General features: G+C 44.8%; 1 protein-coding gene across 2 annotated transcripts; it reads left to right on the plus strand.

The window, feature by feature from the left end:
• The first annotated feature begins 1,222 nt into the window (after nucleotides 1-1,222).
• LOC137333593 (11-beta-hydroxysteroid dehydrogenase type 2-like) lies at nucleotides 1,223-82,071 on the plus strand. Of its 2 annotated transcripts, XM_067997815.1 has the most exons (5): nucleotides 1,224-1,716; nucleotides 19,773-19,985; nucleotides 32,123-32,308; nucleotides 78,812-78,949; nucleotides 80,637-82,071. In XM_067997815.1, the coding sequence occupies exons 1-5, from the start codon at nucleotides 1,416-1,418 to the stop codon at nucleotides 80,987-80,989; spliced, it is 1,191 nt and encodes a 396-aa protein (XP_067853916.1). In that variant the 5' UTR covers nucleotides 1,224-1,415; the 3' UTR covers nucleotides 80,990-82,071. The 2 variants fall into 2 exon arrangements, with proteins under 2 accessions (XP_067853917.1, XP_067853916.1); XM_067997816.1 differs by lacking the exon at nucleotides 32,123-32,308 and having other exon boundaries at nucleotides 1,223-1,716.
• The last annotated feature ends 62,108 nt before the right edge of the window (nucleotides 82,072-144,179 follow it).

The following is a 144,179-nucleotide window of genomic DNA, read 5'->3' on the forward strand; positions in this document are numbered from 1 at the left end:
TCCCCCATGATCGGCTGACACTCTTCCCTGTCCGACCCCCCCGCGACGTCTCTGACCCCCACAAGCTATCCATGCCCCCCCCCCCCCCCCGCTCCATGATGTCTCCAGCCCCTGATGTCTCCGCCCCCACCCCGATCTATCCATGGCCCCACCCCCCAATGATGTCTCCAACCCCCCCCCCGCCCCGATCCATTCAAAACTCCCCCTTTGCGATGTCTCCGACTGCCCAATGTCTCCAGCCACCCCGATGTCTTCGAACCCCCATATGATGACTGCCAAACCCGCCTGAAGTCCGACTTACCTGGCATGCTTTTCCATCTGACAGGCAGCCAGACTGTCAATCTAGCTGGGTGTCACGCGGGAAACCAGCTGAAAAAATTAAAAGACATCCCGACGTCAAGACGTCCGGGAAACCTATACTTGCGGGTTTCCCTTTCAGAAACCCACCGACCCCGCTCTTTCCATGGCTCACAGTAAAAATCCAGGCCATTATGTCTCAAATTACTGTACCCCAAAATGTTATTTTCTGAAAGAAAGATATCTAATTTGCAATTGAATGAATCAGCACTAACTGATTCCAACGTCTCCCTAGGAAGCCTGTTCCATTGATTCACTCGCTCACAGAAATATTGTTTCCACAGATTAGTTTTGAATTTACCTCCTTCATGCACAGGCATGTCCTCTGGTTCTACTGTTCTGGACTTCAGTCCCTTTACAATCGGGCACCTTCATCAAATCCGGTTTTTGTCATATGTGATCACAGGATTTTATGGATGATTTGGGGATTGTAGTCCAGACTTTCATTTTTCCATGAAATTTTATGAAATAAAGTATATTTTGAAATGAAATAAAACGGTACTATAACCAGCTCAGTCGTACTTACCAGCGATCAGAACAGCCTTTCATAAGAACATAAGAGACAGAAGCAGGCTATTTGGCCCTTCGAGCCTGCTCCACCATTCAATGAGATCATTCCTTCTGGAGAAAGTATTGCATCGACTGATAAACCAGGAAACAACAAAGATCCAAAAGTACGATGCCCAGATACTGCGGCAAATAAATGTAAAATAAGGGTAAATGTAAAAACATTTAGTCGTGACCTTTGGCCCAAATCAATAGTAGTCCATGAACACACCAGTAGGTGCAGCTATACAAAAACATGCTTATGATATTTCAGGTTTGATGGACCAGCTGGTTGTTTCCCTGCCCATCAATTTCGTCTGTTCGTACAATAACAAGGGGATATTTTCCTGTGGTTGATTTTTGCTTTTTATACTGAGCTCAGATCGAGTAATATTGTTGCAAAGTGGGTGCAGGAGGAGCGCAACGCCTCTTGGCTGTCACATGGTTAGATCGAGAGGCTTTTGCTTTGGACTTCGACTCAATTCGATCTGAATACACACGGGGCCACAGGAATGCAACTTTTGGGTGAAATGGAGAGCACCTGCACCTCAGCACTGGGCTTGTATGGTTTCATTACCGCAGCGTTCGGGGCAGCAGTGGCGATCCACTTTCAGAAATCTGAGGCGCGTTTCAATTTAAATGCTTCGACGAGTGTGTCTTTGCTGCTGTTATTTTTCGGGGAGTCCTTGTTTTACTTTTATTTACCGCATTATCTGGGCATCGTACTTTTCGGTCTTTGCTGTTTCCCAGTTTATCGATCGATCCGATCCAATGCAATACTTTGTCCGGAAGGAAAGGCTGTTCTAATTACTGGTAAGCGTAAGTCAGCTGGTCATAGCACTTACTTAAAATTTCAAAATGTACTTTATTTCATATCGTTAAAAGATACATACAGTTCAATGTGAAAAACACAATTCCAGGCAATACAGTTCAAACCAATACAATGCAGATCGTACACACTACAATCCCATTATTACAATACAAAACATGATGTGGAGATGCTGGTGATGGACTGGGGTTGACAATTGTAAACAATTTTACAACACCAAGTTATAGTCCAGCAATTTTATTTTAAATTCACAAGCTTTCGGAGGCTACCTCCTTCCTCAGGTGAACGATGTGGAAACGATGGTATATGTCTTCTAATACGTTCTGTACTGAGGAGTAAACAAGAACTTAACTAATGTAAATAATCACTGTCAAATATACGTTTCATTGGAGAACTTTAATTGAAGATGTTGAAGTACATAACAAAAATGGCATAGCTGCAGAAACACACTTCCTGCTCAGAAAGTCCAGCTAATCGATCACAAAGAAAAATGTGGGATTTCCGCACCTCACAGCAAGAGCTAGTACCAATGTGGATTGGCCCCATATCCTCACGTAACCAACCTGGTTTGTGTGAAGGTACATACCATACACAAAAAAAAATCAAAATGAGCCAGTACACGTAGCTCCCTCCTAGATAAGTGATCGTAGAGCGAAGGTTGACGATGAAAGATTATTTAGTGTAGCTCAAAAATGCTATCAAACAGTTAAATATTGCCAGGTGCATAAAAAAAGTCACAAAAGTATACCAAGGTAATGCTTTAACCTTTGTCCAATATCTGTAGAAACCTCTTGGGCCAATGTACATGCCTGCCTGAAAGTGTCTTCTTCACTTCTGGTGCAGATGTCAGTGGTGAAAAGGTTGATGGAGAAATGGATGGAATCGAAGATTGCTGGCTAGGAGTTGTAGAGGTTGATGTAAGCTGCCTCTGCGCTGCAGTAGCATGAACAGATTGTGATGCCTCTGTGTCACTGTCCGTATAGGCAACCTTCAGTCTATCTAAGCCGACAGTGTCAGGCTTCCTGTTGATGTCTAGAACAAAATACTTGTCCTTCCTGCTAACCACTCGAAAAGGACCATGGTAAGAAGTTTGAAGTGGAGTTTTCACAGCGTCATCCTGTATGAAAATATGAGTGCATGACGAGAGGTCCTTGTGAAATTGTGTAGAACGAGGCTGAACTCTGGTAGGAGTCGGGTGTAGCTCACTCATCTTCCTCCTTAGCCTGTCTACGTAACTGCAGGGGTCTAAACTGGTGTGGTTCCCTGCTGGTATGACAAACTGCCCTGGCAGATGAAATGTCATTCCAAACATTAGCTTGGCTGCGCTGCAACCCAGATCAACTTTAAAAGTAGAAAGGATACCCAGAAGGATGAGTAGTAGTGCTTCCATCCAGCGCTGTGGATCTGCTTGTGCCGTCAATTTCCCCAACAGCTCGCTAACCAAAGGTGCTGTACCTCGTCTCTGCTGGTTGCAGCCTCTTAGAGAAAAAGGAAATGGGCTCCCACTTTCTGTCCACACATTGTTGGAGTACCCCATCCATGGCTACATCAGATGCGTCTACCATGATGCAGAGTGAAGCATCTGGTTTGGGGTGTACCAACATGGTAGCTCCTGCAAGGGCGGACTTCACCGTGATGAAAACCATAGCACACTCGTCTGTTCAGGGTAAGAACTTGTTCAGCTTCCTTCCTTGTGTGAGGAGATCAGTAAGTGGACATAGGATGCCTGCGCAGCTCAGTATGAACTGCCGGTAGAAGTTCACCATACCAAGGAACTCACGCAGCTGACGTACTGACGTAGGTGCTGGATAGTTTTGGATCACCTTGACTTTGTCGGTAAGTGGACGGACACCGTGCTCGTCAACCTGGTGACCCAGAAACTGTAAGGAGGGCACTCCAAACTGACTTTTGGTAGGGTTGATGACGACACCATACTCTGAAAGGCGAGCAAATAAGAGCTGCAAGTGTCGTTTGTGTTCTTCTAGTGACTCACTGGCTACAAGGAGGTCGTCGATGTACCCGTACACGAAAAGTCCAAAAGGAGTGGTAATAGCAGTCTTATGTACTTCAGTGGGTTCTACAGGGATCTGATGGTAGGCCCTGACCAAATCCAACTTGGAGAAACTCGCTTCCCGTGTAAACCAGAAGCAAAGTCCTGATGATGCGGTGTGGGATAACGATCCGATACTGTAGTCCGGTTCAATGCGCGTTAGTCGCCACACGGCCGCCAGCCTCCAGGCGTCTTCTTCAGAACCGTGTGCAGAGGTGAGGACCATATACTGCTTGAAGGTCGTACTATACCAGATTCACACATGTGGTCGAACTCTGCTTTCGCAACATCGTAATGACCTGGTGCAAGACGCCGTGGTCGAGCTGCAACGAGTGCTCCGCGAGTGTTGATGTGGTGTGCAGTGGAGTGCTTGATTGACATTTCACTGTATATAGGTCGAGTAATCTCTGGATATCGTTGAAGGAGGGTGTCAAAATTTGCAGCATTATCTGGCTTAACAAAGATTGGGCTGACAGATGGAACACATGAAGCAATACCCTGGACTGTCGGACTGGTCATGGAATCAATGAGCTTCCGATGTTTGATATCCACTAACAGACTGAAATGCCTCACAAAATCAGCTCCGATGATGGGTGTCTGGATGTCTGCAACAATAAAATCCCAACGGCAAACTCGGCATCAACCAATATTCAGAATTACTGATCTCTCTCCAAACGTGGCGATGGATGACTTGTTAGCCACCTGCAGTGAAAAAACGGTCAAAGTAGGGTGACGGCGTTCTTCTGGAGTTGGAGGAAGAACACTAACCTCCGCACCTGTGTCTATCAAAAAATGATTGCCAGAGTACTTGTCTGACATAAAATAGGCAGCTTTTGTTGTCATGCTAGCTATACTCGTCGCCTTCAGTTGCTGGCCTGGTCGTTTCCCTGACTCTGTCTCGGCTGGTCTACATACGTGCAAGGGTACACTTGTGAGCATCTGGCCCAAAATGCCAGCGATGCCAGCATGCTCCGCCGGCATGCTGTCGAGCGCTCGGGCTACGTGAAGACCATCTTTTACGTTCTCTCAAACTGGCTCAGTCGCGACCACCGCTCCGAATGTCTTCTTGCAGTAGCAGGTCAAAGCTTGCACTTGAGCTGTGAGTCTGTCGACTTGTGAGCTGAGTTGGTACACCTCACTTCCAGCCGAAGTTGCTCCCACTAGTGATGCTGGAGTGGTCACTGTAGCGATGGAGGGTGGCAGTACAGGGACTTCCAAGATTTTATCAACGATGCTGGCAAGTTGTTTGATCTTGCCACTATCGTTGGTTGACACCAGGATCAGCTGAACGTGGTTGGGTAACCTCTGTAAGGAGAGCTGCTTTCAAATATTGTCCCCCAAGGTATTCTGGCCTAAAAGCTGCTTCATGCACTGTAGGAGCTGTGACGGTGTTCGATCCACAAGCTCCTCCAAGATCAGTAATTGGTGAAAACGTTTCTGCTCTGAAACCGAAGTACGTTTCTCCAGTTATTCCTTTAGTACTTCGTAAGGGCGCTCCACCTGGGCGATCTCAGGTTGTAGCGAGGCGGTGACATAGGTGTACTTGGTTGCCTCGGCAGTTATACCTCGGGTCATGAACTGCGCCTCCACCTGGGCGAACCAAATTGTTGAGTCTTTAGACCAAAAGGGCGGCAGTTTAAGGCCGACTGCTGCCACTGGAACCTGTTCAGATGTCTCTGCATCTGTCGACATGATGAAAAAAAATCAACATGACTCAAGCTAGACTAAAAAGGTAATCTAAGTAAAAGAAGTCGAAAATCGCAAAAGCAAATAAGAAAAATGATCTCCAAGCTTAGTAAAACTCTGGTAAGGTTTAGATCTAAAATCTTATCGGATCACGTTGTGGTCACCAATGAGGAGTAAACAAGAATTTAACTAATGTAAATAATCACTCACTCAAATATCAGTTTCATTGGAGAGCTTTAAATGAAGATGGCTTCGTAAACAATAAATTGTTGAAGTACACAACAAAAACATGTATACAAAAATGGCGAGTAGCTGCAAAAACGTGCCTTCTGCTCAGAAAGTTCAGCTACCTGAGACCACCAAGAAAAATCTGGTGTTTCCCCTACCTCGCAACAAGAGCTGGTACCAACGCGGATTGTCCCAGCATCATCACGTGACCAACTACGGTGTGTGTGAAGGTACACTCCATACACAAAAAAAAAGAGTCAAATGGGCCCTACAGTACAATACAAGTGTGGTGGCCTTTCAGTGCGTCCTGCAGCACGTACTCCTGGACCTTGGAGTGTGCCAGTCGGCAGCACTCAGTCATGGCCAGCTCCTTCAGCTGGAAGACCGGCGAGTTTTGGGTGAACCAAAAGGCCTCCTTCACCGAGTCGATAGTCTTCCAGCAGCAGTTGATCTCTATCTCTGTGTGCGTCCTGGGGAAGAGCCCCTAGAGCACAGTGTCCTGTGTTACCGAACTGTTTGGGATGAACTGGGACAGATACCAACGCACTGTTCTCCCCACCTTCTACGCGAAGGGGCAGTCCACCAGGAGGTGGATGACAGTCGCATCCCCACCGCAGCCTCGAGGGCAGCTCGCGGTGGTGCTGAGATCCTGTGCGTGTTGGAAAGACCGCACTGGGAGGGCCCTTCTCACCACCATCCAAGCTACATCCTGGTTCCTATTGGTCAGTTCTGACGATGAGACATTCTGCCAAATGGCATCAACCGTCGGGTCGGGGAACTGCCCAATCGGATCCACCCTCTGCTTTCCCTGCAGGGCGCCCGGAACATTTTGTGTCGATTGCTGTCTGACGGCCTTGTGGTCGAAGGGGTTCCTCCTCAGGAACTTCTCCATCTGGGACAGGGGGTGGGGTACGGTCCAGTTGGATGGGATGTCCTACATCTGTTCATCCAGCGTGGCCAGATCCAGTCTTCTCAGTGTGGCAGACAGGTAGAAACTCAGCATTGGTTTTTGCGTACTCTGGCTCTACACACATCCTGAGGCAGCCACACACAAAGGTGGCCATCAGGATCAGCGCGGCGTTGGGGACACCCTTCCCCCTTTGGGGCTTGTACAGGGTGACCCTGCAGACGCTTTCTACCTTGGACCTCCAGACAAAGTGGAAGATAGCTTGGGTGCCTGTCATGGCGGAGTGGCGGGGAATGGACCAGACCTACATAAGAACATAAGAAATAGGAGCAGGAGTAGGCTATACGGCCCCTCGAGTCCACTTCGCCATTCAGTCAGATCATGGTTGATCTTCAACCTCAACTCCACTTTCCTGCCCGATCCCCTTATCCCTTGATTCCCCTAGAGTCCAAAAATCTATGTATCTCAGCCTTGAATGTACTCAACGACAGCATCTACGGCCCTTTGTGGTAGAGAATTCGAAAGATTCACAACGCTCTAAGTGAAGAAATTCCTCCTCATCTCAGTCTTAAATGGCCAACTCTTTATCCTGCGATTAGGTTGCCCTCTAGTTCTAGACTCTCCAGCCAGGGGAAACAACCTCTCAGCCTCTACCCTGTCAAGCCCCCTCAGAATCTTATATGTTTCAATGCCATCACCTCTCATTCTTCTAAACTCCATAGAGTATAGGGCCATTCTACTCAACCTCTCCTCATAGGGCAACCTCTCACCCCAGGAATTAATCTAGTGAATCTTCATTGCACCGCCTTTAAGGCAAGTATATCCTTCCTCAGATAAGGAGACCAAAACTGTATGCAGTACTTCGGGTGAGGTCTCACCAAAGCCCTGTACAATTGTAGTAAGACTTTCTTACTCTTGTACTCCAACCCCCTTGCAATAAAGGCAAACATGCCATTTGCTTTCCTAATTGCCTGCTATACATGTATGCTAACTTTTTGAGTTTCTCGTACTAGGACACTCTCTGTCCCTTCTTGCCACACTCTGCTTATCTTTACCCAAATCACTACACTGGGTCCTCCCCCTCATTCTCCAAGTTCTTTTCCAGTCGTGAGGAGATGTCCTTAACCCTGGCCTTCGGGTCTCTCTGTCTTTCTGCGATCTTCTTCGTATTTTGTATCGAGTCGTTTGCCATGTCCATCAGGAAGAATGCAAGTTTCAGAGGGGTGAAGATCCCAGGCAGCAGAGGCGCTCAGGTTAAGGCCTCACTGTACATGGACGTGTCATCGTCTTTTGTTCTGACCAGCGATCGGACCACAGACAAATGGGCAGCTGCGACCACTTCGAGCTGGTCTTGGGGGCCAGAGTGAACCAAAGTAAGAGCGAGGCCATGTTTTTTGGTAGGTGGGAGACCCGATCCCTTCACCATCAGGTCCGACTACCTAAAGGTGCTAGTGATCTGGTTCAGGGGGCCCCAGTTTCACAGAGCCGAGTACTCAACTGGTAAGCCATCGCTTCCGGGAATTCTACTCTTCTCGAAGGACCGGACGCCTTTGTCAGCTCATCCAAAGTCAGCGGCCGATCCATGCCCTCCTGCTTGCTGTCCTCTAAGACCTCCGTGATAGAAGACAGGAAGGACTTGGAGGCTGTGCTGTCTGTGGGCTTCGCGTCATATAGCCCAACATAAAAGGACTTGCTGATCCTCAGTATGTCGGCCTGTGAAGATGTCAGCGAGCCTTCTTCCTCCTTCAGGCTGCTGATCACAGAGGTCTCTCTGTGCAGCTTCTGGAAGAAGAAGTGCGAGCACTTCTTGCCCTGCTCTACAGAGTGGACTCTGGACCGGAAGATGATCTTTGAAGCCTTGGAGACGAAGAGCGAGGCTTGCTGGCCCTTCACCTCTCTGAATTCCTCCCCGACATCGACCCCCATCGACTGCAGCTGGAGCAGATCCTGTATGCTTTTCTGGAACTGGGACAATTCCCTCTGTCTCTCTCTTGCCTTTTGAACATCTTTGAGGATGAAGAACCTCTTGATGTTGGCCTTGATCGCTTCCCACCAATGCATCGTGGGGTCAAAGAGGGGTTTTACGGTCCTGCAACCCGTGTAATCCCTCCTTAGTTTCTTAATGTTCTTCTGGGTCAACAGTCTCACGTTCAGCTTCCATATCCAGCAGGGTTGCTGAAGACATCGCAAAGCTTTGTGTCTTTCACCGCTTCCATTTGGAGTTTGGACATGGGGAGTCAAGGTGTGGTCTGAGCAGCAGACTGTTCACAACTTCCTCTGACATAAAGGCCTGGACTTTCCATATGAAAACCACCCACTTCTGGGTGGTGGTCTAGCAAGTGGAGTGGGTCAGGGCACCTCAGCCCAAACTCCGCACCAGAACTGGCCACCTCGATTTCTGCCATAATTTCCCCGCGCCCCCATGACCCCTCTGTGGCCCTGATCATTCAGCTGGCAGCGCACCCACCGGAATCAAATGAACGGGGGTGGGTGGGTGGGGGAGATGCCTAAATTCAAGAACACAGGAGTGAGATTCTGGAACACGGATTTGACCGGGAGTCACGTCTACTATGTTGAAACTGTAATTTCTGAGCAGTCAAGGCTACTTTGTAAGACTGCCATCTATGCAAGCAGTAACTGTTGCCAGTACAGAAGTACAACAGCTCTTATACCCTCCTCCTAATGTCTGGCTGGGGGCTACATTGATCTCCTGGACTGCCTCCCTCATTGCATTGCAGATACAGGTTCTGTACCCTCCAATTGTCCCGTCATCAGCTCCACGAGAGAAGAGACTGTCTCCATTGCCTGCGTGTGAGACCAATGCTCCTGAATCATTGATCTTTATCAGCCTAGACTCCTGAGATATCGGTCTTGGAATCCTCAGCTGAGGGCTCTTGCTTATGTCACCTCTGGAAAAACACAGATGTCTCCTCAGATTTGCCTACCAGCTCCTCCTGCTCACAGCTGCTGTGGGATCCACCCAATAATATCTGCTCTGTGTCAGTGATACCGCCTCCCTGAGTGGGTGGATCTGAGCTGTTGCTTGAGTAAACAAGATGCCATGACAGAATGGGTGGATCAGGTGGAGGAATGGTCCTCTGGAGGCACCAGGCTGCTCAGATGCTTCTTTCTCTAAACATTCAGTACCTTTGAGGGATGCAAAGAACAACCAACTGATTTGTGCATCATTGCAATGTTTCCCTGCACCTCGTCGAGAGTTGACTGCTGCCAATGTAAAGCCTTTACTGTGATTCTCACAGAATTTTGGCCCTTGCCCACCTGGAGGTGGGTGGTAATCGTTGAAGTGTCATGCACCAAGATACCAAGAGAACTCAGTGAGGAGGCACAAAAATAGTTTGGTGGTCAGGCAGAGGAGCAGCACAGTAGCTACTTTCTTGGTTTAGAACTGTCGCGTTTATATGTTAAATTAAATTCTTTAAAGTTAGAAAATAACTACAGTGTCTCGCTTGATTTCTTAGCCTTTTGTGTTCTGAACAAGAGAGAAAAGTAATCATACACCAAATGTTCGTGCACTCCAACCTCCGTGCACCCAGACTTTCGTGCACCCAGACTTTCGTGCACCCAGACCTTCGTACACCCAGACTTTCTTGCACCCAGACTTTTGTGCACCCAACTGTTCGTGCACCCAGACTTTCATGCACCCAAGTGTTCGTGCACCCACAAATTTGTGCACCCGGACTTTCGTGCACCCGGACTTTCGTGCACCCGGACTTTCGTGCACCCGGACATTCGTGCACCCAGACTGTCATGCACCCACACATTCGTGCACCTAGACATTCGTGCACCCAACACTCAAGCTCAACGCCATCCGCTTGATGGTCCGCTTGATCAGCACTTCATCCACTAGCTTAAACATCCACTCCCTCCACCAACAGCGAACCGTTGCCTCAGTCTGTACTAGCTATAGTCTGCATTGCAAGCTTCTTCACCAGCACCTCCCGACCCAGTGATGTACACCACCTAGAAGGACAAGGGCAGCAGGTGCATGGGAATACCATCATCTCCAAGTTCCCTTCCAAGTCAAACACAATCCTGACTTGAACATATATCGCCGTTCATTTATCGTCGCTGTGTCAAAATCTACCTAACAGCACTGTGGGAGCCCCTTCACCACACAGACTTCAGCGGTTCAAGAAGGCAGCTCGCCACCACTTTCTCAAGGCCAAAAAAGGATGGGCAATAAACGTCAGCCTTGTCAGCGATACCCACATCCCAAGAATGCATAATTTTTTTTATTGGATCGGGTTCAATGCAAAGCATAGATGTTTAGATTGAGCTGCATATAAATATGTTGACTGTGACATGAGTGGTTTATTTCCTATAGAAGCAGTGGGTGGGGGGACTAAATGTGTCAAAGGGATGCTCCACTGTGTCCCTGCCCACTTTTGCGCATTCATGATTCTCTGCTGGAAGTGATGTTGACCCAAAAACATACAAATCGAGCAGTAACAATGGAGTTAAGTTATGTTTTCCATTGCAATGCTCCTATTGGTCACTGATGGGCATTCCTGAACCATAGAATGTTGTTTCAGCTGCAGCCTTTACATTATTCCAACAAAATTCTTGCTCATTCATTTGTGTTTTTGATACTTTCTGGACAGTTTTGAAAGATTCTAACTGAAAGCATTGCTTGGGATCAGTTTTGGGCCTTCTCATTTCAAGTTCTTAACATTTCTCCTTTCTCAGAATCCCATTGCTCCTGGCTGCAATGGAGGATGTGGAGGAGAAGCAGCATTTAGAACCAGGTTTGAGTGGCTGCTCCAAAGGCACAGTCACTCCATCTGCAGGTATCCATGAAGCAGGACCTACAGAGCACAAATCTTCACCTATTGCAGGCGTTGTGTGTTCAGAGATTGAGGTTCCACAGGGATGCCATACAGCAACTATGTGAACTGTTTCAAAAAAAACAACTTGCATTTATACAGCATCTTTAAATAGCAAAACGTCCCAAGGTGCTTCACAGAGGTGTCAGGGAAAAAATAACTCTGAATCAAAGAAGGAGATATTAGAAGGAGTGACCAAATGTTTGGTCAAAGAGGTGGATTTTAAGGAGGGTTTAAAGGAAGAGAGGGTGGAGGGGGTGCAGAGGGGTACAGGGGTGGTCAACGGTTTCAGTGGCAGTTGGGCTGAGGTAGGGGTGGAGGCAAGCCATATTATGGTGAAAGTAGATGGTTTTTGTGATCGAGAGAAGATGGGGGTTGGAAGCAGAGCTCAAGGTTGTTCACACCCTCAGTATCCTATTCAATCTAGTGGCTGGGGATGGAGTTGGTAGTGAGGATATGGAGTCTGTGCTGGAGGCTGAAGACAATAGCTTCTGTCCTCTCAATGTTTAGCTTGAGGAAATTGTGGCTCATCCAAGACTGTTGGTGAGCAAGAGAAGGGGACCAAGTGTGGATGCTTGAGAGAATTTGGAGATGATGTTGGGAAGAGAAGCCATTGGTGAAGATGCTCTGGCTATGATCAGATAGGCAAGAAGTGGAACCAAGCGAGGACAGACCAACTAAGCTGGACAATGGAGGAGAGGTTTTAGAGGACGATGATGTGGTTGATAATGTTGAAAGCTGCAGAGAAGTCAGGGAGACAACAACAACAACTTGCATTTATATAGTGCCCTTAACGTAGTAAATCATCCAAAGGCACTTTACAGACAAAATTTGACACTGAGCCACATAAGGAGATATTAGAACAAGTGGCCAAAAGCTTGATCAAAGAGGTAGGTTTTAAGGAACATCTTAAATGACGAGAGAGAGGCGGAGAGGGCCTAGACAGCTGGATGCACCGCCGCCAGTGGTGGGGCAAAGGAAATCGGGGATGCACAAGAGGCCAGAATTGGATGAATGCAGAGTTATCGGAGGGTGGTAGGGCTGGAGCAGGTTACAGAGATACAGAGGGGCGAGGCCATAGAGGGATTTGAACACAATGAGAATTTTAAATTTGAGGCATTGCCGGACCATGAGCCAATTTAAGTCAGCGAGCGCTGGAGTGATGGGTGAATGGGACTTGTTGTGAGTTAGGATATAGGCAGCAGAGTTTTGGATCTACTCAATTTTATGGAGGGTGGAAGATGGGAGGCCAGCCAGGAGAGCGGTCTGGGGGTAACAATATCATTGATGAGGGTTTCATCAGCAGATGGGCTGAGGCAGGGGTGGAGACGTGCGATTTTACGGAGGTCTTCTTGCCATACCATCCTGAAAGAGAGGAGGATCAGGAGAGCTCATCCTGCCAGTTTGCTGTCTCTTGGCATTGGCTCTGCCAAGCCATTTGTCTTGCACGAAGGCAGACCAAATGGAAACTGACAGAATTCTTGAGTCATGCTTTGCAACCATCTCCATGCAGTCAGTTTAAGTGAGAACTGAGGAAGCCGCCTTCTCCAATCTGCCGCCCAATTGAATTGTAGCACTTGGGATCGTCAGTGTGGAAGACACTCCTACTGTGATCACTTCAGTGATCTGTACATACCATAGCTGGCCTGTTTGAAGGCATTACAAGCTCCAGGTGGCCTGCAAAGCATTTAAGGGGTACTGCACAGGCTGGCTGTGGACTTTTCCAGTTGGCCAAACAGCTTTGCCATATTATGTGAGCCTGCCTGCTGTTCACTCACATAGATTTGGTGAGCTGTGACCATTCATATTTTAAAAGCAGGACCTGAGAGAACAGGGTCTCCAGGCTATCCACCTTAGAGCTGCTATCTTCTGACCCACTGCTCAGGGACGTCAGACTCCCCATGCTGTGCCCCACTCTCCTCCTGTGCTCAATTCATTGCCCTCTGTGCTGCCCTCCTCAATTTCTAGGACTGCCTGGACTCTGGGCTGATGCTTGTCAGGAAGAGGGTGTATGTTGTTATTGGGAGTCAGCACTTGCAGAAGCAGAGACTGCTGGCTGTTGCTCATGTTTCACCTCAGCCTCATGTTCTTCACAAGGAAAAGACAGAAATAATTAGAAATTTTGATTATACACCAAAGTTTCCAACCATGCAGCATGAATCAGGAGCAGCAATGTACCTATTCAAAGGTGAAAGATATAAATCTATATATAAAATAGATTTGCATGGTCATTTCATTTAATAAGGTTTTGCTTGTTAAAATATCTCCAGACAGCGAAGTACTGAACATTACTAATAAAAGTAATTTTTAATTTTTAACCTGTAGATGGCACAGCACCACAATTTAGCATAACATTAGGCAAGGCTTGTATTTATTTTAGTCCACTTTGAAGCAACCCAGTTCCAAGTAGCTAGCTATTCACATGGGATGGGCTGCAGTTGTAAAGCTTGCACTGGCCACTACACAATAAAGCTGATTGATAGCAGTGCAGAGATAGAGTGCATTGTATCTACCTGCTGACACTGACTGAACAAGTTGCACGTTAGGTGTTGGGACACAGTCAACTTAGAGACACAATATAGTATTTACATGATTATTTTTTATCACCATGTGCTTTTATCAACCCCCAATTTTCTGCAGACGATTCAGTGTGCAAGCAAAGTTTAAAAGGTTAGATTTGTTCTGATGTGATAATATTATTTTCTGTACCTTGCTTCCTAGCCTGAATGAGTAATTTTCCTGATTTCAGATGTGTGCAAAATGTACACTTTAATTTTTTTTAAAGCACTAGCTCATCTCCCCTGCCATTGCTCATGGGTGGTCTGGGGCCTGGAGCACAGTTGTGATGGTTGACTATTAAGGTGGAGCTTTTCCCCTTGGGCTATGAAGGTCAGAGGCCATTCAGCCCCTCGAGCCCGCTCCGCCATTTTATAAGATCACGGCTGATCTGTGATCTCACTCCAGATACCTGCCTTTGGCCCATATTTTTTTTTATTCGTTCACCGGATGTGGGCGTCGCTGGCAAGGCCAGCATTTATTGCCCATCCCTAATTGCCCTCGAGAAGGTGGTGGTGAGCCGCCTTCTTGAACCGCTGCAGTCCGTGTGGTGACGGTTCTCCCACAGTGCTGTTAGGAAGGGAGTTCCAGGATTTTGACCCAGCGACGATGAAGGAACGTCGATATATTTCCAAGTTGGGATGGTGTGTGACTTGGAGGGGAACGTACAGGTGGTGTTGTTCCCATGTGCCTGCTGCTCTTGTCCTTCTAGATGGTAGAGGTCGCGGGTTTGGGAGGTGCTGTCGAAGAAGCCTTGGTGAGTTGCTGCAGTGCATCCTGTGGATGGTACACACTGCAGCCACAGTGCGCCGGTGGTGAAGGGAGTGAATGTTTAGGGTGGTGGATGGGGTGCCAATCAAGCGGGCTGCTTTATCTTGGATGGTGTCGAGCTTCTTGAGTGTTGTTGGAGCTGCACTCATCCAAGCAAGTGGAGAGTATTCCATCACACTCCTGACTTGTGCCTTGTAGATGGTGGAAAGGCTTTGGGGAGTCAGGAGGTGAGTCACTCGCCGCAGAATACCCAGCCTTTGACCTGCTCTCGTAGCCACAGTATTTATATGGCTGGTCCAGTTAAGTTTCTGGTCAATGGTGACCCCCAGGATGTTGATGGTGGGGGATTCAGCGATGGTAATGCCGTTGAATGTCAAGGGGAGGTGGTTAGACTCTCTCTTGTTGGAGATGGTCATTGCCTGGCACTTATCTGGTGCGAATGTTACTTGCCACTTATCAGCCCAAGCCTGGATGTTGTCCAGGTCTTGCTGCATGCGGGCTCGGAATGCTTCATTATTTGAGGGGTTGCGAATGCAACTGAACACTGTGCAGTCATCAGCGAACATCCCCATTTCTGACCTTATGATGGAGGGAAGGAAGGTCATTGATGATGCAGCTGAAGATGGTTGGGCCTAGGACACTGCCCTGAGGAACTCCTGCAGCAATGTCCTGGGGCTGAGATGATTGGCCTCCAACAACCACTACCATCTTCCTTTGTGCGAGGTATGACTGCAGCCACTGGAGGGTTTTCCCCCTGATTCCCATTGACTTCAATTTTACTAGGGCTCCTTGGTGCCACACTCGGTCAAATGCTGCCTTGATGCCAAGGGCAGTCACTATCACCTCACCTCTGGAATTCAGCTCTTTTGTCCATGTTTGGACCAAGGCTGTAATGAGGCCTGGAGCCGAGTGGTCCTGGTGGAAACCAAACTGAGCATCGGTGAGCAGGTTATTGGTGAGTAAGTGCCGCTTGATAGCACTGTCGACGACATCTTCTATCACTTTGCTGAAAATTGAGAGTAGACTGATGGGACGGTAATTGGCCGGATTGGATTTGTCCTGCTTTTTGTGGACAGGACATACCTGGGCAATTTTCCACATTGTCGGGTAGATGCCAGTGTTGTAGCTGTACTGGAACAGTTTGGCTAGAGGCGCAGCTAGTTCTGGAGCACAAGTCTTCAGCACTACAGCTGGGATGTTGTCTGGGCCCATAGCCTTTGCTGTTTCCAGTGCACTCAGCCGTTTCTTGATATCACGTGGAGTGAATCGAATTGGCCGAAGACTGGCTTCCGTGATGGTGGGGATATCGGGAGGAGGCCGAGATGGATCATCCACTCGGCACTTCTGGCTGAAGATGGTTGCAAATGCTTCAGCCTTGTCTTTTGCACCCACGTGCTGGACTCCGCTGTCATTGAGGATGGGGATGTTTGCAGAGCCTCCTCCTCCCGTTAGTTGTTTAATTGTCCACCACCATTCACGACTGCAGAGCTTTGATCTGATCCGTTGGTTGTGGAATCGCTTAGCTCTGTCTATAAGCACGTTGCTTCCGCTGTTTAGCATGCATGTAGTCCTGAGTTGTAGCTTCACCAGTTTGGTACCTCATTTTTAGGTACGCATGGTGCTGCTCCTGGCATGCTCTTCTACACTTCGCGTTGAACCAGGGTTGATCCCCTGGCTTGTTGGTAATGGTAGAGTGAGGAATATGCTGGGCCATGAGGTTACAGATTGTGCTGGAATACAATTCTGCTGCTGGCCCACAGTGCCTCATGGATGCCCAGTTTTGAGCTGCTAGATCTGTTCTGAATCTATCCCATTTAGCACGGTGGTAGTGCCACACAACACGTTGGATGGTGTCCTCAGTGCAAAGACGGGACTTCGTCTCCACGAGGACTGTGCGGTGGTCACTCCTACCAATACTGTCATGGACAGATGCATTTGCGACAGGTAGATTGGTGAGGACGAGGTCAAGTAAGTTTTTCCCTCACCACCTTGCTGCAGGCCCAGTCTGGCAGCTATGTCCTTCAGGACTCGGCCAGCTCGGTCAGTAGTGGTGCTACTGAGCCACTCTTGGTGATGGACATTGAAGTCCCCCACCCAGAGTACATTCTGTGCCCTTGCTGCCCTCAGTGCTTCCTCCAAGTGGTGCTCAACATGGAGGAGGACTGATTCATCAGCTGAGGGAGGGCGGTAGGTGGTAATCAGCAGGAGGTTTCCTTGCCCATGTTTGACCTGATGCCATGAGATTTCATGGGGTCCAGAGTCAATGTTGAGGACTCCCAGGGCCACTCCCTCCTGACTGTATATCACTGTACCGCCACCTCTGGTGGGTCTGTCCTGCTGATGGGACAGGACATATCCAGGGATGGTGATGGAAGAGTCTGGGACGTTGGCTGAAAGGTATGATTCTGTGAGTATGGCTATGTCAGGCTGTTGCTTGACTAGTCTGTGGGACAGCTCTCCCAATTTTGGCACAAGTCACCAGATGTTAGTAAGGAGGACCTTGCAGGGTCGACTGGGCTTGGTTTGCCGTTGTCGTGTCCGGTGCCTAGTGGTCCGTCCAGTTTTATTATTCTTATGACTTTTCGTAGCCGAGATTTTACAACTGAGTGGCTTGCTAGGCCATTTCAGAGGGCAATTAAGAATCAACCACATTGCTGTGGGTCTGGAGTCACATATCGGCCAGACTGGGTAAGGACGGCAGGTTTCCTTCCCTGAAGGGCATTAGTGAACCAGATGGGTTTTTACGACAATCCGGTAGTTTTATGGCCATCATTACTGATACTAGTATTTTAATTCTAGATTTTATTTAATTAATTGAATTTAATGGCAGGATTTGAACTTATAACTCTGGATTTTAGTCCAGGCCTCTGGATTACTAGTCCAGTAACGTAACCACTATGCTACCGTACCCGTACCCATAGCCCTTAATACCTTTGGTTGGCAAAAGATAGAGATGACCGGCTTTCTTTTTTGAGACTTTCCAGTTCAGTTGTGGCTTGTTGCTTTATGAATATATGATATGTGAACCAAACAGGTACAACTGTGATGCATATTTCGCATATGTGGCAAAGTGTGAGAAATGCACACTAGATGCAAGACTTTTATATGTAGACCTCCCATGCCATTGCACATACCAATTCAGAGAGTATTGTATCTCTCCTGCCTGTCTCTGCTAATGCTTACACCTGTAAAATAGCGATTCTAATTGGTAACACCTATAGAAAGAAAGAACTTGCATTTATATAGCGCCTTTCATGACCTCAGGATGTCCCAAAGCACTTTACAGCTAATGGAGTACTTTTGATGTGTAGTCACTGTTGTAATGTAGGGAAATGCGGCAGCCAATTTGTGCACAGCAAGGTCCCACAAACAGCGATGAGATAATGACCGGATCATCTGGTTTTTTTTGGTGTTGATTGAGGAATAAATATTGGCCAGGACACCAGGGAGAACTCCTTAGCTCTTCTTCAAATAGTGCAATAGGATCTTTTAAATCCAGTTGAGAGGGCAGACGAAGGCTCATTTTACGTCTCATCCAAAGGACGGCATCTCCGACAGTGCGGCACTGCCTCAGTACTGCACTAGTAAGCCCAGCATTATGTCCTCAAGTTCACTGGAGTGAGACTTAAACCACAACCTTCTCACTCAGAGGCGAGAGAGCTACCACTGAGCCAAGGCAGAAACTACAACCTATAACCTAATCACTACTTATTTTGCTTTGTCTTCTCCCCTACTCTTTTCAACCTTGTTGATGCCCTGTGCCATTACCCTTGGCCTTTCATTTAGGTTTCTCAATTTAAAATAAAATGTTGGAATGCCTGACGGGCAGTGTTCATATGGGATGGGTCAGATATTGCTTACCGGCATAAGTGGGAGGAAGAAGTCCACTAGAGTAGTTTATATTGAGTCCCTTCTATGTTCTACTACTCTGACATAGCTCTGTGCATCAGGCCACATGTTTGGCCTATTTTTCAAGGGGTACTCTCTTCTTGAAGAAGAATTTGGAAACTATTTTTGTTTGGGGAGGGAGAAATGCATCATTTTTCTCACAATGTGTTTCAATGTGATTTATGTTATCAGGCCATGTGTTTTGTAAAAGAATAGAAATGATTTGTTTAATGTCTTCCCAAATATGATACTTTTAAATACTTCAATTGAAATAAAACATCTTAAAGAAAAAAAATTGTGTTTACATCGTGTCTTATCGAGTCCTCAGGACGTCCAAAAGCACTTTACAACCAACAGATTACTTTTGAAGTGCACTCTGTTGTTATGTAGACAAACATGGCAGTTGATTGAATGAATAGCCAGTTAATCTTTTTTTTGGTGGTGTTAGCTGAGGGAGGACTGTGGTCAGGACATTGGGAGAACTGCTTGGTCTTCTTTGAATTGTGCCACGGGATGTTTGGTTTAACTACTTATCCAAAAGGTGGTACCTTTGGCAATGCAGTACTCCCTCAGTAATGCACTTCAGTATCAGCCTTGGTTATGTGCTCAGGCCTTTAGTGCAGCTGGACCCCACAGCCTTCTGACTCAGACTTACTGAGCCATATTGATGTGTTTTTTGTACTTAATGTTCTCCCTTGCTCCCACATTTCCACTCCCTGATTCCGTGAAGAAGATTAGGAATTCATTCTTTGTGGTGGATTGAGGTCAACAGCCTGAAATGTCTCAACATTTGACTCATTATAACCATCTGAGTTGCACTTAGTACGTATTGGGAATGGAGAGGAGTTTGGTATCAAATAATTAGTTGTGTGAGTTGTGTTTTTTGTGTATGAGCATATAAGTTTCTGGCACAAGGGAAAAGTATCCTCTTGCCATGTGATAGACAGTAGAAAACTGTTAGAACAGGAAAGAACAAAAGGCACTGAGAAACATTTTGTCACTTGAAATAAATAGCAAGTATTGGATCATGAGATAAACAAACAGTTCTCAAGATTTGACATGCCTTTCTTTAGTTATAGCTTTTTAAAAACTTCTTTTTCTTTTATTTAGGTTGTGACACGGGCTTCGGGCTAGTTATGGCCAAGCGTCTGCATTCTCTTGGTTTTCATGTGTTTGCAATGGTGCTTTATGAAAAAGGAGATGGCGCACAAGAACTCAAGTTGGTTTGTTCTGATCGACTCACTGTTATTCAAATGGATATTACAAACTATGCAATGATCCAAGAAGTCCAGAAAAAGGTTGCAAAGCAGCTGGGTAACAAGGGTCAGTATGTGAGCTTTCCTGTACCATTTTCAGTTCACAATGACCAAGACGTTTACAAAATTCATAATGCCGTACTGATAGCATAAACCCAAATCTGCAGTTATTGCTAATGGCAGCCTATAAGAAATTTTCTGAATTCACAGCAATTGGTGTTAAAATGCATAAAGAAACCATGCAGCATCATCAATTGCCAAGTACAGAAATTGTAAAATAGATAACATTCCAGACACCTTTCATAAATGATCATTATTTAGGTTTCCCTGTAACTGTAGAATATTGCAGGGATTTTTGTTGGTGATATTATTTATTTTTTGAGCATCATTTCACTGCTAGAAAGAACGAAAATAGAAAAAGACAACTTCAGAGTCCTGTAGTTGATGAGAGAACCTTCAGTTAGTCCTGCTGAGTTTTCAGTACATCTTAACAATGCAGCGTCCAGGGACTTGCACAATGTTGTGCAGCTTATGAGCAAAAATAAGTTAGAACTATGCATGTGACCCGGAATTAAGCACCGGATCTCTGAGGAGAATTAGTAACTGATGTTTTTAAAGTAAACAAGACATGTGCTTTTCCCCCTCCCCTTCATTGTGCACCTATTTGTTTTTAAGTTCTGGATAAAACAGCACTGCAATATGTTCAGGGTTCACAAGGGTTAAACCTAGCCAGCCAACAGGTTCTTGTTCCAATCTACCTTCTTGACTCTAAATTGGGCTTGTGAATCCAAGGGACAACATGTTAAAAATAAAGTTCCACTTTTGTGCCCCAATGAATAAAAGATGCTCAAGCCTCCATGGGAACCTTGAGAATTGCTTCAAATTTTTTTGTTAATTTGCATCTTTTTCACCTATGTTGTAGGAATATAATTTTCCTATGTTTTTTAGTCTTGTGCAAAACATGCCTTTTTCCAGTTGAATTGTGCTATATGTGTTTATTTTAAAAAAAAACTCTACCACTTACAGTTTTACGGTACAGTTGCACCTAATGAGAATCAAGTGGGACTGGGAGCTCATTAGTTTACTGCTTTTTTATAATAATGCTATGTATTCAAATCTATGTGTCTGCCTTAGGCTAAGAGCCATTAACATTTAGCACTATTCTGAAAATGTTCTGGAAGCCTGGTTTGTGAGAATCATGCTTCAAAACCACTATAATGATGTTCCCTAAATGCTTGTTGGAAAATCTGCAGATTTACAAGGGAGCTGAAACATATAGTTGAAGCCAAATAACATGGCAGCGAGAGTTTCTGTGAGGATTTGAAGGCATGAGGTACATCTGCTTTGCTAAAATTACTGTTGCTGAGTTCAGCGGAGAGTGAACTTTCAAGAATCGCAGTTAATTTGCAGTTGATATTACAGTTTGTTAATAAAGTTTGTATTGGGTAATTTCGATAAGACTGGGCCTCATTGGCATGTTACCAACATCATGACTAGACCTGGGAGTGTAGTTGTACGATGCACAAATGATTAATATTCAAACATTTCTGACAGGCAACCTCCAGCTGTTTGGCAGCACCATTCTCGAGTTGCTGTAAGATTTGAAAGTAGGTCCAACAAAAAGTGACTGTCGACACCTAAGCAATTGAGTCAATAATAATAAACCCAAATACATCATCCCTCCAGCTGAATGTGATTTGGGTTTTGGTTTGTACAGACATGGTCTTAAAATGGCATTGCACTTTCTCAGCAACTATAAAAATAAAACCACGATAGGATCCTTCACCCTAAACTGTGATGCCATTTCCATAACATCTTTAATAATGACAGACTCCATACATAATACAAACCACACCTGGCTGGAGGCTTTACATTCCCACAAATGGTTCCTTCTAGTTTTACTTACAATAAAGGACAGGGTCCCAAACGAATAGAATTGTTAACATTACTTCTATTTTATTTCCCTGGTGCACCTCTGCGTAAAGACCCCCAAGAAAAATTATAGAAACAAAAGAACTGTTTCTGTGCTCCTCATGCATTCTTGTATGTGACCATGAATTTTATTTGAAATGAGGTCAAAATATTCATAACTGATTACTTTTGTTTCACTTAAGAACATAAGAAATAGGAGCAGGAGTAGGCCATATGGCCATTCGAGCCTGCTCCACCATTTAATAAGATCGTGGCTGATCTTTGACCTCAACTCCACTTTCCCGGCAGATCCCCATATCCCTTGATTCCCTTAGAGTCCAAAAATCTATCAATATCAGTCTTTAATATACTCAACGACTGAGCATCCACAGCCCTCTGAGGTAGAGAATTCCAAACATTCACTACCCTCTGAGTGAAGAAATTCCTCCTCATCTCAGTCCTAAATCGCCCACCCCTTATCCTGAGACTATGGCCCCTAGTTATAAACTCTCCAGCCAGGGGAAACAGCCTCTCCGCATCTACCCTGTCAAGCCCTCTAAGAATTTTATATGTTTCAATGAGATCACCGCTCATTCTAAACTCCAGAGAGTATAGGCCCATTCTTCTTAATCTCTCCTTATAGGACAACCCTCTCATCCCAGGAATCAATCTGGTGAACCTTCGTTGCACCCCCTCTAAGGCTTCTCCTTGCTGCTATTTTGTTGTTTTGTTTGCCCCTTTGGCTCCTATTTGTTTTCTTTGATCTTTCCATTCTCTCACTTGCCTTTCTATTTTTAAAAAAATTTCTTACTTCCATCTGTGATCAACTGCAGTAGGGAAACTCCCTCCTTTTAAAGTTTAAAGACCTCTGGTGCCATTGCATCACTGGACGTCAGGCTTCCCTTGAGCCCAGCATTGCTAAGGGTGCAAACACAGGAATAGCACGTGACGTAATTCCCACATTTTCACACAGCCGCCCATTTGACAGCCGGAAATTTTGACAGGCAGGAAAAGAGATGGGGCCCAGTATCATCAATACCTGCCCTAATTTCTGCTCCATCCACCCCAAATATGGTGTTGTTATGCCAAAAAGGCTGAAGAAATCCAGTACCAAAAACTTACAATTTATCTTTTTAAATCACTAGAGCAAATTATAATTACTAACCAGAAAGTATTAGTTTATTGATAAACATTTTGTCTTTTCAAAAATTATATTCACCAAGTGGACTCATAAAATTGGCTCAATATTGATGTACACATTTAACTCTTGCATCTGTCATATCAAAAGAGTTTTAATGATTTTGTTCTCAATTACCTAACATTGGCAAGTAACTGGGGCTTTTCCGTTCTAATGGTGTGTGGAAATGCTGCATCAAATCTGAATAAATGAGACACAAGTCAAAATAAATTTGATTATGATTAAATGTAATATCACAATAAACAGGAGAGAGGGGGGTCATAATTTATTGGAAAATGGATTGTAATAAAATATATGCCATTTGCGGTCCAGTTATCTTGCAACTTCTGCATTTCTATATGCATTTATCTAATATTGGATCCTCATAACCTGGCCTCAGCAACAATTGAATAATGGAGAACTGGAGTACTTCAGATAGCCACCTCTGCTTTTATGACAAATGAGACATCTATCTACTTTATACAATATAATGTTTTCTGCTGGCAAGGTTAATAGCAAAACTACCACTGCTACTCTGAAGCACAGTTCTGTGCCTCATTATAATGAATACATGGGATAGATTTGAAATGATCAATTTGGGAACTGCTGGGCATATAATGTGCTGCAAGCTTGGAAGAACCTTCCTTCTTTATAAAAAGGAAATTGGGAGCTAAATACAACAGGCGCTATGCGGACTCCTAAGGACTCAAAATGGCGTACGAGATGTCTTCCGGTGTGACGTGTGCAGGACGCCATATTAGTATGAGAATCCCTACGTGGTCAGTTTTCAGTAAAAATATTAAGATGCCTATGTGGCAAAGAAGCAGAATGCAAAATGGTTAGAAAAGGTTAATTAGTTAGTAACTGAGATTGGTACAGGTGGCCTGGCCTTCAGCTGGGCCATATGTTTGCGTAGTCAGCAGGTTTGCATTGTCTTATCAATGTAGAGTCTTTGATGTGATTCAAGGACTGGTCTGAATGTCTCCATGTTTATGGAAGATCAATATAGGTATCGAGCTTAGCCAAAGTTGAAAGACATTCCAGGTTGGGAGAGAAGGAACAGAAGGAACAGGAAAGAACATTCCAGGTTGGAAGGTGAGGAAGTATCCCCTTTGATGTCTAACAGCAGCATGATCAGCACATGGACGATCTATGATTGGCCGGCAATAATGTAACCTCGCATGGCAACCTATGCCCGGCTTATGATTGGTGTTGACCCTCGTTAAGTATGTTCCAACCCCTATTGATCTGTATAAAAACGTGTGGATTTCTGTATGTTTCTTGTTCTTGCTCTGCCAGCATAGAAGGACTCTATCAGGAGTCCAAATCAATGCTGCAGACTAAGAACCCTGCTATTAAAGTTGTGATGAACTTTAAAATGTATTCGACTCAGTTTTTACTTAACCAGACTAAGGGGAAAGAATCCGGATCGTCATTTGGTGGCCCGTACGGGGATCTTAACGGTCGTTCACCGAGAGTTCGCGGAGTAAGAGGCGGATTGTCTCAGACATGGAGGAAGGAAATGGCGCCCCGATGTAAGTAATCTTAATTTACTACGTCGGTTTTCCTCCAATCCGTCAGTCTGACGACGAATCGTCCAATCGCTAACACTCGTGTGGCGTCCTTACAAGATTCAGGTCAGTCTGGCGAATACACAGAAATAGCAGGAAGAGGTCAGTGGTCGAATATCACTGAGGGTCAGCGTACGTACTGAGGGAATAACTTGTAAGCGGTAGGTCAGTGGTTAATATCACTGAGGGTAGTCAGGGTTCGAATTCCTGGTGATTGGGTATAAACAGGAACTTCGAGTCCCTGGGGATTGGGTATGAACGGGAACTGATTGCTTGTGCTGATCGACTACAGAAGGAAGTGCCTGTCTCAACGCGCAGCCTTAGACCGGTTGTTAAGAGGGGAAATCCCCCACGCGAAGGTCAGGACCCTGAAGTGGGCGTAGGGACCAAGGGCACTTAGGATTGTGAGGCACAAGCATCAGTACCGTCCTCAAATTCTGTAATAAGCAACTGAGTGGCAATAATACGGTTGTGTTGACTAGTTGAATAGAATAAAAGACTGGGGAATGTTAATGGCCATTGGGAGGAACTAAAAACATAGATGCCGCAAAATGGCTCAGGAATTAATTTGGAAAAATAACAGAGGTACCACAGCCAAAGAACTAATTGCTTTATGGAGACAGTACTGTCAAAAAAAAATATGGATAGAATTAAGTGACTAGACAAATGTTTAAAAGACAGAGACCCGAAAAAGAAAGGTTTTGCTGTTTAAGTGTACTGTCCCTTTAAAAAGCCTGTCTTTGATCAGTGTTTTTATTGTCGGTGTTGTGGGCCACGCCCCCTTCTTACTGGGTCTTGCGTGTTTTCTTCCTTTGTGTAATGTATCTGTCTTGTGTGTTTAATTCTGATACTGCTGAATTAAAATTGGAGTTATTGAGGTTAAGTGACCTATTAAATTCTGGTTCTTATAAAGTGTGGGCATGTTAAATTCCAGACATGGGATCTTCAAAAAATTGGCATTTTGAATGTTTATTTTGTGATTGGCTGTGGTTTAAAAAGAGGTTAAAAATTAACGGGCTAGATTAAAAAAAACTATCACAGTATCTGTGATAGGAAAAGTCGGAAAGCTGGAACAGCTTGGAGCGTTGATTATAATCACATCCACTAAAAGTATGTGAAAAAATAGCGTGCAAAAATATAGTATAAAGCAATCCACAAATGTGAGAAGTAAAAAAAATCAGTCAAACCTGTGTGAAGAGAAATTTTGAAGGTGGAAACTTAATCTCAAAGGGAGAAGGATCAAATTACTCCGACCACAAGAGCAAGTTAATATTAACCCCTTCCATCCCAAGAAGCTAGACTGTCATGCCAAGAGCAGTTCAAACAGATAGAAATGACCCAGTCGGTTGAGAACTGTCTGAGGCTTGCCCAGAACACAGGTGAACATGAGGTAATAATTGGTATAGGTTATATTAGTAAAATTGTCCCAATCACTCGGAAATGCCAAAGGCTACAATTGACTGAGATATAAGTTTTCACGCTACAGTGAAAAATTGATAAGAAAGGAATGTAAAACAAATCATATGAAAAGGAAGCATAGGTTAGACAATTGGAAGTCCATTACTTGAGCTATGTACTGACACAGGGTACTAAACGCCTATCAGTTTTACCCTGCCACAGTATGATAAGGAAGTTTTGACAAGTTCTGGGGCTATTCAATTTTATTTGAAATTAATAGTAGAATACAAGATCTGACCAAAGAGGGGAGACCTTCCCTGACAAATTATATAACTTGCATTGAGAATGCTAAGAAAACTCAACAATTAGATCAACACCTCCTAACTCAAGTGTTAAAACAAAGAGCGACATGGAATGGAGGTGGACATCGTAAAAAGAGATAGGCAAATATGGAGACGTAAAGATCTGTGATAAGTGATATAGCAACTGCCTTTGCCTCAGTTGTTAACACCATTGATTTGACAACATTAGATCAAAAGGTCAGAGATTTAGGGTCTCGCATTAAAGATATATTAAAAGATAAATGAAAATACAGATAAGGAATTGTCTGAGGATCAAATGCTGACCATATATTTGCAAAGGATAGCTACAGTGCTAGAAACACATGCCAAAACCATTAATAAATTAATAAAAGATGAATATAACGTATCTTAGCAGGTGGCTGCTAATGATATCTGCTTAATGTGGTTACATCTTGAAAACACAGAGATTAGGACTTGGAGTTAGAAATTCCAGTCTGCAGCCCTGCGTACATCTGTATGTGGGAGAGACAGTGTTTATTTCAGACAGGCTGCGTGCTTCAGAGAGAGAGCGAGAGGGGGACTAGGCAATTTCTCTCCTGTTTTGTTTTCTGAATTTGTTTCGGGTAAAGGGATTATTCCTTTGGATAAATAAATAATAAATGAAGATTTGACAAATTAATCACTTGGGCTCTCAAGAAGAGCCGCAATGGATTTTCTGCGTTGCTTATAAAACAGGTGACCCTGGGTTTTTTTTTGGGACCACGTGAGTGTTGATGGTGCAGGATTACCAAGAGTAGTTACAAAGTTACGGTGCAACCTTTGCTGGAGAAATTTGGTGCAGGAAACGATCCAGTGGTGTTAAAAATTTAAGACTTTAGCTGCAGACATCAGCGGATACCAAATGTCACAACGTGGTGATATCAACCTGATTCTCTTCTTTTGAAAACATTTTGATTTGTTTTGTTTTAACCTATTTGTTGTCTTCCGAGACAGAGTGCTCGAGGTGGGGAGATATGGGAATTTCTCTAAAGTCATTGAATTGGGCATGATAAAAAAATCAATCTGGCATAAATATACAATCTAGTGGAAGTCAGGAAAGTGTAGTTGAGAATAGTAAATTGACAGCTTTCTCGTGGAGATATTTGTGTCCTTGCCTATAATGAATAATGAGAAAACTACACTCAATAGCCTGGCCACTACCCTGACATCGGGACCATGCAGGGGGAGATAAGCACTCTAGATACCCCTGATCTTTTTGATAAGATAACCTGAAAACCTAAGAGTGGCTACAGTGGACATAAAAGATACAAATGTATGTTGCCATCATCTGAAACGGAGATCAGGATGAAGAACATGATTACAAAGGCCTATGGCCTGGTGAGCTATTGCAACCACTCTTTAAACAAACCAGTTGCTTTTACAGGACTGAATCCTACAGGACATATGATGTGTGCCATGGAAAATGTTCGGAAATAGCATGAGGAAGAAGAGACTGGCCAGCGGAAAGTTAATATCCAAGAACACTAAGCTCATTCCTATGAGATGCTGCTAGTATGTGGAGATACATGAAGAAGATACAGTGAAGAATGAGTCTCATACAGGCTCAGTTACTTGACAACAGCACAACAGGAAAATGGTTAATGTGGTCCAGGCGAGTGAGAAATCCTTTTAAACAAGGCACTGACACATGGTCCAAAGAGAAACCAACTAATTAATGAGACAGTCAGGAAACACTGGTATCAATCAAAAGGACTGAAATTAAAGTAAAGAGGGACACAGTAATTTGGATTTCCAAAATTCAGGGTTAGGTTCCATCAGTTAACAATAAAATTGGGAGAAACAATATTTAGAAGATATCCGCACGATGGATACAAAATTAGAAGATTATGAGGGGCCCAGATAAAGTAGACAGGAAGTACCTGTTTCCCCTAGCAGAGGGTTCAAGAACTAGAGGACGTAGATTTAAGCTGATTGGCTGGAACAACATTAAAGGGATGTGTTACTAGACATGCTGTCACTGTGTGTCCACATAGTGTTGGACACAGCCTAGAAGCACAGTGTGGGTTTAATAATACCGGTACCAATCCGGATATTAACTGTACCATGGAGGCCCTATAGGCGGATCTAAAACCCACTTAAGTGGCATATGCCGGAGAGGGCAAATATTGTGTTACAACTAATTTGAAAACGTTTAAATATGCCAATCTAACTTGTGATATTTTAAGTCCAGAATTCTACTCCATTTCTGAAGTCCTGGTTCGGATTGGACCCGAGGAACTGGTAGAGATACACCGGCATAACCTCACCACCTTACAAGTTTCTGAGAATGTCAGAAAGGACTTAAAAGCATATCAGGACATATTTGGGTATCTGACACCCCTGTTGCCTAAATACTTGAAAGCATTGCGAATGGAGATACGCCTCTCCCAGAAGGTTTATTATAACCTACAACAGGACAATAACAACATTAAGCATGACATTGACCAAATTAAAGTCACCACCTGGTGAAATGACCTCTGGAATTTGGGATTGAATATACAGATCCATCCTTGGATTAGATTAATTTCATATTAGTCGTAGTGCAGTTTGTTGTAATGTGTTTCTTGATTTTCATTGCATGTAATAAATGTAAGCAGAGGATGAAGGGTTTGGCAAAGATAGTAAAAGAGAGCCTGGGTGAGAATGTCCCCATTGTCTCTGTGGTTTCAACTAAGAACACATTTTAATGGTACCGGGAGTAGCACCTGCTGGGGTAATGTGCATGTAAAAGGGAAGACAATTATAGTTTGATAGGATTATCAGATGCTCTGCCTCTCTTCCACCCGGACTGGTGGCCAACACGAAGGGAATCTGGTTAAGATGAGGTACAGCATCTAACGGGATATTGTAGGGAGAATTTGGATTAAGGGATATAATGGGGAGGGCACCAATTCACAGGTGTAAAATGGTCTGAAAGGTACCATTCAGTTTAGTTAGGCTGGAAACAAAATATAAAGCACCATAGGATATTTGACTATGTTAGCCTTTTCAAACTAACATGAATAGGTTTAGCTGACCAAGAACATTCGCAGCTTACTTGAGAGATGTTTAGAAGGAGTCTGTTCCTGAGAACAGATAAGAGTACAAAGGCGTATTGATGAAACATGTCTGTGTTCTATTGGGACTTCTCTAGTTCAAGGGCTAGTCATATTCATTGTTATAATTCTTATAGTTTATTGCTTACTTAAATGTTGCTGCGCTGCAGAACCTGCAGAACCAGTGAGCACCGTAATAATTGGGGGGAATGAGAATCCCTACGTGGTCAGTTTTCAGTAAAATATTAAGATGCCTATGTGGCAAAGAAGCAGAATGCAAAATGGTTAGAAAGGGTTAATTAGTTAGTAACTGAGATTGGTACAGGTGGCCTGGCCTCCTGCTGGGCCATATGTTTGCGTAGTCAGCAGGTTTGCATGGTCTTAGCAATGTAGAGTCTTTGATGTGATTCAAGGACTGGTCTGAATGTCTCCATGTTTATGGAAGATCAATATAGGTAACGAGCTTAGCCAAAGTTGAAAGACATTCCAAGTTGGGAGATAAGGAACAGGAAAGAACATTCCAGGTTGGAAGGTGAGGAAGTATCCCCTTTGATGTCTAACAGCAGCATGATCAGCACATGGACGATCTATGATTGGCCGGCAATAATGTAACCTCGCATGGCAACCTATGCCCGGCTTATGATTGGTGTTGACCCTCGTTAAGTATGTTCCAACCCCTATTCATCTGTATAAAAACGTGTGGATTTCCGTATGTTGTTCTTGCTCTGCCAGCATAGAGGGACTCTATCAGGAGTCCAAATCAATGCTGCAGACTAAGAACCCTGCTATTAAAGTTGTGATGAACTTTAAAATGTATTCGATTCAGTTTTTACTGAACCAGACTGAGGGGAAAGAATCCGGATCGTCAAGTAAAGGTGTTTGTGCACACGCACTTAACGAAGGCCGACAACATGTAAAGTAGGGAGATTATGTGGTAGATCAGTGGGCAACGCTGATTTAACGTCTTAATCTCGCACAGCTGAACAGATCTTAAACGGCATGGAGGACCCCCCACCAGCGCTATTTAAAGGGATCATGCAGGAGTTACTGGTTAGTTGTTGGAGTATTACTTTTGATTGCTGATGCATTTGTACCTGTTTTTGGAGGTCACCTACACTTGAATACTAGGACGAGGGGATATAGCCTAAAAATTAAAGCCAGGGACCGTCAGGAGTGAAGTTAGGAAACGCTTTTACACACAAAGGGCAATTGATGTTAGCTCAATTGTTAATTTTAAATCTGAGATTGATAGATTTTTGTTAACCAAAGATATTAAGGGATATGGGGCTAAGGCGGGAATATGAGGCATGATTTTATCGGGGAGCTGGGAAGGGGGTGGTGGGGAAGGTGGAATTCCTGATGGGAAAGCCGGAAGTACAGGTCTCCATTTTGACCTAAGGACGTCTTTTATTTTTTTTGACGGTTTCCCGCCCGACAGCCTGGGGAAGGGTCAGTCATCGGAGGGCATCGACGGGGGGGTATCACCTGGGGGTGGGGTCAGTTATCGGGGGGCTCAGTCATCGAGGGGCTGAATCATCGGGGAGGGTTCAATCATTGGGGGGGGTCAGTCATTGGGAGGCAACAGCAAGGGCAATGGTGGAGTGGCAGGCATGGGCCAGGAACGCTGTCATCCTGAGAGGGGAAAGCAGGTTCATGTTCCATGGAGCCACTGCCATTTGCTGCCTGTTATGCACCACCTTCTCCTGCAAGAAAGTGGGAAGTGTGTTGGTGAGTGTCCTGCAAGATGTTTGGGTGATGTAAAGCGTGGAATAATGGATGAGGTTAGTGGTGCAGTTGGCAGAAAATGCCACTTGACAGTTGACCTCACTCAACTTGACCACTCATGTCAAATCATTGCACTTCTCCCTGCAATGCATCCATGTTCATGTTGCTATGCCGTTGGCATTGATCTCGTCCCCTATTGCCTCCCACTGCCTCAGGAGCAGCCTGGAGGGCCTCTTGCCTCCCTGTGGATATAGGATGCCTCTTCTGTCCACCTCTTGCACCAAGGCCTCTAGTGCATCATCAGAGAACCTTGGTGCAGGCTCTCTCGCAGACACGGTACAAACTCAGATCGGCAGATTGGTGGGGTCTGGCGTGCAGATTGGAGGATGTGGGATGTAATTGTGAGCAACCTTTATTCAATGTTTTGAAAGAACTCAACAGTTTGTAAACATAAAGATGGTGCCTGCGTCTGTGTTTTACGTGTGCGAGTTCTGATCTCCGTTCAGACCCGCATCTTATATTTTGAAAATATAAGAGTCCTGCAAACTTTGAGCAGCCAAGTTATTGCTCCTTAAAAATTCCAGAGTTCCCACCATCACCATGCTGCACTACATTGCAGCATAGATTCACTTCACCATTGACTTCCACCACTTCCTACAGCCATTGTGCACCTCCCCTTTAAGAGGTGCAGGCTGCCTTTAAGTGGTGCTCCCACCCGCAATATTTGGGCCCTCTGCTGTTAAGCAGCCACTCAAAAGTGCAGGTAGGGCTGGCTGCACGCAGCAATCATGTAAAACAGCAGGCAGCACAATGTTACTTGCTGTCTGCAACTCAACGACCGGCTGCAGGTTAATCGCGCACCCCAACCAACATGCCCGTTTTTGGGGGTTAACCAATTTAACCCCCAGAATCCAGTAACTTCAAAGAGATCATTTTAAATGCTACGATTGGGTGTTACTTTATAAATCCATTTTCTATTCTAAGAAGGAACAATGATATCGGTGAAAAATCCGTTCAAGAGTTAATTTTTTTTTCTCTTTCTGTAGGACTCTTTGCTTTAGTTAATAATGCTGGCATCATAGAGTACTTTGGTGATGCAGAAATCATCCCGATAGATGCTTACAAACGATGTATAGAAGTCAATTTCCTTGGAACAGTTGAAGTTACTAAAAGATTTTTACCTTTGATTCGTCGAGCGAAAGGCAGGATTGTTAATATTTCTAGTCCCTCAGGTACGTACTCTTTGGAACTGGCAAATAGCTGTGCATGTATCGCTGTATGTGGAGATGCCGGTGATGGACTGGGGCTGACAATTGTAAACAATTTTACAACACCAAGTTATAGTCCAGCAATTTTATTTTAAATTCACAAGCTTTCGGAGGCTTCCTCCTTTGTCAGGTGAACGATGTGAAAATGAAATCCTCGAAATGAAATCGCATTTATAATTCACAGAACAATGCTTGGTGAGTACAGACAGTTTTTTCAACTGCCCGTTGCCAAGGCAATCAGTGTGCAGACAGACAGGTGTTACCTGCCAGGTCTCACAGAATATACAAATCACCAAAAAAAAAACAACAAACAAAAAAAAAACAGAGATAGAGAGGTAGAAACATAGAAAAGACAGCAACTGACCCGTTATATCGATCGACAGTTCCGACGGGCCACAGCAAAAAATCGCATAGACCTCCTCAGGAGACTAACACGGGACGCAACCAACAGAGTACCCTTTGTCGTCCAGTACTTCCCCGGAGCGGAGAAACTACGCCATGTTCTCCGCAGCCTTCAACATGTCATCAATGAGGACAAACACCTCGCTATGGCCATCCCCACACCTCCACTACTCGCCTTTAAACAGCCACCCAACCTTAAACAGACCATCGTTCGCAGCAAATTACCTAGCTTTCAAGAGAACAGCGTCCACGACACCACACAACCCTGCCACGGTAACCTCTGCAAGACATGCCAGATCATCGACACAGATACCACCATCACACGAGAGGACACCACCCACCAGGTGCATGGTTCATACTCCTGTGACTCGGCCAATGTTGTCTACCTCATACGTTGCAGGAAAGGATGCCCCAGAGCATGGTACATTGGCGAGACCATGCAGACGCTGCGACAACGGATGAACGGACACCGCGCAACAATCGCCAAACAGGAGGGTTCCCTCCCAGTCGGGGAACACTTCAGCAGTCATGGACATTCATCCACCGACCTTCGGGTAAGCGTACTCCAAGGCGGCCTTCGAGACACACGACAACGCAAAATCGTCGAGCAGAAATTGATAGCCAAGTTCCGCACCCATGAGGACGGCCTCAACCGGGATCTTGGGTTCATGTCACGCTACACGTTACCCCACCAGCGAACAAATGTTATCTGTTTTTAATATAACGGGTCAGTTGCTGTCTTTTCTATGTTTCTACCTCTCTATCTCTGTTTTTTTTTTGTTTGTTGTTTTTTTTTGGTGATTTGTATATTCTGTGAGACCTGGCAGGTAACACCTGTCTGTCTGCACACTGATTGCCTTGGCAACGGGCAGTTGAAAAAACTGTCTGTACTCACCAAGCATTGTTCTGTGAATTATAAATGCGATTTCATTTCGAGGATTTCATTTTCACATCGTTCACTTGACGAAGGAGGAAGCCTCCGAAAGCTTGTGAATTTAAAATAAAATTGCTGGACTATAACTTGGTGTTGTAAAATTGTTTACAATTGTATCTCTGTAGATATTGTAGAATGTTACAGGTTCCAGTACATTACCAGAAACACAGCGTGAAAGCTCTTGTTTAGATAAATAGCATATAACTTTTATCTGGATTAATCTCCCAGCTGAGGACTTTAAGTAAAGCAGGCACTCCTGGAGCTAGCTGGCAGTTCCAAACAAATTGTGTTGCAATGTAAACTGAAAAAAAAATCAACAATGGTGGCTCATTGAGTATGAATCGCTTTAAGGTAAGTGTGTACCTGCTTGAGTTCTGGATCTGCAGTTGGAGATACGATTTCAAATTCCAGTGTTGCTTGACATTTGTGATAAGTTTCACATGACAACCAGGTCACCTGCGGGCTATATTAAAATGCAGTGCTTAAAAGGTGTTTCAGAATGATGTAAGAGAACTGAACCTTTGGTGTTCCTGCATCAATGCTTGGAGATTCAATAGTGTTGGATTCTAAAAAAACAAAGCTTCAATCCATTGCACATCATCGTTGAGTGCCAAAGCATCGGGCTGTGAAGATAACAAAAGTGTTAACGAGCCAAATGCACAGGTTAGATGTTGGGGAGCTGAAAACAGTAATGTATAAGACAGGCAAGTGGGTCCTTTGAGATGTTAATAAAAAACGTATAGAAATTGTATTTCAGATTGCAGATTTCTAGAAATGTACTTCCTGTAACTGCTCCCTGGAGTATCTCTGTAAGTAATAAATGTTGAATTGCCTCGGCTTACAAAGAAAGGAATGGATCCTATGTGCCGAACAGTAAAGGTTTATAATTGACTGAGAGCTGTATCTGTGAAGCAAGATTAGCAATTCCACGTGTAACTAATTTACAGCCAGTATTTTCTTTTCTAATGTGAAAGCTAGAATTACTTAGGATCTGTAATATTTAATCGTTCCAGATGTGGAAGTGAGTGAAATATTAAAATTTTAAACAGTAGTATTCAAAATAAGTACGAATTTGATTTTTACTAACTTTTTTCCTTTTAAAATAGCATAGGATCATATGAATGAGAATGAAATTAGTATTTAGGATAACAATAATAAGAGGAATGTAACAGAATGATATAATATGAAAAAACATTATGTATCAAAATGTGACAAAAAGGAAGGATTTTGTCTGTGCTGGATTATTTATTGAATTCCTTCTTGCTGGTCATAAAACTCACAGGGTTAAGCTTGGTTATTGCTAGCTGTTTCTGCAAACTGCAGAGAATATACATGATAGCCTGGTATGCCAACAGCATTAATTTATTAAGTAGCTTGTTTCTGTGGGCGAAGGGGTTGTCTAATATGCTAATATCATTATGTGCAGAGCCAGTAAAGTCATTCTGTCCAGCAGTATCCATGATAGCTGGCTGAAAAAGTGTTAATTTCCTGCAATGACAGGTTAATTAACGTTTAGAACAGATAGAGTAAAGCCATTCTCCTCCGTTACCATAATCTGGATGGGATGCAGCCGAGATTGCTGAGGGAAGTAAGTGTGGAAATTGCAGAGGCTGTAGCCACAATCTTTCAATCTTTCTTCTATATGGAAGTGATGCACCCGGAAATCTTCCCCCCGCTCTCTTCCCGGCTCTCACTTAAAATTCACCCCAATAATCCAGGACAAAGTTAATTGTCACTTGGACAAACATGGGTTAATAAATGATAGCCTGCACGGATTTGTTAAAGGCAAATCGTGTCTGGTAAACTTGATTGATTTTTTTTTATGAAGTAACGGATGAGGGGAGTGCGGTTGATGTGTATATGGACTTTCAAAAGGCGTTTGATAAAGTACCACTTAGTAGACTGGTTAGCAAAATTAAAGCCCATGGGATTAAAAGAGCAGTGGCAGTGTGGATATGAAATTGGCTAAGGGATTGAAAGTAGAGAGCACAGTGATACCCAGAGCCATGATAGCTGCAGTCTGTGCTACCATAACAGTAGTCTGAGCTACCATTGCAGCAGTCTGAGCTTCAACCGAAGCTGGCAGACCTTTGATCACATCGGTTGACTTTGCGCAAAGCCCTGTGCCAAGTTTAAAGTGGATTCCTCCATGTCCCTTGACATTGTGCACAGGCTTTCTGGCATGCTTTCCAGTGCACCAAGCATTTGCTTGTCTATGCCCATCAGCCGTCTTCTGTAGCCTGGTCCATTGATGTCATCATCTGACACCTCGGCAGCAGAACCACTGTGCGACCTAGCCCTCCGGCGAGCTGGCACCTGTGGTATTCGTTCCCCCCGCCCCGGCTCCTGTGCACTTGTGCTCGGTGTCTCACCATGTGCAGATCCCTCCTCTAACCTAGCCCCTAAAGGACACACAGTGTCAGCATCTGAGCAGGTGGATGCGAGTGTCAGATCAAGTGATGGTGTGGCTTCAGTGTCCTCTTCCCTCTCCTCCTCCTCCTCCTCGGATGGTGCCGGCTCCAGTACTTGGGTATCTGCAATGACAAAGGGAAACAGGTTGAGTTGTGCAGCAGGGAGAGGAGTGATTAAGACCTGCATGCTGACACCATCTGCAGCACGTGAGTCAGGAAAGATTGTGGGATGAGGGAGATGTGGGAAACGAGAAGGGGCATTAGGTATGCAGAGACCCCCTTCGTCGGGACCTCCAGCGCCACCAGTGGCCACGGCCGTAGTGACGGCCCGCCCAATGATCTGCAGCACCGTCTCCTCCGGGGGGAGTTGAGGACGTGTAAGTGTGCCCGCCCTCCCTTAGGCCTCTCCTGCTTCCGGCTGTTATGCGCCACCTTCTCCTGCAAGACAGAGGGAAGTGTTTCACTGAGTATCCTGCAAGGTGTCTGGGTGATGTGCCTGCCATGGTCAAATAGCTGCCAGTGTGTGTGACCTGTGAGTGGTGGTTATGTGGCCTGCAAGTGTGGTACTAAGTGAGGGTGAGATGTTGCATACGGATGGGCAGCATTTGTTGGTGGGTGGCCCCCACCAACAAACAGTGGGTGTTGTGCATGGAGCAGTGGTGCAGTTGGTAGGTTGTTCTACTTGACTCTTGTATTCACTCACCTTTACCACTCGTGTCAAATCATTGAACTTTTTTCGGCACTGAGCCCATGTGCGCAGTGCAGTGCTCCTGGCATTAACCTCCTCAGCCATAGCCTCCCACTGCCTGCACAGCTAGTGTCTGGAGGGTCTCCTACCACCCTACGGGTACAGGATGGCCCTCCTTTTGTCCACTAACTCCACCAGGGCCTCCAGTGCATCGACAGAGAGCCTTGGGGCCCGCTCTCTTGCCAGTCCAGCTATCCGTCCCGCCATCCTGCACTGCTCTCAATTGACTATGCACCTCCTCTTTAAGAAGTGCAGGCTGTCTTTGACACGTGCTGGCCACGCCCCATTTCGGGCGTCCTGCTTGTGCGTGCAGCCTCTCAACAGTGTGGGTAGCGCTGGCTGCAGTAGAAATCATGTTAATGATCAGGCAGCCACAAAGCTCACGTGCTGCCTGCATCGGAAGCACCAGGCATGGGTTGAAACGTGGATTGCAATGCCTGTTTCTGGGGTTAGCGAATTTAACCCCCATAGAGTACAAAAGCAAGGAAGTTACGCTAAAACTTTATTAATCACTGGTTAGGTCTCAGTTGGAGTATTGTGTCCATTTCTGGGCACGACTCTCTAGGAAGGATGCCATGGCCTTGGAGAGGGTCCAGAGGAGATTTACTAGAATGGTGCCAGAAATGAGGGACTTCAGTTATGCGGAGAGACTGGAGAAGCTGGGATTGTTCTCCTTAGAGCAGAGAAGTTTAAGGGGAGATTTAATAAAGGTGTTCAAAATTATGAGGGGTCTGATAGAGTAAATAGGGACAAACTGAAATGCACTGTCTGAAAGGATGGTGGAAGCAGATTCATAGAACCATAGAACCATAGAAAAGATACAGCACAGAAGGTGGCCATTCGGCCCATCGTGTCCGCACCGGCTCGAAGAACAACCAGGTGCCCATTCTAATCCGACCTTCCAGCACCCGGTCCGTAGCCCTGCAGCTTACAGCACTTTAGGTGCAGGTCCAGGTACTTTTTAAAAGAGTTGAGGGTCCCTGCCTCTACCACCAATTTGGGCAGCGAATTCCATACACCCACCATCCTCTGGGTAAAAAAGTTTTTCCTCATGTCCTCTCTAATCCTTCCGCCAATCAGCTTAAATCTATGTCCTCTAGTTCTTGAACTCTCCGCTAGGGGAAACAGGTACTTCCTGTCTACTCTATCTGGGCCCCTCATAATTTTGTACACCTCAATCAAGTCACCCCTCAGCCTCCTCTGCTCCAAGGAAAACAACCCCAGCCTATCCAATCTCTCCTCATAGCTGCAATTTTCAAGCCCTGGCAACATTCTTGTAAATCTTCTTGGCAATCTCTCCAGAGCAATTACATCCTTCCTCTAATGTGGTGACCAGAACTGCGCACAATACTCCAGCTGTGGTCTTACCAGTGTTTTATACAGTTTCATCATTACATCCCTGCTTTTGTATTCTATACCTCGGCTAATAATGGAGAGCATTCCGTATGCCTTCTTCACAATCTTATCTACCTGTACTGTCACCTTCAGGGACCTGTGCACATGCATTCCAAGGTCTCTCACTTCCTCTATCCCTCTCAATATATTCCCATTTACTGCGTATTCCCTTTTACTGTTTGCCCTCCCTAAGTGCATTACCTCACACTTCTCTGGGTTGAACTCCATTTGCCACTCCACCAACCCATTGATATCTTCTTAGAGTCTACAACTATCCTCTTCACTATCAACTACACGGCCAATTTTTGTGTTGTCTGCAAATTTGCCAATCATGCCCCCTACATTCAAGTCCAAATCATTAATATATACCACAAACAGCAAGAGATCCAACACTGAGCCCTGTGGCACACCACTGGAAACAGATTTCCATTCGCAAAGACATCCATCGACTTTCACCCTTTTTTCCTGTTACTGAGCCAATTTTGGATCCAATTGGTCACATTTCCCTTTATCCCATGGGCTTTTACCTTTCTGACTAGTCTGCCATGTGGGACCTTGTCAAATGCCTTACTAAAATCCATGTAGACAACATCCACTGCACTACCCTCATCAATCCTCCTTGTCGCTTCCTCAAAGAATTTAATCAGATTTGTAAGGCATGACCTTCCCTGAACAATAGTAACTTTCAAAAGGGAATTGGATAAATACTTGAAGGGGAAAATATTGCAGGGCTATGGGGAAAGAGCAGGGGGTGGGACTAATTGGATAGGTCTTTCAAAGAGCTGACACAGGCACAATGGGCAGAATGGCCTTCTTTTGTGCTATATGCTTTCGAAGAGTCCAGTGCATGACTGACTGGCTAAATACAGTTTATCTTCAAACGAATTTGGGGCTATATCATGGCTGAATTGCAGCCAGAGAGCAGTCTGTCTGAAACAAGCAGAGCTATAGAGCTGGTCAGAATATTCTGTAGTCGTGATTAACCATGTAGAAGTAATATATTGAGTAGAATGGGCCTAAACTCTCTGGAGTTTAGAAGAATGAGAGGTGATCTAATTGAAACATATAAGATTCAGAGGGGGCTTGACAGGATAGATGCTGAGAGGTTGTATCCCCTGGCTGGAGACTCTAGAACTAGGGGCATAGTCTCAGGATAAGGGGTTGACCATTTAAGAATGAGAAGAGGAGGAATTTCTTCATTCAGAGGGTTGTGAATCTTTGGAATTCTCTACCCCAGAGGGCTGTGGATGCTGAGTCGTTGAGTATATTTAAGTCTAAGATAGCTAGATTTTTGGACTCTAGGGGAATGAAGGGATATGGGATTGGGCAGGAAAGTGGAGTTGAGGTCGAAGATCAGCCATGATCTTATTGAATGGCGGAGCAGGCTCGAGGGTCTTTATGGCCTACTCCTGCTCCTATTTCTTATGTTCTATGTTCTTAAATAAACTATGTTCCAAGGGTCAAGATAGCACAGGGGGAAATACCTTTGTTGCTTTGATCTTGGAGAATGGTGAAATCTCTGTGTACTGTAAATCTACTGTTTGTATTCAGTATTGTTCATCGCCCGTTTTAATGTTTAATTAATTTGTCTGGTGGCTCAGACCCTGTGCCTTGGTCTAATAGAGAGTTATTCTTATCCCTATCAAAGATGGCAGTAACGAATGGCTCATATGTTCCAGTAAGACTGAATGCTGTGACAAGAGATCTCTTGAGCCCTGAGTCTTGCTACGTTTACCTCAATATTGGGCAGTTAAAAGCACACTCTGGGTCCCTGGCAACATGGGAATGGCCAGTGATGCTGAACTCAAGGAAATATCTACCGTAAAAACCCAAAAATATAAATCACAAAAAATGACACATCAAGAATATTTGCTTTGGATGAATGAAGTCCCTGGCTGGAGACTGACTGATCATATACAGCACCAAAGAAAGCAAAAGGATCGCTAAATTAGACTCCGGGTCAGTGTACTCATCACTGTACAAATCACTGGCATCTCCTGATGTAGCCATTGCGGAATCCACCATGAGAGAATAAAAAGGGAGTCACCAACCCTTTGCGGGGAGGAGGGGGGCGGGCAAGATGTAGCTTCCCAGTCTCAAAACATTTTTAGCATGTGTTAGGGATGAGAAGGGCTGGAGAAGGTTACAGAGTTGGGAGGGGCGAGGCCATGATGGGATTTGAACACACGGATGGTAATTTTAAATTGGAGGCGTTTGGGGACTGGAAGCCAATGTAAGTCAGCAAGGACAGGATTGATGGGTTAGCAGGACTTAGGGCGGGATAAGATACGGTTTTGGATGAACTGAAGTTTATGGAGGCTGGAAGGCCGGCCAAGAGAGTATTGGAATAATTGTGTCTGGAGGTGACAATGGCATGGATGCGGATTTCAGCAGCAGACGGGCTGTGGCATTGGTAGAGGTGGGCAGTGTTATGGAGGTGGAGGTAGGCGGACTTTGTGATGAAGTGGATATGGGGTCGAAAATTCAGCTCTAGGTTAAATCACAGACCTCATTCCAAATCCTCAAAGTAGCCAAGGTGTACAAGTGGCCTCGCATTAATCTTAAATAGTTTTAACATTTGGTTCACTCCTCTGCTACTGCTTTTAATGACTGGTTGGTTGCTTTTAGACCGGTGAGAGATTGCTTATTTTTGGATGATGGCATTTGGTCATAAGATTTTTCATGGATTTTTTGGGGGGATTGGCTAGTTGTTTATTGTGGTAAAACCAGTATCTTAGCATTGAATAAACTATAGGGCACTAGGACCAGATTGGATATGCCACAGAATCCTTAAGGAAGTATGCTGAAGCATGAGAGGTTCTGGTTAAGATGGCTAATGTAATTCCAGTATTCAGAAAAGGAGTGACACATACACCTGGAATTCTATAGACGAGTTAATCGAATATGAGTAGTGGTAAAAATTGTTGAGTGCTTTTTATGGAATCCTAATGGTGCTTATTTAAAGTGTGTGGAGATCATAAGCATGATTGTGGAAGCAATTGGAATCCTTTGAGCAAGGAACTCAGGGAGGAAAATCCATTGCATTGCTAATTTTAATTTTTAAAGTGTTCCATCACATTTTACGGCCATCTGCTTTTTTTAACTAAAATTAGCTGAGACAAGAATTTCATTTTAAAGGTAAGGGCTAGCCAGTGAATGTGATTTACTTAATTTTCAGAAGACATCTGGAGCTTTTTGAGACGGTTAAAGTTCATAGAATCGGTGGCAAACTGGCTGGTTGGATTGAAATAGGAAACAGAAAGTGAGGAATGATTAAAGCATGCGTCCGAAATTCTTCTGTAATTTTACCTGAGGTGTTGCCCTTGCTAAAGTAGCAAACAGAGGAATTTCAGACACGCTAGTAACCACGGTGTAGTATCAGAGCTGAGGAGTCACAGGCACGATGGGCCGAACGGCCTCCTTCTGTGTTGTATCATTTTATGATTCTATGATTCTACGGGCTCAATTTTGAAATGGTGGCAGGTTGGCAGCGGAGGTTGAAAGGTGCGCATGGCAAACCCGAATAAAAAAAATGTACCTTTTCCGATACAATCGCAGTGTAATTGATGGTGTTTAAAGTTCCTTCCGGGTTTCGCCCCTGGCAGCCAGCCTGATTGACAGGTTGGCTGCCGACAGGAGCTGCAATGCTGAGGTGGGGGGAGAGAAAGAGAGACAGACAGACATCATCCGGTGCTGGAACGGAAGATTGGGGGAAGGCAGAGTGGAAGATCGGGGGGGGGAGAGGGGAAGATTGGGGGGGGACATCGGGGGGGAGAGTGGGAGATCGGAGACGGAGACATCGGGGTCTGAGAGGGACATCAGAGAGGGACATCAGACATCAGAGCAGGGTGGCAAGGTAGGTTGATTTTGTGTTTTAACTTTGTGCAATGATTTTTTATTTAATTTATTTTGTTTATTTTTGCCTGATCTGGCCCTTCGGGGAAAGCTGTCCAAGTAAGTTAAAAATCATTCTAACTACCTAATATGTCACAAGTAAAGTACCTTAAGTACCTCAATGAGGTACGTTTTGTTCTTTAACTATCATCCTGCGAGCTTTAATTGCGGGCGGACTTCCGGATTTGGGACGCCCGCGCGCACACAGGTGCGTCCACGGGGAACACAGAAGTCGGCGGGTTGGTGCCAGCTTCTGAACCCGCTCTGCATTTTTGCAATTTTCGCAGCCCTCCCAACCCCAATGCACCCACAATTGAAGTTTAAAATTGAGTTCCGTGAGTCAAGCCTGCTGTTGTTTAACCCTTGGCCGTTGATGACTCCGGATCTGTTGGTTCCAAAATGCTTGCCTGACTCAAACCTGTCATCCTTTCCCTTCCAACACAGTCACAGACAGTAAACATTGCCAATAACTGTTAACTCTACTTTTACAGTACAGCACACAGAAGATAGAGTTCAAGGTAGTGACATGGGGACAGAGAACTACTGTTCAGGTGGTTGCTGCTGTTTTTAATCATTAATGGCTGTATAATTGTAAATAATAGAATTTCCCATATTCCTGAATGAGCTAATAGTTTATCCATTGTGAATGTATGGAAACTTGCATATTTAGTGATTCCTAGCAGACATAACTGTTGAGAAATAGTTCAATTAAAATCTGCAATTGTAACTGTCAGAAAGGAAGTATCCAATTTTTCCAAGACTCAGCAGTCTTTCTGCAGCTTAGTCTTAAACCTCAGCCCTGACAGATGGCTCTAGTACCATATGGTGCCAAACCATCTGCCTGAAAGTCCAATATAACAATGGCACAGGTGCTATTCTGTATTTCTTCCAAAGCAGAAACCTCTAAATATTTCCAAACAGCTCATTAAATCACAAGTTGATATTTCTGCTCCAGGATGCATCATTTGAATAATTCTAAATATTTATTTCCAAGGAGTCTTTTAGTTGAAGCCTCATTACATGTTGAAGCTCCCAATGCTAGAAATAGCTCTGGGAAATCTTTTGATGAGAAGAAAGATGGCATCTATCCCTCGTAAACCCCTTCATAATGAAACAATTGGTAGGAAGCGTTGACTTGAGCCCTGCTGCAGCTTCCATTGTCACCCATCTTTGCTGCCAATGCTTTGGTTTGGTTAGTTTTGGTGATGTATGGAGAAAGAGAGGAATAGGAGGATGATGTACTGCACTTTGGCCTTCACACTAAGACACCAAGATCAGTTGCTGATTTTAGTATCCAAATAAAGTCATACTTTGGTGAACAGTGGAATTTTCAGACAGCCTTCCTACTGCTAGGGTAGAGTTTCTAGAGAAAAATTCTGAGCTTCTTAAAAAATAACCAATAAATAGGTAATTTGCTATTACTGAAGATTGAGTTCCTCTCCCAATCATCGATCTTTTGGAATTGTGCATCATCGGGGGCTTCCCTGGATTTCCTCTTCTACCTCCTCCTAGGATCTAGTAGAGATAGGGTTTGGAAAAGTCTGACTCAAGTTTCCTCAGTGCCAGCGAAACTTTACAGAGTTCCAATAGTCACTGATGAAGCCCTAGTTTACTTTCTTGTACCTTTTAGAATCCAGGAAACTGGAAGCTTGAGGGAAAATGGTATACTCCCAGTCCACCTTGCAAATAAGGGTGGATGTACATCAGAATCACGAGGAAATTAGAATCATAGAAAGTTACGGCACTAAAAGAGGCCATTCGGCCCATCGTGTCTACGCTGGCCGAAAAGAGCTATCCAGCTTAATCCCACTTTCCAGCAGTTGGTCCATAGCCCCTGTAGATTATGGCTCTTCAAGTGCACATCCAAGTACTTTTTAAATGAGTTGAGAGTTTCTACCTCTACCACCCTTTAAGGCAGTGAGTTCCAGACCCACACCTCCCTCTGGGTGAAAAAAATTCTCCTCAACTCCCCTCTAATCCTTCTGCCAATCACTTTAAATCCATGCCCCCTGGTCACTGACCCCTCTGCTAAGGGAAATAGGTCCTTCCTATCCACTCTATCTAGTCTCGTCATAATTTTATATATCTCAATTAAATCTCCCCTCACCCTCCTTCGTTCCAAAGAAAACAACCCCAGCCTATCCAATCTTTTCTCATAGCTAAAATTCTCTGGTCCTGGCAACACCCTGATAAATCTCCTCTGTACCCTCTCTAGTGCAATCACTAATGTGGTGACCAGAACTGTACACAGTACTCAAGCTGTGACCTAACCAATGTTTATACAGTTCAAGGATAACCTCCCTGCTCTTATATTCTATGCCTCGGCTAATAAAGGAAAGTATCCCATATGCCTTTTTAACCACCTTATCTATCTGTCTTGCTACCTTCAGGAATCTGTGGGCATGCAGTCCAAGGTCCCTCACTTCCTCTACGCCTCTCAGTATCCTCCCATTTATTGTGTACTCCCATGCCTTGTTTGCCCTCCACAAATGCATTACCTCACACTTCTCTGGATTGAATTCCATTTGCCACTTTTCTGCCCACTTGACCAATCCATTGATATATTCCTATAGTCTACAGCTTTCCTCCTCACTATCAACCACATGGCAAATTTTTGTATCATCTGCAAACTTCTTGATGAAGCCCCCCCAAATTTAAGTCTAAATCATTAATATATACCACAAAAACCGAGGGACCTAATACTGAGCCTTGCAGGACCCCACTGGAAACAGCCTTCCAGTTGCAAAAACACCCATCAACCATTACCCTATGCTTCCTGTCACTGAGCCAATTTTTGGATCCAACTAGCCACTTTCCCTTGGATCCCATGGACTTTTACTTTTTTGACCAGTCTGCCATGTGGGACCTTATCAAAAGCGTTGCTAAAATCCATGTACACTACATCAAACGCGTCACCCTCATCGACCCTCCTTGTTACCTACTCAAAAATTCGATCAAGTTAGTCAGACACGACCTTCCCTTAACAAATCCACGCTGACTGTCCTTGATTAATCCTTGCCTTTCTAAATGACGATTTATACTGTCCCTCAGAATCGATTCTAATAATTTGCCCACCACCGAGGTTAGACTGGCCTGTAATTACTCGGTCTATCTCTTTCTCCCTTTTTAAACAATGGTACAATGTTAGCAGTCCTCCAATCCTCCAGCACCACGCCTGTAGCCAGGGAGGATTGGAAAGTGATGGTCAGAGCCTCCACTATTTCCTCCCTTGCTTCTCTTAGCAGCCTGGGATACATTTCATCCAGGCCTGGTGATTTATCTACTTTCAAAGATGCTAAACCCCTTAATACTTCCTCTCTCACTGTTTTTCCCATCCAATATTTCACACTTCTCCTCCTTAACTACAATCTCTGCATCGTCTCCCTCTTTTGTGAAGGCAGACGCAAAGTATTCATTAAGAACCATACCCACATCTTCCGCCTCCACACATGGGTTACTTTTTGGTCTCTAAAGGCCCTACTCCTTAGTTATCCTCTTGCTCTTTATGTATTTATAAAACATTTTTGGGTTTTCATTAATTTTAGTTGCCAGTATTTTTTCATGCCCTCTCTTTGCTTTCCTAATTTCTTTTTTAATTTCACCCCTGCACTTTCTAAACTCCTCTAGGCTTTCTGCAGCATTGTTATTTAAATATTAAATTACTAAATTGTTATTTACCAGCAAGTGTCTGTGATGGTAGAGTATGGTGCCAGCCCTTAGGAGCGATAATGCACTTCTATTGGAAATTGTAATATGCAGAATTCAAAGCTAGCCAAAATTGCACGGTTGATGCTCTCAAGGCATGCTCTGCTACACGACATCCTGTTCCATAGGCACACTTGGCTGTTGATCACTAGTTTTGTGGATCATGGAAAAAGCCTTTAGGACATGGAGTAAAGGAAATTCTGGACTATGCCAGCAAAACCTGACCCCATCTGTAGAATGCTCCCTCCCCTGCCGTGAGAAGCCAACTTCCCAGCTGACAGATAACCAAACCTCTAAGCCAAAAATAAATTTCCTTTATTGGTCAATGGGGCTCTTATATACCTGTGTCTAAGCAACTCATAACAGGTAAACAGCAAGGCAAGACAAATCGGTGACCTAACTCCATATACCCACCTTAGCCCCATTTCCCTTAATCCCTTTGTTTCACAGAAATCTATCAATCTCAGATTTAGAATTCACATGTGAGCGAGCATCAACTGCCGTATGCAGAAGAGCGTTCCAAACGTCTCCCACCCTTTGCATGTAGAAGCGTTACCCAAATTCACTCCTGCACGTCCTGGCTCTAAATGTTAGGCTATGTCCCCGTGTCTTAGTAGTCAAGCATAGGAGTCCTCCAGAAACAGTGACAAATGCCTTGGCAGCCAGAAGCAATAATCCAACCACTAAACTGTAAACCCTGCATGGTCCCTTTAAATAGCACTGGTGGGGGCCCTGCAGGCACTATAAGACATGTTCAGATGATCATGGTTAAGATTGTGCGTTGAGTTGAGCGTTAAGTGCCAAATTGGTGTCTTCACTTCAAATCAGCATTGCACACTGATTGTATCCATTTTCTCCTTATTTTACATGCAGCTGTCACGCTGGAAGCCTGCATGCGCAGCCAAGACGCCATCTTGGCACCTCGAGAGGCCGCGTAGCGCCGAAACAACAGGCGTTACACCCCCAATTTAGTGCCCACAGTGTTTCTGGAAATGAGTGATGGGTTCAGACCTACCTCTCCTAGTTGGGAAATCCAGCGCTCTGGTAAATAACTAGCGGACTGCTGATTCCGATTTAAGAGATGTTTAATCTCTGTACGACTGTGTGTCGGCTGGATTTAGAATATCTATTGCATCTGTCTCATCATGTGTGCTGCCTGTGCGATCGAGTCCGTTTGCTGAGAGCCCATAAATGTAGAGTGTCCACAGCTGGGTCAAATCAAAAATGGGGATCCCGATTGTGACCTTGAGAGTTCCTTTGTCTTTCTTGTTATTTTAAAAGTGAGGCAGATGATATATGGGTATATGTTTGTGTTTTTTTAAAGCTGTAGAGTTTAATTTTACAGGCTGTTGGCAGTAAAATTGCTCGATTAGATAACAAATCTTCCCTCCCCCCAAAGGGAATTCTGTTCCTCTCTGATTAATTTTGACAGTGTAATTACTTTGACTCTGTTGCAATCAAGGCACACAGACTCCAAGTTTTGTGCTTGTCTGACTGGGATGTCTGGAGAATTGAAATTAGTCACAGTTTCAGCTGCAGCTGTGAGACTTCTTTGTGCGGGGAAAAATCACTCACTGGCACTTATAAAACTGGCTGATACTGAACAAATCTTGTTCTTAAAGCCGACATCAAAAACTTATTAACTAACTGCCCCCAATGGCTCAAGTTAATAAATGCATTACCCAGTGTTGTTGCTGAAGCATATCGACTACAACAACAACTTGCATTTATATAGCGCCTTTGCCATAGTAGAAAATAAACTTTGAGCAGTCAAGTTGTTGCTCATTAAAAATTCCAGTGTTCCCATCACCACCATGCTTCACTACGTTGCAGCACAGATTCACTTCACATTGACTTCCACCACTTCCTGCAGCCACAGTGCACCTCCACATTAAGTGGTGCTAGCCACTCATGATATCAACAGCGCAGGTAGGGCTGGCTGCACGCAGCAATCATGTAAAACAGCAGGCAGCACGAATGTTACTTGCTGCCTGCATCTCAACGACCGGGCACGTGATCCCCGCACCTGTTTTCGTGGCTTAACCTATTTAACCCCCATGGTTCTTAGCACAGAAATCTTTAAACTGCTTGTGGAAAAAAAGCAATTTGCTGATCCCCGGAGAATGAACATCAAACTTGGCACGTGAATCACCCATTGAGCCTTGTTTTTCTTTAAAGGCCCATGATGCATTTTTCTAGCACCAATGTATTTCATTTTGGCATTTTTCAATTTCACAGTTGATACACAGCATCTGCCAGTTCTAGGATTGATAATTATGGAAATACTAGGGTCTGATGAAATTAAATTGCATTACACAGCACATTTCTGAATTTCCAATTTGCACTCTCGGGGCGAGACTTCCCATCGAAAACACACAAAGTCAGGAAATTACCCCTTAAAACGTAATTCATTGCACATACAATTGTTAGAAAAACAATGAGTTGGTCCACTGTTGGTTGCTGCTGCACACCACCGTCCTCCTCCTATTTCAGGCCTGGCAGCCGCTCCTCATCCAAACTCATGGTGAGCTTTCTGCCCACAATGATACTGTGCAGCAAGCAGCATGCTATTACTATCCCGCCGACTTTTTATGTGACGTGTTGAGACCACCCGACCCCCTGATCTATTGCTTGAGCACCCCAAATCTCTGCTTTATAGTGCAGTGATCATGGTTGACTGCCCCTGCAGGTCTTCGTGGACCAGTTGGCACAACTTGCTTAGCGTTCACCATGCACTGCTCTTCCATCATCAGGTGGCTGACCCTGTTGCTAATCCTATTGCAATGGATCCATGGTCTGGTATAGTTCTGCCAGCGGTGTTATCTTCTATGCCATCTGCATTCCTAAGCTGCCTTCTGCTCACGCTGCACTAAGAGATACCCAACAATGGCTGCTGCATCCCTGGCTCTAGATATTGTTTGATTTTACCATGTATCACTCAGTCAACCAACCAGTAGCAAAATTTAATGGGGGTAATTTTTCAAGTCTGCACTGTCAGCAGGGACTTGTACTCCCAATGTGTGAGCTCACGCAGAATGCTAATTCTTGGGCAGTTTCAATAAACGCTTTGCTTTTACCAGAGGAAGGTTTCAGTAAGGCCTTTTAAATCGCTGATTGACTGCCAATGCACTAGTTTTATTACATGGTAAAGCTGGATAGTAGGACAAGGAGGACATAGGTTCAAACGGCAAATTAAGACTGATGTTAGGAAGATCTTTCTGCAGAGAGTGAGCAACACTTGGAATTGACTTTCTGGGTAGGATAATGGAACCAAAAAAAATTGGAATGATTTAAAAACAATTGGATGCCTTGACTGGTGGTGGTGGAGGGAGTTGGGGGGTGAGGGCGAGTGGAATTTTCATGGTAAAACCCCCATGGAAATTGACCCCTTAGGTTTTTTTGGAAGGATGAGCTAAGTTGGACTGGTTGGCCATTCTTGCCTGTTTTTATCTTGTATTCTTGTGCAACGACCAGTTAAATGTTTTCATAGAATTCTCATTTTGGCCGTAAATAGTTGTGGGCCAGAAATGACTGTTACACAATGCAGAGCTGTTTAAAGGATTAGAAAAACAGAACCAAGGGCAATAGTACACCGACCCCATCTCACTTCACCTTGGTTCCAGTTCTGTCTCCACAGTATAATGGTTTCCAAAAACCTGTTGCTTCTTGGAAATTGGTTCTGAGTCCTTGTGGAATGCATTATAATGCAAGTACATTGAAGTTAAGAAAAGTATTTTGGAGTTGAGATGTAAGAACGGCATTATAAAGGTTTCAAAACACTTCTGACCCCAGATACTCTTGAGTTGGTTTAATGCAGCCAGTTTATCACAATAAATTGAAAGTTTAAACCTAACTACTTGTTTTGATCAGAAAAAGGAGCAAGAGGTTTTTCATTACTGAAGCAGTTCATAGTATTGACCCGTTAGCCCAAAGTGACCATAAACATCCAGAACACCTGCTGGAAAACATCTGATTTGGCATTCAACCATCTCGCAATTGTGCCTCTTTTTGTGGCTTTCGCCAAAGTGCACCATGGTGCATATAATTAACTGACCATGGAACTGCGATTGTAGAAGCATCAATAAAACAAACTCACATCATCTCCATCTGGGTATTGTACAGAAAATAATCGATAATTAGTTGATCTCCCATGACATTGCGCAAGGGTGTCAAGATATAGTGGCCTTGGAGGGGGTGCAGCGCAGATCGACCAGAATGATACTGGGGCTTAAAGGGTTTAATTATGAGGACAAGTTGCATAAACTTGGCTTGTATTCCTTGAGTTTAGAAGGTTGAGGAGTGATAAAGAGAAACTAGGGTCCTAAATCTAAACAAAGGAAACTACAAAGGTATGAGGACTGAGTTGGCTATGATAGATTGGGAAGCTTCATTAAAAGGCATGACGGTGGATAGGCAATGGCTAACGTTTAAGGAACAAATGCATGAATTGCAACAATTACACATTCCTTTCTGGCACAAAAACACTAAAGGAAAAGCGGCCCAACCATGGCTAACAAAAGAAATTAAGGATGGTATTAGATCCAAAGAGGAGTCAAATAAAGTTGCCAGAAAAAGTAGCAAGCCTGAGGATTGGGAGCAGTTTAGAATTCAGCAAAAAAGGACCAAGAACTTATTAAGAGGGGAAAATAGAGTACGAGAGTAAACTTGCAAGGAACATAAAAGTGGACTGCAAAAGCTTCTACAAGTATGTAAAAAGAAAAAGATTAGTGAAGACAAATGTAGGTCCCTTACAGTCAGAAATGGGAGAATTTATAATTGGGAACAAGGAAATGGCAGAGCAACTAAACAAATACTTTGGTTCTGTCTTCACGGAAGAGGACACAAGTAACTTCCCAGAAATGCTAGGGAACGAAGGGACTAGTGAGAAGGAGGAATTAAAGGAAAGTAGTATTAGTAAAAAAAATAGTGCTGGAGAAATTAATGGGACTGAAAGCCGATAAATCCCCAGGGCCTGATAATCCGCATCCCAGAGTACTAAAAGAGGTAGCCATGGAAATATGTTAGTTGTTAGGATGCATTAGTTGTCATCTTCCAAAATTCTATAGATTATGGAACAGTTCCTGCAGATTGGACGATGGCAAATTTAACCCCACTATTTAAAAAAGGAGGGAGAGAGAAAACGGGGAACTCCAGACCGGTTAGCCTAACATCAGAAATAGGGAAAATGCTAGGGTCTATTATAAAGGATGTGATAACAAGGCACTTAGGAAATATCAACGGGATTAGACAAAGTAAACATGGATTTATGAAAGGGAAATCATGTTTGACAAACCTACTGGAGTTTTTTGAGGATGTAACTGGTAGAATAGATAAGGGAGAACCAATGGATGTGGTTTATTTGGATTTTCAGAAGGCCTTTGAAAAAGTCCCACATAAGAGATTATTGTGCAAAATTGAAGCATATGGGATTGGTGGTAATATACTGGCATGGATTGAAAATTGGTTAACAGACAGGAAACAGAGAGTAGGAATAAATGGGTCTTTTTCGGGGTGGCAGGCAGTGACTAGTGGGGTACCGCAGGGATCGGTGCTTGGGCCCCAGCTATTCACAATATATATCAATGATTTGGATGAGGGAACCAAATGTAATATTTCCAAGTTTGCTGACGACACAAAACTAGGTGGGATCGTGAGTTGTGAGGAGGATGAAAAAAGGCTTCAAGGCGATTTAGACAAGTTGAGTGAGTGGGCAAATACATGGCAGATGCAGTATAAGGTGGATAAATGTGAAGTTATCCACTTTGGAAGGAAAAACAGAAAGGCAGAGTATTATTTAAATGGTGATAGATTGGGAAATGTTGATGTACAAAGGGACCTGCGTGTCCTTGTACACCAGTCACTGAAAGCAAACATGCAGGTGCAGCAAGCAGTTAGGAAGGCAAATGGTATGTTGGCCTTCATTGCAAGAGGATTTGAGTACATGAGCAAGGATGTCTTACTGCAGTTATACAGGGCCTTGGTGGGACCACACCTGGAGTATTGTGTGCAATTTTGGTCTCCTTACCTAAGAAAGGATATACTTGCCATAGAGGGAGTGCAGCGAAGGTTCACCAGATTGATTCCTGGGATGGCAGGACTGTTGTATGAGGAGAGATTGGGTTGACTCGTTTAGAAGAATGAGAAGAATGGGAGGGGATCTCATTGAAACATATAAAATTCTGACAGGGCTAGACAGACTGGATGCAGGGAAGATGTTTCCCTTGGCTGGGGGGTCCAGAACGAGGGGTCACAGTCTCAGGATATGGGGTAGGACATTTAGGACTGAGATGAGGAGAAATTTCTTCACTCAGAGGGTGGTGAACCTGTGAAATTCTCTACCACAGGAGGCTGTGGAGACCAAGTCACTGAATATATTTAAGAAGGAGATAGATAGAAGGTATGGAGTAATAGGTATGGAGTAATAGGTAAAGTGTTAAAAAAGGAAAAAGCAGGAACTAAGCGTCACAAAACAGATTTGAAAGTTCTTTATCTGAATGCACGTAGCATTCGTAATAAAATGGACGAGTTAACGGCACAAACAACTACGTATGGGTATGATCTTGTGGCCATTACAGAAACATGGCTGCAGGGTGACAACGACTGGGAATTAAATATGCCAGGGTATTTAACAATCAGGAAGGACAGGCAGGAAGGAAGGGGAGGTGGGGTGGCTATGTTCATAAAGGAAGGAATCACTGTAATACAGAGAAATGATATTGGGACAAAGCATCAAGATAATGAAACAGTTTGGGTGGAGATAAGGAATAATAAGGGAAAAAAAACATTAGTGGGCGTAGTATATAGGCCTCCTAATAGTTGCAACTCTGCTGGAAGAAGTATTAATCAGGAGATAGTCGGGGCATGTAATAAGGGAACAGCCATAATTATGGGGGATTTTAATTATCATATTAACTGGACAAATCAAATTGGGCAGAGCAGCCTTGAGGACGAGTTCATTGAGTGCATCAGGGATGGATTTCTTGAGCAGTATGTAACTGATCCTACAAGGGGGCAGGCAACCTTGGACCTGGTCCTGTGTAATGAGTCAGGATTAATTAATAATGTCCTAGTTAAGGATCCCCTTGGAACGAGCGACCACAACATGGTTGAATTCCATATCCAATTAGAGGGTGAGAAGGTTGATTCTCAAACAAGCGTACTGAGCTTGAATAAAGGAGACTATGATGGTATGAGAGCGGAATTGATTAAAGTGGACTGGGAAAATAGATTAAAGGGTAAGACGGTACATGAGCAGTGGTGTTCATTTAGGGAGTTATTTTACAACTTTCAAAATAAATATATTCCACTGAGGAAAAAAGGGTGTAAAAGAAATGACAGCCACCCGTGGCTAAGTAAAGAAATCAAGGATAGTATCCGACTAAAAACAAGGACATATAAGGTAGCCAAACTTAGTGGGAGGATAGAAGATTGGGAATTCTTCCAAAGACAGCAAAAAGTAACTAAAGGATTGATTAAGAAAGGGAAGTTAGATTATGAAAAGAAATTAGCAAAAAATATAAAAACAGATAGCAAGAGTTTCTATAGTTATATAAAAAGAAAAAGGGTGGCTAAGGCAAACATAGGTCCCTTAGAGGATGAGACCGGGAAATTAATGGTGGGAAACATGGAGATGGCAAAAATGCTGAACAAATATTTTGTTTCAGTCTTTACAGTAGAGGACACTAAGAATATCCCAACACTGGACAAACAGGGGACTCTCGGGGGGGAGGAGCTAAATACGATTAAAATCACTCAAGAGATGGTACTCAGTAAAATAATGGGACTCAAGGCGGATAAATCCCCTGGACCTGATGGCTTCCATCCTAGGGTCTTGAGGGAAGTGGCAGTGGGGATTGTGGATGCTTTGGTGATAGTTTTCCAAAATTCCCTGGACTCGGGAGAGGTCCCGGCAGATTGGAAAACTGCTAATGTAACACCGTTATTTAAAAAGGGTAGTAGGCAGAAGGCTGGAAATTATAGGCCAGTTAGCTTAACATCTGTGGTGGGTAAAATTTTGGAGTCTATTATTAAGGAGACAGTAACGGAACATTTAGATAAGCATAATTTAATAGGACAAAGTCAGCATGGCTTTATGAAGGGGAAGTCATGTCTGACAAATTTGCTTGAGTTCTTCGAGGATATAACGTATAGGGTGGATAAAGGGGAACCAGTGGACGTAGTGTATTTAGACTTCCAGAAGGCATTCGACAAGGTGCCACATAAAAGATTATTACTTAAGATAAAAAATCACGGGATTGGGGGTAATATTCTGGCATGGGTGGAGGATTGGTTATCAAACAGGAAGCAGAGAGTTGGGATAAATGGTTCATTTTCGGACTGGCAACCAGTAACCAGTGGTGTTCCACAGGGGTCGGTGCTGGGTCCCCAACTCTTTACAATCTATATTAACGATTTGGAGGAGGGGACCGAGTGCAACATATCAAAATTTGCAGATGATACAAAGATGGGAGGGAAAGTAGAGAGTGAGGAGGACATAAAAAACCTGCAAGGGGATATAGACAGGCTGGGTGAGTGGGCGGAGATTTGGCAGATGCAATATAATATTGGAAAATGTGAGGTTATGCACTTTGGCAGGAAAAATCAGAGAGCAAGTTATTTTCTTAATGGCGAGAGACTGGAAAGTACTGCAGTACAAAGGGATCTGGGGGTCCTAGTGCAAGAAAATCAAAAAGTTGGTATGCAGGTGCAGCAGGTGATCAAGAAAGCCAACGGAATGTTGGCTTTTATTGCTAGGGGGATAGAATATAAAAACAAGGAGGTATTGCTGCAGTTATATAAGGTATTGGTGAGACCGCACCTGGAATACTGCATACAGTTTTGGTCTCCATACTTAAGAAAAGACATACTTGCTCTCGAGGCAGTACAAAGAAGGTTCACTCGGTTAATCCCGGGGATGAGGGGGCGGACATATGAGGAGAGGTTGAGTAGATTGGGACTCTACTCATTGGAGTTCAGAAGAATGAGAGGCGATCTTATTGAAACATATAAGATTGTGAAGGGTCTTGATCGGGTGGATGCAGTAAGGATGTTCCCAAAGATGGGTGAAACTAGAACTAGGGGGCATAATCTTAGAATAAGGGGCTGCTCTTTCAAAACTGAGATGAGGAGAAACTTCTTCACTCAGAGGGTGGTCGGCCTGTGGAATTTGCTGCCCCAGGAAGCTGTGGAAGCTACATCATTAGATAAATTTAAAACAGAAATAGACAGTTTTCTAGAAGTAAAGGGAATTAGGGATTATGGGGAGCGGGCAGGAAATTGGACATGAAGCTGAGTTCGGATCGGTCAATGCCCTGTGGGTGGCGGAGAGGGCCCAGGGGCTATGTGGCCGGGTCCTGCTCCGACTTCTTGTGTTCTTTAGATTTGTGGTTGGGATCAGATCAGCCATGATCTTATTGAATGGCGGAGCAGGCTCGAGGGGCCGATTGGCCTACTCCTGCTCCAATTTCTTATGTTCTTATGTTCTTATGTTCTTATTTCTAGACACAAAAGGCATCAAGGGGTATGGGGAGAGAGCGGGAATATGGTATTGAGATAGAGGATGAGCCATGATCATATTGAATGGCGGAGCAGGCTCGAAGGGCCAAATGGCTACTCCTGCTCCTATTTTCTATGTTTCTATGTTTCTATTCCCTCTAGTGGTCGAATCCAGAACAAGGGGTATAATCTTAAAATTAGAGCTAGGCCATTCAGGAGTGAAATCCGGAAGCACTTCTTCACACAAAGGGTAGTAGAAATTTGGAACTATCTCCCCCAAAAGGCTGTGGATGCGGGGGGCTAATTTAAACTTTCAAAACTGAGATAGATAGATTTTTGTGAAGTAAGGTTATCAAGGGATTATGGAGCAAAGGCAGGTAAATGGGGTTGAGGTACAGATCAGCCATGATCTAATTGAATGGTGGAACAGACTCGAGGGGTTGATTGGCCCATCCCTGTTCCTGTGTTCCTATGTCTTAGTGCCCACCCACGGAAGACTAACTGTGACCTTGGGCACTCCCCAGTATGGGGCCCAAAAGCAATCTTATCTAGGCTGTTTTGCAGGAGGAGGGTACTAGAGTCATTACAGTATGAGACATCCAGAAGGCATGGGGCAGATGAGCAAAAAGGTCAGTAGTCTCAGCAAGTTTGCCAAGAAATGGCTAGCCAACATTGCACTCTACTACATAAATTCCAATTTCAGATATTTTTATCAAAACACAGATGGTCACAATTTTAATGTTGATCCCCTGTTAGATTAGAACATACTGTGCATTCTTGACAGGAAATTGTGAATCTGCCAATATGCACATCATTAAAAATAGATTTACATATTAAAATTAAACTCTTCTCTGCTTTTGGCAAGAGCTCCTTATGCCTGCCTTAAGGCTAAGTAGAAGTTTGGATTTGACACAGAAATATCGAAAAAAAGGTGAGATCAATGTCTGCCTAATTTTCCAAATCCCCCCCTCCCGCCCCATGCAGATCCTGATCCACTGCCACCAGCAACAGCCAACCAGAAAAATTACCCTACATAATTACTAAAAGCAAGTAAGCAAAATTCACCTCAACAATAGGGGTTAGTCTTTTCCCCACTCCTGGGTGTAGCTCTTACTTATATAACGCATGCGGCTTTTAAAATGCACTATATTCATTTTGGCTTTTCTAGTTGAAAGTACAACATTCTAGCATTGTAGTTGGCCAGTTTTAAAAAGATCCTTGACTTTCCATGGTAAAATAGTCCTACACGGATTCTGGATGGAATGGGCTTGATGGATTGAATGGCCTTTTCCTGCTCTGACCTTTCTTATGCTTTCATAAAGATAATAGTGATTGTTGCTTGTGTGTGACTAATCTAGCAGCAAAGCATGTTGGATCATGGTAATTTGGGACTAGATTTGACAGTGTTGATAATGAAACTAAGGTAATATCTAGTCATAGGAATATCTATGTTTGAAGTTCAGTTGCAATATATTTTTTATAGTAACTAAAGGTTAAGAGTAGCGGAATGGATATTCCTGTTGCTGGAACGTTGGGCGCGGCAAATACAGGAAAATTAGGCGGTAGGAGCATGCATGCTTAAATGGATCGAATCGGGCGGGAAGATTTTCCTGTATTATCTGCCTCAGGTAATTTTTTAAAAATGTGTTCTTGGAATGTGGACGACATTGGCCACATTTAATGCCCATCCCTAGTTGCCCTGAGAAGGTAGTGAAGGGCCTTTTCCTTGAACGGCTGCAGTCCTCGAGGTGATGGTGCTGCCACAATGATGTTAAGTAGGGAATTCCAGGATATTGACATAGCAACAATGAAGGAATGGCCATATATGACCTAGTCAGGTTTGTGTGCGACTTGGAGGGGAACTTGGAGATGTTGGTTTTCCTACAGCATTGCTACTCTTGTTCTTCTTGGTGGTAGAGGTCACGGGTGAAGAGAGGCTGTGGGAGATCCAAGCGCAGAAACAGGAAAATCTGTCGAACTGTGGAAACAGTTTCATGTTAATAATATCAAAATGTTGTTTTAATGCTCATTTAATTCTGTTTTGTAATTGAGAAAAGGTGAAAGGTCAAGAACATTAGTGACAGGATGCCATTAAGATTGGGAAAAAGTAGGAGGGAAGATGAGGTAAATCAAGATGGGTGATGGCAGCTTTGGCTTGTAAAAACCTGTAAGTTGTACAAAAAAGGGAAGACTGGGCAAGAAGCAACAAAATAATTTTTATTTAAAAAAACAAAGTTCACGGCCAGCGTTAATCCCGTTTCTTATAAACCTCTTGGTAATTACATGATGTGACTCTCTTTAATACAGCAACTCCTGAAAATCTGGTGCCAGGTTGCTACCTATCTGTGAAGTGATCATAAGAAATTTAAGAAGAGAATACACCGTAACATGAATAGCAATTTATCCTACAATTTAACCATCCTTGTGTGCATCAAGTTTCCCACATTTTAAAGTCAGTTTTCATAGGAACATAGGAACAGGAGTAGGCCATTCAGCCCCTCATGCCTGCTCCGCCATTTGATAAGATCATGGCTGATCTGCGATCTAACTCCATATACCCGCCTTTGGCCCATATCCCTTAATACCTTTGATTGCCAAAAAGCTATCTATCTCAGATTTAAATTTAGCAATTGAGCTAGTATCAATTGCCATTTGCGGAAGAGAGTTTCAAAGTTCTACCCTCCTTTGTGTGTAGAAATGTTTTCTAATCTCGCTCCTGAAATGTCTGGCTCTAATTTTTAGACTATGCCCCCTACTCCTAAAATCCCCAACCAGCGGAAATAGTTTCTCTCTATCCACCCTATCTGTTCCCCTTAATATCTTATAAACTTCGATCAGATCACCCCTTAACCTTCGAAACTCTAGAGAATACAACCCCAATTTGTGTAATCTCTCCTCGTAACTTAACCTACAAAGTCCGGGTATCATTCTAGTAAACCTACGCTGCACTCCCTCCAAGGCCAATATGTCCTTCCAAAGGTGCGGTGCCCAGAACTGCTCACAGTACTCCAGGTGCGGTCTAACCAGGGTTTTGTATAGCTGCAGCATAACTTCTGCCCCCTTGTACTCTAGTCCTCTCGATATAAAGGCCAGCATTCCATTAGACTTCTTGATTATTTTCTTCACCTGTTCATGACACTTCAATGATCTATGTACCTGAACCCCTAAGTCCCATTGGACATCCACTGTTTTTTAACTTTTTACCATTTAGAAAGTACCCTGTTCTATCCTTTTTTGATCCAAAGTGAATGACCTCACATTTGTCTACATTGAATTCCATTTGCCAATATTCCTCCCAATACAATCTGATTTTGTGCCGGTATTCTGGTGGGTAGGGTGGAAAATGGGACGGGAATCTGTTACATCAGATACCCACCATTTTTTGCATCTGTTGCATTTTCTGCCATCACTTCCTACGGAGGGTGGAAGTGCCCAACCATATAAGGGCGGGCATACTTAAAGAAAAAGAAAGACTTGCATTTATCTAGCGCCTTTCTTGACCTCAGGATGTCCCAAAGCGCTTTACAGCCAATTAAGTATTTTTGAAGTGTAGTTATTGATGTAACGTAGGAAACACGGCAGCCAAATTGTACACAGCAATGTCCCACAAACAGCAATGAGATAAATGACCAGATCATCTGTTTTGGAACATAAGAACATAAAAAATAGGAGCAGGAGTAGGGCCATACAGCCCCTCGAGCCTGCTCCGCCATTCAATCAGATCATGGCTGATCTTCGACCTCAAATCCACTTTCCCGCCCGATCCCTAAATCCCTTGATTCCCTTAGTGCCCAAAAGTCTATCGATCTCAGTCTTGAATATACTCAATGACTGAGCATCCACAGCTCTTGGGTAGAGAATTCCAAAGATTCACAAACCTCTGAGTGAAGAAATTTCTCCCCATCTCAGTCCTAAATGGCCAACTCCTTATCCTGAGACTATGCCCCCTAGTTCTAGACTCTCCAGCCAGGGGAAACAACCTCTCAGCATCTACCCTGTCAAGCCCCCTCAGAATCTTATATATTTCAATTAAATCACCTCTCATTCTTCTAAATTCCAGAGAGTATAGGCCCATTCTACTCAATTTCTCCCCATTTGACAACCCTCTCATCCCAGGAATCAATTTAGTGAACCTTCCTTGCACCACATCTAAGGCAAATATATCCTTCCTTTGGTACATGGTACTCGAGGTGTGGTCTCATCAAAGCCCTGTACAATTGCAGCAAGACTTCCTTACTCTTGTACTCCAACTCCCTTGCAATAAAGGCCAACATACCATTTACCTTCCTAATTGCTTGCTATACCTGCATGTTAACTTTCTGTGCTTCGTGTAGAAGGACACCAAAATCCCCCTGAACACCAACATTTAATAGTTTCTCACCATTTAAAAAATATTCTGTTTTTCTATTCTTCCTATCAAAGTAAATAACCTTACATTTCCCCACATTATACTCCATCTGCCATCTTCTTGCCCACTCACTTAACCTGTCTATATCCCTTTGCAGACTCTTTGTGTCCTCCTCACAGCTTACTTTCCCACCTAGCTTTGTATCGTCAGCAAACTTGGAGACATTACACTTGGTCCCTTCATCTAAGTCATTAATATAGATTGTAAATAGCTGAGGCCCAAGCACTGATCCTTGCGGCACCCCACCAGTTACAGCCTGCCAAGCTGAAAATGACCTGTTTATTCCTACTCTCTGTTTTCTGTCCGTTAACCAATCCTCTATCAATGCTAATATATTATCCCCAACCCCATGTGCACTAGGTGTTAGTTGTGGGATAAATACTGGCCAGGACACCGGGGAGGACTCTCCTGCTCTTCTTCAAATAATAGCATGGGATCTTTTATGTCCACCTGAGAGGGCAGACGGGGCCTTGATTTAATGTCTCATCCGAAAGACGGCACCTCCGACAGTGCAGCACTCCTTTAGTACTGCACTGAAGTTTCAGCCTGGATTTTGTGCTCAAGTCCCTGGAGTGGGACTTGAACCTCGACCTTCTGAGTTAATGGGCATCATTTTAGCACCCGCTATCGGGTGCGTTCCTGGCGGGGGGGCTCCGAAAATCGGGGAATCCCGGAGCGGGTCCGGAGCCCGGCTCCAACCCGCCCACTTCCGGGTTCCCCACTGACACGCTGGCGTGCGCACGCAGCCCCTGCAGGTGGGAATCCCGCAGGCAATTAAAGCCAGCGGGATGCCACTTGAAAGTATTTATGTTGCTTGTTCAGGTCGTTTACAGACCTGATTGAGCTGTTTTATTAGGAGGGGTGGGATTTTACACTGAACTGAGACTGTTTCCCATACTGGGGGAAACACTCCCAGTTCAAACGGAGGTGTTGCAGCCAGCAGCCTGTGGCAGCAGCAAAGGTCCATTCGACAGGTGGCCCCTCCGTCACAATGGACAAAGGTTGGCCTCCACCACCCTCCTCCTAACAAGAAAATTCATCGACCTGGAACCGCAACCCCGGTGTGAGGACACACTTACCTACCTTGCGGACCCCCTCAGATGTACATCTTCCGGATGGGGGCCGCTGTAGCTGCAGTCATGACCTCCTCGGAGGGCGAACAGCATCACCAGCCTCGCCGGCCATGCCGTCCACCTCTGACATGTGGAGCTCCACAACAGAGTGCTGTGACACATCCACCTGAACAGCAGGAGGGAGGGCAACCGCAGAGAGAGATGCGTCGCAGAGGGCACTACCCTCGCCACAGGGTCTACAGACCGAGGCTCAGCTTCCTGGACCTCTCTGAGCAGCAGTGCACACAGAGGCTCAGAGTCACTCGACATGTAGTCGTGGACATCTGCAGCCTCCTTCATGCCAAACTGCTCCCAGCTGGCCCGAGCACCATCTTCTTACCTGTCGCTGTCAAAGTCACCACTGCCCTCAACAACTTCTCCTCCGCATCCTTCCAGGGTGCCACCGGGGACATCGCCGACGTCTCTCAGTCGTCTGCACAAAAGAGCCCCTGCAAATACACCTACACCCACTCTGCAGTGACACAATGGGTGGCATCAGTTGTGGGTCTTCATAGTGATCCTCAGGAAAGGTCATTATTGCACAAACCAGACAAGATTTGCAAAGACATGGCAGTAGTGGTGCCAATATAATATGTAATGTGAGTTGGTCAGAAATTCAATATAAGTAAAAACCATGACAAACCCTCAAACACCCTTGTGCATCCCCTTCATGCTCACGACACGTTTGTCTTACGCTGCCTACTGCACATATGTGATGCATGCCCTGTGGCTGCAGCACAGGTAGTGGCAGGTTGGATGAGGCTGACTGTGAAAGAGATGCATGAGAGGGTGAGTATGGGATAGAGCCATGAGATTGTATGAGGATTGGGTTGAGTGGTAGTGGCAGGATGAGTACTGGCGAGGTGAGTAGGTGCAGGTAAGATGAGGATGAGGTTTGAGTGGGTATGAGGGGTGATGTGACAGAGTAGTGTTGGCAGTGCAGAAGGAGATGTGGGGTGGGGGCGGTGATGTGGCAGACGGAGTGTAGGGGAAAGAGTAAGTGTACTCACTTTGGCTGACCTACTGAGGTCATTGGAGCGCCTCCTGCACTGTATGCAGATGGGCGATATGTTGGTGGTGCTGGTGACCTCCTCTGCCACCTTGAGCCAGGCCTTCCTGGTGGCAGAGGCAGGCCGCTTCCTCCCACCCGCCGGGGGGAAGATCTCTGTCCTCCCCCTCCTCCCCACCCCATCTAATGATACCTGGAGTGAGGCATCATTAAACTGGGAGCAGCCTTCCCCCTGGGCTGCTCCATGCTGTAATTTTTTCTATTTGTTGCAGCATCTGTCAGTGGAGGACTGCCCCTTTAAATAGAGCTCCTCCAGCTGACAGACCTTACTGCGCATGTGCAGCCCGCCCGACGCGCAGATCAGCAGTGGGGAACCCAGAAGACAAGGTAAGTGGATCCAATTGGGCTGTGATCGCGCGGGGGGGGAGACTAATTTCACCGGGCGTGTTACCCACGCGCCCAATAGCCCCCCCGCCGCGAACCCACAGCCCTGGTAACATCGAGCCCAATGATGTAGTGACATCATGGGGGGAATTTTAACCCCCAGGAATGTGTGGGTTGGAGTCAGGTGGGAGGTGAAAATACTAGTTTTTGCGATTGCGACCACAAGCTTGCTCCAACACGCCCACTGCCGAGTTTAACGTGGGTGCATTTGGATGTGTGCATGGAGCTGAATTGCGGAGGCCACTTCCCTAATTATTTCCGGGGGGGGGTCGGATCATTAGTGGTGCAATTGACATCGTTTTTTATTATTGGTTCTGAAATAGGTTCCAATTCCAGCACGGGTTCCCGGGGCTTCTGAATCTCGCCAGTGAGCCGGGGGCGTGATTCAGCCGCAGTTAATTTGGATTTTTAAACGTGTGATTACTCCATCTGAATAAAAGGTCAGTTATTGCAGTTGGTCTCTCAGTTATCTTAGGCAAATGTTTGGCTGAGAGTTCTGTGTTGAGACAACTTCAGCAAAACTTTGGAGCCCATCAAACTGACAAAATCAGAATGGGTGATGCAATGGATGTATTCAGGAGGGCATCTGAGGAAGAGGAGGAAAATGACCATCCACTGCAGCCGTGTTGTTCGGTGTTGGGATCTGCAGGTGCACAAGAGCGAGGTGCACAACAAAGATCTGGTGAACAGCAGAGAGAAGAGCGGAGTGGGGAACAGCAGAGAAAGGAGCAACAGAGGGGCCGAGGTCACAGGAGGCACTACCCACGTGAGAGGGTATATAGGCAGAGGCTGAGCTTCCTGAGGAGCAGTGCCTATGCAGATTCAGATTGAGTCGGCAGGTGGTCGCAGACATCTGCAGCCTCCTTGAGGAGGAGCTGCTCCCCGCTGGACCTGGTGGCCATGCATTGCCTGTCGCAGTAAAAGTAACCTCTGCCCTCAATTTCTTTGCCTCTGGATCCTTCCAGGGCGCCACCGGAGATATCTCCAGGGTGTGTCGGTCCTCTGCACATAAATGTATAAAGCAGGTGACGGTTGAGTTGTTTGCCAGGGCACGCACTTAAGTAAACTTTCCCCACGATGACAATAGCCAGATTGAGCGGGCAACGGGTGTCGCCTCTCTGGCTGGCTTCCCACGGGTGCAGGGTGCAATCGATTGCACACATGTGGCAATCTGAGGACCACCACGAGTCAGGAGTCTTCATAAACCAAAAGGGCTATCACTCCCATCAATGCACAGCTGGTGTGTAACCACAAGAAGAAATTTATGCAGGTGTGCACCAGGTTCCCTGGCAGCTGTCATGATGCATTCATACTGCACCTATCCTACATTCCAGACCTCTTCCAAACAGGAGATAGACCCGAGGGCTGCCTCGTTGGAGTTAAGGGATATGTCCTGTAAACTTGGCTCATGACACTTGTGAGGAACCCCACCAATGAAGCACAAGAGAGATACAACCAGAGCCACATGACCACCAGGTGTGTCATTGAGCAAGCTGTCGGCTTGTTGAAGATGCGCTTCAGGTGCTTAGATAGGTCTGGAAGCGCCCTTCAGTACAGGCCAGCGAGGGTCTCCAGAATAATCGTGCACAACATAGCGCAGCAGAGGGTTATAGATGGAGGAGGACGAAGACATTCGTCAATCATCCTCTGATGGCGGCAACATTGAAGAAAAGGAGGAGGAGGAATATGAAGATGGGGCCAACACATTGCTACCCGGGATGCCCTCATCGCTCACAGGTTCTCTTAACAACAGTGGCAAAAGAGAGACATTGAAATACACAGGCCAGCTGCCACAACCACCACCACCTCCCCCCCACCCCCACACTTTACACAAAACAGTCTTTCAACCATGCATACACCCACTCAATGGGTCTTGTCACATCCACTCAATGGGTCCTGTCACATCCACTCAATGGGTCCTGTCATGTATTGGCATTCATCATGAAGCAAATAAAAGGGCGACTTAACGCACGGAACACAATAATGGCCAAGTCGTGGAAGTGGCGCCAATCAATACATTTTATGTGCCAATATTTAAAAAAAGGAAACTGCACAACATAGCATTTCTTCAAACACTCTTCTGCATACCCTTGATGAACTACACTTGCTTGAACTTATGCTTCCTACCGCTTCTATGTGGTGCATCCCCTGTGGCTTCAGCAGAGGTAGAGGCAGGCAGCTCAGATCCCTGCCCTGACTGCTGAGATGCTTTTGGCCTATGATCTCTTGGTTTTGGAGCCCATGAGTGCCCAGCTAAAGACTGCTCCCCCTGCACCTGTGCAGGGGCAGACAAGGCCATCGGGAGAGGAAGCAGCATTTCGGGTGCTGGTTGAGAGGTGGGGAGGACAACAGGTGAGATGTGAGAGCACTTTGAGTGGAGTTCCCACTTCTATGTCCTCTTTCGCCATCATCCTTTTCCCGGGCCAATGACACATCACTCCCACCACTGCTGGACAGCAGCTTGGTGCACATCTGTGACACGTTGTAAGGCCACGGATAAGTTATCTGTCATCCTGTTTAAGGCAGCTGACTTGCTGGCTTCCAAAGTATGCACGGCCGTCCGTGGTCATGGCTTATTTGAGAACCATGCTTGAAACTCCATGGAGGTGGCCACTCTCTCCACTGCAGACATTCTCGCAATTACCTGCAACATCAATCTTCTATCGCTATTGTGCGGTGTGTGGCACCTTTTCTAGTACCTCGCAAAGGTGCAGCTGTACCTCTTCCCCCAGCCAGAAGGTACCACTATAGGATTACAACTGCAAATCTCACTATATCTGTGTTCTTTAGAGGAAGAGGAAGAGGACCTGGGGGGGGTGTGTGCTGATCAAGGGTCACAGGAGCTTTATATGGCACCCACTCACTGGTCCCCCCACCTCAGAATACATAGACCAAGGAGCTCCAAGCTCCAGCTGGCTCGGGAGTAAGGCTGCAGGGGCTGTGTTTTGCAGGAGGAAGCATCAGTGAGCACACTGAAACCTGGCCCGTTGCCAACTCCACACAGGCACTGCATTGCCAGTGATTGTGAAGGTTGCCCATCACTGAATTTATATCCTGCTGGATCATTTCAGAGCACCTGAGAGGAATTGCTAACATTAAACAATCAGCTGTGCTCAGAAACATTGTTTGCTAGAGCAAGCCAGTTCATCATCGCCCCTATGGACCACTGGCACCAGTGTGACATGGTGCTGCAATTTTAGCCTGACTAGGTATGGTCATTTTACTTCTTGTGGCATTGAGAAGCAGCATGGGGGTGTGCCATGGAGGTGGCCACTTATTGCCATCACTACTTCGTTCCTCTTGCAACACTAGGTACGATTTGTACCAGGCCAAAAGCACAGAAATTCCTCCAAGTTTAGAATCTTGATTGGCCGGGACACCAGGGAGAAGTCCCCTGCTCTTCTTCGAGTAGTGCCATGGGATCTTTTACGTCCACCTAAGAGGGCAGATGGGGCCTTGGTTTAATGTTGTATCCGAAAGATGGCATCTCTGACAGTGCAGCACTCCCTCAGTACTGCACTGAAGTGTCAGCCTGAATTATGTGCCTAAGACTCTGACCCTGAGGTGAGAGTGCTACCACTGAGCCACAGCTGACACTCCATTATCAAAATCCCACCCAGAATATAAAAAAAAGAATCAGCTAACCCTGGATAATTCTCCAGGGTTGGCACTGGTTCCGTCGGGCAGATGGAAGCCCCGGCCCTCCACACATTCGGTGGGGTTCCCGCCATGGGGACAGCCTGGGGTTTTTTATGCCTAGTTACTGCATTGAACATAAAAGTTATGTTATTTTATTGGCTGCAGTGTTGCGCAGTTCTGGCTTTACCCCAGCAATCCACACCCAGTCACGGAGCAGCTGCAGGGCATTCTGGAGGGGGAGGGTGAACAGCCAGTAGTCGTGGTCCATATTAGGACCAACGACATAGGTAAAAAAAGGGATGAGGTCCTGCAAGGTGAATTTAAGAAGTTAGGAGATAAATTAAAAAGCAGGACCTCAAAGGTAGTAATCTCAGGATTACTACCAGTGCCACGTGCTAGTAAGTATACTGCAGGGATGGTATAGGAGGGAGGGATTTAGATTTTTGGGACATTGGGACACCTTCTGGGGAAGGTGGGACCTGTACAAGCAGGACGGGTTACACCCGAGCAGGGCTGGGACCGATGTCCTCGCGGGGGTGTTTGCTAGTGCTGTTGGGGAAGGTTTAAACTAGAATGGCAGGGGGATGGAAACCTGAGCAGGGAGACAGAGGAGGGGGAAACAAGGATAGAAACAAAAGACAGAAAGGGAAGAAGCAATAGTGGAAGGCAGAGAAAACAAGGGCAAAAAACAAATAGGGCCATAGTGCAAAATAAAACTAAGATGACTAGCAATCTTAAAAAGGCAAGACTAAAGGCATTGTGTCTTAATGCATGGAGCATTCGCAATAAGCTAGATGAATTAACAGAGCAGATCGATATTAACGGGTATGATATGGTTGCGATTACGGAGACATGGCTGCAGGGTGACCAAGGATGGGAACTCAACATCCAGGGGTATTCAATATTTAGGAAGGACAGGCAAAAAGGGAAAGGAGGTGGGGTAGCGTTGTTAGTAAAGTAGGAAATCAATGCAATAGTGAGGAAGGATATTGGCTCGGAAAATCACGATGTGGAATCTGTATGGTTGGAGCTAAGAAACACCAAGGGGCAGAAAACGTTGGTGGGTGTTGTCTATAGGCCCCCAAACAGTAGTGGAGATGTAGGGGAGGGCATTAAACAGGAAATTAGAGACGCATGCAAGAAGGGTACAACTATAATCATGGGTGACTTTAATCTACATATAGATTGGTCAAACCAAATTAGCAATAATACTGTGGGGAAGGAATTCCTGGAGTGTGTACGTGATGGTTTTCTAGACCAATATGTTGAGGAACCAACTAGAGAACAGGCGATCCTAGACTGGGTATTGTGCAATGAGAAAAGATTAATGAACAATCTTGTTGTGCGAGGTCCCTTAGGGAAGAGTATGTGTTTAATTGTTCTGCCATAACATGATAGAATTCCTCATTAAGATGGAGAGTGAATGCACTGAGTTGATGCACTGCAGCAGCTCGCCGAGGCTTCTTCGGCAGCACCTCCCAAACCCGCGACCTCTACCACCTAGAAGGACAAGAGCAGCAGGCACATGGGAACAACACCACCTGCACGTTCCCCTCCAAGTCACACACCATCCCGACTTGGAAATATATCGCCGTTCCTTCATCGTCGCTGGGTCAAAATCCTGGAACTCCCTTCCTAACAACACAGTGGGAGAACCATCACCACACGGACTGCAGCGGTTCAAGAAGGCGGCTCACCACCACCTTCTCAAGGGCAATTAGGGATGGGCAATAAATGCCGGCCTCGCCAGCAACGCCCACATCCCATGAACGAATAAAAAAAAGTAGTTGAATCCGAAACTAGGGTCCTAAATCTAAATAAAGGAAATTACGAAAATATGAGGTGTGAGTTGGCTATGATAGATTGGGGAACTTTACTAAAAGGGATGATGGTGGATAGGCAATGGCTAACATTTAAAAAACGTGTGCAGGAATTACAATTATTCATTTCTGTCTGGCGCAAAAATAAAACAGGAAAGGTGGCTCAACCGTGGCTTATGAAAGAAATTAGGGATAGTATTAGATCCAAAGAGGAGACATATAAAATTGCCAGAAAAAGCGGCAAGCCTGAGGATTGGAACAGTTCAGAATTCAGCAAAGGAGGACAAAGAGATTGATTAAGAGGGGAAAAATAGAGAATGAGAGTAAACTAGCAGAGAACATAAAAACTGACTGTAAAAGCTTCTATAAATATGTCAAGAGAAAAAGAATAGTGAAAACAAATGTAGGTCCCTTACAGTCAGAAATGGGGGAAATTATAGTGGGGAACAAAGAAATGGCAGAACAATTAAACACATACTTTGGTTCTGTCTTCACAAAGGAGGACACAAATAACCTCCCAGAAATGTTAGGGAACCAAGGGTCTAGTGAGAGGGAGGAACTGAAGGAAATCAGTAATAGTAAAAAAATAGCGCCAGGGAAATTAATGGGGCTAAAGGCTGACAAATCCCCAGGGCCTGATAATCTACATCCCAGAGTACTAAAGGAAGTGGCCCTGGAAATAATGGATGCATTGGTGAACATCTTCCAAAATTCTAAAGACTCTGGAACAGTTCCTACAGATTGGAGGGTGGCAAATGTACCCCCACTATTTAAAAAAGGAGGGAAAGAAAAAACAGGGAATTACAGACCAGTTAGCCTAACATCAGTAGTGGGGAAAATGCTAGAGTCTATTATAAAAGATATGATAACAGAACACTTGGAGGGCATTAACGGGATTGGACAAAGTCAGCATGGGTTTATGAAAGGGAAATCATGCTTAACAAATCTACTGGAGTTTTTTGAGGAGGTAACTAGTAGAATAGATAGGGGAGAACCAGTGGATGTGGTGTATTTGGATTTTCAGAAGGCTTTTGATAAGGTCCCACACAAGCGGTTAGTGTGCAAAATTAAAGCATATGGGATTGGGGGGAATATGCTGGCATGGATTGAGAATTGGTTGACAGACTGGAAACAGAGAGTAGGAATAAACGGGTCTTTTTCCAGGTGGCAGGCAGTGACTAGTGGGGTACTGCAGGGATCAGTGCTTGGGCCCCAGCTATTCACAATATATATCAATGATTTGGATGAGGGAACTAAATGTAACATTTCCAAATTTGCAGACGACACAAAGCTGGGGTGGAATGTGAGCTGTGAAGAGGATGCAAAGAGGCTCCAATATGATTTAGGCAAGTTGGGTGAGTGGGCAAGAACATGGCAGATGCAGTATAATGTGGGTAAATGTGAGATTATCCACTTTGTTTGTAAAAACAGAAAGGCAGATTATTATCTGAATGGTGATAGATTAGGAAAAGGGGAGGTGCAATGAAACCTGGGTGTCCTTGTACACCAGTTGCAGAAAGCGAGCATTCAGGTGCAGCAAGCAGTTAGGAAGGCGAATGGTATGTCGGCCTTCATTGCAAGAGGATTTGAGTACAGGAACAGGGATGTCTTACTGCAGTTATACAGGGCCTTGGTGAGACCACATCTGGAGTATTGTGTGCAGTTTTGGTCTCCTTATCTGAGGAAGGATGTCCTTGCCATGGAGGGAGTGCAACAAAGGTTTACCAGACTGATTCCTGGGATGGCAGGACTGATGTATAAGGAGAGATTGGGTCGACTAGGCCTATATTCACTAGAGTTTAGAAGAATGAGAGGTGATCTCATCGAAACATAAAATTCTAACAGGACTAGACAGACTAGATGCAGGGAGGATGTTCCCGGTGGCTGGGGAGTCCAGAACCAGGGGTCACAGACTCAGGATACGGGATATGCCATTTAGAACTGTGATGAGGAGAAATTTCTTCACTCAGAGGGTGGTGAACCTGTGGAATTCTCTATCACAGAAGGCAGTGAAGGCCAAGTCATTCGATGTATTCAAGGAGATAAATATATTTCTTAATGCTAAAGGGATATGGGGAAAAAGCAGGAACAGGGTACTGAGTTAGACGATCAGCCATGATCATTTTGAATGGCGGAGCAGGCTCGAAGGGCCGAATGGCCTACTCTTGCTCCTATTTTCTATGTTTCCGTGTAACTTTGTTCTATTCCTGCACTGTCTATCTTTGTGACCAGGAAGTGAGATTATTGAAGTGATACCGACTCATGTCCCAGCCACTGGATTCAGTCTGCTGGCAGAATTAATCCATCAGAGATATGAGTCTTAATCCTTCAAATCCAAGCTGGCTTCGAATTTTATGTTGCAGAGAAGAAAGGACAGATTTTAAACACTGCAGCCCCGATTCTAACTTGGGGCAAGAGCGCGACTTGGAATGGGGAGGTGAATGGGGCGAGCAGCCAAGCTCACAGGTCCACGCTGGCGAGACAGCAGGGCCATTTTAACTCCCAGGCCTCATTTTGATTTTTCAATTCAGACTCCCACCCAAACCCAGCAGGAATGACAAGTTGGCCAACAGGCAGGAATGGGAAATTGCATGGCAGCAGGCCACCGCCAGGGACCCAAGGAAGTGGCCCCCGACATAAGGTGAGTGATGGTGGGGGTCTCCGAGGCGATTGCAACAGCGCGGAAGGGAAGGGAAGCCCAGGCAAGGATTTCTTGTGGGGCCCGGGGGACCGAGTGTCATTATTGGAGCCTGGCTTTTGAATATCTGTGAGCCCCGCGTCTGCCCTGCAACAAGGGCCTCATACACTTCCTGAAACCCGAGAGTTAAAATAACAGCCAGTGGAACTGCGGAACCAATGGCAGGTAGTGCGGTAAGTACTCTGTCCTTATTTTAGATTTATTACCTAGTCCCTGAATAACCACAACTCTGGTTGGCACAGGAAGAAAAAACAGTTTTAACATGGAATCTCATGACACAAAATATTAACCAGGTAAAGGACATTATTTTTTTTTACTTATTCATTCATGGGATGTGGGCGTCGCTGGCGAGGCCGGCATTTATTGCCTATCCCTAATTGCCCTTGAGAAGGTGTTGGTGAGCTGCCTTCTTAAACCGCTGCAGTCCGTGTGGTGAAGGTTCTCCCACATTGCTATTGGGAAGGGAGTTCCAGGATTTTGACCCAGCGACAATGAAGGAACGACGATATATTTCCAAGTCGAGATGGTGTGTGACTTGGAGGGGAACGTGCAGGTGGTGTTGTTCCCATGTACCTGCTGCTCTTGTCCTTCTAGGTGGTAGAGGTCGTGGGTTTGGGAGGTGCTGTCAAAGAAGACTTGGCGAGTTGCTGCAGTACATCCTGTGGATTGTACACACTGCAGCCACACTGCGCCGGTGGTGAAGGGAGTGAATGTTTAGGGTGGTGGATGGGATGCCAATCAAGCGGGCTGCTTTGTCCTGGATGGTGTCAAGCTTCCTGAGTGTTGTTGGAGCTGCACTCATCCAGGCAAGTGGTGAGTATTCCATCACACTCCTGACTTGTGCCTTGTAGATGGTGGAAAGGCTTTGGGGAGTCAGGGGGTGAGTCACTCGCTGCAGAATACCCAGCCTCTGACCTGCTGTTGTGGCCACAGTATTTATATGGCTGGTCCAGTTAAGTTTCTGGTCAATGGAGACCCCCCAGGATGTTGATGGTGGGGTATTCGGCGATGGTAATGCCGTTGAATGTCAAGAGGAGGTGGTTAGACTCTCTCTTGTTGGAGATAGTCATTGCATGGCACTTGTCTGGCAAGAATGTTACTTGCCACTTATCAGCCCAAGCATGAATGTTGTCCAGGCCTTGCTGCATGCAGGCTCGGACTGCTTCATTATTTGAGGGGTTGCGAATGGAACTGAACACTGTGCAATCATCAGCGAACATCCCCATTTCTGACCTTATGATGGAGGGAAGGTCATTGATGAAGCAGCTGAAGATGGTTGGGCCTAGGACACTGCCCTGAGGAACTCCTGCAGCAATACCCTGGGGCTGAGATGATTGGCCTCGAACAACCACTACCATCTTCCTTTGTGCTAGGTATGACTCCAGCCACTGGAGAGTTTTCCCCCTGATTCCCATTGACTTCAATTTTACTCGGGCTCCTTGGAGCCACACTCAGTCAAATGCTGCCTTGATGTCAAGGGCAGTCCCTCTCACCTCACCTCTAGAATTCAGTTCTTTTGTCCATGTTTGGACCAAGGCTGTAATGAGATCTGGAGCTGAGTGGTCCTGGCGGAACCCAAACTGCAGATGGTTGCAAACGCTTCAGCCTTGTCTTTTGCACTCACCACCTGCCATCATTGAGGATGGGAATGTTTGCAGAGCCTCCTCCTCCCGTTAGTTGTTTAATTGTCCACCACCATTCACGACTGGATGTGGCAGGACTGCAGAGCTTTGATCTGATCTGTTGGTTGTGGAATCGCTTAGCTCCGTCTATAGCATGTTGCTTCTGCTGTTTAGCATGCATGTAGTCCTGTGTTGTAGCTTCACCAGGTTGGCACTTCATTTTTAAGTACGCTTGGTGCTGCTCCTGGCATGCTGTTCTACACTCCTCATTGAACCAGGGTTGATCCCCTGGCTTGTTGGTAATGGTAGAGTGAGGAATATGCCGGGCCATGAGGTTACAGATTGTGCTGGAATACAATTCTGCTGCTGCTGATGGCCCACAGCGCCTCATGGATGCCCAGTTTTGAGCTGCTAGATCTGTTCTGAATCTATCCCATTTAGCACGGTGGTAGTGCCACACAACACGTTGGATGGTGTCCTCAGTGCGAAGACGGGACTTCGTCTCCATGAGGACAGTGCGGTGGTCACTCCTACCAATACTGTCATGGACAGATGTATTTGCAACAGGTAGATTGGTGAGGACGAGGTCAAATAAGTTTTTCCCTCGTGTTGGTTCGCTCAACACCTACTGCAGGCCCAGTCTGGCAGCTATGTCCTTCAGGACTCGGCCAGCTCGGTCAGTAGTGGTGCTACCGAGCCACTCTTGGTGATTGACATTGAAGTCTCCCACCCAGAGTACATTCTGTGCCCTTGCTACCCTCAGTGCTTCCTCCAAGTGGTGTTCAACATGGAGGAGGACTGATTCATCAGCTGAGGGAGGGCAGTAGGTGGTAATCAGCAGGTGTCCTTGCCCATGTTTGACCTGATGCCATGAGATTTCATGGGGTCCAGAGTCAATGTTGAGGACTCCCAGGGCCACTCCCTCCTGACTGTATATCACTGTACCGCCACCTCTGGTCGGTCTGTCCTGCTGATGGGACAGGACATACCCAGGGATGGTGATGGAAGAGTCTGAGACATTTGCTGAAAGGTATGATTCTGTGAGTATGGCTATGTCAGGCTGTTGCTTGACTAGTCTGTGGGACAGCTCTCCCAATTTTGGCACAAGTCTCTAGATGTAGTGAGCATGATTTTGCAGGGTCGACTGGGCTTGGTGTTTTGCCGTTGTCGTGTCCGATGCCGGGTGGTCCGTCTGGTTTTATTCTTATTATGACTTTTTGTAGCGAGATTTTACAACTGAGTGGCTTGCTCGGCCATTTCAGAGGGCAATTAAGAATCAACCACATTGCTGTGGGTTTGGAGTCACATATAGGCCAGACTGGGTAAGGACGGCAGGTTTCCTTCCCTAAAGGACATTGGTGAACCAGATGGGTTATATGTTAAATAAATGCTTTAGAAAATGACATCTGGATTTTATGATCAGCTGTACATTAAAATGTGTCCAATTTAGGCAGGTACAATTTATTAATGTGGTTTATATTTACCCATACTGTGTTTTATCCCCAAGTATCTTGCAACAGTAGGTACAATTTGTACAAGGCCAAAAGCACAGAAATTGCTCCAAGGTTGGAACCTTGAGTCGTCCTACGATTGGCATAGAATCATCTTACTAAGGGCCATATACATCGTCAATATTTGTCTGTTCAAAGTTGACAGTATTTTTGTTCAAAACTGCACTAAATAAATTATCTTGGCCTTTTGTGCTATAACACTTTATCACATTTGAAGCGCGCACACATGCACACACTGAAGTATCAATTTTTAATTAAAATATGTCACCGATTTAAAAAGTTCTGTTTACAACCCTGTGTGCTGAACGTAGTCACTTAATAAAACTGTCCAGCTTTTTAGAAAAAGTCATAAGTACTTCTCAATGAGCGTTATCACCCAAATTCACTTCTGCACTATATTTGTACTATAGAATCATAGAATCATAGAAGTTTACAACATGGAAACAGGCCCTTCGGCCCAACATGTCCATGTCGCCCAGTTTATACCACTAAGCTAGTCCCAATTGCCTGCACTTGGCCCATATCCCTCTATACCCATCTTACCCACGTAACTGTCCAAATGCTTTTTAAAAGACAAAATTGTACCCGCCTCTACTGCTGCCTCTGGCAGCTCGTTCCAGACACTCACCACCCTTTGAGTGAAAAAATTGCCCCTCTGGACCCTTTTGTATCTCTCCCCTCTCACCTTAAATCTATGCCCCCTCATTATAGACTCCCCTACCTTTGGGAAAAGATTTTGACTATCCACCTTATCTATGCCCCTCATTATTTTATAGACTTGTATAAGATCACCCCTAAACCTCCTACTCTCCAGGGAAAAAAGTCTCAGTCTATCCAACCTCTCCCTGTAAGTCAAACCATCAAGTCCCGGTAGCATCCTAGTAAATCTTTTCTGCACTCCTTCTAGTTTAATAATATCCTTTCTATAATAGGGTGACCAGAACTGTACACAGCATTCCAAGTGTGGCCTTACTAATGTCTTGTACAACTTCAACAAGACATCCCAACTCCTGTATTCAATGTTCTGACCAATGAAACCAAGCATGCTGAATGCCTTCTTCACCACCCTATCCACCTGTGACTCCACTTTCAAGGAGCTATGAACCTGTACTCCTAGATCTCTTTGTTCTATAACTCTCCCCAACGCCCCACCATTAACGGAGTAGGTCCTGGCCTGATTCGATCTACCAAAATGCATCACCTCACATTTATCTAAATTAAACTCCATCTGCCATTCATCGGCCCACTGGCCCAATTTATCAAGATCCCGTTGCAATCCTAGATAACCTTCTTCACTGTCCACAATGCCACCAATCTTGGTGTCATCTGCAAACTTACTAACCATGCCTCCTAAATTCTCATCCAAATCATTAATATAAATAACAAATAACAGCGGACCCAGCACCAATCCCTGAGGCACACCGCTGGTCACAGGCCTCCAGTTTGAAAAACAACCCTCTACAACCACCCTCTGTCTTCTGTCGTCAATCCAGTTTTGTATCCAATTGGCTACCTCACCTTGGATCCCGTGAGATTTAACCTTATGTAACAACCTACCATGCGGTACCTTGCCAAAGGCTTTGCTAAAGTCCATGTAGACCACGTCTACTGCACAGCCCTCATCTATCTTCTTGGTTACCCCTTCAAAAAACTCAATCAAATTCGTGAGACATGATTTTCCTCTCACAAAACCATGCTGACTGTTCCTAATCAGTCCCTGCCTCTCCAAATGCCTGTAGATCCTGTCTCTCAGAATACCCTCTAACAACTTACCCACTACAGATGTCAGGCTCACCGGCCTGTAGTTCCCAGGCTTTTCCCTGCCACCCTTCTTAAACAAAGGCACAACATTTGCTACCCTCCAATCTTCAGGCACCTCACCTGTAGCTGTCGATGATTCAAATATCTCTGCTAGGGGACCCGCAATTTCCTCCCTAACCTCCCATAACGTCCTGGGATACATTTCATCAGGTCCCGGAGATTTATCTACCTTGATGCGCGTTAAGACTTCCAGCACCTCCCTCTCTGTAATATGTACACTCCTCAAGACATCACTATTTATTTCCCCAAGTTCCCTAACATCCATGCCTTTCTCAACCGTAAATAACGATGTGAAATATTTATTTAAGATCTCACCCATCTCTTGTGGTTCCGCACATAGATGACCTTGTTGATCCTTAAGATCCTTAATGTACTCTTGCACATTAGATTATAGGTTCCATTAAGTAAATGGTTTCCTTGCCAGCATGAGAACTTAATAGGCCAGAAATCGCTCCCGAAATAATGGAGGAGCTCAACAGCACTCTCCATTTTTAGTGGCGAATTGAAGGAGCAAGTTCTTGGCTTCGCACAAGCACAGTGAAACACAGAAATCCGGAAATTGCTCCTACTGGTTTGCCGGTGATATGACAGCTTTGAATTAAAGGGCCATCGCACGCTGCAGTCAGATAAATCATTGAAAAAGCACCAACTTGCTTATCTGCACAGCTGGAAAGTAACTAATTACGCCACCAGACAGGTACACTTAAAAATACCAGGTCTAAACTAAGTTTTGACAGCATGTTAAGTCTTAATGACTGCCAAACAACTAAACATTAACTTTTAAAAATGTGGAGTCTCATATCACTCCTTATTTTAATTGTTTTTGGTCATTAAAACATTTTTTTTAAATTAAAAAAAATAATTTTTTACTTTTCCCTTCTGTGGAATAGAAGGATATGCTGATAGGGTTAGATGAAGTAGGGTGGGAGGAGGCTTGTGTGGAGCATAAACACCGGCATAGACCAGTTGGTCGAATGGTCTGTTTCTGTGCTGTAAATTCTATGTAATTCTATATCGTTCCATCAAAAATACCAGGTAGTGGAGGGGGAGGGGGGAAGCACAGAGGCCAGAGATAGAGGTTGGTAGGGTAGTGAGCTGGAATTCATTGTGTTGGGAGACAGAAAGCCAGCGAAGGTCAGCGGGGATTTGAATGATGAGCAAGCAGGACGTAATATGAGACAATGTGGGCAGTGGAGTTTTGGACAAGTTGAAGTTTGCATAGGGATGAACAGGGAGGCCAGTGAGGGAAGTCAAGTGATGAAAATGTGGTTCAGGATTTCAGCAGCAGTGGAGCTGAAACCGCCTTAGGGCTAGATGTTTAAGCAGTTTAGAGCTGGTCTAAAATGCCTGCTAGAAAATTGCTCTCCAACTTAAATTTTTCATGTGTGTGTGTGTGTGTGTGTGTGTGTGCGCGCACTGGTAGTGAGGAACCTTACTATGACCAACACATATCAGAAAATGGTGGGTTCATATTTCAGGCAAAATACTTGCAATTCTCCAATATGCGATGGTTGTGGGCGAGGTTCCTCACTGCCAGCACACACGGCACAGATCCAGCTACGTGGCTCAGCCAGCTTTTGTGCATCCCCTCACTCCAGCACCTTTTCTGCGACAGTGCCACCAGCCTTAAAGGCTGGAAAAGCTACCCAGTGACGAAGACCGAACCCTAAGCGCTACAAACGTTAATAAATCTCTAGACTTTTCACATCTTAATTGACCACTTTTATGGGGATAAAAAAGAGTGACAATTACCTGAACAATAAAGATTTTCACTGCCAGAAGCTCCTTATTTCTATTTGAATGAATAATCCAATTATTTCAATATCATACTGACTGAAGCTGCTTAAGGGCATGTTTTACTATCAGATTGACAATCAGTGGCTTTTGTAGTGTAGGGTGTTCCCACTTACTCCCTTTGTGGCCTATATATATATGTTAGAAATTAAGTCCATCCTCTTGATCGCCCTTTAATTGTCTATTTACAGGCAACTGAGGAGAAGGGAGAAAGAGAAACAGAAGGCAGGTATAAGTACTGGTGTTTCCATGTACATAAGATAGCACGGTCTACCCTTATTAGACTGCACTATTTGAAAGCTGAATGAGTTGTACATTGTATAGAGAAGTATGAAGCAAGACATGGTTCCCATGCAGCTGCCACAGCCATTCCCATTGACCTGAGTTCACTGTTTTAAAAGACTAGAATATTAAGACCAGGTGAATGTGGATTTTAATAATGCAATTTGTTAGAATTGTTACAGGGAAAGCTTCATGTGTGCATTCATTTACACCAGCTAATTACTTTAGCTTGCAAAGTTTAAATTGAGGGTATAAAACCACAGTAAAAATTTCTACCTGCGAGACTAGTAGCTCAGCAGCATTGAATTTAATTCACTCAGTTGTTAACCTGGAAAAAACAGGTGGAAAATACATTCCCATCATCAGTAATGTCAAATGGAAATAGTAGCCCAAGGTATTTTCTGGTGATAGTGAATAGAATTATTCTTCCAAGGTGTGTGATTTATGAATAGTTACCTGATGGATGTGGGATAAATTTCTCAGGGTATACGTAGAAAAGAAAACAGCAGGGAGGGAGCACAAATGCCACTGTGATGTGGTGAAAAGCAAGCTGACTAAGTTCAGCAAACTGTGAAGTAAGTAATTATTTGCATCAACCACCTGTTTTTTAAGTTCACTTTGCTTCAATGTGCACTTATTTCTGGTGTGATGTGTGCTTTGTTTTTCAGTAAATTCACTACTGCTGTACTGGAACATTGAAATATACAGGAAGAGAACAGACCATTACAGTCATTCTGGCCAGCCCCACAGTTCAAACAAAAAATACGGCTGGATTCCACTAAGTTGAAAAGTTGGCTGATTCCTAGTCAGTAGTGATTGTTCCTGGCTCAGGGGGTTCTGGACCATCTGGCTGCCCCCTATATAAAATCAATGAAACCACTTTAGAATAGATTTAGAATCACCCCCCACCACCCGCCTCAGCATATCCTATGGCACCAAAATGGCTCAGGAAGGAGTGGAGATCTAAAATGGCTGGTCAACATGAGACCAACAATAAAATATCTTAGTAATTTGTTTGAAAAAATATGGCAGCCTGGTCTTTCCTTCTCCTTTAATTTTTACTAACAGAAGAGTTGAATAAGACCAAAGTATGAATATATAACCAGTGTATTGTGGTACAGTATAAATACACTCACACTAAATCAGGAGAGCTGCACCAAGAAATAATGTTTAGCATCAGAAGAAATAGAAACATTCTGATGCTTCCAAATAATTCTCCCTCAGTGAATATTAGTTCACCGCACCATGGTTAATTTGAGAATGAGTTAGAAGTGCACATGCCTTGCCTTACTAACAATCTCCTGGTTGTGACCTGGTCCACAGGGGAAGTGCCATTCGGAAGAATGTCCGCATATGGTGCATCCAAAGCAGCGCTGGAATTTTTTTCAGATATTTTGCGTCAAGAGATGAAAGCCTGGGGAGTACAAATAGCTATCATCCAACCTGGCGCCACCAAAACAGGTAAAAGATATCCTATTTAATTAGAACAATGTATGCAGCTAACAACAATAACTTATATTCATAAAGCATCTATAACATTATAAACATCCCAAAATGCTTCACATAGGAAAGAGCGGACACCATAAAGGGTAAAGTGATCATCAAAAGCAGGATCATGATGAAGAGGCTTTTAAAGGAGGGGGGAGACAGGTAATGAGGTGAAGAGGTTTGGGGAGCTAGTGCCAGAGAGATGGCCAAGATGGTTGAAAGCTCTTTACCAATGGAGCGGGGGATGCACAGGAGGACTGAAGTGTTGCGTCGTAGGGCTGGAGGAGGTTGCAGGGGTAGAGTAAGGTGAAGACATAGAGGAATTTGTAAACAAAGATGAGGGTTTTGAATTTAGCATACTGGTGAAGGGAGAGCCAGTGGAGGTCGGACAAAACAGAGGTAATGGGCAAGCAGGGCTTAGTGGTGAACAGGATGCAAGTGGTGGATGAGTCAGAGCTTGCATAGGATGAATCTCGGAAGACCTTTGAAGAAGATGTTGGAGCGGTAACAGAAGCATGTATCAGGGTTTCCGCAGCAGTGAGGTAAAACAGTGCAAAGGCGGGCAGTGTTGCAGAGGTGGAAGTGAGCAGTTGTGATGCTGGATAGGCAAGGGCGTTTGAAACTAAGCTCAGGGTAAAACAGATACTGAGGTTGCATACCATTTGATTCAACATGAGTGAGCAGCTGGGGAGAAGTATGGAATCAGAGGCAAGAGTATGGAGTTTTCGGCAGGAACCAAATAAGATGTTTTGATTTTCACAATATTCACTTGGACAAAGTTCTGACCCATCCATGATTTGATGTCAGATGAGTACTTTGACCACACAGGTGGTGATGGAGTTGTGGGTGATAGTGGAGAAGCGGAGGTTGGTGTTGGAACCTTGGATTGCTGTGGAGATGAAAGTATAGGGACAGCTATTGCTGGAGCATACGGGCTACGTTGGGACAAGCAGGAGTGAAGCCAAGTGGGAATGGCCCTACAGAGGTGGACCACGGAGGTGAAGTGACAGTTGAGGATGGAGTTATCAGCCATGTCGAACATCGCAAAGAAGCTGAGTAAGTCACAATCGCAAAGGATGTCATTGGTGACTTTGACTAGAGTGTTCTTGGTGTTGTGGGCAGGGCACAAGCTGGATTGAAAGGATTTGAAAATGGAATTTTGAGACAGGTGGCATGAAATCGAGTAGAATGATGTGTTCAAAAGACCTTGGCGATGACGTGGGTGGTCAAGGGTGGGTTGTTCGAGGCAGTGATATTGGCAGTTTGAAGGGGAGATTGAATGGTGCCTGAGCAAAGTGAGCCATTGATATTGGCGAGTGTTGGGGCAGAGAGGGTTAGTTGTACAGGAAGATATCAACCATCTATCTAAAATAACATTTTACCACAATATAACAAATTGATGAAAAGAAAACTTGAAAATCAAAGGGGAAATAGCTCTGAGCCTAATAAGGCAGCAATGAGGAAACGCTATCTTACTTGCCCTGCTGTTTAGGTGTACTTAGGCTGCAACTATTACCCTCTGCTCTGTTCAGTACTTAGCTGGATTAGTTCATTCGAAGTTATATACATGTAAGGTCCCAGTGACTCAATTGTTAAATAACAAAGAACAAGATTATTAAATAAGAGAATGAAAACCTCTTTTCATGTTTTGTGTTTAAAGGTCAAGTTGGGAATGTCAACTTCTGGGAGCAACAACATAAAAAACTTAAGGACAACCTCTCTCCAGAGCTTCTACAGGACTATGGAGAAGAATATATTGATGAAATACGGCAAAAGATTTTGACAGTTGGTCCTAATTTCCGACAGCATGTGGGCCCAGTAGTCGAAACCATTATTACTGCTTTGTTAGCACAAAACCCAAAGCCTAGGTACACCACTGAGTTTGTGATTGATGTGCTAAAAATGCTTTACTACTTCCTGCCTTCTTCGGTGGCTGATACCATTCTTAATGAGGTTTTTCTTGCACCCAGATTCCCACCAAAAGGTGCAAGAGAAGGTTACGCCAGCCAGTAGAACTCTTATGTTCGTGATCTGTGTATTGTATGTTATGGTTTCAAACTATTAATTTGTATTCTGTCACTTTATAGGTGACATTCAATAAATCCGTTTTTTGTTGAGCTGAATGTTAATGTAAAACGCAAGTGGGTAAAATAGGCATTGTAAATTTGTCAACTGAAAGTGGAAAATATATCAATATATACTAGTAGTGAATAGTGATGCTTCATAAAAGCAGTTTAAGGACACCTGTACTGATTTTGTGGGTGGTGAAAGGGGTAAGGTAATGAAGTAGCATAGTATTGTAACTACACATGGTGGACATACATGTTGAATTTTCCTTTTCACTGCTGCTGGGGAATGCTTCATTCCTAGACACAGCAAAGAGGAAAACAAAGTGGAGACCCACTACATCAGGTCTCCGTCCCCACTGGGCTGGGATTATCTGGGAATCTCCATGGACTTATGCCTGAAGTAGCCGCAGGCCCGGTGTGGTAATGGTAATGAGGTGAGACAGGGCCTTCCCAGCCTCCCACCTCACTTTTTTCATCAGCTACTTGTCGGGCACCCCAGAGATGAACACCTGAAGAAAACTGATGGTGGGGCTTGCAACAGGATTCTTGCAAACCAGTGGGCCTTTGGGGGCTCCAGGGGCAGCTCAAAGGTGGAAGAGAATGAATGGATCTATTCTGGCAAGATACTGCCTGATCTTGCGGCAGTCCCCGAGCTGGCCGGTGCCCTGGGGCACTTGGTTTCCAGTCACGGCCCACCAGCTGGATGCAAATGAGGCCCAGTCCTTAAACTGGATCGGGTCTCCCAGCATGATTACTGGGCAGCTGGCATTCTGCTGGCTAACTCCCCGCATAGCGCTCTGGGGAAGAAAATCCACCCCCAGATCTGCTGGAAAAGTGTTGGGGCAGGAACAGAAAGCTGAACCCACTGAGTCATACTTCAGTACACTTGTGGATATACTTTGGGATTGTGTGTGCTAATTGATCTTGTTTACTGTCCTGCTCTTTTCGTCATTGGTTGTTGTCCTGCACCAAGAGTGTTGGCCCTTTCTTCTAGGTTTCCCAGTGAAAATAAACTGATATAAATCAGCTCTTGTGCATTAAACTTGCTTTATTATATTAGATTTGGCTTAACTGAAAACAAAGCTTTGAGAACACATGACCTTCAGTACTTCGAGGCTATATGTGATTAGAATCAATTTGGCTGCATCATGAAACATGCTTTATTGTTTAACATGAAAATATAAAGATTGAAGAAGACTCATTTTGGAAAAAAAATCAAAAAACCATTCAAAGGCTAATTGCAAATGTTTATAGAAATCCTCTTGGTTCTTTGTGAACCATTCTTTTACAAGTTATTGTTGCACACAGACAGTTTGACGGTTAATAGAAATGATGGACCCTATGGCCTGGAAATTGCTGGCAGCATAAACCTTTTTTGGCAACCACAGGGACTGCATCCAGTGCTCCAAAACCTTGTCAGAAGAAGACCAACAAGAGCAGGGAAAGGCCGCCTGTGATATCAGGTGACATGTGTGGTGCTGTGCTATATAGTGGGTCCCCCGTACCAGACACAGTTACCTGCTAATGACAATAGAGATGTGCCTGAGAAGGCTTGGGTTTAGCAGAGAGGTGATGACAGAGATAAGCCCCCCTGAAGACCTTCACACAACATATAACATCAATATAGCATTACCTGTGGCCATCAAAATCAATGTGGCACTCCCATTCTAAGCATTGGGCTCCTCCCAGATTAGCACTGGGGATAGCAGTGGGAGCTAGTTTGGTGCCGACAGATGTATCAGGAAGGGCACAGATGCGTTATTCAACGGAGCCAACAACGTCATCACTTTCAGCAAATGGCCAACTGCAGCAATGACCGGGCAATTTTGAATAACTGCTGCCTTTTCCAAGACCAGAAGGCACATATTTGGGTCCTAGGCACAATGCTCTGCCTTCCATGATCTAAAAGGTTTTTAAAAAATAATTCTCAGTATGGACATAGTATGCAGCCAACTGCACAGAATCAAGCAGGTCATTGCCTGATTGCTTGATTCTGCTATACTTTCATTTTAAGGCTTTCTGCACTACCCTTATTTGAAAGGGTAGGAAGGGGGGAAGGATGCGAAGACCCGTGTGCCAAATACAGACAGAAGTAGAATGTAGGTGCAATAAAGCTCATGCTGCAACCAGAATGATCAAACATACCATTGGTATCTTAACACACCACTTCACATGTCTAAATCAATTGGGGACAGTATGGGTATTCCCTCAGGATTTCCAGAATAATATATCTGCCTGTGTAAAGCCATGACACAGTAGAAGATGAAAATGTCAATGAGGAAATAGCAGTGGAACCAGCAGTGTAGCAAGGAACACTGACGGGCCAGGTACTAATCCCAGAAGCATTCCATGGAGTATTAGAGTTGCACCATTTCTTAAAGGGACAAACAACATGTCAAGTAACAATGCCCAAACTACCTTGTCCCACACTTTCATCCTCAGTTCTTCAAATAGCATCTCACACTCAACTCCTGCTGTATTGTAACCAAGGATAAATAAACACACAGCACATTGTTCACGATCAGTGCAGGGCATTTATTTCTTCTATTACGCAGTGGGCAACTGTTGACAGCTTGAGTTGCATAGTGCCGCCCCTTAGTGATTGTGCTAGTGATTACCAGAGTCCCAGCAGGCTGCATGGACTATGCATTATGAGGGACCCACGTGTGAGTCAGTCAGCTCTGGGACTGTGGCGGCTGACTGGTGTTGCAAGCTTTAAGCTATGTCATCTGATACTAGGCATTTCTGGGGAGATGGTCAATAGTCCTTTAAGATTGTGCCTTCTCTCCATGATGGCCACAATGTACAGATCCAGGATGCGGAGGGTTGCTGTGAGTGGTCTTGCAACCTGCTTGCCCAGGTTTAGAATTTTGGTATGCACTCGGTTGACCATGGAATATGAGCACGTGGTGCCCACTGGTTCGCTTGTAGATTTCCGTGACCAATGACACCGCAAGACAACTGTTGTAAGAAAGAAAGAGCCTGCATTTATTTAGCACCTTTCATGACCTCAGGACGTCCCAAAGCGGTTTACAACCAATGAAGTACTTTTGAAGTATAGCCGCTGTTGAGATGTCAGAAATGCGACAGTCAATTTGCGCACAGCAAGCTCCCACTGGAAATTTAGGCCATTACTTTCAGTCGTAGAGTGGGGTGGGTGAGAACTGTCATGGTGACCATATTCCACAGAATGTTTGTTTTGGTAGAATGTGATTTGCTGTGACAAAGATGATTCTGGGATCAGTTTGGTCGCTGGTTACATGGTTCTGGGTCAGAATGGTTGCAGTTTCTAATATGATCAGTTGAAGGGACAGTGATTTCTTACATGTGATTGATCTCTGGTTCAGGACTTTGATTTTATCGTACTGAAGTCAGTCATTCCAGGCACACCCCAATAACAATAGACAGAGCTAAGCGATTCCACAACCAACGGATCAGATCAAAGCTCTGCAGTCGACAATGCGATCAAGCGGCACTTACTCACCAATAACCTGCTCACCGATGCTCAGTTTGGGTTCCGCCAGGACCACTCGGCTCCTGACCTCATTACAGCCTTGGTCCAAACATGGACAAAAGAGCTGAATCCCAGAGGTGAGGTGAGAGTGACTGCCCTTGACATCAAGGCAGCATTTGACCGATTGTGGCACCAAGGAGCCCTAGTAAAATTGAAGTCAATGGGAATCAGGAGGAAAACTCTCCAGTAGCTGGAGTCATACCTAGCACAAAGGAAGAAGGTAGTGGTTATTGGAGGCCAATCATCACAGCTCCAGGACATTGTTGTAGGAGTTCCTCAGGGCAGTGTCCTAGGCCCAACCATCTTCAGCTGCTTCATCAATGATCTTCCCTCCATCATAAGGTCAGAAATGGGGATGTTCGCTGATGATTGCACAGTGTTCAGTTCCATTCGCAACCCCTCAAATAATGAAGCAGTCCGAGCCCGCATGCAGCAAGACCTGGACAACATCCAGGCTTGGGCTCATAAGTGGCAAGGAACATTCGTGCCAGACAAGTGCCAGGCAATGACCATCTCCAACAGGAGAGAGTCTAACCACTTCTCCTTGACATTCAACGGCATTACCATCGCCGAATCCCCCACCATCAACATCCTGGGGGTCACCATTGACCAGAAACTTAACTGGACCAGCCATATAAATAATGTGGCTACAAGAGCAGGTCAGAGGCTGGGTATTCTGCGGCGAGTGACTCACCTCCTGACTCCCCAAAGCCTTTCCACCATCTACAACGCACAAGTCAGGAATGTGATGGAATACTCTCCACTTGCCTGGATGAGTGCAGCTCCAACAACACTCAAGAAGCTTGACACCATCCAGGACCAAGCAGCCCGCTTGATTGGCACCCCTTCCACCACCCTAAACATTCACTCCCTTCACCACCGGTGCACTGTGGCTGCAGTGTGTACCATCTACAGGATGCACTGCAGCAACTCACCAAGGCTTCTTCGACAGCACCTCCCAAACCCATGACCTCTACCACCTAGAAGGACAAGAGCAGCAGGCACATGGGAACAACACCACCTGCATGTTCCCCTCCAAGTCACACACCATTCCGACTTGGAAATATATCGCCGTTTCTTCATCGTCGCTGGGTCAAAATCCTGGAACTCCCTTCCTAACAGTACTGTGGGAGAACCTTCACCACACGGACTGCAGCGGTTCAAGAAGACGTCTCACCACCACCTTCTCAAGGACAATTAGGGATGGGCAATAAATCAAGTCCTCATTCTGTAAGAGTTCTCTCGTGGTTGTTATGAATTGTCTTTTAATGCAACTAGAGTAGAAGTGAGAAGTTCCAATTACCAAGATGAATTGCAGTAATACTCAAGTGTCAGTGTGCAGCCCACTTTGGGTGTGATCACATGTAACTGCAATATTCAGCTACATTGGATGGGAGGATTCTTTTAGCGTGAATGCATGTAAGAATGTGAGCAAAGGAACACTTCCAGGTGAAGATTGGGGGTGCAGAGTGCATCCTGTTGCATAATGGTCATTCATGGAAGGTTTTCCTACCTTGGTTGACCTGTTGAGGTCACTAAAGCTCCTCTGGTACTGCTTGCTGGTGCACTGTATGGTGAAGGACACATTCACTAGTCACTGCCACTTTTGATTCTCCGTGGACTGCTGTTGATGCTCTTGGGGGTCCTGGAGAGCTCGGTGCCCAAGAAGGCCTACTTCCTCTACCTCGCTTCCTCCGGGAGAATTTCAATGGATCCATTTCAATGCAGCCTATGATAGACACCGGGAACTCAATATTACAGAAAACCTAGAGGAGTATAAAAAGTGCAGGGGTGAAGTTAAAAAGGAAATTAGGAAAGCAAAGAGAGGGAATGAAAAAAATATTAGCAGGTAAAATCAAAGCCAACCCAAAGAAGTTTTATAAATACATAAAGAGAAAGAGGATAACTAAGGAAAGAGTAAGGCCTATTAGAGACCAGAAAGGTAAATTATGTGTGGAGGCGGAAGATGTGGGTATGGTTCTTAATGAATACTTTGCATCTGTCTTCACAAAGGAGAGGGATGATACAGGGATTGACGTTAAGGAGGAGGAGTGTGAAATATTGGATTGGATAAACATAGTGAGAGAGGAAGTATTAAGGGGATTAGCATCTTTGAAAGTGGATAAATCACCAGGGCCGGATGAAATGTATCCCAGGCTGTTAAAAGAAGCCAGGGAGGAAATAGCGGAGGCTTTAACAATCATTTTCCAAACTTCACTGGATACAGGCGTAGTGCCAGAGGATTGGAGGACTGCTGAAGTTGTACCGTTGTTTAAAAAGGGAGCAAAGGATAGACCGAGTAATTACAGGCCAGTCAGCCTAACCTCGGTGGTGGGCAAATTATTTGAATCAATTCTGAGGGACAGGATAAACTGTCACTTAGAAAGGCACAGACTAATCAAGGACAGTCAGCATGGATTTGTTAAGGGGAGGTCGTGTCTGGCTAACTTGATTGAATTTTTCGAGGAGGTGACAAGGAGGATCGATGAGGATAGCACAATTGATGTAGACTACATGGATTTTAGCAACACTTTTGACAAGGTCCCACATGGCAGATTAGTCAAAAAAGTAAAGGCCCATGGGAATGTGGCAAATTGGATCCAAAATTGGCTCAATGGCAGGAAACAAAGGGTAATGGTTGACGGGTGTTTTTGCGACTGGAAGGCTGTTTCCAGTGGGGTGCCACAGGGCTCGGTACTAGGTCCTTTGCTTTTAGTGGTAAATATTAATGATTTGGACTTAAACATAGGGGGCATGATTAAGAAATTTGCGGATGACACAAAGATTGGCTATATAGTGAGGAGGAAAGCTGTAGACTGCAGGAAGATATCAATGGACTGGTCAGATGGGCAGAAAAGTGGCAAATGGAGTTCAATCCGGAGAAGTGTGAGATGTAATGCATTTGGGGAAAGCAAACAAGACAAGGGAATTCACAATAAATGGGAAGATACTGAAAAGTGTTGAGAAAGTGAGGGACCTTGGAGTGCATGTCCACAGATCCCTGAAGGTAGCAGGACAGGTAGCTAAGGTGGTTAAGGCGGCATATTGAGTGCTTTCCTTTATTAGCCGAGGAACAGGATGTAAAAGCAGGGATGTTACGCTGGAAATGTATAAAACGCTAATTAGGCCACAGCTTGAGTACTGCGCACAGTTCTGGTCACCACATAACAGGAAGGATGTAATTGTACTAGAGACAGTGCAGAGGAGATTTACGAAGATGTTGCCAGGACTGGAGAATTTTAGCTATGATGACAGATTGGATAGGCTGGGGTTGTTTTCCTTGGAACAGAGGAGGCTGAGGTGTGATATGATTGAGGTGTACAAAATGATGAGGGGCCTAGATAGAGTGGATAGGAAGGACCTATTTCCCTTAGCGGAAGGGTCAATAACCAGGAGGCATAGATTTAAAGTGATTGGTAGAAGGATTGGAGTGGATATGAGGAAAATGTTTTTCACCCAGAGGTTGGTGGGGGTCTGGAACTCACTGCATGAGAGGGTGATAGAGGCAGAAACCCTCAACTCATTTAAAAAATACCTGGATGTGCACCTGAAGAGCCGTGATCTGCAGGGCTACAGGCCAAATGCGTGAAAGTGGGATTAGGCTGGGTGGCTCATTTCTCAGCCGGCGCGGACACGATGGGCCGAATGGCCTCCTTCTATGTCGTAAATTTTCTGTGGTTCTATGATTCTATGATCTGAGAAAAAGGCTCTTTACAGACATTAGCCAAGATTTTCCTCACTGGTGCCGGGTCCATTGGGGTCAGGTCCATTGCCACATCTTCGACAGACTCTTAGCGGTATTGTCACCAACACTTTGGAGCTCACCACAAAGGGGGCAGGGAGGGTGGGAAAATGCCGTTGCTGCAGGAATCTGATACTATGGAAGTCCATGTTGTCTTTTTTTTTAGGCTTCATTAGCTTTTTTGAAGCTGTTCATTAGGTTTTATGAATTTTGTAGGTTGACTTGTATGGAAGTGCAGAATAAGATACATTTTCCACCTCCAAGGAATAAAAATGTATTTTTAAATTAAACATTGAAGTTTAAGTAGTTGCAATAAAATAGAGTATAAGATTAGGACCCTACAGTCTCTCTTCAGTTTCTTAATTGTTACCTCCCTTGATAATGCAAATGGCTTACCCAGTGTGATCTAGTAGAGAACTGGATGTTCTTTGGCCTTCTTAACTTGGCTTCATTACAGGCACTGAATCCTTGATCGTTTTTGTTTGCAATCCCAGAATGGTGCCAAGGCATTTTTAAATGTTTAACTGTTGCACATACTGATTGTCTCTGGTATAGAGCTTTGATGTTAAATTTTTATGTTTGTTGTCAGTGAGCTGAAACTGTTGGACTAAGAGCATTTGTTTTGGCCTCTGAGTCTCATCAACCAGAGATGCCTTTAGTGCATCAAGTACAGGTTAGTGCCACATGAAAATCAGTCTCAGTCACTTTTCAATATGGCTTGCAGATATCTTGTAAACAACTCGAGAAGTATCTGCTGTCTGGCACGATGTTGTTTTCCTTGTTCTGTATATTTTGGCCCATTTTACACAGCCTTACTCAACCTCCATGGGCAAAAGGGGCTGAGTCTTAAAATTTGGAGCTTGCTTACTGTACCTATAGTGCCTTTAATGTCCGAAGGTTACAGACGTCATTCTAGTAGATTGACTTGCTGCGAAGGGACACAGTGTTTGACTTAATTTTACTGGCGCCACACTGAGGAAACGTTAGAACCTGACACTCGGGCCAACTGGTCATTGCTGGTCATGTCCAATAAATATCATTTTAGTAACCAAACCATTTTAGTAGATGCACTGGTGGCACCAACACACTGCACTCCAAGTTGGCAGATTGTAGGTTTGTACCTTGTTCTTCACCGTGCTATCGGGGGGAGGTTTCGGGCCCTGGGGAGGTGCTTCCCCACAGCGGTAAAGGGAAAACCACCGAGCAGTCATCCTCTACTGCTATTTGTGTGCGTCCTAACAACTATTTACAGAGCAGCATTACAGAGGCTCACTCAGCGACCGTCCCGGTAAGTCAGGAAACCGTGTCGGCATGGGAGGGAACCCAAAGAGAATGTTTAATTTTTAAGAAAACAATATCGATAAGTGTAACTTTTCCCTTCAAAAAATGATACATTAGGGAGTAAAAATTAAAATTCCCAGATTATGTGATGTAATAGATAAAGTCGCGGATCTATTTGGATTGCCCCCTTGAGCTCCTTTATCGTTTTTAATTTGATCAGTACCACATTGTATATTGCCAAATTCAAACATAGAAAATTGTCCTGAGGTGTCCGATAATTGGTAAGTTCGGTCAACAGGCAGCCCAGAGACATTTACAATGTGTGCGTTCATTATTACGTCTTTCTAAATATTTCTGGTTAGGTTCTGCAAAGTAATGCCAACTGTATCACCATGAAACAAACTTCCTCTTCCCACTACTTGGATAGAATGTACAGTAACATTAACAATGTGTGGGACCCAAAGGCATTTCTGGACTGTACACCAGTGGAAAAAAATGCAGTTGCTAGAAAAACATTTTGAAACTATATTGGGTGTCTTGAATACAGTCCAGTCTCTAGTTAATAATAATTTAACAATCCAACTGCGGGAATTAATAAAAAGTCATAGTGCGGCTCTTACTGCTGCAGAAGACTTGCTTAAAAAAGAGATAACAGTAAATTGTAAAGCATTGTACTCTTAAAAGGAAGATGCACGTTCAAATCCTAGTCATTGTTGTAATAGGATTTTTACAGAATAGCCTCAGATAAGGGGTACTACTGGTTTTCACCTGTCTCCCAAGCTTGGTGTATTATCTTCATAACCAGTTTCCCCTCTTTCCCCCATCCCACCCCCATCTGTGCTGCCTCTCCTTATATACGTTAATTTGGCACTCTCCCTACTGGCCTTTTTTAGTACAAACCCTCTTTCAAAGAAACATTACAGTAAGTGTTCTCCCTCACAGAATTGTAGTTATGAATCCAGTCTCTTTGGAAATCTAGATAGTCGCGCAATACTATTCTGTATCTCAGAATTCCCAGTGGCCTCTGGTTCAGCTCCAGTTCCAATTCTTTCTCCTTTTGTTTAATTCAGCATTGGGATAGAAGTTCAGCTCAGGCGGTAGTGCAAAAACGGACCGTGTCACATCGGCCCCCTGTTTTACGCCCTCCTGACATTCAGTTCTATTGACTTCAATATCGGGTGGGGTGTATAACAAGTGGCCCGTGTGGTACCGCCCGTTTCTACCCTACCGCCCAAGACAAATTTCCACCCCTAATGTCCTCAGTTCTTATAGTTTTCCACCTGGTGGAGCCCTCTTGGTGCCTCTTTTCCTCTTGATCTGGGATGTGAACAAGACAACATTGGCTTCTCTTTACAGAACCGCTGGGTGTCTGAACATATGGCCACGGTGCTGAATATTCTTCTTGAAATGTTCCCTTGGTCTTTGAGTCTATCGTCCAGACCTGATCACTTTCACTCAAACTTTCATCAGATGACTGCTTTTTAATAGTAGTCCATCTTGATCCTGCAGTTTACTTGTAGTGGCTCAGTATAGTACCAGTCTGCTGTTCAGTTTTGATTTCGTTGGTCATCCTGGTCTCATTGTTCCATGATCTCATCTCTGTAAAGCTTTTTCTTTATCTCCTGTAGCTGATTTGTTGTTGCCAGAATGCTTTGCAAAATCACATTTAGATATGCTTCCTTGTGCTGGAACTTGTGGTGAGGTATCTGTATGAGAAATCATGTACAAGAATCTTAGAAGATACGGACAAACCTTTGTATTCTAGGAGGCCAATTTATCAATATTTTTATGACCCAGTAGAGGTAACAATGGTTTATGGTCACTCTCAATATGCAGAGATTTTCCAATAAGGTACTGGTGAACTCTCACATACCTAAGTCATAGTATTGAGTTTCTCTATTTGTGCAAATCTTCTTTCCATGCTGCTCCCTCATCATGAGGCATACACTTCTGTAGCCATTGTCCTTGCTGGGATATATGTAGTCGGACAGCTCCTAATTCATACAAAGATGAATCCATTGAGTCATGGATTCTCTATTGGGAGTCATATAATACCAGTGTGAGCAAGATAGTTAGTCCTGTTAGTCACCGCTCTACATATATCTTTTGATTTTCTGAAGGAGGTCTCTTGAAGGTTTAATTTTCTCTATCAACTGTTGCCTAATTGGTTTAACCATTCCTAAGGAAGCAGGAACCTCTCTCACATTTGTGGGTGGAGACATCTTGAAGATGAATTTGGGTGCTGTTGGAGTTCCTTTTAACTCATGCAGAATCTGTTACTTCACCTAGGAACTTGATTTTTCCTTTTGGGAATTTGCACTCATTGTTCAATGTAATCCTTCATCATATAGTTTTTTACAAAACAGTCTTGAGATGTATGCAATGCTGGGTTCCTCTGCATAATGGAACATCATCCATTTGACATGCAGCCCTTTGAAAGCTACCCAAAAGCATTGTACACCTCTGGAAATATGTTGGAGCTGAACAGATGCCAAATGGAAGTCAATTGAAGTGGAAAAAGGTGTGATGAATGTTGTAAGCAGAGCAGATTCTTTTGAAGGTGATAGATTTGCCAGAATCCAGATTGGCATCTATTTGGAGGGGGAAAATGCCTTCCTTGCTGAGCTAGAAACTGATTGACAAAGGATATCATAGGTGTGGTTTTCCTCAGCTTTGTTGCCCAATTTCAAATGCCATGGGGATGGCTGGAAGAGAAAAATTGGACGAAGTCCCGTTCCACCGACACATTTCCTGGTGGACGAGATCGTTGTCTTTTTCTGATGCAAATTAAAAACTACAAAATATATACTAAATTACAACGGATTACAACGTTAGAAGTGGCCACCTCAAATGGACATGCAACTCATTTTCATATGTAATTGGGGCACATCAGTTGTGTGCACAACTTTCTGCAGTTTTGGCATGCAGGTGCCTGATGTTAATGCTTACTTTAAATAGACATCCAGAGTTGTTAGGCGGTGGTAAACATCCAGGAGGTCATGGTAAAGACACAGTAATATAAGGGTAGGTGTATTATAACCACATTTTTCCTGTTTAAAAAAAAATCCTCTTTAGGTTCTCATAAACTTTAATGCTAATTGATAAAAATTATTATTCTCCATTCAAGCATCATTACTGGTAGCAATGGGTCTCCGAATGGGAATCCTCTATTTGATGTGTCTGGAAAAAGGGGAGGATTTATGGAGGAATGCCAAGCAGGCCAGGCTGCACGAGAGCTGCTCTGTGCCCACCTGCAGGTACCCGCACACTCATGTCTGCAGACAGAGGTGAACATACCTCACTTTGGCAGATGATTAATGCAGGTGGAGGTTGGTCTTCCCAAAGATAGCTGGGACAACAGACCATGCCTGACTAACCAATTGTTAGGTGCTGCCCCAATCATATGTCCTGCTTTCAATGGCACTATGTGAAGGTGACTTCCCACAGAAATACAATTTCAACACCTTTGAAGTTAAGCTGAAACAAAATGCAATAGATGACTGCAACTCTCAAAATTACATCGGATCGACAGTAATTCATGAAAGGCTGTATTTGTCTTATCAAAATGAAATGGATAGTCCTCCTTTGACAATGGCAAGGATGTTTCTGATTGAATGTAAAGACTCTGGTCAATTGAACAATTAACACCGTAGACATTCCATTATGCTTTTCTTAGTAACTTCCACTAGTGTAGCCCACAGCAGCAAACTTAACTGGGTGCTGAGCTGATGGCTTTTCTGTTGCAAAATATCATGTGTGCCTGCAGAATTTTAATATCCCACATTATGATTTTAGCTTTGAGAATCCAAACCAAAACAATTAAACAGGAAAAAGTATATTTTTTGTCACCTGCTCTAAAAGTGAACTACAGACATTTTAAGTGTGGCTTAGTTATTTTCAGGAGAAGAGCATGATTCCCATAAAAACCTGCAAGAAAAGTATAATTAGGAAGTGAAACTAATTAAGTCTCCCTGCCAACTACAAAGCTGTCAATCTACAGAGGGGAGGCAAGGATTCCTTGTAACACATGATGGGAAGAATCCATAGACCCTCCATTACTAGGACAAAATTTCCCATCAGCAGGAACCTGCTGTGTTAAACTTCTATGCTGCCAGTGCAAAATGGGTGTGCGAGGGCCAAGAAATGACATGTTAATTAAATTAGCCAGCTCCCCATTGATTGTCCAAAACAAGCACATTATTTTCTGTTCTCGGTTTACTGCCAGCATCAATCGCTCTTCCACAGGATATGCAAAGCGCTAAAATTAAATGCTCAATTTTATGTAAATGGAATGACCTCATAGGCAGTAATTAAGCAGTGTTGTCACCTGCCCGTATGTAATGGGTTTAAAAGACCAATTACAATCTTATCTTCCTCAAGGGTGAACTGTTGTTTTCAAATCCAAATTAGAAAAAATAGGCATTGCATTGCACGCTCCTCTCTCCTTGAGCTTTTTTTTGAGGCGGAAGAAGAGGATGAAAGAAGAGAGGTGAGGAAGAATGTGAGAGAGATTTATTTGCACAGGATATGGACTGCCTGCACCCACCATTGCCTCTGGCGCCACCTGGAATGTCCAAACAGAACTGACTTTGCAGGCTCAGGTTCACTGGGAAGGCAATAATGTCATCTGTTGCAGTTTGACCGGCGGGCAATCTCAGCCACAGGGACAACACTGCTACTGGATATAGAATTTTATCCCTCCAGCTCCCCCAAGCTCCTACATCTGTATAATAAGTCAATTTTGCAATACACTGATGCATCAAACAAGCCACTGATGCTCTTTTTAACAGTGCAAACCCTTTCATCAGCTTCCAACACAACAGGATGAAAGCATACTGCAGCAGTACTGGGACAGGAAGGAGCTGTACCCCTGGGACAGGCTCTACCTGAACCAGAATGGGACTGGAGTCCTAGCAGAAAGGATAAATAGGACAATGCATAAGGCTCTAAACTAGCAAGATGGGCGGAAGGATCTGGTAGAAATAAGACAAGCTTAAAGATAAAAGAAACAGGAGATGAGTGTAAAGGTCAGGCTAGAGTAAGGATTAAAGATAATATAAACGGTCAAGGAACAAATACAGTTATAAAACAGAAGTACAAAAGGACTGTTAACAATATAGTAAAAGGAACAACTATTAAAAATGAATTAAACTGCCTGTACAGCAATGTACACAGCGTCCAAAATAAAATGGGGGAACTGGAGACAATAATCCGTAGTGAGGAACCAGATGTAATAGGAATGACTGATACATGGCTACATAAAGAACAGGACTGGCAACTAAATATTGCAGGCTATAACACAATCAGAAAGTATAGGGAAGGAAGGTGGGGGAGGGGGGATGGAGTAAATAATTAGAGATAACATAATGGCAGTAGAGGAATGGAGCATAACTAAAAGAAAGATAGAAACAGAATCCATATGGATTGAAATAAAAGATAAGAAGGGGTCGACCACACTGATAGGAGTATACTACAGACCACCTAATAGTGGAAAGGAGGTGGAGGAAGAAATATGTAAGCAAATATGTGAAATGAGTAAAAGACGTAGAATAATAATCATTGGAGATTTTAACTAACCCCAAATAAACTGGCAAGAAGAGGTAGGTAAAGGGATACAGGACATAGAGCTTTTATAATGTGTGCAGGACTCCTTTCTTACCCAGTAGGTAAAAAGCCAAACAAGAGAGGAAGCACTATTGGATCTAGTAATGGGAAATGAACCAGAACAGATAAGAGAAGTAAGTGTAGGGGAACATCTAGGCAATAGTGATCACACCATAATAAGGTTTAAGATAAAGATTGAGAAGGACTTAAGTAAGACAAAGGCCAAAGTAATAAATTGGCAAAAAGCTGATTTTCAGGGGAAGAGAATGGAACTAGGAAAAGTAAACTAGAACAATTTACTGATAAACAAAGAAATAGAACATCAGTGGGAAACATTTAAAGCGGTGATCAAAAGAGTCCAGGAGAAATATATCCCATTAAAAAACAAGAACAAACTAGCCAGTAATGATACACTGAGGATGTATAAAGAAATAAGGGCAACATTGAAACTAAAGAAAAAGGCATACACTACGTATGTAGACAACAAAGGAGAGGATGACAAAAGGAAATATGAAAGGTTAGAAAGAAGCTTAAATAAAACAATTAGGAAGGCAAAGAGAAACTGCGAAATTAAATTATCAAGGAATATAAAAAGAAATAGGGATAGAGCCACTAAGGTATACACATGATAAGCTCATAGGTAATCATGATGTGGAGATGCCGGTGATGGACTGGGGTTGACAATTGTAAACAATTTTACAACACCAAGTTATAGTCCAGCAATTTTATTTTAAATTCACAAGCTTTCGGAGATTTTCTCCTTCCTCAGGCAAATGTTTCAAGAACTCCTTGAAGCCTACGCATTTATACATATAGAACAATACATGGTGTTTACAGACTGCCCCTGCAACTGCCCGTTGCCAAGGCAATCACCGTGTTCAGACAGAGAGGTGTCACCTGCAGAACCCCCGAATACACATTCAACAAAAAAACAAACAGGGAAAAAAAACAGAGAAAAAAAACACAAAGAGAGGCAGAAACATCCGGAAGGCAGAGAGAGCCAGCAAATGACCCATTATATTAAAAACAGATAACATTTGTTCGCTGGTGGGGTAACGTGTAGCGTGACATGAACCCAAGATCCCGGTTGAGGCCGTCCTCATGGGTGCGGAACTTGGCTATCAATTTCTGCTCGACGATTTTGCGTTGTCGTGTGTCTCGAAGGCCGCCTTGGAGTACGCTTACCCGAAGGTCGGTGGATGAATGTCCATGACTGCTGAAGTGTTCCCCGACTGGGAGGGAACCCTCCTGTTTGGCGATTGTTGCGCGGTGTCCGTTCATCCGTTGTCGCAGCGTCTGCATGGTCTCGCCAATGTACCATGCTCTGGGGCATCCTTTCCTGCAACGTATGAGGTAGACAACGTTGGCCGAGTCACAGGAGTATGAACCATGCACCTGGTGGGTGGTGTCCTCTCGTGTGATGGTGGTATCTGTGTCGATGATCTGGCATGTCTTGCAGAGGTTACCGTGGCAGGGTTGTGTGGCGTCGTGGACGCTGTTCTCTTGAAAGCTAGGTAGTTTGCTGCGAACGATGGTCTGTTTGAGGTTGGGTGGCTGTTTAAAGGCGAGTAGTGGAGGTGTGGGGATGGCCATAGCGAGGTGTTTGTCCTCATTGATGACATGTTGAAGGCTGCGGAGAACATGGCGTAGTTTCTCCGCTCCGGGGAAGTACTGGACGACAAAGGGTACTCTGTTGGTTGCGTCCCGTGTTAGTCTCCTGAGGAGGTCTATGCGATTTTTTGCTGTGGCCCGTCGGAACTGTCGATCGATGAGTCGAGCGTCATATCCCGTTCTTACTAGGGCGTCTTTCAGCGTCTGTAGGTGTCCATCGCGTTCCTCCTCGTCTGAGCAGACCCTGTGTATTCGCAGGGCCTGTCCATAGGGGATGGCCTCTTTGACGTGGTTAGGGTGGAAGCTGGAAAAGTGGAGCATCGTGAGGTTGTCCGTGGGCTTGCGGTAGAGTGAGGTGCTGAGGTGCCCGTCTTTGATGGAGATTCGTGTGTCCAAGAAAGAAACTGATTCTGAGGAGTAGTCCATGGTGAGCTTGATGGTGGGATGGAACTTGTTGATGTTATCGTGTAGTCTCTTTAGTGATTCCTTGCCGTGGGTCCATAGAAAGAAAATGTCGTCGATGTATCTGGTGTATAGTGTTGGTTGGAGGTCTTGTGCAGTGAAGAAGTCCTGCTCGAACTTGTGCATGAAAATGTTGGCGTATTGGGGTGCGAATTTGGTCCCCATGGCTGTTCCGTGTGTTTGGGTAAAGAACTGGTTATCAAAGGTGAAGACATTGTGATCCAGGATGAAGCGGATGAGTTGTAGGATGGCTTCCGGAGATTGGCTGTTGTTGGTGTTGAGTATTGATGCTGTCGCAGCGATGCCGTCATCGTGGGGGATACTGGTGTATAGTGCCGAGACGTCCATCGTGGTGAGAAGTGTTCCTGGTTCAACTGGTCCGTGGGTACTGAGTTTTTGTAGGAAGTCTGTAGTGTCACGACAGAAGCTGGGGGTTCCCTGTACGATGGGTTTCAGGATGCCCTCGATGTATCCAGAGAGGTTCTCACACAGGGTTCCGTTGCCTGATACGATGGGACGTCCGGGTGTGTTGGCTTTGTGTATCTTTGGGAGGCAGTAGAAGTCTCCCACGCGGGGATTACGTGGGATGAGAATGCGTAGGATGCTTTGAAGGTCTGGATCGAAGGTCTTGATCAGTTTGTTGAGCTGGTGGGTGTGTTCTTTGGTCGGATCTGCGGGTAACCGTCTGTAGTGTTCCTGGTTGTCCAGTTGTCGGTATGCTTCTTTGCAATAGTCTGTTCTGTTCTGTATGACTATGGCTCCTCCTTTGTCCGCTGGTTTGATGACGATGTTGCGGTTGGTCTTGAGAGCGTTGATGGCGTTGCGTTGTGCTCGGGTGACATTCTGGACTGTCTTCTGAGTGCGGCTGATGAATCTGGCATTGACGCATTTCCTGACAGCTTGAGCATACATGTCCAGCTGAGGGCAGCGACCCTCCGGAGGAGTCCAGTTTGACTCTTTCCTCTTCGGTTGCTGTACCGCGGATCCCTCTGTCTGCTGTTCCGGATCGTCGATTGTCTCATTGGGTTCGCTGCTGAAATCTTGGGGTTTGTGGTAGAATTCCCGGAGCCTCATTCTCCTGATGAATTCCTCTGTGTCCGCCGCGAGACTAGTGGGGTCCATTTTGGTAGTGGGGCAGAAATTGAGCCCTCGGCTGAGAACTTCGATTTCGTCTGGTTGAAGGGTGTGGTCGGATAAATTGACAATAGACTTCCCTGTGGTTGCAACCGTGGTACCAGGGGAAGCTTGGTCGTTGCTGGTGGTGATGCCGAGTTTCTCAAGCTTCCTGCTCTTGGTTTTCATGTAGGCAGCGTAGTTCCGTTGCCTCGTCTGTTTGGCGGTATAACGTAGCTGGTCTGCTGTGTCCTGAGTACAGGTTGAGAGTATGGACTCTATCTTGGTTTCGAGGTTGTGGCGTCTGCTGTAGAGTTGGTGTATGAGATGGTTGCGGAGTGTGCGAGAGGTACGGCGGCAGAGTCTCTCAGCGTAATCCGAGTTGTATGTGGACTTGAGTGGGTTCGTGATCTGGAGTCCTTTCGGGATCTTGTCTGCTTTCTTGCAGCTCTGTAAAAACTTGATGTCTGTGTCTAAATGCGCGATCTTCTTGGATATCCTTTCCACTGTGAGCCGGCAGTTTGTGGTGTCGATGGTAGTCATGATGTGGAGATGCCGGTGATGGACTGGGGTTGACAATTGTAAACAATTTTACAACACCAAGTTATAGTCCAGCAATTTTATTTTAAATTCACAAGCTTTCGGAGATTTTCTCCTTCCTCAGGCAAATGTTTCAAGAACTCCTTGAAGCCTACGCATTTATACATATAGAACAATACATGGTGTTTACAGACTGCCCCTGCAACTGCCCGTTGCCAAGGCAATCACCGTGTTCAGACAGAGAGGTGTCACCTGCAGAACCCCCGAATACACATTCAACAAAAAAACAAACAGGGAAAAAAAACAGAGAAAAAAAACACAGAGAGAGGCAGAAACATCCGGAAGGCAGAGATATTAAATAATTACTGTCATAGGTAATGACAGTGAAATGGCAGAAATATTAAATAATTACTTTGCCTCAGTATTTACCAGGGAAAACTAACCAGGTGGGCATGACATTAGAAGAAGAGATCAAAAAAGATATAAAGACATTTAAGATAGAAAGGGGGGAGATAATTGATAAACTAATCAAACTTAGAGAGGATAAAACCCCTGGTCTGGATGGATTGCATCCGGCATATTAAAATAAGTTAGGGAAGAGATAGCAGAGGCATTATTGCATATGTATAAAAATTCATTAGAAAAGGGAATAGTGCCAGAAGACTGGTGAACCAGCCCAGGGGACTACAGACCAATTGGCTTAACATCGGTGATAGGAAAGGTAATGGAATCTTTACTCAAAGATGTAATAGAAAAAACATCTAGAAAATGTAATAAAGAATAGTCAGCCCGGATTTTAAAAAGGAAGGTCATGCTTGACCAATCTTATTGAGTTCTTTGAAGAAGTAACAAAAAGGGTAGACAAGGGTAATGTAGTAGATGTAATATATTTGGATTTTCAAAAGGCCTTCGATAAGGTGCCACATAGAAGACTCATGACTAAGATCAGAGCATGTGGAGTCAGGGGACAAGAATGGATAGCAAGCTGGCTACAAAATAGAAAACAGAGAGTAGGGGTTAAAGATAGTTACTCAGACTGGCAAAATATGGGAAGTGGTGTTCCACAAGGATCAGTGCTGGGACCACTGTTGTTCACATTTACATAAACGATTTGGACTCGGTAATCGGAAGTACAATTTCAAAATTTGTGGATGACACCAAATTGGGGGGTATGGTTAATACCAAGGAGAACTGCGACAAAATACAGGAAGACATTAATAAACTTGCAGAATGGGCGTGTAATTGGCAAATTAATTTCAATATAGATAAGTGTGAGGAAGAATAAAGGGCCATATACTGCTTGAATAATAAGAGTCTAAAGGGGATAGAAAAGCAGAGGGATCTGGAGGTACAGATACACAAATCACTAAAAGTAGCGACGCAGGTTAATAAGGCCATAAAAAAAGCAAACCAAGCACTAGGGTTCATTTCTAGAGAGATAGAATTGAAAAGCAGAAAAGTTATGTTAAACGTGTATAGAACCTTGGTTAGACCACACTTGGAGTACTGTGAACAGTTCTGGTCTCCATATTATAAAAAGAATATAGAAGCACTGGAGAAAGTGCAAAAAGATTTACTAGGATGATCTCAGATCTGAGAGGTTATACCTATCAGGAAAGATTGAACAGGCTCTTTTCCCTAGAAAAGAGAAGACTGAGGGGTGACCTGATAGAGGTCTTTAAGATTATGAAAGGGTTTGGTAGGGTAGATGTAGGGAAGGTGTTTCCACTTGTGGGGGAGACCAGAACTAGGGGCCATAAATATAAGATAGTCGCTAATAAATCCAATAGAGAATTCAGGAGAAACTTCTTTACCCAGAGAATGGTTAGAATGTGGAACTCGCTACCACAAGGAATAGTTGAGGTGACTAGTATAGATGTATTTAAAGGGAAGCTAAGTAAACACATGACGGAGTAAGGAATAGAAGGATATGCTGATAGTTAAATGAAGTAGGGAGGGAGAAGGCTCATGTGGAGCATAAACACCGGCATGGACCTGTTGGGTCGAACAGCCTGTTTCTGTGCTGTACATTCTATGTAATTCTATGAATACATAATTGGCATTTCAACCTTTATCTAAGAATGTTATGGTTTGGTCTTTCTTCCAACATTGTAACCTGTGTACAGATCAAAAATGTATAAAGATACCAAGTTTCCTTTGAATGAAAACCTGCACCTTTATGAAGGTAGTGAGTATAGTAAGCCAAGGGACAAGACCTACCCCTTGTTATAATGCGCTGATAACCATACGGAATGCCTATCATTTTCACTCCAAAATGTAGTAAATACCATACTATCGGACTATTACATTCAGGCTTAAACTAATGGTCACATTTGTTTACAGGTAAGATAATTATACCGAATAACCATGGCATTGAACGCTCCTCCTTGAGCTTTTTTTTGGAGGCGGAAGAAGATGATGAAAGAAGGGAGATGCGGAAGAATGTGAGGGAGATTCACTTGCACAGGATATGGACTGCCTGCAACCACCATTGCCTCCGGCGTCACCTGGAATGTCCAAACAGAACTTTGCAGGCTCAGGTTCACCGGGGAGGCAATAATGTCATCTGCTGCAATTTGACCTGTGGACAACCTCAGCCACAGGGACAGCACTGCCACTGGCAATAGAATGTTATCCCTCCCGCTCCCCCAAGCACCTACATCTGCAAAATAAGTCAATTTTGCAGTACATTGATGCATCAAGCAAGTCACTGATGTTCTGCTGACCTGTGCAAATCCTTTCATCATCTTCCAACACAACAACAGGATGAAAGCACACTGCAATTCATTCCTGTCCTAGGATTCCCCAAATTCATATAGCCACCCATAGCACCTAGGCACCATGGCATGGCATTCAAGAGCCTTAAGGGCTTCCAGTCCATTAGTGTCTAGGTGGTTAGTGACAGGTAAGATAATTATATAGAAGCAGCTAATAATACAATACTTGACTTGCACAACATATAATCTGTTTGAAAACGAGACTCCAAACTTGTTGTAGTTCTTCTCAACATCATCCGCCATGTAATCTCAGTAACTCTGATGGGAGATGACTCACATAAAGTCACCCATGGCCACTCCATGTGGCGCAGGCAGTACGAAATAGGAAACCAGGGACCTCAGGGCTGCTCCACAGTCTTATGTTTGGCTTTACTGTGATGTTAAATACACTCCTTTGATCAAACAAATTTTTCTCAATGATCAAGCAATTGAGATATGAGGGTCGATTTTGCAATGGTGGCGGGTTGGTGGGGGTGGTGGTGGTGAAGGTGCACGTGGCAAACCCGCACGAACAAAACTTACCGTCTCCGACACAATCGCATGCTGATTGCTGATGATTAACATCCTCTCCGGGTTTCACGCCCGGCAGCCAGCCTGATTGACAGACTGGCTGCCGTTGGGAGCTGCAATGCGAGGTGAGGGCACGAGAAAGAGAGAGAGCGAGACGTCATCTGGCACTCGAACAGTGGAAGATCGGAGTGAAGGGGAGAGGGGAAGATCCGGGAGGAGAGTGGAAGATCCAGGGGGAGAGCGGAACATCGGGGGTGAAGAGGGGAAGATCGGAGGTGAAGGGGGGAGATCGGAGGTGAAGGGGGGAAGATTGGGGGGGAGGGAAAGATCGGGAGTGAAGAGGGGGAGATCGGAGGTGAAGAGGGGGGATCGGGGGGGGAGAGGGAAAGATCGGGGGGGAGGGGAAGATCGGGAGGGAGAAGGGAAGATCGGGAGGGAGAGGGGAAGATCGGGGGGGGAGAAGAGAAGATCGGGAGGGAGAGGGGAAGATCGGGGGGGGAGAGGGGAAGATCGGGGGGGGAGAGGGGAAGATCGGGGGGGGAGAAGGGAAGATCGGGAGGACATCGGGGGGGTGAAGGGGGGGACATCGGAGAGGGAGACATTCGACATCAGAGCAGGGTGCAAAGGTAGGTTCGTTTTGTGTTTTAACTTCCTTCTATGGTTTTTTATGTAATTTATATTGTTTCTTTCTCCTTGATCCGGCCCTTCATGCCTGGTTTGAATCAGAAGCAGTGGGCAAGCCGTTACAATTACTTAATATCTGTCACAGGTAAAGTGCTTTAAGTACCTCAATGTGGTACATTTGGTTCCGGTGGGTTGGAGCCGGCTTCCAAACCCGAACGGGATTTCCGCGATTTTTGGAGCCCCCCAATGCACCCGCAATAGCCCCCTAAAATTGAGCCCATGAACTCTTAAATCGATAAGATGTGAACAGTAACTTTGTGGTTATCTGACGGTCCCTCCATCAGGGATGGTCCATCCAGGCTGGTTGCCTCCCATTGAAACTGATATTGCTGAACAGTTTTGTGCATTGGCCAGGAAGACATAGCTCGCTGAAGCAAATTTTAAATTTTAAGCAAAACCACATGAAAATATCTCACAGAATTTGTCCCTGATGAACGCAGAATGAAAAACTCTAGTTTCATCACCAGATGTATTCTGGGAAATAACTTTTGATAAAAGTAAAATACTGCAGATGCTGGAAATTTGAAATTAAAAACAGAAAATGCTGGAAACACTCAGCAGGTCAGGAAGCATTTTTGGAGGGAGAAACAGAGTTAACAGGCTCGATATTAGGAGGGAGGCGGGTTGCCAGCAGGGGGTCGACTGGGCGCGTGGGTAACCCGCCCAGTAAAATTGCTGGGATCCCCCCGCGATCAAAGCCTAATTGAAGCCACTTACCTTGGCTTCCGGGTTTCGCGCTGGAAAGCTGTGCAGTGGGCGGACTGCGCACCCACATCATAGGCTGTCAGCTGGAGGAGCCCTATTTAAAGGGGCAGTCCTCCACTGACTGATGCTGCAGCAGTAGATAAAAAATAGCGAACATTTAAAAAAATATTTCATCATTCTCAACAAATATACATTCCCTTGAGGAATGAAAACTCCACAGGAAAAGTGATCCAACCGTGGCCAACTAGAAAAGTTAAGGATAGTATTAGATTAAAAGAAGATACCTACAATGTTGCCAAAAAGAGGAGCAAGCCTGAGGATTGAGAGGGTTTTAGAAATCAGCAACGGATGACCAAGAAATTGATAAAGAGGGAAAAAATCGAACATGAGAGTAAACTAGCAAGAAATATAAAAACAGATTGTAAGCTTCTACAAGTATGTAAAAAGGAAGAGATTAGTGAAAGTAAATTTGGGTCCCTTAGAGACAGAGACAGGAGAAATTATAATGGGCAATAAGGAAATGGCAGAGACGTTAAACAAATATTTTGTATCTGTCTTCACAGTAGAAGACGCAAAAAACACACCGGAAATAGTGGGGAACCAAGGTTCTAATGAGGGTGAGGAACTTTGAGTAATTAAGATCAGTAAAGAAAAAGTACTGGAGAAATTAATGGGACTAAAAGCCGACAAATCCTTTGGATCTGATGGTTTGTATTCTAGGGTTTTAAAAGAGGTGGCTGCAGAGATAGTGGATGCATTGGTTTTGATCTTCCAGAATTCCCTAGAGTCTAGAATGGTCCCCATGGATTGGAAGGCAGCAAATATAACCTCGCTATTCAAGAAAGGAGGGAGAAAGAAAACAGGGAACTATAAGCCAGTTAGCCTGACATCAGTAGTAGGGAAAATGCTAGAATTTATTATTAAGGGTGTAATAACAGGGCACTTAGAAAATCATAATATGATTAGGCAGAATCAACACGGTTTAATGGAAGGGAATTCGTGTTTAACAATTCTCTTACAGTTTTTTGAGGATGTAACTAGCAGGGTAGATAAGGGGGAAACCAGTGGATGTAATATATTTGGATTTTCAAAAGGCATTCGATAAGGTGTCACACATGAGGTTGTTATACAAGATTAGGGCTCATGGGATTGGGGATAATATATTACTGTGGATTGAGGATTGGTTAACGGACAGAAAACAGAGAGTAGGGATAAACAGTTCATTTTCGGGTTGGCAGGTTGTATCTAGTAGGGTGCCGTAAGGATCAGTGCTTGGACCTCAGCTGTTTACAATATATATCAACAACTTAGATGAGGGGACCGAGTGTAATGTATCCAAGTTGGCTGACAATACAAAGCTAGGTGGGAAAGTAAGCTGTGAGGAGGACGCAAAGAGGCTGCAAAGTGATATATGTAAGGAATTTTACAACATCAGGTTATAGTCCAACAATTTTATTTTAAAATCACAAGCTTTCGGAGATTATCCCCTTCGTCAGGTGAATGAGTGAAAGGTTCTCAAATCGCATATCTTATATTAGGCTGGGACAGCATCACACCAATCAAAATGTGTCGTTGTTGTTCAAACAGGCCAGTCACGGAGAACAGCATGTCCCAGTACACTGGATATACATTGTGTCAATTACACAGACAGAAAGAAAGAGACCCAAATGGCAGAGAGAGAGAGGATATTAAAACACATAACTTTTTTTTTTTTTTCCCTTTCTTTTTGCTGGTGGAGTTACGTGTAGCGTGACATGAACCCAAGATCCCAGTTGAGGCCGTCCTCATGGGTGCGGAACTTGGCTATCAATTTCTGCTCGACGATTTTGCGTTGTCGTGTGTCTCGAAGGCCGCCTTGGAGAACGCTGACCCGAAGATCAGTGGCTGAATGTCCTTGACTGCTAAAGTGTTCGCCGACTGGGAGGGAACCCTCCTGTCTGGCGATTGTCTGGGGAAAAAAAAGTTATGTGTTTTAATATTCTCTCTCTCTCTGCCATTTGGGTTTCAGGATGCCCTCGGCACAGTTCTTTTGGGGGAAATAAAAGCTATGTGGCAGAAAGCCAGGGTTAAGCTGCACATCAGCCGGTTTAATTAAAGTCAGTGCATAGTTTCCTGTACACTGACTAAATGGAAATTACAACACTGGTGCTTTGTGCGTTATTGAGCTTAATTACTGCCAGGGCACATCTTCGAATGTCTCAAAGTGGTAGCAATTTCTGGCAGTCCAAATAAAGTATAGGTTTTTTTTGCATCAGTTTTTACATCTTGGTACTGTGAACAGGCTTCAAAACCAAGATTTTCATTTACTATGGTAAAGTTACTAATGGTTCTAAGAAGGCATTTACGCTAAAATTGTAGTGCTGGTGCCGATGCTGAAGTTATAGTTTACAAGGAGCCTAAATTCAGAACTTGCTCCTGACCATCACTGGGAGTGAAGTGAAGTGAGACTCTCTGGAGTCAGATTTGGCTTTACCTCCACAGTTACTCTACGTGAATTTAGTGTCTGCCAAATGGAAACTACTTGTGATCTTTGAGTAGTGAAAGTTACTTTAATTTGAAGTGCTTACTTACATGGATTAGAATCTTGCACTATTAATTTAGATGCTGCAACAGTTAAATATCTAAAAATTGATGACTTAATGTTGAACATTGGAAGAAATATAAGTTTCGTCAATTGGACAGTGATGGAAAGCAGAATAATTCTAGCTGTAAACGTGTTGCTAAAGATGCTTTTATTAGTATTTGGTCATCAATGTGGCACACTGATATTTTACAGCATATGTTAAGCAAATGCTGGCATACAGAGACAGTCATTTGGGAACTCCTAATCACTTTGCCTGGTAAGAGTATTGAATGCTACACAAAGTGTAACTAGTACACACGGGAAACAGGAAAGATTGTGGCTCCAATTCCACATGCAATCTGAGAGGAAGTGAATTCCTCAACATACTACTCACAGAATCACGAGACAAAATTGCTGAGGATGGCCATTTGGGCCATCTTTGCTCATTGCATTTCCCTCGTTGTGTCACTTAACTGGACCTTGAATGAATCTGTTTCATCCTCCACTAACCTACCTAGAAGACCATTTCGAATGTTGATCACTCTTTGTGTGAAGAACTTCTTTTGGCATCTGTCCTAACTTGTCCTTTCATCGGTTTTAACTTATGACCCCTTGATCTAAATCCTGATATACCTTGAAGTAGTATTCTGGATCTGCTTTATCTGTATGCTAATTAATGTCTTACATGCCTCTATAACATCACTTCTCAGTCTCCTCCTTTGAACGTAAGAAACAATTTACATTTATATAGCACCTTTCACGGCCTCAGGATGTCCCACAGGGCGTTACAGCCAATGAAGTACTTTGAAGCATAGTTACTTTTGTAATGTAGGAAATGTAGCAGCAAAATTGCATTCAGCAAGATCCCACAAATAGCAATGAGATAATGACCAGAAAATCTGTTTTTTAGTAATGTTGGTTGAGGGATAAATATTGGCCAGGACACCAGGGAGAACCTCCCTCTTCTTCTTTGAATAGTGCCGTGGGATCTTTTATGTCCACCTGAGGGGGCAGACGGGGCCGCGGTTTAACGTCTCATCCAAAAGACAGCACCTCCGACAGTGCAACATTTCCCCAGCACTGCACTAGAGTGTCAGCCTAGATTATGTGCTCAACTCTCTGGAGTGGGACTTAAACTCACAACCTTCTGACTCAGAGGCAAGAGCGCTACCACTAAGCCAAGACTGACACATTTGAAGGCTAAAGAGCCCCAGGTTTTCCACTCTTTCCTCATAACTCAATCCTCTGATGATGGAAATCAGCCTATTGGCTCTTCTCTGCATCACCTCCATGGCTTGAATGATTCCCTGTGTCTTGGTAATAAAGACTGGACCGAGTACTCAAGGTGCAATCTGGCTAATGCACTATACAGTTTAAGCATGGCATCCTCTGTTTATAGTCTACTGTTGTAGCAATATAGTTCAGTATTCTATTTTCTTTTTTATTGCTGCTCCTTTGTGATGGTGAGTCTACCATCAGCCCCCAATCCCTTTCAACGTCACCTTTTACTAGCTCTACACCATCCATTGTATGCTTCATTCAGTCCATGTGCAGAACCTTAGTACTTGTCTGCAACTAGTTTCACTGCTTTGCCCATTTAGAGATTTTATCTAACTTCTTTTGTAGGTCCCTGGTAGTTTTCTCAGACTCTATTGCCCCCAGTTTAGTATCAACTACAAATTTAACCAATTTACTTTGAACATAATTTGGAATCCAAGTCTTTGACATAGATTAGAAACATTAGGGGGCCATATTGGATAAGCCCGAAAATGGGCGTTGGGATCGCGGTGCGCGATTAACCCGTGCCCATGCGTTGCGATTTAGGCAGCAGGTAACGTTCATGCTGCCTGATGATTTCAATGATTCCTGCGTGCAGCCAGGGCTACCTGCGCTGTTGATTGGTTGCACACATCAGAGAGGGGCCCCGATATTGGGAGTGGCTAGCACACTTAAAGGCAGCCTGCACTTCTTAAAGGGGAGGTGCACTGTGGCTGCAGGAAGTGCTGGAAGTCCATTGGGAAGTAAGTCTGTGCTGGAATATAGTGAAAAATGGCTGGGCCTGCGAGAGAGCGTGCACCAAGGTTCTTGGATGATGTACTAGAGGCCTTGGTGGATGAGGTGGACGGAGGAAGGGACTTTCTATATCCGCAGGAGGCCTTCCAGACATATGCTCAAGAGGCAATGGGAGGAAATAGCGGACAAAGTCAATGCCAGGAGCATAGCACCAAAAACATGGATGCAGTGCAGGAAGAAGTTCAATGATTTCACACGAGTGGCCAAGGTGAGTGGCAGGGCTCCTCCAGAGTGGTCCAGGCAACGGAAGCATTGCTTGAGGACACCTATGGTGTGCTCTATGATGTTCCGTGTGGCAGCATGGCTCTCGTAGGCCAGCCTGCACATGTGCGTGCATTCCAGACTGGAGACATGAGCCATTTCATGAGGGGATAACCCTTGTCGTCCAGGAGCCAGCCTTTGACTTGCTGTGCTGGTTGAAATATAAGTGGCACAGAGGACTGCTGCAGGATGAAGGAATCATGACTGCTGCTAGGGTAGCGGGCATTGACCTGCGTGATGCGCTGCGTGTGGTCGCACACCAGCTGCACATTGAGGGAGTGGAATCCCTTTCTGTTCATGAATATGGCTGAGTTCAGATGTGGAGCACGCATGGCAATATGTGTGCAATCAATGGCGCCCTGCACCATGGGGAAGCCTGCAATGCGAGCAAACCCTTGTGCTCACTCCTGCTGCTTGTCTCTGGCAAGAGGCAATGAGATAAATCTGTTTCTGAGTGCGTACAGAGCCTTCGTGACCTCCCTTATACAGCAGTGCACCGCAAACTGCGAGATGTTGTTTATATCTCCAGCAGCAGGCTGAGAGGAGCCAGAGCCATAAGACTTAAGCCCACGGTTACCTTGATAGCCACAGGCAATGCTGTCCTTGTCCTGCTCTGAGGCTGCAGTTGTGGCTGCAGCAGTTGACAAATTTCCATCACGACCTCTTTAGTGAACTGTAGCCGTCTGATGCACTGATTGTCGCTGAAGTTGAGGTAAGAGAATTGGTCCCTGAAGACCTTCCTGTTGACTGCCCTCCTCCTCCTCCTCCTCTCTCTTCTAGCAGCTTGTAATGCTCTGCGTGGCCTCTCTTCATTCTCCCAGTCATGTTCAATTCCCAGAGGAAGCCCTAGCAGGCCACCTATGTCTGGAAACAACTTTTTCCAGCGCGATATTTTAAATGCCACGAACAGAACAGAACCAGCCAGGCCACTCTCTATAGAATATTGCAACTTTAGCCAAGTATAGGAAAGTTCCAAAAACACGTACAATTGCACCAGCAGCCAGAATAAATAATCCAGCAACTAACCTGTAACTTCTGCATGATACCTTTAAATAGCGCTGATGGGGAGGGTTCTTCATGCCTTTTAAGTCCTGTTCAGTTGTGTGAGGTTAAGTCAGTGCGTTGGATGGAGCATGGAGTTCCAAAATACTGCTGGCTGCTTCAAATCAGCGTTGCACACTGATTTGCATCATAATCTCCCTAATCTGCGAACTGCCGGTGGTCGTTAGGTGGGTGCGCGCAAACCCCTTTACAAAGATGGCGTCCTGTGCACTTCACGCCAGAAGCGTGCGCGCGCATCTCAAACGCGATTTTCGGGGCTTAGGTGTCCGCGTAGTGCCTACAAAATGGGTGCTTCACGGCCCAATTTTGCCCCCAAAGGGTCCCAGCGCCAATCTCTGGAACACTCACCTTCTGACTCCCCAAAGCTTTTCCACCATCTACAAGGCACAAGTCAGGAGTGTGATGGAATACTCTCCACTTGCCTGGATGAGTGCAGCTCCAACAACACTCAAGAAGCTCGACACCATCCAGGCCAAAGCAGCCCACTTGATTGGCACCCCATCCACCACCCTAAACATTCACTCCCTTCACCACCGGTGCACAGTGGCTGCAGTGTGTACCATCTACAGGATGCACTGCAGCAACTTGCCAAGGCTTCTTTGCCAGCACTTCCCAAACCCGTGACCTCTACCATCTAGAAGGACAAGAGCAGCAGGTACATGGAAACAACATCACCTGCATGTTCCCCTCCAAGTCACACACCATCCCGTCTTGGAAATATATCGCCGTTCCTTCGTCGTCGGTGGGTCAAAATCCTGGAACTCCCTACCTACAGCACTGTGGGAGAACCTTCACCACACGGACTGCAGCGGTTCAAGAAGGCGGCTCACCACCACCTTCTCAAGGGCAATTAGGGATGGGCAATAAATACTGGCCCCGCCAGCGACGCCCACATCCCATGAACGAATAAAAAAAAACGCACTACTCAGTACTTCTCCTCCCCGCACCTCCTCAGCTTGATAATCCTCCCCTAATAAATCCCGGCTGATTCCTTTCCTTCAGTCTGTTTCCTATCCATTTCCAACATTTCATCATTCATTCCCATGGCTTTAAACGTCTGTAACAGGACTTACGTGAAGAACGTTTTGAAAGGCATTTTGACAATTTAAATCCCTGTATGTTATTTCACAGTTCTCTTGGGAAATCACTTTCTCAAAAAAAATGTCAAGGAGGTCGGTCATACATGATCTTTATCTTTGGAATCCATGTTGGCCGTTATTTGCTAGATTATTATCACACAGGTAATTCTTAAATTTACTCCTGATAATTTTTGTTTCTATTCGTTCATGGCATGTGGGCATCGCTGGCGAGGCTGGTATTTATTGCCCCTCCCTAATTGCCCTTGAGAAGGTGGTGGTGAGTCGCCTTCTTGAACCGCTGCAGACCATGTGGTGAAGGTTCTCCCACAGTGCTGTTAGGTAGGGAGTTCCATGATTTTGACCCAGCAACGATGGAGGAACGGTGATATATTTCCCAAGTCGGGATAATGTGTGACTTGGAGGGGAACATGCAGGTGGTGTTGTTCCCATGTGCATGCTGCCCTTGTCCTTCTAGGTGGTAGAAGTTGCGGGTTTGGGAGGTGCTGTTGAAGAAGCCCTGGCGAGTTGCTGCAGTGCATCCTGTGGATGGTACACACTGCAGCCAATGTGCGCCGGTGGTGAAGGGAGTGAATGTTTAGGGTGGTGGATGGGGTACCAATCAAGCGGGCTGCTTTGTCCTGGATGGTGTCGAGCTTCTTGAGTGTTGTTGGAGCTGCACTCATCCAGGCAAGTGGAGAGTATTCCATCACACTCCTGACTTGTGCATTGTAGATGGTGGAAAGGCTTTGGCGAGTCAGGAGGTGAGTCACTCGCCGCAGAATACCCAGCATCTGACCTGCTCTTGTAGCCACAGTATTTATATGGCTGGTTCAGTTAAGTTTCTGGTCAATGGTTACACCAGGATGTTGATGGTGGGGGATTCGGCGATAGTAATGCCGTGGAATGTCAAGGGGAGGTGGTTCGACTCTCTCTTGTTGGACATGGTCATTGCCTGGCACTTGTCTGGAGCGAATGTTACTTGCCACTTATGAGCCCAAGACTGGATGTTGTCCAGGTCTTGCTGCATGCGGGCTCGGACTGCTTCATTATCTGAGGGGTTGCGAATGGAACTGAACACTGTGCAATCATCAGCGAACATCCCCATTTCTGACCTTATGATGGAGGGAAGGTCATTGATGAAGCAGCTGAAGATGGTTGGGCCAAGTACACTGCCCTGAGGAACTCCTGCAGCAATACCCTGGGGCTGAGATGATTGGCCTCCAACAACCACTACCATCTTCCTTTGTGCTAGGTATGACTCCAGCCACTGGAGAGTTTTCCTCCTGATTCCCATTGACTTCAATTTTACTAGGGCTCCTTGGTTCCACACTCGGTCAAATGCTGCCTTGATGTCAAGGGCAGTCACTCTCACCTCACCTCCAGAATTCAGCTCTTTTGTCCATGTTTGGACCAAGGCTGTAATGAGGTCTGGAGCTGAGTGGTCCTGGCGGAACCCAAACTGAGCATTGGTGAGCAGGTTATTGGTGAGTAAGTGCCGCTTGATAGCACTGTCGACGACACCTTCCATCACTTTGCTGATGTTTGAGAGTAGGCTGATGGGGCGGTAATTGGCTGGATTGGATTTATCCTGCTTTTTGTGGACAGGACATACCTGGGCAATTTTCCACATTGTCGAGTAGATGTCAGTGTTGTAGCTGTACTGGAACAACTTAGCTAGAGGCACAGCTAATTCTGGAGCACAAGTCTTCAGCACTACAGCTGGGATGTTGTCGAGGCCCATAGCCTTTGCTGTATCCAGTGCATTCAGCCATTTCTTGATATCACGTGGAGTGAATCAAATTGGTTGAAGACTGGCTTCTGTGATGGTGGGGATATCAGGAGGAGGCTGAGATGGATCATCCACTCGGCACTTCTGGCTGAAGATGGTTGCAAACGCTTCAGCCTTGTCTTTTGCACTCACGTGCTGGACTCCGCCATCATTGAGGATGGGGATTTTTGCAGAGCCTCCTCCTCCCGTTCGTTGTTTAATTGTCCACCACCATTCACGACTGGATGTGGCGGGACTGCAGATCTTTGATCTGATCCGTTGGTTGTGGAATCGCTTAGCTCTGTCTATAGCATGTTGCTTCTGCTGTTTAGCGTGCATGTAGTCCTGAGTTGTAGCTTCACCAGGTTGGCACCTCATTTTTAGGTATGCCTGGTGCTGCTCCTGGCATGCTCTTCTACGCTCCTCATTGAACCAGGGTTGATCCCCTGGCTTGTTGGTAATGGTAGAGTGAGGAATATGCCGGGCCATGAGGTTACAGATTGTGCTGAAATACAATTCTGCTGCTGCTGATGGCCCACAGCGCCTCATGGAAGCCCAGTTTTGAGCTGCTAGATCTGTTCTGAATCTATCCCATTTAGCACGGTGATAGTGCCACACAACACGTTGGATGATGTCCTCAACGCAAAGGCGCGACTTCGTCTCCACAAGGACTGTGCGGTGGTCACTCCTACCAATACTGTCATGGACAGATGCATTTGCGACAGGTAGATTGGTGAGGACGAGGTCAAATAAGTTTTTCCCTCGTGTTGGTTCGCTCACCACCTGCCGCAGGCCCAGTCCAGCAGCTATGTCCTTCAGGACTCGGCCAGCTCGGTCAGTAGTGGTGCTACCGAGCCACTCTTGGTGATGGCCATTGAAGTCCCCCACCCAGAGTACATTCTGTGCTCTGATTACATTATTTTAGCAGTTACTGATGTAAGACTAATGGGCTGTATTTATTTTGTTGTGTGCAGGTCTGGATAAAGAACTCTCCTTAAAGTAGTCAGCCTTTAAAGAGGAAATTGTTGTTTTATTTTGGGGATGGGGGATAGTGCAGAAGAAGTGTACTCACAGTGGCATCACGATCAGGTACAACATTTATGCCATCGTATGTTGTGTTTTTTTTTAACTTATTTACAGTGATGGCAGTGTGACTTCAATCTATTGGTGAGGAAGGAACAAACACCCTTATCTAATCTAAGTTAAATTAATTTCAGTTAAAGAAAGAACTTGCATTTATATAGAGCCTTTCATGACCTCAGGATGTCCGCAAGTGTTTCACAGCCAATTATGTACTTTTTTGAAGAATAGCGTCTGTTGTAATGTCGGAAATGTGGCAGCAAGGTTCCACAAACAGCTTAGATGGATGACCAGATAATCTGTTTGTTGAGGGTTGAATGTTGGCCAGGACATTTGGTGAACTCCCCTGCTCTTCTTCGAATAGTGACACGGGATCTTTTACGTCAACCTGGGAGGGCAGATGGGATCTTGGTTTAATGACTCATCTGAAAGATGGATTTTAGTATGCAATAAATGCACAGAGGGGTGTGGTAGTGTAGTGGTTCTGTTACTGGGTGAGTAATCCAGTAGACTTGGACTAATAATCCAGAGAACACAAGTTCAAATCCCACCAAGGCAGTTTGAGAATTTGAATTCAGTTTTAAAAAGCTGTCAGATTGTCATAAAAACCCAACTTAGGGAAGTGTTGACCAGAGGTCACCGGTTACGGTTACTGGCTTAGTACACGGAGGAGAAGAGTCAATTCTCTCTTAACTCTCAATTTACTTTATTCACGCCGTTAGATCATATACATATAGCTTATACATCTGGTTAGATATAGGCATGCAGTTTACACCAGGTTATACAGTTTTATACCCAAACTAAGATCTAAACGCATATCCACTAGGTTTCTCTGACACTCCCTGAGTGGTCACAGAATATAATGGATAATACCCGAAAAGGAGAGCTGACGCTGGCCAGGCGTTCCATTCTCTCTCTCTCTCTCTTTCTCTATACGTCGTCTCTACGTCCCTGACGTAGGGTCTGCCACTTCTGCGATGGTTGGTCTCCAGAGTCTTCACTCTGGCTCCATGCCCCAGATCCTTCATTCTTAATCCGAATCTTTTCTCTTCAAGCTGTGCTGTCTCTCTCCCTTTGGTTTAGGCCTGCTCGCTTTTGCCTGGGTCTTCTCCTCATTGGCTCTGTCCCAAGGACTTAGGTAGCATTACCTCATTACTCCTTTTCTAAATAAGGACTTGTGTCTTATCACATCTCCTTTGTCTTTCACAAAACTTGGTTAATTCAAACCGGTTCCAGCCAGCTGAGTCCAGGACTGAACTCAGGTTACTTTAGTTCAAAAGTCGTTCCTGCCTGTGTGTATCAGCAGCTGACGTCTCAGGTTACTGCAGCCCCTAGCTAACAGAAGGAAACTTGCTGACCTAACCCAGTGTAGTTGATTCTGAACTGCCCACTCTGTTGTTTCAAACGGCTACTTGCAGCAGTTCAAGAAGAAGGCCCACCACCATCTTCACAGGGCAACTAGGGATGGGTAATAAATGCTGACCTTGCCGGCGACATGCACATCCTGAGAATGATTTAAATAAATACGCTCACTAGTATCTGTAGATCCTACCCTCCCAGTAGCTGGTGATGTTGTGTCAGGATGTGTGAGCACAGAATGTGCTGCAGGATGAAATCTTCAATTTCTCCAACGGTTTTGTGGTAATGGAAAACTTTCAGTTTGAGGGCTATTCTCAATATTTCTATTTAATCGTAAAGAACAGATTGGTCTCAGAGATTTATTAGTGGAGTAGTAGGTGTTGAACTAAGCAGGACCCATTATATAGCCTGGAATGTTTCCTTTCAATAATATGAAGGCAAGTTAAGATATTTCACATTTTGTATGGTGACTCAGTGATCTGGGAACACTAAACCACATTAACACAGCCCCAGACAAGACCAACATTTCCTGGTCCCAGTGGAGTTCCAAAGCAGAACTGGATCACATTTGCAGCTTGATGCGAATGCAAAATTCAATAGCCCTATTACAATTTCAGCGTTTGTCCTTAGATATTCTCTCGGGTACAGTGATGATAGTCAATCCCTTAAGCGGTCTGAGCATCTTAAATTTAGGGGTGTGCCCGTATTTCTCAATATCTAATATATAATAATGCAACCTGTGGGTATAACAATAATGTCCCCTTGTGATTTCAACCAGATAAGCAACTCTTTCATACGTGTCCCCATGCACCTCTCCAAACCCTTTGAGGACAGACCGAGAAAACATTCATGGGCAGATATGAATTGTTAAATCACTTTGTTTCACAGTGAGAAATTCAAAGCAACTGTTATCATCAGATATACATAGTTCAAACAGTACAACTTGTCTTTGATGATACAAAATAACACACTATACATCCTTTCATTACTAGGTTGTCTTACTTGACAAACAAAATGGGCTCTAAATTTAACATTGTTGCACCTATTTTATGGGTCTAAAACTGGTGCAAATAGGGTTGCTGGAGGTTCAATCAAGTGACGTGATCACATTACATTCAATCATGTGACATTGAACGGGTTGACACATGAAGAGTGGCCACTCGGGTGTGGCTGGTGCCTGTGGAACTGTACTCCAGTGAGAGTCAATGCCAGGGGAACTGCACCCCAGTGAGAGTCAGTGCCAGGGGAATTGCAGCCCAGTGAGAGTCAATGCCAGGGGAACTGTACCCCAGTGAGAGTCAATGCCAGGGGAACTGTACCCCAGTGAGAGTCAGTGCCAGGGGAATTGCACCCCAGTGAGAGTCAATGCCAAGGGAACTGTACCCCAGTGAGAGTCAGTGCAAGGGGAACTGTACCCCAGTGAGAGTCAGTGCCAGGGGAACTGTACCCCAGTGAGAGTCAGTGCCAGGGGAACTGTACCCCAGTGAGAGTCAATGCCAGGTGAATTGTACCACAGCGAGAGTTGGTGCCAGGTGAACCGTACCACAGCGAGAGTTGGTGCCAGGGGAACTGTACCACAGCGAGAGTTGGTGCCAGGGAAACTGTACCACAGCGAGAGTTGGTGCCAGGGGAACTGTACCACAGCGAGAGTTGGTGCCAGGGGAACTGTACCACAGCGAGAGTTGGTGCCAGGGGAACTGTACCACAGCGAGAGTTGGTGCCAGGGGAACTGTACCACAGCGAGAGTTGGTGCCAGGGGAACTGTACCACAGCGAGAGTTGGTGCCAGGTGAACCGTACCACAGCGAGAGTTGGTGCCAGGTGAACCGTACCACAGCGAGAGTTGGTGCCAGGGAAACCGTACCACAGCTAGGGTTGGTGCGAGGGGAACTGTACCACAGCTAGAGTTGGTGCCAGGGGAACTGTACCACAGCTAGAGTTGGTGCGACGGGAACTGTACCACAGTGAGAGTTGGTGCCAGGGGAACCGTACCACAGCGAGAGTTGGTGCCAGGGGAACCATACCACAGCTAGGGTTGGTGCGAGGGGAACTGTACCACAGCGAGAGTTGGTGCCATGGTAACTCTACCCATGTGAAAGGCAATGCCAGGGGAAACATAGCCCAATGGGAGTTGTTGCCAGGGGAAACGTACCTCAGCGAGACTTCAGGAGAGGAAGGGAATAAACAAACAAAAGTGCTCTTGAGAAGGAGGATTATTATATTGGGGAAGAGAAATTTCCCATTAAATACTGGGCTATTTACATATATCATGTCCCTTTAAGAGGTGTGTTGCTGACCATTCTGACGTATGGTCCTAAGCATTCATATTGTTTGTCAGAAGCTGAGACTCACTGATTCGGACTCTTTCTTCCTTCGTGTTGATCCGTTTAAATTCCAGGTGGAAAGCCAGGCCCACGAATCCCATCTTCTCCCTGAGCCACAGGGCGGTCAGCGCCGCCTGGGCAAGGTGCAGGAACAGTCTGTCAATGCGCCAGTCATTGGGCAGGTAAACCTACAGCAGCCTCGGTTGCTTGGCGATAAAGTAACGGTATGTCCCGTGGTTGGCGAACAGCATGACCACCGCTCTCCGACTTACTGCAGGCAAAGTTGGAGGCAGTCTGAGAAATGGCAGTGTGCAGGCGCGAAGCATGAATGTGAAGTCCTTTTCCCCCGAGTTGCCAGCAGTAGCAGCCGGGAAACGAATCGCTGATTTCGGGAGACTCACGCCCAAAGCGGGAGGGTTGGCAACCTTACAACAGTAACCAATTTAGTAGAGTCCAGCTCCCGATCTGCACGGGAGTTTGGGCCACTGTTAAATTGGTTGGGGCTTTTTTTTTAAGTGGCCAAAAATGAGCACAGTCCACATTTCAAAAGGCTTTTGTGCTCATTTCAGACCCTGACTTTTAAATTTGTTTTCCTTAGCCAGAGCTTACAATGCGCAAGCTCCATCTGGCATTTTCAGGTCTCCTTAAAGGGACCACTGAAGGTTGCTCAAGAAAGGCCCAAAAATTTGGAAAAATGTTTGTACTTTTATGTAGTGGTTCTCCTAGCTCTACAAAACAACTGTGGGCCACTATTGACCCGCTGCAGTCCGTGTGGTGAAGGTTCTCCCACAGTGCTGTTAGGAAGGGAGTTCCAGGATTTTGACCCAGCGACAATGAAGGAACGGCGATATATTTCCAGGTCGGAATGGTGCGTGACTTGGAGGGGAACGTGCAGGTGGTGTTGTTCCCATATGCCTGCAGCTCTTGTCCTTCTAGGTGGTAGAGGTCGCGGGTTTGGGAGCTGCTGTCGAAGAAGCCTTGGTGAGTTGCTGCATTGCACCCTATGGATGGTACACACCGCAGCCACGGTGTGCCGGTGGTGAAGGGGGTGAATGTTTAGGGTGGTGGATGGGGTGCCAATCAAGCGGGCTGCTTTGGCCTGGATGGTGTCGAGCTTCTTGAGTGTTGTTGGAGCTGCACTCATCCAGGCAAGTGGAGAGTATTCCATCACACTCCTGACTTGTGCCTTGTAGATGTTGGAAAGGCTTTGGGGAGTCAGGAGGTGAGTCACTCATCGCAGAATACCCAGCCACTGACCTGCTCTTGTAGCCACAGTGTTTATATGGCTGGTCCAGTTAAGCTTCTGGTCAATGGTGACCCCCAGGATGTTGATGGTGGGGGATTCGGCGATGGTAATGCCGTTGAATGTCAAGGGGAGGTGGTTAGACTCTCTCTTGTTGGACATGGTCATTGCCTGGCACTGGTCTGGCGTGAATGTTACTTGCCACTTATCAGCCTAAGCCTGGATGTTGTCCAGGTCTTGCTGCATGCGGGCACGGACTGCTTCATTATCTGAGGGGTTGTGAATGGAACTGAACACTGTGCAATCATCAGCGAACATCCCCATTTCTGACCATATGATGGAGGGAAGGTTATTGATGAAGCAGCTGAAGATGGTTGGGCCTAGGACACTGCCCTGAGGAACTCCTGCAGCAATGTCCTGGGGCTGAGATGATTGGCCTCCAACAACCACTACCATCTTCCTTTGTGCTAGGTATGACTTCAGCCACTGGAGAGTTTTCCCCCTGATTCCCATTGACTTCAGTTTTACTAGGGCTCCTTGGTGCCACACTCGGTCAAATGCTGCCTTGAAGTTAAGAGCAGTCACTCTCACCTCACCTTAACTTGTGTGAATCCACTTTGTTTTTTTAAAACCAACATTTTAAAGTAAGCCTTTTTTTCTCCAAATCGTTTCTGTGAAAAAAATGGTCAAAAAATCCCAAAACATAACAGCCCTGTTCAAAAAATGATTATCAGCATTGGGGAGTCAATGAGCAGCTATTATCCTCATCATGTACATCACAACAATTCAGACAGATCAAACCATAGAAGTATATTTAATAATTGTTTATCGTGACCTTTATGAGGGTTGATATTGCACCTCTTGGTAATTCTAATGCCCCCACAATACTATGTGTATGATGTGTGACCAGGTGTAAGAATGCTGAGGGCTGATACTAGTTACAGTTGATTTGTTTCTTATACAGGTTTAAAAGACAGTAAATCTTTAAGTCAGTGGTGTCAAAACACCAATTAAACCAATTATTGAGAACGATTTTAACTTGGCAACTATTTCTAAATCGTAACGTGAAGAATGCATTCATGAATATAAATCAAACTCAGATTGGACCTTAAATTAAGGCTGCATATAGAGACGTCACATGTTGCACCCAGGATGGAGATAATTGGGTAATTCCCCTGTCAATCACGCCTGGAGATCACACTGCTTTAAGTGACTGAGATTGATTATCAGCACATCATTTGTATTATGGAACTATTCTGCACTCACTGCATTTTGCTGGAGAAATAATCCTGCTGTAGTTTCGGCCATGACTTCTGTTTGCTGTAATTCGTAGAGACTCTGTTTAAATAGACTCTGTTTACTGTAAGTCCGGCCGTAAGTCCCACCCCACTTCCAACTGTTTGGCTGACACAGTGGTGTCAATACTCAGTCCGTTAAATTAATGTGACTGTAGTGAATAAATGAGAGAGAGAGAGGAATGAGTGCATGATACTTTCAATGATGTTAACAGCCTATCAGATGAGGAGTAGGATGAAAAGAAGATTGGAAAGCATAGAGAATGGATGAACAGGATCACATCAACCCCACAGAGAGGCTCTACATACACCAAAGATCCTATGTACTTATTACGTGATTCTCCTCTCTTCAAAAAACGGACTGAATATAAACCCTGAATCAACAAATGGCTTTATTTACATGATACAGGTTCCAGATGATTCAAGGTCATCAATGGCGAGACAGATCAATATTAGGGCCCTGGATTTTCTCATAACTCTGGCGGGAGTCTAGTGGAACATCCCAGAAACAGGCAGGGACCCAGGAAGGCTGCGTCTCCACACCAAATCTGTGAGTTCTGGGTTGGCTCTGTAAGGGACAGAACATCTGGCCATCCCTTACAAGGCCAACGACTTCAAAAGGGGCAGGGCCGGGGGCAAGGACCCTGTATGTTGGGTGTTCTCACTTCCCTGACCCACTTAGGACCTGACATAGGACAGGAGGCTGATATGCTAAGAAATATGAGGCATGTTGCGCCACCAGAGGGTGCAAGTGGATCCCAAAAAGGGGATCTCTATATGGAAGGGGCGTAGACCCCTGAAGCTAAGGAAAAATTTTGGATTATTCCCCCTTATGCAGGGATTGAATGGGACCTCCAGGGACAACCTGGGCACCCCCTTCCCTGATGGCAGCCAGGTGCTAGATTTCCCAGCAGCATCGGGCAGAGATGCGTTTGAGGTAGTGCGGGCGCTCCCATGTTATTTAGGTGCCTTCTCACTGACCCTTTAAAATTCAGCGTCAGCATGGAGGGTAGCACTGGGAACATGGCCCATGGATTTTTGGGGCCTAACATTCTGTCAGCATAGTTGATATGAAAGATCTTTGATGCTGTTGATTTTTATGCATTTCACAAATAATGATGCCTGCGATAATGGATTATATCAGCATTGCAATCTTCCTCTTAGCTTCTAATTATAATTGTAATGATTTCATAACTCATTTTCAGAATTCTATCTGTGTATGGCAACCTCTTTCGAAGTAAAGGCAGATGTCAGATTGGCAGGCAGGAATGTTGTTTTGGAAGGCAAGTAATGATCATGGAAGAACGATATGTTTGGACTTTTACATACAATGCCAGAATTTCTTAGAAAATGGCACTTTGTCCTTATTTTCCCCCGAGTGAAGTGGACAAGACAAAATTTGTGGTGGAACATTCCAGGCCAGTGAGCACATTGTGGTCCTTACTTGTAAGGCATTTAAAAATATGAAGATGGAGAGAGTCTATGTAATAAATCCATTTTAACTAATCAAAATAAAAAATCTACATTTCTTCTGCTTATCTGAAGATTTATTTGATCATCGTGAAAACTTTGGCTGTTATCTGGAACTAGTTCAACCAAAGGAAATTAAATGGCATAGTTCCCCCTCGTTTAATCTTTATGGATTCAAGCTTGTTTAAGGAGTCCCCTCCAACTCGGAATGGCCTATGAGCTGCAAGCATGAAGATGGGATCAATGGCACGTAGTGAAGTTATTGCATGCAGTGCCTTGACTGGCTGCCAGTTGTTCCTTCTACAACTAGATCAGTTCACATACAGGGGAAATAAGGACATAGTACAGTTTACTTTGTTTGGCATTCTAAATGAACATAATGCTTCCTCTTCTGATAACAGATTGCTTGCTCAAAGCTAACACTCATGGAACTTTGACTTTGATGAATCATTTACTCAATAGACACATTGGCCCTGATTTTCAAATCAAATTGAGGGTGCGTGGGGGCGGGGGCTGCGAAAATCAGGAAAATCCCAGCAATTAAAGCCGACGGGATGATAGTGAAAGAACCAAATGTACCTCACTGAGGTACTTAAGGTAATTTATTTCTGACATAGTAGATCGTTAAAACGATTTCAAACTTACCTGGGCGGCTTTCTCACGGCTTTCGAATCAGACAAAAATAAACAAAATAAATTGAATAAAAAACCATTGCAAAAAGTTAAAAAACGAAATAAACCTACCTTTCCGCCGATGTCACCTGCGTCCCCCTGCTTCGATGATCTCCCGATCTCCTCCTCTCCCACCCCGATCTTCCACTCTCCCCTGATCTTCCCCCCTCTCCGCCCCAATCTTCCCCTCTCCTCTCCCTGATCTTCCCCTCTCTCTCCCCCCGATCTTCCACTCTCCACCACCCACCCCCCACCCCGATCTTCAGCGCCCTCCACTCTCTGTTCCAGCGCAGGATGATGTCTTGCTCTCTATATCTCTCTCCTCCCCCTCGGCTATGCAGCACGAAACCTGGAAACAACTTTAATCATCATTAATTACATCGCGATCGCGGTGAAAAAGGTAAGTTTTTTTTACCACGGTTTGCCATGTGCACCTTCATCCCCCCCACCCTGATGCCAACCCACCGCCATTTCAAAATTGAGCCCATTCTGACTAATTTATGTTCAGATAATCACTATTAAGGTCAAGTCTTTAGTAGACATGGCTTTCGGTAAACTTTGGCTTCAATGGTCGTAAGTTCTAAACTTAAATGTAAAATTTGATATCATCTTTACATTTTATAAATATGAACCAAATACCTCAAAACAGGAAATGTTCAGATTATATCATTTTTACCGAATGCTAGATAGATTGAGTAAAGTGGTTTACACCTTATTTCAGTAAGTTCTTGCTGAAACATAATTTTTGCCTATTTAGAGATATGGAAATTATCTGACCTGGCTGCTTTCCCTCATTTGATGGTGCTGCCTGTATTCAACAGTCAATTGAAGATTATCTGATCTTTGAGTTCAGTCCTTTATGTTGTCGAGATGTCAAAGTACGTGCGTTCGCTGACTTCCCTGAGAACACAAGGACTGGTTTCTCTGGAGGCCAGGTGTCAAAGCAGACAAAACCTCAGACAATGAAGAGGCTACTGTTCACACCTTATCGTCTTAGCAGTGGTTAATACCTTAGTTGCCTGACTATGGGAATATTCTGTTTTGATGCCTGCTTCAACTTTAAAAGAAATGCAGGCTTAAAACTGGTCTGGAGCACTGAGGTTTTTAAGCTCACTGTGACACACTGCCTATTCCACATGAAGTCGCAAAATGGCTCGATGGAGTTATCACCCAGCCCCTCCCCCACCAAGTTTCATCAGAGACTTCGATAAAAGTTACTGAAAATAACTCTGCAGCTGCTTATGTATCACATAAGTAATGCTGGTCATTTGTTCTATTCTTATTCACCTGTCTAATTATCTTATTCATAAATAAATTTACCTTAGCTTGAATGCGATGGATCGACAGTGTGATATTTACTTCTTTCAGAGCGGACAGATGAGAACATAAGAACATAAGAATTAGGTGCAGGAGTAGGCCATACAGCCCCTCGAGCCTCCTCTGCCATTCAATCAGATCATGGCTGATCTTCAACCACAACTCCACTTTCCCGTCCGATCCCCATATCTCTTGATTCCCCTAGAGTGCAAAAATCTATCTATCTTAGCCTTGAACATCCACAGCCCTTTGGGGTGGAGAATTCCAAAGATTCATAACCCTCTGAGTGAAGAAATTCCTCCTCTTCTCAATCTTAAATGGCCGACCCCTTATTCTGAGACTATGTTCTAGACTCTCCAGCCAGGGGAAACAACCTCTCAGCATCTACCCTGTCAAGCCCCCCTCAGAATCTTACACATTTCAATGAGATTCAATGAGTGTCGTGAGCAGCCCATATGATGACATCTGTTACATAATCCAATGGTAAAATAATCCAGTGGCACAGGCAGATGGGTGCATGTTTCAGTTCATAAGGTGCTCCATGTTAATTGCATATAAATGAATTGCATTAATTGATGAATGATTAAGCTCAGATGCATGAGCAATTGGGAACTCCCTAGCTCCCATATATAAGGCTTGGGGAAAGGTTGTGGGTTTTTGTGTGAAGGATGCATTGGGTGTAATGTGAATCCCAGCAAATAAAGCAACTAAAAGTATTCAGTCCTTCACTATTTGGCTGTCCATTTTTAACATGGATGCAGAGGATTGTTGCCTAAAAGTGGAGATTGGAAGCTCAGAAAAAGAAAAAAAATTTTTTTGGACATAGAACTTGAAAGCCAAGAGGCTGTTGTGAAGAATAGTGGAAAGCAAGAATAAGTTGGCAAAGTACGATTTCCTTCCGATGTTTTCGGAGTTTGGGCCCTATGACCAACGGTGGAAAAAAGAGGTTGTTTCATGGACACAGGTAACTGTTCTGCCAAAGAGAAAGCAAAGGCTGGCCTTGGAATTATCACCTCCTGAATGCAGTAAGATTAGGAGTAAAGTGTTTTCGGAGCTGGAGGTCGGTCATTTGGATGATGATGAAGGTTTTGACTACCCAATAAGATTCCTGGACACAATATATAAAAAGTATGACCTGTTGAGTGCTTAGGAGGCCTGGTCGGAGTTTGATCAATTTCGACAAACGAATGGTCATCCCATGAAAGAATGCATCATGGACTTCAACAAATTATACCAGAGATTGACAAGGTTCAAATTACGAATCCCTGAATCGGGCCTTATGTTTAAATTATTGGACTGTGCTGAAGTATCTCATATGGACAGGCAGCTCATCTTAACTGGCGTCCAGTTCTCAAACACAGAGGGCCCGATTTTACCAGGGGTGCGGGTTCTCGGCGGGTAGGGCAGCGGGTGCGTTGAAAACGCGCCCGGTGAAATTAGTGGGTTGCCCGCGCGATCGTAGCAGGCAACACACTAATTGGATCCACTTACCTGCTCCTCCGGGTTCCCCGATGCTGATCTGCGTGTTGGGCGGGCTGCGCATGCGCAGTAAGATCTGTCAGCTGGAGGCGCTCTATTTAAAGGGGCAGTCCTCCACTGACAGATGCTGCCACAAACAGCAAAAATTACAGCATGCAGCAGCCCAGGGGGAAGGCTGCTCCCAGTTTAATGATGCCTCACCCCAGGTATCATTAGATGGGGTGAGGAGGAGGGGGAGGACAGAGATCTTCCCCCCGGCGGGCGGGAGGAAGCGGCCTGCCTCTGCCACCAAGAAAGCCTGGCTCGAGGTGGCAGAGGGGGTCACCTGCGCCACCAACATATCGCCCACCTGCATACAGTTCAGGAGGCGCTCCAATGACCTCAGTAGGTCAGCCACAGTGAGAACACGTAGTCTTTCCCCTACACTCCGTCTGCCACAACACTGCCCCCACCCCACATCTCCTTCGACACTGCCAACACTACTCTGTCACATGACCCCTCATACCCACTCAAACCTCATCCTCATCTTACCTACACCTACTCACCTCGCGAGTACTCACCCCGCCACTACCACGCGACCCAATCCTCATACAATCTCATGGCTCTATCCCATACTCACCCTCTCATGCATCTCTTTCACGGCCAGCCTCACTCAACCTGCCACCACTTGTGCTGCACCTACAGGGCATGCATCACATATGTGCAGTAGGCAGCGTAAGGCAAACGTGTCGTGAGCATGAAGGGGATGCACAAGGGTGTTTGAGGGTTTGTCATGGTTCTTACTTCTATTGAATTAAAGAACAACTCACATCACACATTATATTGGCACCACTACTGCCATGTCTTCGCGAATCCTGTCCGGTTTGTGCAATAATGCCCACTCCTGGGTATCCCTATGAGGACCCACCACTGATGCTACCCAGTGTGTCACTGCAGAGTGGGTGTAGGTGTATTTGCAGTGCTCTTCTGCGCAGACGACTGAGAGATATCGGGGATGTCCCCGGTTGCAGCCTGGAAGGCTGTGGAGCAGAAGTTCGGGAGGGCAGTGGTGACTTTGACAGCGACAGGTAGGATGATGGTGCATGGGCCAGCCAGGAGCAGCTCGGCATGAAAGAGGCTGCAGATGTCCACGGCTACATGTCGACTGTCTCTGAGCCTCCGTGTGCACTGCTGCTCAGAGAGGTCCAGGAAGCTGAGCCTCGGTCTGTGGACCCTGTGGCGAGGGTAGTGCCCTCTGCGACGCATCTCTCTCTGCGGTAGCCCTCCCTCCTGCTGTACAGGTGGATGTGTCACAGCACTCTGTTGTGGAGCTCCACGTGTCAGAGGTGGATGGCGAGGCTGGTGAGGCTGGTGATGCTGTTCGCCCTCCGAGGAGGTCACGACTGCAGCTACGGCAGCCCCCATCTGCAAGATGTACATCTGAGGGGGTCCGCAAGGTAGGTACATGTCTCCGGACCCCGGGGTAAGTGTGCAGGTTGGTGACTTCGACCATCAGGAGGAGGGTGGTGGAGGCCAAACTTTATCCCAAGTGACAGAGTGGCCTCCTGCAATGGGTGAGGGTCTCCCACCCCACCCCTGTCAAATGGACCTTTGCAGCTGCCACAGACTGACAGCTGCAACACGTCCATTCGATCTGGGAGTGTTTCCCCCAGTGTGGGAAACAGTCCCATGTTTCTCCAAAATCACACACAGCCCCTTAATCAGGTCAGTTAATGACCTGAACAAGCAAAGTAAATACACTCAAGTGGCATCCCGCTGGCTTTAATTGCCTGCGGGATTCCCACCAGCGGGGGCTGCGCACGCACCCCCGCACGTCAGCGCGGAACCCGGAAGTGGGCGGGATCGAGGCGCGATCCGGTCCCGCACCTGGATTTCGGGATTTTCAGGGCCCCCCCGCCGAGAACGCACCCGGTAGCGGGTGCTAAAATCGGGCCCAGAGACTCTGTTAGATCAGATGTCTGATGCTTTTAAAAAACTCCTAGGGAAACATCTATTCCCTTCAGCCCTCATGGATCAAATGGGGCCTTCAGCTGTAACACACAGGATGGAAGATTCCATGTTGACCAGGTTTAGAGATGATGCGGACACTGAATGCAGGTGCCAAGCCGGATTTTGGAATTCTCCGGAGACTGGACGGAGATGTCAACGTGACAAATGGATTAGGGACAGGCAGACCGATGATGAACGCCAGCAAAGCAGATCTGGCTTTATAGACAGACGGCAAATTGGGGACAGGAATTATGGACAACTGAATTCCAGAAATGGCTAAGGACAAATCAGGAGGTGCTTTCATTGTAACTCTCTGTATCATTATGCGATGAATTGCACACAGCGCAGACACAGGGTATTTGACATGACTCGTGGACAGTAGCTCTGAGGCAGAGGGTGAAGTTAATGATAAGTATGAACAAATCATTCTGTTCACGAGGAGTTTTAATCCGGTGATGAAGGTGTTAGTTGAGGATTCTTTCAATTGTGCGGTACTGGATACTGCGTGTACTTTGACCGTTTGTTGGGTGGATTGGTTAACACGTCACCTTGACTCACTCAGTAGTGAAGATCGGCGGAAGGTTAGAGTATAGATTTGGCGATGATAACACCTTGAGGTCACTCAAACGAGTAGTCATACCATATGAAATAGCTAGAGAAAGCCATTTTATAAGCACAGATGTAGTCTCGAGTGAGATACCCATGCTTTTGGGTAAACCTTCCATGCAAAGAGCGAAAATGAAACTGGACATGGAACACAATAAGGCGATTATGTTTGGAAAATCGGTTGACCTACAGCTTACTCAGTCAGGGCATTATCGTGTCACCTTAATGAAATCTAATATTTCTCTTCAGCATGTCAGACAGGTATTAATGGCATCAGGTGTTCAGGATAGGTGAGAAAAAAGACAAATTGTCCTGAAATGACAGACAATTTGCCTACTGGCAAAGTTTAAAAATCCTGCTGAAAGATGCGGGTGTAGTGGATGAGGAATATACTCAGCTGATAGAAGAAATTAGTGACAATTGTGACATTTGTAAAAAGCATAGATGGACGAACCCGTGTCCTGTTGTAAGTGTCCCTATGGCACGGGGCTTTAAAAAGGTCATGGCCATGGATTTAAAAGTATGGGATAAAGCCAGAAATATTTTCATCCTACATTTTATTGACCTAGCTACAAGGTTTAGTATTTCTTCCCTAATACATAGTAAGCAGAAGAAGGTTAGTCTCGATCAGATTATGGAAAAATGGATAGGAACTGGGCTTGGGACACCAGCTAAATTTTTGACTGATAATCGAGGGGAATTTGCCAATGAGGAGTTCAGAGACATGTGTGAGAATATGAATATACTTGTCATGACTACAGAGGCTGAGGGCCCTTTTAGCAACGGTCTTTGTGAAAGGAATCATGCTGTGATTGATAACATGGCGCATAAAATTTTGGCGGATCCGCCAGAATGTAAGTTATCGACTGCCCTAGCATGGGCAGCTCATGCAAAGATTTTTTTGCAGATGGTTGGTGGGTATAGTCCTTACCAGCTAGTCTATGGGTGTAATCCCCAAATACCTTCTGTTCTCAGTGATAATCCCCCTGCTCTATAAGGTACTATGATTAGTGTTGTTTTTTCTGAGCCTTTAAATGCTTTACATGCAGGAAGACAGGCTTTTATCAAGGCTGAGGTATCAGAGAGAATTCGTAGAGCACTGAGGCATCGTATTAGACCATCTGAGACAGTTCAGGAGATTTGGTATACCACAAAAGAGAGGGTCATAAGGAATGGAAAGGCCCTGGTAAGGTGATCAGTTGTGATAGTAGGACAGTGCTTGTCCAACAAGGCAATCAAACTGTTAAGGTTCATTCCTCACGTTTACTTGGAATGAATTGTAGAATCTTGGACTCTGAGCAGGTGATAGTAAATGAGGCACCTTGTATCTCAAATGTTCATGATTTTTTGATGCGGGTCCTGAGGAACAGAATGAGGTAGATCCAGGGCTGGACTTTGATAATGTGAGTGATCAAATACATGACAGTCGTCACATCCAAACTACAATTACCCAAAGTGGGTAAATGTGTAATGTATGTTCCAGAAGGAACTGATGAATGGAGAGACGTGACAATTTTGGGACGTGCAGGGAAAGCTAGTGGGAAGTTGAAATATTGGTGAAATGTTCAGGATGATGGCCAAGAAACGAGGTCCATGGACTGGCAGAATGTGGAGTGGAGAGTCAGAAAGCGCAGCACAAGTGGTGATAGGGGGTCCGACAGTGATCATTACGTCAGAAGACGATCATGCAATAAAGAAAGAGCCTCAGATACTGCAAGAAGGAGGTCTCGCAGTAGCAGTCCCTACAGACATAAAAGTAGAGCCCAGAGCTTGAATAGATCAGACAGTGAAACGATGACGTCATAAAACGAGAAGCAGAAGTCCTCGTGACCATGAAGTTTTGGTGGCTGCTAATAGATTTGAGGATAAAAGAATAAGGGAGGTGAAACAGAGGGAGTTGGCTAGTTGGAAAGAATTTGGTGTTTATTCTAAGGTGCCAGATAAGAGTCAACCAGCTTTGTCACACAGATGGGTTTGTGCTGAAAAAGTCCTTGCAAATGGGACTTATAAGGCTAAAGTGAGGTTGGTAGCCAGGGGAAGAGAAACTGGGTGATACAGATGTTAGAGTGGGATTCTCCCACTGCTGGAAAGGTAATCCTAAAAAATCTTTTTGGCTCTTTTGGCCACATATTAATGGGAGTGTAGGTCGATTGACATAAAAGTCGCGTTTCTGCAGGGCGATACTTTTCAGCGAGAAGTGTTTCTGAAACTGCCTAAAGAGGCAGCAGATGCGGAAGGAAAACTATGGAAGTTGAACAAATGCGTATACGGCCTGAATGATGCTTCCGGGGTATGGTATTTTTCGGTGAGATCTGTTTTGCTAAAAATAGGTTGTGTTCAGCTAAATTCAGATCCCGCCATGTTTTATTGGTACCATAAAGGCAAACTTTCAGGCATCTTCATGATTTCTTATGGGGAGATTCTGTGAAATTTGAGAAATTTATCATTGGTAAAATTAGAGTAGAATTTAAAATTGGGAGTCAGGCCTACGGGGCTTTTAAATATATTGGTTTAGATATCAAGCAAAGTGGGTCTAGTATAACTTTAAATCAGCAGTCCTATTTAGAGATTGTTCCTCCCATCACGGTTAATCGTACTAGGTCATCAGAATGTAATATCTAAAGAGGCAGAAAAATTACTAAGTTTGATTGGTCAGTTGAACTAGTTGTACACTCAGACTAGACCAGATGCAAGTTTTGATGTGTTGGTGTTAAATACTTCAATGAAACACCACATAGTAGAGAATGTTTTAAGGGCAAATAAAACATTATGGAAATTAAATTTCGATACATGTGGACTTAAATTCCCACCCTTAGGTGACCCAAAGAAAATGAAGCTAGCTATCTTTGGCAATGCTTCACATGCTAATCTTCCTGATGGGTATTCTAGTCCAGCTGGTTTCATAGTGTTTCTTGTGGGTGTAAACGGGACATGTTCTTTAGCTTGGGAAGCTAAGAAAATAAAAAGGGTTATTAAAAGTATTCTAGCTGCTGAAACACTGGCTCTTGTAGACTCAGTGGATATGGGATTCCATTTCACAGATATTTTGAGTGACATTTTGTGCAGTGGGAGGACTGATGATTGTCTACATGACATTCTATGGGTATTCTATCGGTCATGATGGGATAATGTGCTAAAAATATAAGTGAAAAACGTCTATGGATTGATCTTGCTGGTTTGAAACAAATGGTGGCGAGAAAGGAAGGGTGCTAAATTGGGCCGTGTAGCGCCCGTTGTTTCGGTGCTACACGGCCTTTCCGACATCCAAGATGGCGTCTTGGATGCGCACGCATGTTTCCTGCATGACATGCGCCAGACTCCATCTTGGTATAGGAGTTAGCGCAGGCGCAGATAACGAACACTGCAATCATGTAAAGTAGGGAGAAAATGGCTTCATCAGTGTGCAATGCTGATTTAAAGTGATAGACACCATTTTGGGACTTAACGCTCAACTCAACGCACAGTCTTAACCCCAACCAACTGAACGTGTATTAGAGTGACTGGAGGGCCCCCCACCAGCGCTATTTAAAGAGACCATGCAAGATTTACAGGTTAGTGGCTGGATTATTGTCTCTAGCTGCCGAGACATTTGTAACTGTTTTTGGTGGTCTCCTAGACTTCAATACTCGGACCCGGAGACATAGCCTAACATTTAGAGCCAGGGCGTGCAGGAGTGAAATTAGGAAATGCTTCTGCACGCAAAGGGTGGGAGACGTTTGGAACGCTCTTCTACAGACAGTGCTAGTTCACTTGTGAATGTTAAATCTGAGATTGATAGATTTCTGTGAACCAAGGATATTAAGGGATATGGGGCTAAGACAGGTATATGGAGTTAGGTCACAGGTCCACCATGATCTTATTGAATGGTGGAACAGGCTCGAGGGGCTAAATGCCACTGCCACTTGCTACATTTTGATATGCGCCACCATCTCCTGCAAGAAAGCGGGACGTGTGTCTGGGTGATGTGCCTGTCATGGTTGAATAGCCGCCAGTGTGTGTGGTCTGTGAGTTGTGGGTGGGCGGCTTGAAACAGTGGTAATGTGTAAGGGTGAGAGGAAGCATCTGGTTGGAAGAGTTGAGTCCTGGTGGAAAGAGTTTATTGGGATGGTTGGTAGGAGACGCCACTTGACAGTTGACCTCACTCTCACCTTGCCCACTCACGTCAAAGCATTGAACTTCTTCCTGCACTGCATCCATGTTCATGATGCTGTGCACCTGGCATTGACTTCGTCCCCCGCTGCCTCCCACTGTCTTTTGAGTATATGTCTGGAGGGCCTCTTGCCCCCCCCCCCCACCCACCACCACCCCCCCCACCGCAGATATAGGATGTCCCTTCTTCTATCCTCCTCTTGCACCCAAGGTCTCTAGTGCATCAGCAGAGAACCTTGGTGCATGCACTCTCGCAGGCCTGGTACCAACTCAGATCGGCAAATTGGGGAGGGCTGGCGTGCAGATTGGAGGATGAGGGATTTAGTAGTGCGCAACCTTTATTCAATGTTTTTACATAACTCATCAGTGTATAAACATAGGGATGCGATTTGCATCTGTGTTTTACGTGTGCGACTTCTGATCTCTGTTCAGACTCCATGCAGACAGTAGACTGTTATTTTCATCAAATAACAGGTCCCAGCTACCTTTAAGAGATTTCTAAGAAACATCCTCGCTTTAAAAGATTGAGCTGCCTCTGGTGGTGGAAAGTGCAAATTGCATTGATTCCACATGCAAGGCCTGGAAAGGAACGCTGATTGCAGGTAAGTGCTCCCTTGGGTCCAAACTTTGGGTGGTAGACGGCCCAAAACGGACCCTTATTGAATTTTTGCCCCCATATCTTCAAAATTAAATGGGTGGATTCAAGCCATCAACTATCGGATAGTTTTACAAAAAGGGGTACGTGCACTAAGAAGCTTATGGGGATCCTAGAGAAGGGTCGGATCACAATGTGTTGTTTTGTTGAGTATAAGAATCACAATGTAATGTTTTGTTGAGTATAAGAATCACAATGTTTTGTTGAGTATAAGAATTTTTTTGCTTGTATTTATTTATATATATCATTTTTTATTTTAAAAAGACAAAGGAATCTGTAATTGTGTATAAATGAACTGCATCAATTGATGAATGATTAAGCTCAGATGCATGAGCAATTGGGAACTCTCTGGCTCCCATTTGTAATGGAGTAGGCTTGGGGAGAGGTTGTGGGTTTTTATGTGAGGGATGCATTGGGTATAATGTGAATCCCAGCAAATAAAGTTTATGGACAACTAAAAGTATTCAGTCCTTCGCTGTCTGGCTGTTCATTTTTAACACACTGTCCACTTATGGAAACTATGTTTCGACTGTGAATACAAATTTAGAGTGCTGTGAAAACCCCCAAATTACAACAACACAATTCGGGCTTTCTCCCAACATTTACAACTTGTGTTCACAGCAGATGGACAGTTGCAGTTACCCTTTTACCACAGGATCATGCACCAGAGATCACATGAGCAGCTCACTGTGTTCTCCTGTCTACTCTGCAAGATGGGAAATACCATACAATCAGACCATTACATTAAGGCTAAAATTTGTAGTCACATTTATTTATAATTAAGATAATTATATAGAAGTGAATATGAGTTGCTTGCATTCACATGATTGTGCCACTCATTATCGACTTGTTACATCTGTAATTCATTCCTAATAGTGTTAGCTGTGGCTTGGTGGTAGCACTCATGTCCCTCTGTCAGAAGGTTGCGGGTTCAACTGAAGAAGTGCTGCACTGTTCACAGCAAGGTCCCAGCAATGAGACAATGTTCAGATAATCTGTTTTTTAGTGAACTTTGGTTAAGGGATAAATATTGGCCAGGACACCGGGGAGATCGCCCCTGCTCTTCTTTGAAATTGTACCATGGGATCTTTCGCGACCACCTGAGAGGGCAGACAGGGCCTCAGTTTAACGACTCATCCAAAAGACAGAACCTCTGACAGTGGAGCACTCCCTCACTGCTGCACTGGAGTGTCAATTTAGATTTTTTGCTCAAGTCTTTGGAGTGGGACTTAAACTCAACCTTCTCATTCAGAGGTGAATGTGCTACCACTGAGCCAAGGCTGACACCTATTTGCAGATAAATGCTTAACAGGTTCATATAACATTTCTCCGTCCAGTATTTTAACAGAAGCATTAAAATAGCATACAGAGGAAGTCGTACAAAATCCATTAAACTTTTGACCATTAATATTGCCAACGGTTTTCTCTAGTTTGTAGTAACCTAATAGAATACGACAATCAAAGAATATATGCTAGAACAAAATAGCACTTAGTAACAGTCTCACAGAGCTTGGTTCTACTTCTAGGTTCATTTCCATGTGCAATATGTAACCTGTAACAATGCTGAGATGGCCAGGCTGTGGGAAGGTAGGATTGCGGCTCTTCCACCCTTGGGGAGGGCGAATTTGGGCGTTTAAGGGAAAAAAACAAAGATTATGTTTTGACGAGAAGAGAGAGAGAGTGGGGGTGGGAGTGGGGCGTGATAAATACCGAGCTGTAATCTTGTCAACATTATTAAGTACACTCAGTTCTATGTACATCATCATGTTTGAAATTTCGTCTGGAAGAAGTTGAAGGTCTTGTTACCGAGCGCTTATGCAAGACTTTATCATCTTTTTTAGCACCGTCAAGAGTTCTACCATTGCTTTGTTCTATCTGTGGATTGCAGAGGGCAACTTAGGAAATTAGATCAGAAATAGACTTGCATCATTTTATTTTTAAAGCAAGCATAACTTGCTCTACTGAGTTACAGAGTCAGGTACTGAGATTTGACCAAAAAGAATTGGAAAAAGCAGATCACCACTTTTATTTCTCTAACCACAGCTACCAATTATATAACCATACATTTTGCTTTCTATTAGCCTTAGGAAGGTATGAAACATGTTAGCCTAATTATATGCAAGAGATTGGGACCCAAAATACAAAGAGGGACTTAAGAAGCGTTACCCATCCTTCTCAAGGGTAATTAGGGATGGGCAATAAATGCTGGCCTCGCCCACATCCCATGAACAAATTAAAAAAAAGAGTTCCTCAAGGTCACCATACATATATCCAGTTATGACTGTGAGGTTATTATGTTCATTCAGGTTTCTCAGTTGATTAATTGAATCTTTAGCATCATTTCACTGGCTGTCCCTTGCAAAGGGGTAAGCCTGTCAGGCTGTACTCTCAATTACCAGTACATTGAAGCTCTATCACCAAATTGCATTGATATTGGTATAACTTTACATCCAAAGTCAAGCAGACAAAGTTCCTTGACTTCCCACTGACCTTGAAGTGTTTGTATAATTGGCAGTTTCATGAAGTTAGTTTTGATGGCTGAACAGTAAAGAGCACATGTTTTTAAGTCCTTAAGTCTTCTCTAGTTTATTACCAACTGACTTTAATAATAAACACTACACTAATGACTCAGCAATTGTAGAATTTTTTTGGCAAATGAAGCCTTTTTGTTGGCACTGACAGGCAAATGAATGAGCTGAGCGCACATAGCACAGAAAATCTCTGGCAACCAGACTAGCAAAAAACACAGTAACATGGAAAGCAGAAGCAATAAACAGAAAACAGTATAAGTGGAAGATGATGCTATCAAAACAATAGTAAGCTGCAGTGATTGTTGTGTTACTGTTCATCAGACAGGCAGCAATAATGGGTTGTCAACAGAGCTTTAGTGCAAGACTCCCTAACAGCAATTTGTGACCTAATGGATTTAGAGCAGGGAGCTTTTTACTTAGCCTGAATGAGCATAGCTGTTATGTGGTAACTTACCCCAGAGAGGGACACTCGGATTCAGTAGTGTTCATCCTTCCCATATCCATCAGTTTCCTTAAATTCTTCCATCCCCACCCCGTCCTACTCCTGAACCACCATAATCTCCACTCCAGGGCTCAGCCCTGGCTTTTTTGATCACATGCAGTCAAATCAGTTTCCTGTTGGTACACATTCACAGTACAAAGCTGTCCAGAAACTTGACATAAATTGGCACCATATTAATAACTTTACTTAGAGAAGCCTCGAGGAAGGTTGATGTCAGAAATGGAAATGTCAGATCAGTGCAGCAAGATTAGTGTTAAGGCACATTGTTGGACAAGGGTACTGGGGGCTTTATTCTGTGTCTGGCCTGTGGTAAACCTGAGATAAGTGCTCAATGGTAATACTGAGTATAAATTGGAAAGTATTCCATTCTGCAGCACTGATGTCCATCATTTTGGTGAGTGCCATTGGCTTGTTTCATTTACTTTAATTTGTTGGTGTTTTGTGTATGCATTGGCTTCCTTAGACCCGACAAAATGATTTAAATGAATGCAAATTGATCCCACAATGGATTCCCTGTGGCCTTCTGCAGCACAGCTCCTGATTCGCCGATCAGTCATATAAAATGGGTGCTGGGTCGCCTTCAAGCTATTGGATCCCAAACTCCACCACTTAAAGTTAAGTTACATTTTTGAGACCTGCATTTTGATTGCTGTTTTTCTGGTTTGCCAATTTGAACGTTGTGTTTTAGAGCTGGTGCATTGTTTTTTCTGCTACTTGCTGCAAGTTTTTCTTCAATCTGCACACCACCAACAGAAGTAATCTTGCTGCTACCAGATACCCCCCACCCAGCTGCAAGACAATGCTCGGCATGGACATTCCACTGAGCCTGCCAATGGTTGTGAGGAATTCCTACAGATCGAGGAAAGGCAGCCGAGCTTGCATCTCAGCCATTTGGTGGTCCAGGAATTATTTAATCTGACTGCTGGGATTAATTTAGTTAAATCTAACTTGATACCAAATTTTAGAGACGGGGACAGCATTGATAATTTTATTAGAGCATTTGAGTTATTACCAAAGTGAGAGAAAGAAGTTTGGACTGAACATCTAATACCATATTTTATTGGTAAACTTGATAGTATGCACTGTGAAACTGTAAAACTTTATTTTCAGTGCTCATGACTTTAATGCCCGAAGCACACAGACAGAAGTATAAGAAGTGGAGGAAAACTTCATATAGAGAATTAATCAGAGAGGTGGATAATTGGACATTGTGGCTAGAAAGAGAAATTGCTGGTAGAGGTCCACCTCTGCTGATTTTTGGGCAGAACTCAATTCAGGCACTCCCAGCCATAACAGGCAGTAGCCTAATAAATAAGTGCAAATCAGGGTCAAATATTGTTGTCAGGATCTTGAGCCACAGGACAAACGCATTGATCTGGCAACACACAGAGTGTAGTGCTAAAACATGGCGTGCCACTGCATTTGGAAAGTAGGTGATCAGTTGTCAGAGGGCTGTGCATTCTTTCTCTGTGATACTCCACCAAGCCTACTGTGAAGTGCAGCATCATAAAGTTAAGCAAAGCGTGAGCACACGTACCTTGTCAATCTTTTGTAGGCTCGCAAACTCCTCCCTCATTTGGTCCCGGGATTTGGTCACAGGTGAGACAATGTTCACTCTTTCTGCTACCTCCAGCCAGGCGGCTCTTCTGCCACTCCTCAGAGAGGGATGCTCCTCTTCAAAACAGACCATTGCTCTCTCCAGCAAGTCCTGCAACAGGACCTCCAAAGCCACATCCTGGAAGGGTTGGGTTCATTGTCCTCGTCTTGCTGTAGCTGTTCCTACTCTTAGGTACCAGTATAGTATTAAGGCGGCCAGCACCCCTTTAAGAACAAAATACTGTGGATGCTGGAAATCTGAAATAAAAACAGAAGATGCTGGAAAACACTCAGCAGGTCAGGCAGCATCTGTGGAGAGAGAAACAGAGTTAACGTTTCGGGTCGATGAACTTTCATAGGAACATAGGAACAGGAGTAGGCCATGCAGCCCCTCGTGCCTGCTTCGCCATTTGATTAGATCATGGCTGATCTGTGATCTAACTCCATATACCTGCCTTTGGCCCATATCCCCTAATACCTTTGGTTGCCAAAAAGCTAACTATCTCAGATTTAAATTTAGCAATTGAGCTAGTATCAATTGCCGTTTGCGGAAGAGAGTTCCAAACTTCTACAACCCTTTGTGTGTAGAAATGTTTTCTAATCTCGCTCCTGAAAGGTCTGGCTCTAATTTTTAGAGTGTGCCCCCTACTCCTAAAATCCCCAACCAGCGGAAATAGTTTCTCTCTATCCACCCTATCTGTTCCCCTGAATATCTTATAAACTTCAATCAGATCACCCCTTAACCTTCGAAACTCCAGAGAATACAACCCCAATTTGTGTAATCTCTCCTCGTAACTTAACCTACAAAGTCCGGGTATCATTCTAGTAAACCTACGCTGCACTCCCTCCAAGGCCAATGTGTCCTTCCGAAGGTGCGGTGCCCAGAACTGCTCACAGTACTCCAGGTGCGGTCTAACCAGGGTTTTGTATAGCTGCAGCTTTCAGTTCTGATGGAAGTGTTCTGTTGGAGTGCTGTGGTGTTATGTCAATGAGTTGGTCTTGCATTTTAGAGCAAGATTAGTTCAAAGCACTACAGGCACACATAGAGCACAAAGAGCAGCGCTCCCACTGCCAGTGTCAGGACTACATTGCCAGCCCCATCCTTTTCAAACCCTGCACTAAGGCCCACGTGCGATAGCAGTACGAGCTCCCTACAAAGCGAGCGCAGCCTGGCCATAAAAAAGATGAGTAGCACAAAAGGCTTCAGATTTTCCACCACTTCATAGCCAGTGGGTGGAAAAATGAGTTTTACGCACATGCAGTCTGCCCACAGTCACATCCAATACTGACCTCAGAATCTGACAAAATATATTATTGAAAGGAGACTGCAGCATTAAGCTTTAACTGGAATTCTGGCTCCACGTGGAACTAATTGCATATTGACCTTTAGAAATTTTTAGTACTATTGTATAGAGACTGCAGTAGCTTTTGGGAGCTTTTGTATCACTGATCACCTCTCCTCACTCTGCTTTGTATAATGCCATCCCAAACATTTTTCTATTTTTATTTGGAGTTGAGATATGTGTGGAATTTGAATTATTTGCCATTCACAATAGCATTCAATTGCAATCATCTGAATTGTTGCCAGACCAACCATCAGGTAAAGTATACACCTCATTAAAATTGCAGTACTACAGCACAATAATTGCTGTAAGTGTCTTGTCAAATAAGGTAAACATGTTGGGCAGAAAAATAATTCATTCCAGTGGGGTGAAAGGGGACACAGCCCAAATTTATTGGTTGGAAAAAATGGCAGATCAGCAGTCATAGAATCATAGAAAGGTTACAGCACGGAAGGAGGCCATTCGGCCCATCGAGTCCGTGCCGGCTCTATGCAAGAGCAATCCAGCTAGTCTCTCACCCCCGCCCTGTCCCCATAGCCCTGCAAATTTTTTTCTTTCAAGTACTTATCCAATTCCCTTTTGAAAGCCATGATTGAATCTGCCTCCATCACCCACTCTGGCAGTGCGGTCCAGATTCTAACCACTCACTGTGTAAAAAAATTTTTCCTTATGTCACCTTTGGTTCTTTTGCCAATCACTTTAAATCTATGTCCTCGGATTCTTGACCCTTCCGCCATTGGGAACACTTTCTCTCTATCTACTCTGTCTAGACCCTTAAGGATTTTGAATACCTCTATCAAATCTTCTCTCAACCATCTCTGTTCCAAGGAGAACAATCCCAGCTTCTCCAGTCTATCGGTGTAACTAAAGTCCCTCATCCCTGGAATCATTCTAGTAAATCTCTTCTGCACCCTCACTAAGGCCTTCACAACTAGACACAATACTCCAGTTGTGGCCGAACCAGTGATTTATAAAGGTTCATCATGACTTCCTTGTTTTTGTACTCTATGCCTTTATTTATAAAGACCAGGATCCCGTATGCTTTCTTAACCGCTTTCTCAATCTGCCCTGCCACCTTCAACAATTTGTGTATATTTACCCCCAGATCTCTCTGTTCCTGTATCCCTTTTGGAATTGTGCTCTTTGGTTTATATTGCCTCTCCTTGTTCTTCCTAACAAAATGTATCATTTCGCATTTCCCAGGGAAGTGAAGTTGTGGTTGAAGATCAGCCATGATCTGAATGAATGGCAGAGCAGGCTCGAGGGGCTGTATGCTCTACTCCTGCACCTATTTCTTATGTTCTTATGTTCTTATGCTTTTCTGCATCAAATTTTATCTGTCATATGTCCGCCCATGCCACCAGCCTGTCTATATCCCCTTGAAGTCTATCACTATCCTCCTCACTGTTCACTACACTTCCAAGTTTTGTGTCATCTGCAAATTTGGAAATTGTGCCCTGTACACCCAAGTCCAAGTCATTAATAAATATCAAGAAAAGCAGTGGTCCTAGTACCGACCCCTGGGGAACACTACTGTGTATCTTCCTCCAGTCCGAAAAACAACCATTCACCACTACTCTCTGTTTCCCGTTACCTAGCCAATTCTGTAACCATTCTGCTACTGCCCCTTTTATCCCATGGGCTTCAATCTTGATGATAAGCCGAATATGCGGCACTTTATCAAGTGCCTTTTGAAAGTCCATATACACCACTTCAACTGCATTGCCCCCATCGACCCTCTCTGGTACCTCACCAAAAAACTCAACCAAGTTAGTTTAACAAATCCATGCTGACTTTCCCTAATCAATGCACATTTGTCCAAGTGACTGCTGATTCTGTCCCGGATTATCGTTTCTAAAAGTTTCCCCACCACCGAGGTTAAGCTGACAGGCCTGTAGTTGCTGGGTTTATCCTTACACTCTTTTTTAAACAAGGGTGTGATATTTGCAATTCTCCTGTTCTCTGGCACCACCCTCATTTCTAAGGATGTTTGGAAGATTATGGCCAGTATCTCCACAATTTCCACCCTTACTTTTTTTTATTCGTTCATGGGATGTGGGTGTCGCTGGCAAGGCCAGCATTTATTGTCCATCCCTAATTGCCCTTGAGAAGGTGGTGAGCCGCCTTCTTGAACCGTTGCAGTCCGTGTGGTGAAGGTTTTCCCACAATGCTGTCAGGTAGGGAGTTCCAGGATTTTGACCCAGCGACAATGAAGGAATGGCGATATATTTGCAAGTCGGGATGGTGTGTGACTTGGAGGGGAACGTGCAGGTGCTGTCATTCCCCCATGTGCCTGCTGCCCTTGTCCTTGACCAAGGCTGTAATGAGGTCTGGAGCTGAGTGATTCTGGTGGAACCCAAACTGAGCAATGGTGAGCAGGTTATTGGTGAGTAAGTGCCGCTTGGTAGCACTGTCGCCGACACCTTCCATCACTTTGTTGATGATTGAGAGTAATGGGGTAATTGGCCGGATTGGATTTGTCCTGCTTTTTGTGGACAGGACATACCTGGGCAATTTTCCACATTGTCGGGTAGATGCCAGTGTTGTAACTGTACTGGAACAGTTTGGCTAGAGGCGCAGCTAGTTCTGCAGCACAAGTCTTTAGCACTACAGCTGGGATGTTGTCGGGGCCCATAGCCTTTGTTGTATCCAGTGCACTCAGCTGTTTCTTGATTTCACGTGTAGTGAATCGAATTGGCTGAAGACTGGCTTCTGTGATGGTGAGGATATTGGGAGGAGGCCGAGATGGATCATCCACTCGGCACTTCTGGCTGAAGATGGTTGCAAACGCTTCAGCCTTGTCTTTTGCACTCACGTGCTGGACTCCGCCATCATTGAGGATGGGGATGTTTACAGAACCTCCTCCTCCCGTTAGTTGTTTAATTGTCCACGACCATTCACGACTGGATGTGGCAGGACTGCAGAGCTTTGATCTGATCCGTTGGTTGTGGAATCGCTTAGCTCTGTCTATAGCATGTTGCTTCCGCTGTTTAGCCTGCATGTGGTCCTGTGTTGTAGCTTCACCAGGTTGGCACCTCATTTTTAGGTCTGCCTGGTGCTGCTCCTGGCATGTTCTTCTACACTCATTGAACCAGGGTTGATCCCCTGGCTTGTTGGTAATGGTAGAGTGAGGAATATGCCGGGCCATGAGGTTACAGATTGTGCTGGAATACAATTCTGCTGCTGCTGATGGCCCACAGTGCCTCATGGATGCTCATTTTTGAGCTGCTAGATCTGTTCTGAATCTATCGCATTTAGCACGGTGGTAGTGCCACACAACACGTTGGATGGTGTCCTCAGTGTGAAGACGGATCTTCGTCACCACAAGGATTGTGCGGTGTTCACTACTACCAATACTGTCATGGACAGATGCATTTGCGACAGGTAGATTGGTGAGGACGAGGTCAAGTAGGTTTTTCTCTCGTGTTGGTTCGCTCACCACCTGCCGCAGGCCCAGTCTGGCATCTATGTTCTTCAGGACTCAGCCAGTAGTGGTGCTACTGAGCCACTCTTGGTGACGGATATTGAAGTCCCCCACCCAGAGTACATTCTGTGCCCTTGCTACCCTCAGTGCTTCCTCCAAGTGGTGCTCAACATGGATGAGGACTGATTCATCAGCTAAAGGAGGGCAGTAGGTGGTAATCAGCAGGAGGTTTCCTTGCCCATGTTTGACCTGATGCCATGAGATTTCATGGGGTCTGGAGTCAATGTTGAGGACTCCCAGTGCCACCCCCTCCTGACTGTATATCATTGTACCGCCACCTCTGGTGGGCCTGTCTGCCACTGGGACAGGACATACCCAGGGATGGTAATGGAAGAGCGTGGGACATTGGCTGGGATGTTTGCTGAACTTCCCTCAGCAACCTAGGATGCATTCAATGAGGACCAGGTGACTTATCTACTTTAGTACCTTTCCAGTACCCCCTCTTTATCAATTTTTAGCCCATCCAGTATCTCAACTGCATTTTCCTTTACTGAGACTTTGGCAGCATCTTCTTCCTTGGTAAAGACAGATGCAAAGTGTTCATTTGCAATGAGAGATATTTAAACATGAGATGACAAGTTACAGGTTAAATACATTCGAACTATGATTAAAGGGAGTGTGCCAAAGGATGGGGTTCTGTGGATAAATAGTTAGAGCAAAAATTAGGTTTTTAAAAAGAGGCATAAGATAAATGTACAGAAAAAATTTACAAGAAACATAAAATTTATGGAAAGGAATCAAAAAGGAAGATAATGAAGGTTAAGAGGGAGTCTGAAAGAAGACTGGTGATCAATATAAAGGAAATAGCAAGAGCTTTCATAAGTAATAGGAAAGTCAAAGAAATGGTGGGACCAATTAAGAGATAAAGGGGCCATCTAATACTTGAGAGCGAGGGAATGGCAGAGATGCTTAACAAGTATTTCTGTTCAGTTTTTACAGGGGACGGTGATAGTGGGACTACAGAAGTATCTGAAGAGGATATGAAGTTCCATTATTGAAGGTAAATGTTCAAAAGAAAACTTTATTTTTAAAAAATGTTAATGAGACTAAATGTAGAAAAATTCCCAGGCCCAGATGGTATGCAGCCTAGAATACTGAGAAAGATTGTGGAGGAGATAATGGAGGCACTAGCCATAAGCAGCATTAAGACTGGTTGGCTAGAGTTAAGCTCACTGAAAATGTTAGAATTTTGAAGGTAGATATAATTTTAGTGAATGTATTTTCGATTGTAATGAAAAGCCAATTATGAGGTAAATAGGACTTGGTTATCAAAGGATAAAAATGTGCAGTAAAAAAGAAGGAATGTGAACTGCAATATTGTATGAGTGAAGGTGGAGCTGATGAAAATAATTGGATTTGAAGGCCCTGCACTGAATGACTGGATGATGTTGACATAAGTTTTTTTTTATTTGTTCATGGGATGTGGGCGTCGCTGGCGAGGCCGGCATTTATTGCCCATCTCTAATTGCACGGACTGCAGCGGTTCAAGAAGGCGGCTCACCACCACCTTCTCAAGGGCAATTAGGGATGGGCAATAAATGCCAGCGTCTCCAGCGACGCCCACATCCCATGAACGAATAAAAAAAAGATAAAAGTTACATTAAACTTGTCCACCATTATCCTGATAACCTTCTTCCTTCTATAGTTCAAAATGACACCCTTTGAGTGGAGTACGAGACACGGAACAGACTTTATTCATATACAGGTAATCAATCTATACCGTATACAGAAGTAGCTTTGGGTCTCTTTCGCTCTCGTTCGAGCTCTCCCCAGTAACTCTGGAAAAAGTCCCCTTGTCATGCACCTCAGTTTGCCTACTTTAAAGGTACATTCCATAATCAAGACTTCATGATCCATCTGTTCTTGGAATCTTTCAAGAACAGTTTATTTCCTTAACATCCACTTAATACCATGGTTGATTGATCCCTCTGCTTATGTTTATTACACTAGTCACTAACGTTATACATCAATCACTCATGGTCGATATCGCTCTAGTTAGTATCTCCTTGCACAGGCATCCCTTGTAGATCATTCTCAGACATTTGAAGTAAACCGTGTAATCCATTCTTCCTTCTCATAGAAACCCTGCCGGTTTCCTGTTTATCTTGGGGGTTGGGGGCGGGGGAGGGTTAAAATACCAGGATCAGGCAACCTGACTCCATTCCCACCTCTTTAAATTTTAAAGTGCAGAAATCAGGCCATGGACGGGACTCCTGCTAAAGGCAGGCAGGGGCTAATTAGTATAACATGACATCATCGGCACCACAACTTAAATTTAACATTAGTGAGGGGGAGGCCCGAGCTGTGGGATTCCTGGCAGCTGATCCAAGGCGGGAGCTGTCGGCTCACCAAGATATGTTGCATTTTCAGCAGTCCTTGTGGATTGCTCCCCCAGACCTCTCAAGGAAGCCTTCAACCTCCCTCAGCCCCCAGCCCCAATCTTCAGCCCTCCACCCAACCTTACCGATCTAAAACCTTCCCAATCGTCAGCATCCCCCCAGCCCTCCCCATCTAAAACCTTTGCCCAGCCCTACCGATCGCGGCCCGGAGCTAATGCACCCTTCCCAGTGTCGGGGACTGTCCCCGACTGTGGCCTCCTGCTGCTGGTGTTCCCTCCCACCCATCGGCCAGGCTGACCATTTGGCCGGCTGCCGGGCGGGAGGTAGCCCTACAATATGTTAATGAGGCCCTGC

This window comes from Heptranchias perlo, chromosome 16, assembly GCF_035084215.1.
Source record: "Heptranchias perlo isolate sHepPer1 chromosome 16, sHepPer1.hap1, whole genome shotgun sequence".
NCBI classification, from domain to species: domain Eukaryota; kingdom Metazoa; phylum Chordata; class Chondrichthyes; order Hexanchiformes; family Hexanchidae; genus Heptranchias; species Heptranchias perlo.

Coding starts and splice junctions, on each gene's coding strand:
- LOC137333593 (XM_067997815.1), top strand. CDS start 1,416: ATGCAACTTTTGGGTGAAATGGAGAGCACCTGCACCTCAGCACTGGGC. Junction 1,717..19,772: donor AAAGGCTGTTCTAATTACTG/GTAAGCGTAAGT, acceptor TCTTTTATTTAG/GTTGTGACACGGGCTTCGGG. Junction 78,950..80,636: donor ACCTGGCGCCACCAAAACAG/GTAAAAGATATC, acceptor TTGTGTTTAAAG/GTCAAGTTGGGAATGTCAAC.